Raw genomic sequence first — 144,179 nt, 5'->3', positions numbered from 1 at the left:
TTTTCTAATTGAACAGTAAACTCTGCTTTCTCTCCAGGGTGTGAGATCCATACTCTCAAGCAAAGAAAGAAACCAGCTTAGAATGTGAAACAGTTATCAGGGTATATACTGGGTATCTCGACTGTTATGGAATTTAGAGGCTGTACAAAGTATTTTCAAGTATTTTCCAGCACTGTTGGTGTTAGAGAATTGTGCTTGCAAGTGCTTTATCAAACGGAATCTGAGCTGTAAGGGTTTTGCTAATGCAGGGCCTCAGCTGGACACCTCAACAGCTTCAGATTTTTACGGCACATTTAGAAGATCTGTGATAATGTTCCCCTCATAACCTTAACTGTTATAGAGAGCATTTTCAAAACTCCAAAGCATCTATATTTAAAAAGGGCACAGACAGCAGGACACTGATGAACAAAGGTGGTCCAGGTGCTTGAGCTCTGTCTCAGCTCTCTTCAGTTGCCAGTTTCCTCTGCACCACAAGTCACCCAGCACCAGTGTCCCTGAGCTCTCCTGCTCTCTTCCATCCCTGGCACAGGGCTGCATTGGCAGCCAGCAGTGCCCTGCAGTGAGAGCAGTCCCAGCTCCGTGCTGTCTGCCAGTACAGTACAGTCTGCACCACCTGCACTTTCTGCTGGAATCTCAACAGCTCGGCCCCAGTCTGTTGCCTGCAGAAGAAAAGGATGCTTTCTTTAGACTCAGTGCAGCTCAAGATTACAGGGATGCTTCTGCCTCTGTTCCTTAGCAAATTATTTCTTTTCCTTCTCACAGGCAACACATTGCCAAACAATATAAGCTTCACATCCCCACTGCGCTGCAGCCTCTGTTATGCATCACATGCTGCCACAGACCCTGCCATCATGAACCCTGCCTGTGTATGAAAGCAAAGCCATCCTCCAGAAGATATTTAGAGAGAAAGTAAAACACAGCATGCTCATGAGCTTCTCTTTGCCTCTGTCCCTCCCCAAGTGCCTGTGCTGCAGGGCACATTAGGATCTTGTTTCACACAGACCAGTAAGGCATCATTCAATGTGATCTTTGGTCACTGCTCACTTCCCAATCCAAAATGAATCTGAACCAACAATTTATCAAAGAAATGTTACTTTAGGCATTCTGTAGCCATGTCCCATTTGTTCTAATCTGTCATCAATTCAGAATTGACAACTAGAGGGAAAAAAAAATCATTAGCAGCCCAAATAAAAGGTTAGAGGGAACTAATGTTATCAGTCTGAACATTATGCCAGGATTTATTAATAAACTTGCCATTGAAATTTCACTCATAAGTATGCTAATGTAAGTTATTTGCATATGTCTGTGCATCAAAACAGAATAAAGATCCATAATGTTATATTTAATAACATTATTATTACCACAGTCATAAAGTAAACATTTGGTGGTCATAAAGTGTGTGTTGAAGTTTTGAATACTATATTTATAGAATACTTTATTTATAGAATTTTTAATAATAGCTACTGTGAGTTTTTAATAAAACAGTCAAGAGGACTGTTCTTATCCAGCCATTATCAGTGTTTGAAACTAGAAACCTGCAGATTCAAAAATCACAATGGAAACAGGGCATTTTATCCAGTAAAACCACCACAGTACATTCCTGATACAGCAATAGCAACAATGTCATGCTTTGAACAGAAAACCCAAACTTAGTTTTAGCTTCTCTGTGTTGGCCAGCAATGAGTGAAGAAAACTCCAGAATCTCAGGAAGAGGAAAAACCCCTCCACATCAGCCACTTAAAATGAACCACCAGCTATGAGCATTGGTCTTGCAATGCCTGCACACCATCACTATGTTTATTTAAGGCCAAATTTACCACAAGGCATGGAATAGTTTGAGTTTGACAGGTGTTACCTCTGCCCTTAGAGGGGCAACACGTTGTGACGTGGTGTGGACCTTCATAGAGGACAGCATGCAGCAGCTTGGTGAAACATGGAATGCTCTTTTATTATCTGACTCCAAAGGCTTATATACATTTTGTACAGAGGGCCAAGATTGGCCCAAAGAGGTTACAACCTCCTGACTCCATTGGTCAATATGACCATCAGTCAAGTTCTCTCTCAGAGAACAAGAATGCAAAACATACAGATAAATTCTAAGAATACAATATTGTTTACATGAAGCAGCATGAGAAGCTGCTGCAAAGACTCAAACACTTGAAACCAAGAAATGCAAGAACGACAGACAGGAGCTTAAATATCATCTAGTTCCAGCTCCCTCTGCCTTAGGCAGGAACACTCTCCACTACAACAGAGCCTCATCTAACTTGGCCATGAACACTTCCAGGAACGGGCATCCACAGCTTCCCTAGGTAACCTGTTCCAATGTGCCTCACCACCCTCAAAGAAAAAGGTTTCTCCTGTAGTTTAACATAGGAGTAAGCTATCCAAAGGACACCAGAAGTCCAACATTTCTCAGATAACATGGCATATAGAAAACACCCACATCTGGTACATCCCCTTAGCAGACTACACCCCTAAAATAGTGAAGCTATGCACATACAGCTGTCCCCTCCCAGCAGGCAGCACACTGGATTGAAACCCTGATAGTATGGTTTCAGTGCCCAGGCTGCTGACAGAAGACACACCTGTAAAGATATTTGGCTTCTTTACTGGTGTCACAGTTCCTGAATCTGGTTTATTCTCCTGGAAAATGTTTTGAGATGCTCTGAAACTCTCAGCCTCCAGCTAATGCCAGGCATCAGTTTACCATTTGACATGCCACATTAAGCCTACAAGAAGCATTACAGGGGTCACCAGGATGAGTTATTGTTAATACCATCTCATTATTAGTACTGAAATTATTGCCAGTTCCTCCATTTTTCACTAGAGCTTGTTTGCTTTGTTCCTGCTATTGACGGGCAGAATGGATTAGCCTACGTAAGTTTTACATCCAGCTCAAGTGATACTCTCTTGCAGGCAGAAATAGGAGTTTGATTTTCCCTTTTTTACTCAGAAAAAAATTATAAGTTTGAGCCTCATTAAACCATACTTATTCTTTTATATTTACAATGTGAAGATGGAAGTTAATTATTGCTCCAGAGAAGTTAGAAACTTCATTCTACTGTATCTGTTTTATAAAAGGTCCATTTCCTGGTGGCTTTCATTTAAAAAAACCCAACACCTTACAATGGTAAAAAGACACGTGAATGGTAAAAAGTACCATGTGATTTCACTAAAACCTGCTTGCAGATGAGTATTCTTGACTTTTTAAGCAAGGACTGCAGAGCCGCTTCACAATTTATTTTTATATGCTGAGGAAGCTGGTCAATGTAGTTCTTTCAAACTTGACTATTCAGAGAGCTATGTGTTATAAGCTACCTATACTTTAACTAGAAACAGTCAAGAACATCCTGACCAAATTACAGGGCATTTTTCCCTCCCCCACCCACCACCTCCCAAAAAAGATTAATTCAGACTTACTTTCTGTGAAGTTGCTGAAATCACTTCCTTCTCCCTCTGTGGTTTTCACCTCTGCTCCTAGCTACAGAGCTTACATGAAAGAGCAGTACACCAGAAAATGTATTTTGCATTAAAACAAAATCTGCCTTCTATTCAATGAGGTATTACAAATGAAATATTTTTTTTCCTAATATGCCAGGCCTCTGTACCTTTATTCTACATTGTGATACTAAGTGTCTTTATTATAATTCACAATATTTCCTTGTGAAAAGGCCAATTTGTGATCAGACAAGTGTCCATTAGCCTTCATTCAAAACCACTGCCATAGTGATAATTTTTTTATTAGACCTTTAAAACCTGCTGTTTCTGGCCCTCCTATTCCTTCAGTCCAAGCCGACATCCTCTCTTCTGTTCTGTAACACACCCAGCGGTCATTAAATTTCCATTTGAAAAGAATTAAAAAGGACTATAATTTTTATGCGATTAAATTGGACCAATTATTTCTTGAAGCCACAAGCGTATAATTTCCTATAAGCACTGAAGAAAAATCAATATCCCAAGTTCATAAATTATTTATTACTCCATCAGGCTGCCATTTGTTAACATAACAGAAGGACACCATTCTGGACCTGAACAAGAACTGCAGCTTTCATTCATATAGATAAAAAGGATGCACACAAAAAAAACCCAGTGAACTTAAAGAACAGTCCAAATATCAGAAGTACTCTCAACTTCTGATGCCTGTGCTCCCTGAGGACAGCTCTTTCTTTATAAGAAATGCTGGGAAACAAAGTGTCTCTATATTAATAGAGATGACAGAGGTCACATTTAACTATTTTGTTGGGTTTCTTGCTCATTTGTACATTCATCATGTACAACCTACAATTACAGTTAGTACTTGTGGAACCAATTTTCTGAATGCTGGAAGCAGTGTATAGCATAACTTCAAAGTGTTTAAAGAGAAATCCCATAATATTTCTATACTTTTTTGTGTTAGTTTTCTTAGTGCCATAAAAGATGTAGCAGTATATACTGCTTATCTAGCAGGTTTTTTACTGGTTAGGTTTTTTTAAACCTAGGATCCTCAGTGTAAGTTTTCTCAGCTTCTGTCACAGTCCACAGCATTGTCACTTCTCAATGCTCACATGGCTCTTTTGGTCTTTACATGTAACAGCAATGAGGTTTTGCAACCACCATATACATTAACATCTATTTCCATTAAAGCAGAGGAAGAAGCAGCTGAAGTATTCAGAAAAATCAGGAATTCATGCAAGGCAAATTCTACAGTTCACATCCTGATGGGCTATGGAACCATTATGTGTCTTGAAAAAAGCATTTGAGGCAGTTAGAGAAGAATCATGCTGACACCAATTATCCCAGGAGGACAGGGGTGTCATTACCCCAACAGCAGTACCTGGCTGTGAAAACCCAACTGGATCAAGATCTAGCAGGGTCAGCCCCCCTTTCTGTCCTCCTTGAACAATATAAATTGAACACATCATTTGCTCTGTACACACCTTTGTGATGTGACCTTGGAATAAGAGTGACTGTCTGAGAAGGTATGAAAGTTGCCATGTTGCATCCCAGATAAAGGAGGCTTGGATCAGTGTTATTAGGTCAAACACTTGTTTGTCCTGTGAAGGCCTGCTCTGACCAAGATCAAATATTGCTGCACCTACATGTCTCTGGCTGGATTCAGAGTTAAAAACCAGCATGTCCAGAGGGGATACAATACTTTAAGTTACATGATTTTATTTGAAATATTGCTTCTTGAAGTGCAAAATAATATTTTGCATTGACCTAAATGCAGACACTTCACTTCATTATCCAAAGTCAAGAACACAAGTTATAAAATGACGTGATCTACTGAATTTCATGTTTACTTGTCATCCATCAAAACTTTCCAGAACCAACAATTCAAAAGGCACACAATCTCAGAATTTCCACTTTTCTTCAAAAGCCAGCCAACTAAAAAAATATGGACAGTTTTGCCTCCTCCCTATACTGTAAAGTTCTTCAGTCAACTGAAAGGGGAAGTTTAGCACATTAATCTAAAATCAAATATTGAAAAGATTTTCAGTGTACAGACTTTTTCCTTGCTTGAGAATCGTATCTATAACCATTTTCTATTAATTCACTTTTGATCAAATTCAAAACAGTTATCTCTATTTCAGTAAAATTGACAAAGGAATAGAGATCCAAGCATTGTTTATTTCTTTGACATACTTGAAAACTCTCCAGGAGGCACCTTAGTCCTGATCTTGGTAAAGGCAGGATCAGGACTGTAAGACACTGGCAGGTCCAAACACAAGATTTCTTAACAGGACAGAGAAAGGGAAGGAGAATGGACTTTGTTTTTTACAGAACAACTTCTACACCAAATTATACAGATCTGATTAATTGAAAACAAAGTGGAACCAGTTACCTAGAGGTTCTTTTCCCTAACAGCGTGACAACAAGGTCCAGAATCACAACAAGCAGTCGAATTTTAGGACCACACTTCAGTTTCTGGACATAGGAAAGAGTTTCTTAAAAATTCTTCAGTACATAGAACAAAAGGTTTATCTAGTACAAGCTCATAGCAGTGCATTTTTCCCAGGGCTGGTTCTTCATTTCGCTTGGCACTGGGAACAGAGTAGAATTTACCAGCCATGACCAACTAATTCAGTGGCACAAGTTTGTTGACTGCCAAGCCACGCCAGCTCTCATTGTGGAGCAATACAGCACAGAGCAAGGCAGGAGCCTGAACCAGCTGTTACAGACACAATGGGCAGTGCAGCAAGGGAACAGAGCTTTTCAGGGCACAGCTCTAGTAAATATCAGCGTTGTCCAACTAGGAATATGTTTTGAGTTTTGTACACCAAGAAATATGGGGCAACTTAGCACAGGCTGAAAGCTCAAGAAAGGATTTATGTACAAAGCCAGACCCTGTTGGACAGGATCAATTCAAACAGAGGAAAGAAAAAGAGCAAAAGCCTTTTAGGCAACACTTGAAGGAGGATGACCTTCTGGGACCCTGCTGATTATTTACATGATTTCTTGCCAAGAAACAAGTGCTGTACTGCTCTCCAGCCAGCCTTAATGATCCCTTGCACATTGGCAAATTTACTTCCAGCCCCAGGCTCAGCTGCTAAATGTGGTGACAAAATACTTTGACAAATCTGGTTTGTAACGCATTAAAAATATTAAAAAATTAAAAATCATTACTTTTAAATTTGGAAGTTTGTTTTAATTTCATTTTGAAGATACAGAACTGCAAGTAGTCTGTTTTTTTTAAATAATCCTCAACTTTACCACTGGGCCTGCTGGCTTAGAGCTGGATATAAGCTAAAATCTTTTAACTATACCCTGATCCAGCAAAGCAGGTCAGCACAAGTATAAAGCAATGAATGACACAAAACTTAATTATACCAATCATTCCAGGCAAAGAACAGGCCTCCAGAGGCTTAATCCAGGTTAGAGTTCTTTGATTTTGTTTTTATTTCTGCCCTCCTTACTGTCCCTCCAAAACATTAGATTCTTGCACGGATAGATTAAGACTCAGTGCATATTGACATGGATTTTTAGGGGCTTCATAAATAATTGATAAGTAAAACAAGTTTTCCCCTGATCTTTACCCAGTTAGTTTTCAGCCTGCCTTTATAATAGAGATGCTCCATCTCTCTGATCATCTTTGTGGTCCTCCTCTGGACTCTTTCTAACAGGTCCTCTGCTTTCCTGTGCTGGGAACCCCAGACCTGGATGGCTTGGCAACATCAGCCTTCAGTACCCTGAAGGGATATATAGACTTGTGGCTATTCAGCTTCATCAAATGGTCCCAAACCTGCTCTTCATTTATAGTGGGAGGGAGTTCATTCCCCTCACACCCACTCAGAGGATCAGACTTGAGGAAAGTCTGACTTCCAGTGAAGACTGAGGAAAAGAACTTATTGAGTACCACAGCCTTTTACACATCAGTCACACCAGTCCACTCTTCTTACTTACTGGGGGGGAGGGAAGAGTGGGGGGATACATTCCTTAGAATTTTTTTCCAGCCTATATATTTATAGAATCCCTTATTATTCTCCCCACCCCTGCCGAGTCCTGTTCCAGTTTTGCCTTCGCTTTCCTGACTCTATCCCTACAATTCAAACTATATCCTTGTACTCCCCCCGGGTCATCTGTCCATGCTTCTGCTAGCTCTGCATTTCCTCCCTCCTGTTCAGTCAGAGTCAGATCATCAGACTTGCTCACTCATCTCAGTTTCCAGCCTGCTTTGCTTGGTTTCCCACACTGAGATAGAGAACCCTTGACTCTCAGAAAAGTGGCCTTTAAGAGACATCAGCTCTGGTCAGCCCCTCTGTCCTTAGAGAGGGCTGCCCAAGAGGTCTAATTCACCTACCCCCTCCTAATTAGCTGGAATTTCACCCTTTCAATGTTCAGGGTCTTGACTTTGCTCCTAGAGATTACAAACTCAATTAGGGCAAGGTTGTTACAGCCCAGTCTGCCACCAGTCTTAACTCCTTTAATGAGATCATCCCCATTGGTAAGCACCAGATCCAGCATCTACTCATTTCTGGTTGTTTTGTCCAATACCTGGACCAAGAAACTGTCCTCTACACATTGCAGGAGTCCCATGGACTGCATGTAGCTAGTTTTATTGCTTTCCCAGGAGATGTCAGGATGGTTTAGTCAGCTCTCTCAGCCTTCAGGAGGCCTGTTTTGGTGTAGGTATCTACCCAGGGAGGCTGTGTCCTTTCTGGCTGGGTTTCAGTCTCAGCCAGGCAGTTGTGATGGGTAGACACCATTTTTGTTGCCAAAAATAGGCTGCTTCTTGTTGACCCCTCAAGAGGATGGAGTGACATCTCCTCTGAGCCCATCCTTACTAGCAAACACGCAAACTGATGCAGCACATCCTGTTTGCCATTCTCTGAGTGTCCTGCTCACTCCACTGATGGTAGTAAAGTAAAGTAATGAGCAGGAAGAGAAAATAGATTACTGAATTGAAATTAAAGAGAGCAAATTATTTTGAAGCAAAAAGATGGGTGTGAGCTGGACACCTGCTGCTTTTTTCTTCCAGCAGAAATTAATGAAATGTAGAATCAGACAGGGATAAGATAAAATTAACCCCCCTTTCCTCCAAATAACAGTAACTAGTCTCTTTCTTTGTGCTACAGACATGTTATTTGGGCGGTGTTTTTTTTTTATTTTAAAAGATTAAAGTGATTTGAGGAAGAAAGGTAATTTTACTACCCAGAAACTAGCAGGATCCTGCAGGGACAACACTAAAATTTATTCTGAAAGTGTTTACCCCCCTATTGCCTACATTTTAGCAAAATTTCATCTATAAGCTGTTTTATTACAAGGTAAAAAAAAGCCAAACTAAGACCGCTTATTAACAATAATTCATGCACTGCAACACAGTGATTTGCTATTCACATTTATGTTCGTACCAGGCATCCTAGGTAGTGGCTGAAAACCTCAAATCTTACAAGTTTTAATAGAACTCTATTCAAAATATTTTTTGTTTCTCCAGCCAGGAATAGAAAGACAAAGAGAAAAGGCAATATTTAAACCCTAGTGCGCAGCTTGGATGACCCAAGCAAACTGCATCATGAACAGCTAAGCCTTACTCCACATGATAAGGATTTCTAGTTAAATTTATCCAAATAAAAGGCACCAAAAAGTGACCATCAACATATTCCAGCCACAATGAGAAACAAACACTTGAAGGCCTTATGCAAACCAATCAAATCTTGTGTTTACCTTGGTGCTTACAAAGATTACAAACATGCACATGCAATCCACTCTCACTGAAAAAACATTACAGAAATATTATTAAATCACAAAAGAACACCTCTAGAGCAGGCCTCCTGTAGGGTTTGACTTCAACAGGGACAACTGGCAGAAGTGGCACCTTTATCCAATCCAACATTAAAGTTGATGCAGTCCTACAGATTTTGGTATCCTCAGTGCTCATATTTAGTTAAAGCTTGTTCCCACATCAGTCAACCTATCTCAACAGTTTCTTCCACAGGGAGAGAATTTGGGGCTGAACTACCTCTGACAGCACACCAAAAAAAAAAAAAAAAAAAAAAAAAGTCAAACTTACTAAAAATTAAATACAGTAAGAATAAGGCTATGCTGCAGTGGATCCACCATCAGTTTCCTGAATGATCTTACTGTGCCTCATTCCATCTCCAAAACCATGACAATGAACAAATAGTGGAGGCTACTCAGATATCACAAGGGCTCATACAGCTACAAAGCTCAAAACAGCATTTGAGGTAAGTAAGGAAAGACTTTGAAGCAGTAAGGTCAACTACATATTTTCCATCTAAACCCACACTGGAAACACCTTGTTCCTAGAAATATGTGGCCAAAACCACTTGAAGTTAAACTTGCTTCTGCTGGAACAAATCTCACTGTTTCTCTGGTTGCCTTTTCTTTCATAGACTCAGGTTTTACTTTAAAAGCCTTCAGAAAACAAGAACAACCAACACACCCACTTTCTCAAGTTTATAAAAACAAAAATTCTCAAAAATGATAACTCAGTGACTGACGCCTAAAGGCTCTTACAAGAACATTATTTTTAACAAGTAGGGCTGGCAGCTTTTAAAAGCTCCTGTTATCACGGCAACATTCCAGTTAAAAAATGGAGCACAAAAAGAGACATGTTCTGACATTCACAGCAATATATACAGGAAGTAAAGGGCCTGTAAAGTAAAGTAAAGGGAAGGGAAGTAAAGTAAAAATGAGGAAGAAAAACAAAAAAAAAAAAAAAAAAAAAAAAAAGAAAAAAAAAAATCAAACAGTTGAAATTGAAATCTACTGACAACAGGAAATGCGGATAAAACCACAAGATCAGTGAAGTGAGAATTGCCAAGCGATTCCTCTCAGGGAATCAAGTGACTGATTGATCACAGGTAGTTTAAGCTACTCTATTTTAGTTACAATTCAATCAAATGTATGATTCAAAGTGGAAAAAGCAAGCATCTTGAAGGAAGCAATCTATATGAGCATAATAGATGAGGATAATTTTTATAAAAAATAAATCAAGGTAGAGGTGCCTGTGGGCTTGATTTAATTGCAGAGGGAGAAGAGTGACCATTTTCTGGAAGAGAACTTTGATGTGCTTGCAGAAGAACTCGTGTTTTTTAAATTATCATGTGCATCATGAAAAGGGCAACAGCTGCACAGCAGTAACTTGACATGCAAATTCCTGCCTTTATTCAGTCCACGTATGCACATGCTGATAAGAGATTTAAGCAGAAAAATATTCCTTTTGCGTCATCATATGTGGAAGGGATATAGTTGTTTGCTCTGAAAAAAGCTGCTTAATACCAAGAAAAATGTGCTATTTCATAAGCAAGCATCAAAACATTTAGATTTTCATAGCTGTTTTAGCCTTATGAATAGAAATACATTCATGGGTATGAGCTGACCATAAGCTGACAGACAGGTTGAGAGCAAAATTTCTGAAAAGCCATAATATACACAAATGTAGGAAGGAGCAGCTAATTTAGATATTTCATTGTAAAGAGAGAAATCCAGGCAAAATTATTTTCCCCACAGAAATAAGATTCATTTGGTTAGATGTGGCAATACCACACCATGTCCAAACACCCACAAAGCATCCTCCTCCTGAAATTCCAATAAATCCCAGCCACAATATTCTGTGCCCTGAATTACCAAATCATCTCTTAGGAAAATCAATCATCAGAAGGACAGTAATAGGCAATCCCCCATCTAGGGGACTGAAAAAGCATGAAAGTTGAAATTAAAACAATTTTCTTAAATAAAGTTAAATGTGGCTCCAAAAACTTTCTTCATATTAAATACATTAATTACCATGACATGCCATCATTCTGAATGATGATAAGCAGAAGGAGAAGTTTTAAAGAGAAAATGGCAAGATTTCTCAAAAATGTAAAGCCATATGTCTGTGCAAAAGAAAACCCGTAAGTAGCGAGTATCACAAACATGCAGCTGAAGAGAAGATATCTGTAGGGGGAGGCATTTCTGCTTTTAAATCAACAGGTTGATGATATATCTACTAATCTACGAATCCTCCAAGCAGAGTTGGGACTGACTTGTGAAGCATGCATGCTTAGGATGAGCTAAGAGGGTGAATTCCACCTCAGTGTAAAAGCAAGAGAGTTGCTGATAGCTCCTGCCAGCAGCATTTAACATGGCAAACAATGGGACAGGGAACACAGAGGCCAAGAGGAGGAAAGAGAACACCTTTGTTGCAGAGATATCCCAAAAAAATACACTGATCCTATATGAACAAAGATCCAAAGATTCTAATTTTAGTATTCCAGGTCTCTGGACTCCTAAGCCAAATCTTAATCATCTGAACAGACTTTTAAGAAGTACACCATGAAGTCACACTGCAACATGCTCAAAGACTGAGGTGCACAAAAGCAAAACAGGCAATTAAATCAACTGCAAAACCAGTATTATGATTACCAGCAGTAGACATAAGAGATGTATCTGGCAAACCCAAGCCAAAACATTGCCTGTATGGACAAGTAAGAATAAATAAAAAACATGCACACACAAAACTATCTTACTACTTATCCCCTCAACTTCTATAGGCGAACACTTTTCTGGTCAAGTACATAAACTTGCACCTGATTACCAGAAATTGCTCGGACAACTGCAGGATGGAAAAGATTATTGCCAACACCACAGCTACCACTTCTTCACTTCTGTGACTCATCCCATATTTTTCACAGCACCTGCAGTGCTGCACACTAGGATGCACAGTTATTATGAATTTATTCCTCAAACAAAAATCAAAGGTCTAAGCAGAGCCCACTACTGCCAGTACAGTATCAGTACAGTATCAGAGTATCAGTGAACAACTCTAATCAATTGTTTATCAAGGCCTGATTTTCTTCAAAATTTATTATTCTAGAGGATTTTGGATTTTGTGAAAAAGTTAAATTGATGCAATTAGAAAAAAGAACGGAAGCACCATTTAACAGAGTTTGAAAAGACAAAGGAATTCACAGATATACACCCATTTCCTAAATTAAATTTAACAGCTTTGAAAGATCCTCAATACGCAGCCTTGCAGAAGGAAGGCCTTCATCTATAAAAGATGCCAAGCATACATATTAGAAGTGCATTCTGAGCTGTATGAATAAGCCATAAATAATGTAAGTCATTGAATGCCTCCCCACCTCCTGCCAGAAAGGAGCAGGAACAGCTCATGATTTTCAGATAAAGTTTGTTATTCAGAAATTATCTATGAAATCATCTCCATGAATTGCTATTTGCTTATACCTTCTGCCTGAATAGATAGTTGCCCTTATTAGCTGTTGAAAATTCCAGTGTTTTGATTGGCATGCAGCTCACATAGCACATTTCTCCTCTCTGAGCATGGGCACTTACTGAGAACTCACAAAACTACCTGTTTTAATCTGAACCCCAATTCAATTTTTTGTTTTCTGTGAGCCTGGTAGAACATTTTCTTGCAAGCAGTAAACATTCAGAGCACTGGTAAAAGCTGTGAAGCCACATGGACAAAGCTCTAAACACCACGACCTGGGCAATAGGTCTTTGTTAGATGATTGCCTCCCACTCCTCAGGTGCCTCCTACATCATAGCTGCTGCCTTTAAGAGCCACTAGGACCCAGATATTATTAAACTCATGCAATAGTTACAAAACTGGAAGCATTTGTGGAACTTCTGTGCCATATTTATTTCAGATCTTCAATACGCATCCTCTGTCCACCTCTGAAACGCTCCTGTCCTTGCATGACGTAGATCAAAGACTAATAGAAAAGCTGCACAGAGAGTTGGACAGCCCAGGGAATGTTCCATGTGACTATTTCAAACACAGCCATGCAACAGATACTAGCACACACTTTGCACAAGTGTGTCTTTTTCTCATGATCTGATTTTTTTTAATTTCCACCATTTTTAGTCAGATACTTTGCTCATTTACACTAAAAGCATTTGTCAAACATATGGTCTTGAATTTCTTCAAGGTTTACCTCCAGATGTGATGTCTTCAGTCTGCTGTCAGTAATCCAGTAATCTCCAAAGGAAGCCTTTGAAACTGGCTCTCCTTCAGGATCCTAGTTTAGAAGAGCCCTTGATTTCTGTTTTAGAAACTTGAGAGACAAGGTAGGCATTTGGTGTTTGGCTTTACAATGTTGTTTTTTTCCCTTGTTTAGGAAATACTCCCCCTTATGACAGACTTTGTTAGACTCTTAGAATACAGAGAGAACTACTGAGCTGAAATATGGTGTTTAGGGTAACTTGTGTTCAAATCAGTCACTGTTGTAACAGGAATCCCACAAGGCTACCCCTAGAATAAGCAAAAAACTGAGGAAACTGTTCTATCATAAAAACATCATTTTGTTAAAAGCCAAAACATTTCAAAGGAATGTATTTGACATGGATAAAGTGGAAATCTGACAGCATTAAAATACTTTGGGTTTACTTTTATGTGAAAAAGTATTGTAAATTTCACTGAGTTTTTTCAACAATTTGAGGTATGAACAAAAAAAAAAAAACCTAACAGAACATAAAAGAAAAAAATCATTACTTCATTTCAGCTCCAAAAGTAATGCTTTTATGATCTCAGATAAGTTTGGAGGAATGATTTTTTTTTAATATGTTTCAAAACCTGAGTTGGCTTTCCATCAAAACAAACCCAAAAAGCCAAAAATTTCTGACCAGTCTTGGGTCCAACAATCAATCTAGATGACAAGCCTGCTAAAAGCATCACTACACTGCTATTTTTTTGCTATCCCCCTACCCTCAAACATTCAACAAAAATGCACAGCAAAAAGACAAACCCACAGAGAAGCCCGGAGTCTAATATTTAGTTGTAGACAACATACACTTTGCATCCTGGTTCCAAACAGGCTTCACCACGAAGCCTGAACATCAGACTCATCCCCATTAAAGTGTCATAGCAATTTTGGGATGAATGTGAAGCAGCTAAGCCATCCAAGACCAAATTTTAAAGGTCAAATGCCTGTTGTAGAAATATCATGCTTGTCAGCAGCCTTGGCTGATGCAAGGGATTGCATTAGCACAGAATTTTGACTACTACTCATCAGCGTAGTACTCGTTCTTCAGAACAAGTCCCTGAAGAGCAGTGCTAAGGTACACGAACAGGACAATGTGAAATAAATATTTTTAAAATATGAAGTTGTACTCCTGCCAAAGCAATTCACAGGCACTCAAGCAAAACAGTCACATTACGCTTAGCATGGGAAGGATTTCTACGCACTGCTAGGGAACATGCTGAGGATTATTCTCAATGAGCAGCACCTAATGGAAAAAGCAATGGTCAAAAATATCGTCTGGGATGCAAATGGCATTTGAATCACAGTGAAAAGTAGTATACATAATAATAGCATGTTGCCAGAAGCTTCCAGCTGCAGGCATCCAAATGTTTTTTTTTCAAAGGGTAGTTATTTCACGCAACTCATTACCTGTTTTCACAAAAACAAAGCACAGTAACTTTGGGGAGTTAAGTGATTTGCTCAAGAGTATTCAAGATCAGGCAAGAATGGCACAGTTGCAGCCCTGTGAATGGAAGCCTGCTCCCCCAGTTTCGAATTCCCCAGCCCAGCAGTGTCTCTGCTGCAGCAACATCTGGCAAGCCTTCCATTCAGGGCTGCCCATCTGACAGGCTTTCTACCCACAGAAAACACATTAACCAAAACGTAATGTGTACTCCAGGTAACACAGCCACACAATAATGAGAGGGTGAAACAGCAGCATCCACATGAAGCAAGACCTCACTGAAGTGAGTGATGCCAATATGCCATTTTTCCTTAAAGCCTAGCTACATCTTTAAAATATTTGGAAGTGTAAATACTGCCTTTGCATTTTACGACACAATAAAAAGTGGTTTAATACAGCAATAAAAACTCCAATATGCCTTGACAAAGTTATTTTAAACACAGGTCTAAAGCCCATAGCTACTAAGTTGTAGACAGATTTAATTTCAGAAAGGCCTTGACACAATACTGTTTTAAATGAAAGTAAAATATTCTGCATATCCAGACTTACTAAATAAATCTCAAGGTTTTTACGGCACTAATTAATGACTATGAGCACATTGGGACTGCTGAGTAATTTGCACTGAGGCTATATATTGTAGATGCAAAAGCAGAAAGTGGCAGATGCCTAAGTACTGAAAATGGGGTTTAAGACCCTCTGAAATAAAATAGCTCCAAATGAGAAATTCTTGTGGTTTGGGAGAGAATATTTATTGCAGTGACCTAGGGCACAGGAGAGATCAAAGAATTAGAAGCAGCATGAGCTGCATTCTGCCCTTCAAAACATCACACTACCAAAACAATGAATAATTAGAGTTAACTGTGCTCGTTTGCAGCAATCAGTGTTTCATGCCATGTAACACTCAGCGAGGCACACAAACAGCTTCACACCCACTGTGAGGAATGGGATTTGACCTGTGTTATTTCTCAGCCATTGGCGTGAGAGACCCAATAGCCAGGAATCCATGTCCTGCCAACCAAAGCACATAGCACTAATTAACCCCCCAGACAGCACTAATTACTCCCCCTGGGCAGCCAGGGGACCCAGGTGTTCCCCACAAGCATCAGGGCCAGCCCCAAGGCCAGGAGCTGCCAGCACAGGTGCTGTAGTGGCAGCCACTCACGGCCACCTTGGCCAAGCATCTCTAGCATGTCTGTCCCCACAGAGTCCAGCGTGGGTGGTGACAGCTTTGCCTTTAAAACATGTTGAGCTCAGTGTTAAGATGAAAAGCATTTCTCCCTAGGCTGCCCAATCAAGTGCTCAGAACCTGAATTAGCAATTATTTTATTTTATTTTTAACACACAATTAAACCAAACTTTTTGCATTTCAATTGAAATGAGAAAGGTGCTGCTCTCACACAGAGCACAGTTAACAAGTGTAATGGGACAGTGATCTCTGGCTGGGTGGCCATCTCTTTATCAATCCCTTTATCTGGCAGTAACCGCCCCACAGCTACCTTCTGTGCATGACCTTCCCACAAAGATCCCTTCACTGCCTTGGAGCAGCAGCTCCTGCAGGTCACAGGACAGGGAAAAGGCAGTTTTTAAATGAACAATCACAATCAATTCCAGACCTGTTAAACCTACAGGGTAATGAGCTCCAGAGGATGTTTAAACATACAGAGTGGGCAGACTAGAACAGCATAGGTTTATCTTCTGAAAAACAGTTCAATTTGACTTTGAAAAAAAAAATAAAATAGCACAGTGAACAGAAGTTAAAGCACAGAAAAAACAAGTTCCACAGCATACATCATTTGCATACAAATTGTGTTTATTATTTTTCTTTCCTTTTAATGTGGAAAAGTATATTAAAAGGGGCTTATCTCATCTTAATCAGAATTATTTTGGTGTTTCTGCCAGAGCAGTCTTGTACCAATTGCTCCTGCCCCCACCTGGCATCGAATATCTTTCCCTTACCAAGATCAGTCAGCATGCTTCTAGGGGATCAAGGTGGTATTACAGCAAGATAAAAATTAAAACACACGGCATACTCAAATCACACACAAAATAGTTGGCAGAAACAAGACTCAGTCTTCTGATTTAGACACTGCAGAGCTCTCTTAATTTTAATTAAAAAAGGTTAGGGGAATGATTTAGATGAGCAATTCAGAAGAATTATGAACCTTCCCAAACCTTTGTTCAAAATAAGAGCAGAAATTTCTGGAGACTCATAAAAAAGCTAACTTTAGTCACACATACCCTTGTTGCACACATACATACACAAGTGCACACTCTGAGCTCTCTCTTCTCTCCTACCCTTCCCACATTTAACAAGCAATAAAAGTGTCAGAATAATCTTGAAGAATAATGCCTGTGTCAATAGAAAATTTTCCACCCCACGCTGCCTTTAGATACACCATGTTCTTTTTCAGGGAAGGAATTCTGAAAACAGCTTGACTGTTAAAAATAAATAAAAAATAGGAGCAGTGAAAATAATAAAGAATAAAACTTTATTTTTGTTAACCAAAAAACATTTTGATGAATGCCATTTTGTGCTTGACTTTTTAAAATGTCATTCAGCATGCAGAAAGACTTAGGAGAAGCTTTTTATAAAAAAAAAAACCCAAGTGCTTTTTGGCACTCTACAAAAGCACCTCCAACCACATGATTTTTTTAACACTTAAATGTGAAAGAACATCTATTTTGAAAACACTGCTCAGAATTTAGTTTATTTGCTTTGCCTCAGCGTGATCAGTGGCCCAAAGGGGCACAAGAGGAGCTGAACTGTTCTCACCGTGACTGCTGTGGAAGCTCTGTCCAATAACTGCATTTCAGCAGCCCTGGGGTCAGGCTGGCAGACCCTGAGCACCATGGCAGTGCCATGAGGATACAGGTGCCAGCTGGAGAAGGCTGACAGCTGATAGCATAGATGTGTGCAGGGCAGTGTGGTTCTGCCATCTACATCCCCATAAATATGCCTGCTGCAAAACCACAGCCTAACATACATTAAGAGTTTATCTACTCATGGCATGCTCAGGAGAGTCAAAGCAAATCAGCTGAAGACACAGAGTTAAAGCCAGGAACTTAGAGTATTATTAGATGAAAGCTACTTTTGAGAGGGAATACCAAGGGGATACGTTAAACCTGTTTTAAGGCAACATAACCTGATTTCAGAAGTCAATTGATTTACCTTCTCTTTTCAAAGAACACATGTGAATAAGAGGAAAACAGAAGAAAAAAGAAAGCAGAAAAGGTAGTAAATGTCAGCCTTCAGAGCACCAGTATCATCCAAATAAATGTAATGACTCACATTTAAATTCCTTTTTAAAACCACGCTAAAATGAAGGCATTGAAAACCCTCCTTGGGTTTCATCTCGAGGCAGCACAGCTGCATTCCCAACACCAGAACCGAAAGATTTACACTTGGGAGGCAGTTGCATGTCAGAAACTCTTAGGCCACTCAAGAATGCTCTCTGTTCTAGCACCTCAGTTGTTATGGTTCTGGGTCTGTGTTTCTCTTTTCCCAAAATCAGGATATAAAAATATGATCCCACTGCAATTCACCACCAATAACTGCTGTAGTTCTCACCTCTGCACATCAGCTGCTGCCTTTTTGATCTGAGACAGCAGGAGCATGAGTTAGTGACCCACTATACTTCACAAGGAAAAGTGCCATTTAGTTTTAAAACCAAAAAAAAAGCCAACCAACACAAACAAATTATAAGTCCTGAACTCTGTTCCCAGCTGCTTCATTTTATACTTTCATCTCTTGATGCTTAGCTTCTTCACCCTATACATGCAGAAAAAGTCTCAAGAAATTCTTGCAGTGAAAGAATCTGGGTCATTTAACCTTCGGGGGTTTTGCAGCATTACTTAACTGCTTCTGAGCCAAAAGTTAATCCTTATGAAATCTTTTGAAACCTTCTAGAGTCTATACTTCATGGCAAAAGCATCCTGCACATACCAGTAGTTAAACCCCAAGTTTTGATTCTCTGGAGATTTTATAGATTTAAAATGAAATTATTTAAGTTTTGCTCAAAGTATTCTTATATCAGTTTCATGGCACAATCCATTAGAACAAAAATTTCAGCCTACATAGTACAAAGGCTGGCTTCTGCACAAGAGTGTACATGATTCAATTTTTGGTTGACTAACTTGACATTGATACACCACATTGTGCAGAGCAGGACAGTGAGTATTTGATAAGACACCGGCACTCTACATAAATTTAAGATTATCCATCAGTTGCAGTTCCTTACTGAACTGGTCTCCCATTTGTGATTCTTTTAAGGCCATAAATATTTTGGAAAGATAAAAAAAGACTTTAAAGAACCTTCCCGTCCCCCAAACAAAGCATGAGGTGAAAAACATGGAAAAGGTGCAGAAATAATCCTAGCCTGACATTTTGGCCACAGGTCATTCTCACTTTTAAAAAACTGATTTAATAAACTTCGAAAAGTTTTGTATTTTATATTTATCTGCATAAAAGCATTAGGACTAATGTTTATTATTGCACAGGTGAAAAACACAATTAACTGATGAATCAATTTAAATAGCATTTGAACTACTGCATTTATAACCCAAGGCTTACATTTTTCCATCTCCCTCCCAAAAGGCTATGCATTCTTCACTTGCTCATCTGCAGAAATTTACAGGTGTTAAATTAGCCACAGTAAGCCTTACCTTTTGTTCCCTGATTGCTATCAAAACATATTGAGAATTACAATAGAAACATATTGAGAATTACAGAGAAAAAGTTAATTAAAAGTTTGAATAGAAGCTCCAGAAAGTTCAAACAAAAGATTTTTCCCTAGTTCATACCAAGATCTGGCTGCATGCATAATTACACATAAATCAGACTGTAACTTTCTACACTTTTCTTCAATTAAAAAAGTAAACCTTTCCCCTTAAATTTAGCTAAATGTTTATAAATATCCAGGGCTCCCATTGCAGTCAATACCTTGTGGATGTGATGTTAAAGTGATAAGACAGGCAGAAAAAGACCAAAAAGTTCCAGTGATTTGTATTGTTGGGGCAGCATGCCAGGTTCCCCATCTAAATCTATCCTATAAATAGAGGTATTCTAGTACAAAAAAGTTTCCCAAGTATCCACTCTAGTTTAAAGACAAGTTCTCTCAATGTCAGCTTTCCACAAATATAAATGATTGAGTTCAGCTCATAAATGTCATCTGAAAGTAAATTTTAAAGTTGCTGCTTCCAATATTCATACCAATATAGCAAGTTTTATGTTAAAGGCCACTGTCTGCCTTACAGAGAGAACCTCCGTGCTCCACATTTCTCACTACAGCCTTGGCACACAAGTACTTAAATTAACCAGGCAAGGATCAAATTACGCTCTTTGTGGAAAGGATGATGCACATAGATTTATTGTGTTGTGTTTTTTTTCGTTTGTTTTTAAATTTATTTCATTTGACATTAAGCAAAAGTTAAAACTATCTGTACACCTCAAAACCTATCCAAGCACAGTTTTCTTCTCAAACAAGCTGTTAGTGACCATGGTAGAAATGCTGTTAAAGGGAATTCAAGCAGACAAGACAAGAAGAGCCAAGGCAAAGACATTAGGACACGTGCCAGCATAAAAAACAAGGGTCTTGTGTGTCAGTAGGTCTGGGAACCTGATAGCTCACCATCCCACTCACTCCCACTACTACTTAGCCTTAATCATCACAGGATGTGGGGCAGAAGCATTTCTTAATAACACATTTTCGGCCTTGAACAAAGGCTAAGTTGCAACTGCCATCAGTTTTCTATCAGTTTCCTTGAAGCAGATTTGATTAAGCATCATGGATGCTCATAATTCCAGTTTTTGTGACTAGTTTGAGTAGTTCAGACAATGCTTTGTGCACTGGTTGTGGACTTAATACAGCCTCTGGCACAGCACCTCCTCCAATGTCAACCTGACATGACAGAAAAGGAGTAAGTTTTATAGTAGTGCTGGGGCCATAACGGTGTTGAGAGGTAAGACTGGTGAAGAGCAGCAATAGCTTTATGTAGTCAGCCACCAAAATGGCCAAAAAAAACCCACCCCAAAAACGCTCCCCACACACCACTAAAACAAACAACCCTCCCCCACAAAAAGTGTTCTTTTTGATAACTTATATAGTTAATATATTTAGATATTTAAGCTTTTAAGAGTCAAAATAGGCCATATGGCCTTTGTAAAAGATGTTGCACGTTTTATTAGGTTTTCTTAATTAGAAAAATCATGCATAGAAGCCCTGATCATCACACCATCCTGACCTAGGAAAACTGAAAAATATTATTTAATAGATGGCACCATCCATTAGGTTCTGCCATTTTCCTGAAAATTTTCACTTGTCTCTCCACCTTTGCTAAACTCTTATGCCAAGCCTACAAACTACCTTTACCTGATGAAAGTGTGCCACACTAAAGTATAAACCCCAACAATGTATTTCCACAGTGACAGCAAATATTCCACTCCTGCAGCAGCCATCAAAATCCATCCAACCCACACAAACACTTCCTAAAATGTGCTGTGCTTTAATTCTTTGCTCTTTGGGACAGACTAGGCAGACACTATGTAGTCAGCTAACTCATGGACATTCCTATGGAAGACAAGAACACAACATCTCACAAAAACTCTGCTTCTGATCTCTATCCTCATGAAAGACCTACAGAAGTAAAATCAAGGAAAGAAGATTACTAACTCTAGTAGATGCTGTGTGTTCGCTATTCAAAGTAACCAAGGATTTAGGGAAATCATTTTGCAGCCCGTTGGAATTTATCCAATTTCCACCCTTAATGGAACTTCTCCACTTATGGACACAAGTGAGCACGTCTCTAAAGAATATGAGATCACAAACTTTTCAAGCAACACGTGCAACAGAAAAGTATATTAAAAAATTTAAAAATAATAATTAAAAAATAGCTGCACTTGTTTTTTATTCTATAGTCTTCAGGTCATACATAAAAAGGCTTCCTCCTGATAAGGAAAAAAGCAGTTCAAAAGCTGAATGTCAAGGAAATTGCAAAACTCCACTACACAGAATAAAAAAAAAAAAAAAAAAAAAAAAAAGGATACTGAGCTGTGTGAAAGTCTCAGGAAAAAAGAAATCAAGGAAATTACACTCTGCTTCTGACCATTTTATGAGAAAAAATAAAATATTTCTTCATTAATTTCCTAATTTCTAATTATATGCACAGTTAGAACAAGATATAGAAATAGCCAGCACTTGGATATGGTTTTCCTCTCCCTCCTCCTCAATTGTAAGGCTAATCCTGTGGCTCTTTGCTGTGGAAGCGTAGAATGTGACGCAGCATACAAGTTGTGTTCACTTTTTACCTTTACTTTCCTTATGGGATTCCTGTCTGCTACCCCCAGACAAAAAGCTTCATTTACTGCTCTGCTCCCTGAAGCACAGGAACAGAGACCTCAGTGGGCTGAAGGAGATGGAGCAACACCTGCACCACAGTTCAATCAGCTCTGACAGGCCCACAGATCAGCTGAGGTGACAGACGCCATCCATACAAAGACATCTTCCCAAACCAAGCCCACAACATGTTTGCAGTCAGATGTGGGTGTGCACCTACTGTAAAGTTAGTTCTATTATTAGGCCTTATAGAAAGTTTGCTTAATTTATGAATACTTGCCTTTAGTATCCTTTTAGTTGCTCCTAAGTCTTATTCTGAAGGGCTTTTAGTATCTGGCAGTTGAAGCAACACTCACTGAATAACACTATGGCACACAGACACACAAATTATTTCAAATATATTTGAGAAGCATCAATAGATGTTATATTTGCAAATATGCATGGGAGCATTTAAGTAAATGCATCATACTACTTCAAAAAGTACAGACCTATCAGTAAAACCATTAAGCTCAGCACTTTAACCTTCCTTTAGCAGCATTAGAAATGACTGCTTGAGGTTGGCTGAAGCTCCTGCTAATGGATTTTGAATGCAGTGCACTTTCTCTGCCTCCTGTTTTAGAAGCCTCTCATCCTATTTCCATGTACATCTTGTGCCTCCAATTGGCTGGGAGCTGCTCTCCTGTGTACCAATTAACTCATAATCAGGTGAAGAGTTGTCTCAACCTTGGCACATCTCCCCCTAACAAGCTGGATCTGAAGCATTCCAGTTCAAGCACCACTTTCAAAATGTGGTGACAAGTGTGGCAGAGAAGAGGACACAGCAACCCCATGTGCCTTGCCTGGTGGTGGGGCTTTTCTAGCAGCAGTTCAGGGCACATGGGCACCAGCACCTAGAACAGCAGGTGCTTATCCCCAGCTGCTCCAGCTCTTTGTGCCTCAAAGCGGTGTAGGGCTTGGTTCATGAGGTCAGCAGAAAGACTTTTTGCTGAAAGCAAATACATGAAAAACCCATAGGAGAGCCCAGCTGTTCTCACTGGATAAGGCAATCTGTGAGGAAGAACAGCGTGCCCTTCCTCAGCCTCTCATTGTTCCTCTGGTATCACACCCTAGGCTTACCTGCAGTAAGGCTGCTGGGAAGCCTTGCAGGAATCTCCATGCATCAGCTGTAGCAAAATCAGGCTTGGCCACCAAAGGTATCCCAACAGCAAGAGGAGGGGAGTCCTCAGTGGTCAAGGTCTAGCTCCAAAGGTATTCTGGAAGAGAAGGTCCAGCAGCAGCCAAGTTCAGATAAAAATCTAGATCAGAAGGCAATCTCCTGGTGATAAAGTATGTCTGGTGCCAGGCAGGAAACCAGTCCACAAACCAGCATTTGGTTCAGCAATCTAGTAATTACTAATAGTAGAGAAATTCAAGCCAGGTCAGTCCAGAGACTGAGGTCTAGATCAGGAAACTATGACAGCACTGAAGAGGAACATTCCTTCCACAAAACTCAAACATGGAGCAAGAGCCCAGAGCTGGTTTACACACAAGAAGTGAGTGGAGGCCTCAGGTGAGGCTCTTTAGGGTCATTAAGGCTTATCAGCGCCCCCAGGGCCTTAACAACATGTACCTGCTGCCATTCCTTCCTCAGGGTGCATTAACAGAGTGTGATTGAAATGTTGCCATGGTTTCCTGTTCACTCTGTGAGCTGGTTGTCTTCTTCTTCAGCTATCCCCAACCCCAGAAAGACCTGTACCATTAACACCCTGTGCATAAGAGATAAGAAGAAGCAGCCACTTCTTTTCTTTGTATTCCAATGTACCCTTTTGGAGACTTTATGGTTCCATTCTCCTTTGGGGAGACTTTGGCAAATTAATTATATAAATACAACTCCCAGCAATGCACATAACCATATTGAATGGTTTGCTTGTATCAGACACTGCAGTATTTATTGCCCATTCATTTCACCCTTCAAGGAGTTTTAGGTATGGATTTTCCATTCAGATCTGAGTAGAAATCCAGGACATGAAATTTGCCCTGGTCTCATGAAATACCAACAGAGGCAGATGTGCATTTTCTTGTGTTACTATTTCTCCTATTGAATGTACCAAGCAGTACATTACCTCATTCAATGCTTTTTGCCACTCCCTTAAGCAAAGCAGCTCTGCTGCCTGACCCTTCTCCAGGAGCTCTATCCCTTGGATAATGCTCCCTGAGATACACTACTTTGCTACCTTTGAGAGGCAGGGAGGAAGGAAGAGATACAGAAGGTAACAACCAGATGTCAAAGCTGAAGGAAAGATAGTGATGTAGGAACTTGGCAACCTGTTTGATATTTCTTCTGAATTATTGCAGAAGTTTTTCAGTCTATATTAAAATTTCATAAGCAACAAGGATAATAAATCAACTACAGAAAATAGAAAACTTGTGTTTACTCTTGAAAGAATTGCTGTACCTTGAGGTAACTTTTCTCCCAGCAGATGCTAAGATATTTTACTTCAAGCTTGACAAAGAAAATAGTGTCAGTTCCATGGGCAAAACAGATGTAGAGGAAACAAATAAAAAGCAATACTTTTAAATATAAATACTACTGAAAAATTTCTGAAGCAGGATGCATATGAAGCAAATAAATGCTTGACAATTATGTTTTCCCTCGATAACATTTATGGGTCTTTTGAGTTTGTTTGTTTGTTTGGTTTTTTGGGGGTTTTTTTGGTGGGTAGTCACTCTCTAGTTGCATTAATCCCTTTAGGATTTTTTCACCTAGATTCTGTCTAATTGGTATCGAAAGGGTTTGGCTGGCTATATTCACAGTAATTATTGCTTTCAAGGAAAATGAAAACAATTGTTCAGTCATCAGTGTAATGCTAAATAAACTCCCTGCTTGCAGCTTGCATGCCTAAGGTCCTCAAAGTGTAAGAGTTCAGTTTCATTGAGGACTAAGTTGAAGTAACATATTCTTATATTTTATCTCTCAGATGCATGTAGTGTTTCACCATACATCTCATATTTTTTATCTCATAGAAAGGTGATATGCTAATGAAACGCATGCCATTGCAAATAAGACCTTTGCAGAAAACCCTCTGTGCTACTATATCCCTTTAAGCTGATAAAGTAATGATAAATCCTTCACCAGGATTTTGAGCCCATCCTGACAGAGGTAAAGCTGTCAGTTCCCTGCTTACTCTGTGCCAGATTGGTCCATTATTTGTAGAAAGGAATTACATGTTGCACATACATACATGAAAAATCAGGTAGTGACAAATATCTCATCCTGTCTTTCAGTGGTCCCATTTTTTCTAGCCCATTTTCACTGAAGGTTTTGATTTTCATTTTATTTTTTCCTTGTGCAGATTCCTCAGGTATTTTTGAGGAAATTAGCTGGCCAGTATTAGCAATTAGTGTAGCAAGGCAGAGGTTAATTGCACTGATTAGTTGCTGGATGGCCAAAACCAGAGGTTAAGAGACCAAGGCCAATTAAAAAAGGAAAGGACAGACAGAAACAGGCTTCTCAGCATGTAAAAGATAGGAAATGTGTATACATGCAGTGTACCTGATATTGAAGCCAGATGATTAGTTTCATATTTGGATTTTGGGTAGCAGGTTTGGGTCATTTTGTGAGCTTTTGCCTGTGGGCAACATGCAACCTTCCCTCTATCTAAGGAAGTGAAAGTTGTATGCTTATCATGCATGTAGCAGTGAAGCTGACCATCTAGGAGCTGCCTCTTCTTGCTGTGTGAAAAATCAATCCTGTTCAATTGTCAGGGAAAAGGCTACAATACCGTGGGGAGACTGCTTCAATACAGCTCTCAGTTCTCCCTGTGTGTCTTTAGGCTTCTCTAAGCAATACATGGACAATCTTGGCCTGCACTTGGTAAAAAACAATTAAATATCTTTGTGAGCTATAAGAAATTATGAATTCACTACTCCCTCTCGTCATGCAACTGGAGTACCTCAGTGAAAAAAAAAAAAAAAAAAAAAAAGCTAGAAAAAAAATTGTGGTAATAGTTATCAGTTAACTCAGGCAAATGAGGCTAATTTGGGAAGGATGTTACTACTCATAAAAGTGAAATAGATCAGGGAGAAGTTTTAAACAAACAGAAAGTGAAAATCCAGAGGAATTTGTGGCTGATTTAAGGTTAAAGAGCTAATCTTGCAATTGCAGTTAGCAATCATGGTAATTGAGCTTATGATAAGAGGCCAGATGGTGATTACAACTGGGAGAAAACACCCAGAGAAACTGATTACTACAACCTTGGGATTAACATGTAATTTAAAACAATAACAATAACTAGAAAGAAATAAAGAGAAATGTGAATATCTTGAACCAGGCATTTTTTACTTCAGGCTGATGCTGGGGAATATTGGATGCTAAAGCCACTACAGAGAATGTAAAAATGACAGAAACAGAAAGGTGTGAATGACTCAAAGTAAGAATTCAGGAACTTGGCACAAAGAGCTCCACACAATATTCTCACAAAACAGTAAATCTCAAGTCCCATAAGCCTGGAAACATATAGATAAGTTTCCTGCAAATGCATTCAAGCAAGGAAGTGTCACATTTCTCCTAAAATGATGAGGTTAAATCCTGAGACCACTGATATCCTAGATTTAAGAAGAGATGGTGAATGGAACTTTGTCTGCATGTGTAAAATTTTATTATTACATAAAGCTCAGATGAGCTGAAACAACCATAAACAATTTAATATCTTTGTCAAAATGGGCTTGGCAAACAGTCTACTCTTCTAAAAGAGGAACATGATTTTTTTCCATTTGCAATGTATGAGTTATAAAATTCATGCTAACTTGAAAAAAAATTAATAGTTAGAGGCACAAACACTTCATCTTCGACAAAAATCTATCGAGCTGAGTTTAAACCTGCAGTACATACAAGTCACTGGCTATTTCTTTTCTTTCATTTCAGTTTCAAAAGGAGTATTAGCTGCCAAGTGATGTTCCAAAGCCAGAGGTACTTACAGAAAAAGTATTATCAATGCTCTGATCAAAAAATCAAACTCAAATAATGGAGATGCTAACCTTCCAAAAAGAGAGACATGGAACAGGGTGTTTTGCAAGGTCAACCAATTGAATCCTTCGTGGCAGCAGGCATGTCCTGGAGCAAAGCAGACACAGCTCAAAAAAGACAAGAACTATTGTCCTATACAATACTTCTCATCTCCAATTCAGCTCCTCTACAAGATTCTACAAATAAAGAGTTGCTTGCCAGCTTCTATTTTCATTAAACCCAGTAGTGGGATTCATGTAATTTAATTTTTAGTATCCTAAAATGAGTACCTGGCCTAAGCTAGTTACTTAGGTTCACTCTCCAGTAAGGGAAGTACTTTGAGAGGATTCATCATTTTTATGTCATTCTAGGATAGTTATCTAAGGTAGTAGCACTAATTGCTCTCTGGAGCCATTGATCTTCATTTTATCTCTATTGACTACAGACAGAGTTTAAACATTTACCTTTGATGAGATGCTTCATTTTTATGTGTCTCAAATTAGATAGGAAAACTCCCACTTGTTATGCCTGGGAAAGTAATGGCTGATCATGTGCCACAGTTTAATGGGCAGGAGTTTGAGCAGTTTTAGTGCAGCACAAGTTGAAAGATAACACTTGTCCCTTTCCCCCCTACCGCTCCTCTTATCCTTAGATGCCTGGAAAATCACATCAAAATGCTGGAGTAATGTGTTTAGCAGGAGCTTCAGATTGAGATTCTGACCTGTGTTTAGCACTAATGAATTGCAGGGTGGCCCCAGAGGGCACAGATCAGCACCTACCAGCTTGGATCAGCTTCTGTTCGACAGGGAGCTGTCCAGGGGAGCTCTGGAGAAGGACAAGGCACTGAACCAAGAGATGAGTGGGGTCACAACTAGGCCTGCCACAGATAACAGCAGCTGTAAGAGCTTGCTACTCCAGCTAGATCAAAAGGAATAGGGGAGGCTTGCAATAAATTGTGCAATAAAGTACAATGGTGCAATATAAAATGGAGACAAAGAGAATGCGGTCAGTCTTCTTACAGGAGGGGATGTCTGAAACTGGAAATTCAACTCCCAAAGTAGGACAGAACTAGAATAAATGAGCTTACAGCCTCACAAATAATGATGCACTGACTCAGGAGACATTTCATTTCCTGGGAGATTCCTGGAGATTTCCATGCCCCTGTTACAACCCTGGGACTTTGAGAGCCTACCTGGATGACATTACTAATAAGGCGTGGTTTAAATCCTGTGTTAAATTAAGGGAAATTGTTAATTGATGTGATTTTTAATGGTAGCTCTGGAAAGGGGAAAGGGAAAGCAGGGAGCATTGCCTTTTGAAGGCTCTAGAAAGATACAGCTGCCAAGTCACACAATCATTTTCACAGGCTTTGCTGACCAGGAGGGCTCAAGTGAAGCAGGGCCCTGTAGACTCTTTGACCCTGAGTAGTTCAAAAGTTTAATTTACATACAGCTGTGCAGGAAGCCTCCCAGTTGAGAACACCAGCAAAATTAAATTGGGTGAGCAGCTGCTATCATAAGTTTTTATCATCCCCTGACCAGTACTCTCCCTGATGACTTAACTCATATAAAAAAAGTTCCTTTGTCCACAAGAGCTTCACAATGTTGAAGGATGTTTTAAAAATAACTCGCTCAGTAGTTAGACCTTTAGCCTCTAACATTGCTTTATTAAATCACAAAACACGATATATTCAGATAACATTAAGGTTCTGACCTTGGATGCATAAAAGTAAGGAAATTCAGAGGAAAGTTTGAACCTCTCTGTATGTCTGACATCAGACTTTTGCCTACTGTTTGCATTGAGGGCTTGTGGCACCTACTGTAGCTATGAACAATCCCCTGGTGGTTTGGTGACCCTTTCAATTTGTAGGTACAATAGTATAAGGACTTTAAACTGGACATGAATTACCTGGTGCTTTAAGGTTGAATTTAGATCTTTAGCCAAGCTTGGAGAGTGTTTTGAGTTCAAATGTTCCTGTGTTTTAAACGTATCAAGACAAAGCAAAGAAAGCCCTTATCGACAGCCTGCTGTGGTGGTTAATGCAAAAATATGAACTCTTTACAACCAAACTATATGAAGGCTGAAAAGATTTGTCCTTGCCTGAGAATCAGCAGGAGAAATTTCAGGATAGAAGAAGGGATTTTTTTCTTTGTACTTTAAAAAGAATTCCAAAACTGGGGATTAATGTAAAATTATGGTTTAATCAAGCACTCCATTATTCTCTAATGAACTAAATGGAGAAACTCATAATTAGGTGTGTTTTCCTTCCCAAAGCATCTTTGGTGCAGTTACTAAGGGGTTAATTCCCTAATTAAAAAAAATCCACCCACATTAACAATTAGTTTCCCTCAGGTGAAACTGTAATAGCAAATGGTATCTCTGAATAAGCTGGTGCAGAGCATTCATAATTTCCTCTACAAAATTACAGATATGCAAACAGAAATTTAAAGTAATAAAAAACCCCTGAACACCCATTTCCCAATATAAAAATAAATGCAGAGTAACATGGGATTGCAAATAAGTCTCTTATGCAGTCAGGAAGCTCTGCTTGTGGAAGCCTTCCTCCTTTCAGATATATATCCCCACACTTTCCTTACCCTCTGATTGCCTCCACCACAAGCATCTCTATTTAAGTCCATCAGCACTGGTAGAGCCCCCTTCCCAGCTCTCCCATCCCCAGCTTTCCCCAAGCATCTTCCAAGGGAGAGAGTGTGGAGGGATGGATGCACACATCTCATGGGAGCCTCAGGGATCATGAGGCTTTTTGGGCAGGCAACCTGAGGGTCCCACAGACTTCACACAAGCCCCAGCTTGTGCACTTTGTGGTCCTTTACTGTCTTCCACCTATCTGATAAATTCGACTGAAATTAAGCTACAGGTGACAACTTGAAAGTGGGAGGATGGCTGACTGATGTGCCCACAGACAGTAATCTGCTGATCTTTGAGTAATCTGCAGATACTTAAGAAGGCTTCTGAAAGAGGAAATCATCACCTAAAATCAACTCCACACTCAGCTTCATGTTCCCAAGGCATTCTTTAGCTTCCCTCCCAAGGAAGGCACCTTCACATCTGGGGCTCTGATATCCCACCCAGCCCTGCTGCTACCCCAGCTCATGTGGGTGATAAACTTCATCCCTCAGATGAATAAATACCCCCAGTGCCACAGACCACACCAGTGAGGACACAGAAAAATCACTATGGGGTTGTACCCCTGTAAAGGATAGTGCTTTAACCCGTGTTCATTTCCTGACCAATGCTGTTCTTATTATTTCCACACAATATGTGAAGTTTATAATTACATAAATTACATTGGAGTAGCAATATGATATGTGTAGTTTATAATTATATTGTTACTTAAAAATGCTGGTCAGGTGCTGTAGATTTTCTTCTACATTTTTATCACAGGGTAAAATATTAAAAATTAAATAAAAATAGGGAAAAAAAAACCACCCACAGAAAACTTTAGGGATCATGCAAAAAGACAAGAACAAGCTAAATTGTGTTTTCAGCCTAAGAGCTTTGACACTTTCCTGCTAGCTACAATAGGGAATGCTAGGGCTGTATGTGTACAGTTAATTCAGGCTGCTGCATGCAGGTACTTCAGGATTTCAATTTTATGCTGTGTATCATCTAAGGTCTGTCTGTGTGTTTTTAATTGCTTTCTCCATGCAAAAAGATGCCATAGATTACCAACAACAGACTTATTAATCATCGATCTAAGTGCAGCTAGGCTGATGCATGCAATATTTATAAGTGTTTATATACCTCTGGCTAATGCTCACAATCAACGAGTGCTAGACAAGGCATGCTGGAGAGTTATCAAATGGTCATATCTTTCCATGATATTAAGTCTGTAGTTGACCTTTATTCTAGATTGCATTTGTGATAAAAAGGGGCTTTTTTAATATATAAAGGAAATTATTTTTAAAATACTTACTTTCCTGGAGAGCTGAAAAACTTGACTGACTGCAAATTTCTTGTAGACCTAGGGGACTGCTTATTGCTGCCTGTGTGGTCTTTCAGATCATCATCAACTACTTAATGAGCAAATATGATTTCTCTCTCGACTTTGTAGTTTCAAAAGGTATAACTATGAAATAGGCCTTATGTGAGCTATAAGGGGTATGCAGGGGGGGGGAATCCAATTACTATACGAGTTTAATTGTACTCCTCACACCGTATGAGACCAAGAAAGAGTCTAATCAGTTTGCAAATAAAGTCTATTCACATTTTACATATTTCTGGTTGTTGGAAAAATCATATTTACATTCTAAAGAGTGCATTCATCAGCTTCTGGTCAAACAACATCTAAGCATTCACTTCTTCCTTTCAGAGTCAGGCTCAAAAAAATGTAATTCGGTAATGAGAACTACAGAGTCCTCTTTCATTTCCATTGAGCTCTTATGTCAAAAAACAGAGCCAGTCAAACGATTTATTTCATTTACTTATTTATTTATTTAGTGAATAAATTATGTGATTATATTCATCCTTTTTTTCTCCTCTCTCTTTGTAAATAATTTGTGAACCAATCCAAATACTGTGACTGTATATCTTATTTGCAGGCATTTTCACAAACTTATTCCAGTCTTTAAAATATTTGCTACCTCTTTGCTTTGAATATGTGCCATTTGGTCTTCTTGGTGAGGAACCAGTCACAGACTAGATAGTAGAAACATTGAATTAATCCAGCAGTCTTTTTGCTTAGAAGCAGAGCAATTCTCCAGGCATTCCTATAAAACAAAACCTGGGTGGAGGGTCATAAATATTTGAGGGAAAAACAAAGTGCAAGCAGTTTGGAATTCTGCACAAAATACCCCACACTTGACCTCACTCTCTTATTTTTTTCCTCCTTGAATTGTTCCTCTTGCCATCATTTTTAAGCAGAAGTGTTGAGGCCATTACCTCCCTGACCCTGTACTCCTGAAGCACAGGACTCTGCATCTGGCACAGTCACAACAGCGCCTTGTGGAATGTTCAGTCCCACACCTGCCTGTTTGTCTCCAGCTCCTCGCCAAAAACATAAAAAAACCCCCCAATATACATCTGTGAAGGTGGCAATGGGCAGCTGTGGATATCTCATGGAGAAAAGAAAACGAATATTTCAGAAGGTTAGCAAGCCACAGCTGGTATCTTTGAAACAGTGTACGATATGTTAAGTTTCTGTATCGGTTACAAAAATTGCTTATCAATGGCATTTGCAACTCAGTTCAAGATAAATTCTGTTGGCTCCCTGCTGCCAGAAGACTGGGCTTTGGAATTTTTTTTCCTTCTTCCGCTGGTCCAGCTCAGGAAAAGTTGGTATGGAGTTGGCTGAGTTGATCCTCTCTGGCTTCTACCATCCAGTGACAACAAAATTGTAATTACATGAAAAGAGGCTGATGTTCACAGCAAGCTGTGCTTTGGTTGTGTATTTCCTTTTGATCCCAAGGTAACCCGTGGCAGTGGTAGGTAAAATGATTTTTCAAGCATAAGCAGAAAAGCCCCTGAGGAAGAAATATGCTGTATAATCATGAGAGGAAATGCAGCACTTTTTATTGAGGACACCATACCTTTACTCAGTGCAGACACAAATACCCCTCTCAAAGGAAATGTAACCAATGTTTTCAAGCATTCTGCTCCCTCACATCCAAATCTTAAGCTATTTACAGGAATTCAGAGTCTTAGTATTGAAGAAGTGATGCCTGGAAAACAGCGATAGGTTTCTCCACATGACTATGTATTTGTGTGCTGCAGGGAAATGTGCATCCAAGCCCAAGCACATCCCTCCAATAGCCCCAGAAGAATCACTAAGTTGTTCAGGTTGGTGTGCCACAGACTCCACAAGTTAAACAGCTAAGAAAGATGCTCTGTGTGCACAAAAAAGCAGCAGGCAGACGGCTGTGATTTTAAGCTCCTATTTAAGCACAATATTAAGCACATACTTGGCACTATGCATTGAAATGAATAGTGTTACTCATTTGCTTAAAGTAAAGTGACACCCGAAGGGCCCAGCACTGTCCCCAGGGGAGTCTGTTGCCATCCCACCACTGCTTCTCCAGCTGCACTGCAAAGGTGGGACCCTCAGTGATGATCCCCATGGCAAATCCCTTTTTTCAGGAACTGTAACCCCCAAGTGTCACCCCCAGCCATCCTGAATGCCTCACACTGCACGTCTCATACGATGGGATGTGTTTATGTAGACCTTATAGCAGCCTCCCAGGGCCTGAAGAGAACCTATGAGAGGACAGGAGATGGACATTTTACAAGGGCATGGAGTAACAGACATGGGTGAATGCCTTTAAATTGCAAGAGGTGAGATTTACATTAGATATTAAGAAGAAATTCTTTACTCTGAGGCACAGGTTGCCCAGAGAAGCTGTGGATGCCCCATCCCTGGAAGTGTTCAAGGCCAGGTTGGATGGGGTTCTGAGCAACCTGATCTAGTGGAAGGTCCTCCCCATGCAGGGGGGTTGGAATTAGATAAGCTTTAATGTTCTTTCCAATCCAAACCATTCCATAATTCTATGATACTTAACAACTTACCTTGTTTCACATCTGATCACACATGACATTTGTTTGGGGCTGCAGTGGGAAGTCCTTACATTTCAAAAGGAAATTTTCATCACAGCCTTGTTCCCTGTCAGTATTAAAGCTCTCAACAGGCTGACTAGACACTGGCTGGCAGCTGATAGCTGTAACTTATTGCACAGAGCAGTGGTTACTCCTAGAGTGGTTACTCCTTGAGCTTGGCATCACCAAGCACACATCCAGGAATCTACTCGTGTTGGGCTGCCACTTGGCCTGCACACACATGGATCCCAGTTTTATCCTTGACTGGTTTTAAATTATGTGTATCAAAGTAGCCAGGACCATGCCACAGTAGGTGACATTTTAGGAAATGACATCCATTTTAACACTGAAAATTTTCATTTTTCAGGACCCAAAATGAAACATCATGTGCCCTGCTTTTTTATGCTCATTGAACACCATCAGATTCTTCATTCCCCTTCATCATGCTTTGGAGGAAGGGGAAATTAATACCTAAAACTCCTAAAAAATTAACCCAAACCCTACACTTCCCCAAGTCAATATTGAGAATGTCTTAATATTTTCTAGTGAGCATCAAAGTATCAATTTATCATTTTTTAATTTTGTGGGTTTCATATAATGCTCTCTCATGAACATGTATTCAGCTGCTCTTGCTGAAGGGAGTTTTACCTGAATCAAGAAATAAATCCTCCAGGACCTTCCAGAAAGGCAAGAGTCTTGTTCCCATGTCCTGTAAATGCAGTTCTTGTAAAGTAGTTTAATTTTTTTTTTCATTTTCACTACCTCTCATTGTGTGCACCAGCAAAATCTGTGCATACACAGCTTAAGCTTAACAAGAGCCATTTTCACCAAGACATTTGTTCAGCTTTGTTACTAGGCACCTATCCATTCTAATGGAATATAATTATGCTCAGAAAATCATTTTTGTAATATTTTAGAAGTACCATTTAGCACAAACTTGCTATCTTCTCCCCACATGCAGGCTATTTACAATTTCAGCAGACCATTTCAATCCTTTCTTCAGATTCCAACTCTATAATTAGAAAGAATATTAATCACTAAACTATTTTTGCTTGAACATGATCTAACATATTTTACAAAAAAATGGAATTTTATAGTGCTCCTTAAGCAATTAGATGCATTAGGTATGTGACTTCCTTAAAGGCAATAGCTAACCTAATAGGTTGGCCATATACAATATTTTATTCAGATGACATTTTGGGTTTTAGCATTTATAAAAAGAAGCCATTGCTTAGCGAATCTTTTAAAATGATCCAAGCAAGACTATTTATCATCTTCATCAGTCTCTAGCTGGCTGTTTATGTTTCACTTAGACTTAAATAAGGTGACTGCTTTCTGGCCACTGAGCAATTTTTAACATACCTTTCAATAATACTTTCTCAAAAGCTATTATTGGCCCTTGTTCCTACAGAAAGATTGTCATCAGTGTGTCAGCAAACATCAGAATGTGAACACACTCTGAGAAAATGACACAAAGAGAAAGAGAAAGAGAGAGAGAGAGATGTGCTGAAATTGTGTGAGGTACAGGTTCAGGAAAACTTCCTGTCTTCGAGACTAGTGACTTTATGGGAGCTATGGATATATGAGATCCAAACCAGAAACCAGGTTATTTTAATTTAGTCTGTGTTTTCTGACCACACTGGTAGTCACCGAGCTACCAGTGCTTTTTCAATTAATTTTGAAGGCAAAGTGGGGTGGATTCTTGCCCCAAGTTTCCCACATGCACTGTAGAGTCCTTATTAAATCAGAGGTGTGGCCTCATAATCTTAAACCTGCTGAAAGGAGTTTGTACTCTTTGGAGGAAAGTCACCAACTGGGCTATAGGGGCTATGTGGGACAAAGTTTCTGCCTAATGTGCTAAGAAGACCCATAACAGAAAAGGGAGAGGGAGGAGATCCTGTCTTTTGTGTGTTAGAGAATGCATCTTGGTTACCTATAGCTAAAAATCAGAAGTCACAATTTTTTAAGTCTAATGCTTAAGATGCTTAAGTCTATTTGGATTTTTAGAATTTTGGGTAAAACACTGCTGTGCAAAACAAAGTATAAATGCCTAAAGAATTATTTAGCATGAAGTGGTACATTTCCAGCTATGTTTGAGGCATTTGCTTCAGCTGATATAAAGAATGACCCCCTTGATGATACTCAGAGATATTTCTGTTTAATTCAGTGGTGCTGCATTAGTTGAAACTCACCAAAGACATGTCTTCAAAGATAAACTTTCAAAAGCCTTTCAATTGCAAGATTTTTTTTTAAAACCCTAAAATTCTTCAACTGTTTGGGAGTAAAACCAGCACTCAAACTGTGCTGAGGCATATGACTGAACATACTGAGCTCCCCAAAGCCATATTCCCCTATGCCACAGCCTTGTGGCCAGAACAGTTTCCCCTAAAATGCCAGAAGACAAGTGCAACAAATAGTTGAGGACTTTCCTAAGTGACTGACCCAAATTCATAACCACTGCAGGTATCTTCCTCAGAGAGATGCAAGACAAAGTGGCAGCACTGCTAGATGAACCATGAGAACAGCTGCTCCTCACCATTGCCTCAGTGGCTGTTCCTACACCCCAACTTCTGCCAAAACAGGATAGCAGCCAATAACACCAACTGGTGTCAGCTGGTACAGTGGCACCACCTTATACTGCAGAAAATTTGACTTTACAGCTTCCATTCTTGCAGAGTCATAAACACTGAGAGTCAAACTCAGGATCTTCAGCACCAAAAAGCATATATTTCCACCTTGAAAGTTCAGAATAATCTTCTTTGAGCTGTAGCTAGGCAATAGACTCTTCCTGTCAGTGAATCAGCTGCTGGAGGAAGACTTCATTTTATGCACAAGCTACTGCATTTACATTTTGACCCATTTGAAAGATGGCTGAGGGGGAGTGACAAGTCAGTAAGGAATCCTAATATTTTGGCAAAGTTCATTCCAGATTCTTAACAAGAAGAAAAATAATAGTCTAGATTCAAACATAGTAGCTTATTCTTATGTTTTATTTATGAAAATCATTTAATTAGCAGTTCTTTGCCTCTGCTCCACACCCCACTTCTCCTGAAATTTTCTGGCTATACTGCACAGTGCAAAGAACTGTGCACATTCTCTAGAGAAAGACATAGCCCAGGCTAGTGGGCTTTCTCCTGAAAGTGGACCCAGTGATAGATTTTAGTTCAGCTCAGGAAAGCAGCTTTGAAGTAACATAATATTTATCTTTCTTGCTTTTGAGTTCATATTGGGAAAGTCTCTGGACTGCAAACTGGATGCCCTTCAGATGAGGCCAAGCCAAAAGATGCTCCCCAAGGGGCACCTGGCACAGCCTACCTGTGTGGCAGCCCAGACCTGATCTGATGTTAAAGCTGCTAACAGGTAGGCAGTGCAGACCTTGGGCATCCAGCAGCAGCTGCTTGACTCTACAGATCCCATTGCACTGTGCTGCCCTCTTAGGCAGGCACAGTTTCATGTGTCCCTTTATCCATGCTTTGAATATAGAGGGAAATTTGATCAATGGATTCTATGCATTAATCTGTCAGTGGAAAGTCATGAAATCCTGGAAAGCTGTCTTCATGTCCCGAGGGTTCCAGCGAGGCTTTGTGTCACAGATCTGACTGACCTGTCCCTGATGGAGAGAATGCCATAGCAGGGATCCCTACAGCTTCAGCAGGAAAGAGCTACCCACTGTGTCCATCCTCCTTCCCTTCCTCTGACCCAGTGTTAGTCCACAATTTACCTCTTTTCCAGATCTGTCATCCTATGCATATTATGAATTAGAATTTAATATTCCAAAGGCATATCAAACATGAACACAGAGAGAATTTGAAAAGGTTGCAAAAGGGCTTTAATAAAACCACCACACACCTGTACTTCCTGTAAGACTTTAGACCTCTGGGAGCCCAATAAACACTTCTTGCTTCTCTTTTTGGGGTGCACAAAACTGTATTCATATTCCTGTCTGTCTTGCTACCAACCACAAAATCTTCTTTCCCTGGAATAAAAGAAAAAGAGAAAAAATTCTTAGAACAAGATAACCTTTTTAAAGATGTTCCACAGTCCCCTTCCTCAAAGACATACTAACTGGAAACCATGGGAACACAGATCCCTACTGTGAGTCTATATTATTTAGCAATATTCTTAGGAATCTACTAACTAATTTCTCAGGGGGGTATAAAGGAAACTTGGAAGTCTATTTCCCAGTAGGAAATGGAGTAAATCTCTCTCACTGGCAGACTTACACACACAAATTTTTTGCAGTCTAATTCAACACAGACATAGAAGTCAATTGGATCAACAGTGCAATTCAGAATGCAGCTTTCAAGCCAATCTGTTGCATAGTCCATACATAGAATTGGAGGCTCATATGCCTCCAGTTTCAAAGATAAATCATAAGGTCTACACTCACAAATCTTTATGTCATCACATCTTCCTAAGGAAGGTAAACTGAATCCTGTATCAATCACCATGTTCTAATTTCTAAGCCTTTCATTGTTTTAACACAGCACTGATGGTGCCAAATACTGCAGTTTACAGTATGGTGCATCTGGATAGTTTGTAGTTGTTACTGTAATATAGTCATCTCATTTATATACAAGTTTTGATCTTAAATTACAAGGTGTTCTGCTTACTTTGTATTAGAGGTATCAGGAATATTTATTTTTTTAACTAGAAAGAGGTGAAGAAAGTGTCTTCCTAAGGATTAATTTAAAGAGAGATACTGTATGCAACCCAAAAATGTTCTTTATGAGTATGATTGCTTGAATCTTAAGTACTTTAGTACTTTCCAGGCTGTGTTAGCCAGGGCACTGAATAAAGGACAGAGAGGCAGTCAGTTCTGTGTCATCACTTGCAAGACAGAGCAGGGCCACTTTGTCGCTTGTTTTTTGATAGCAAAGGCAGGATTCAGTCATCAGCTGAGCTGAAATCACTCCTTCTCAATTCTCTTTGCCAGTTTTTCATACTATGAAGCTCATGATTTGATTTCAGTCAAATATTCACAACTATTGTCTTCCAGAGAGTGGTGTGCTGTCTCTTACTTCCACTCTCTCTGCACTTTAGGCTGCCAGTGAAGCCTGGAGGGGACTCAGTGTCTGCTGCAAGCTCCCATCTAGGCAGGAGCACACAACTCAGCAGGATGTTCTACTGAAAACAACTGTCCTCCTGGAAAAGCAGATGTTGACTTGTACCATGTGGGAGTGGTATAATGTCCCTCATCGTCGTGCTCAATTTAGTACATTTGCATCCCTCTGCTTCTTGCCACTGTGAATGTCTTAGCTGCTATTTAATGGTTTGTGTTATTTAAGTTGGATCCAAACCTTATTTACCCAGGTCTATTAAAAATTCTGTTCTGTTTCCTCACTTATTCAGAGGTATTGTTCTCCCTCCTTGTTTCATTCAGTCTGGTTTTGTTTCCTTAAAGGTTCCATCTTCTCCCAAGACTGTCACCCTAAGTTTGCCTGCTTTTCAGTCTTTGCATTTTATTCTCACGCAGCTTCAAGAAAACTATGTATGTTTTTTAGAACTTATCTATTTTGTTTACATATTTCTCCTCTTGGAGGAGAAATATGATTGATGGTGATGTCCACCAATGAGGTCAAAGAGGTGGAAACCTGTGTAGCCAATCTTTTGCCTTCTGTAAAAAGTGTATATAAGATGGAGTCAGAAAATTAAAATAGAGCTTTCTTGCCTGACCTTTTGCTGTCTGCCTTGTCCTTTGTGTGTCCAAAATAGCGACATAAGACCACATACTTGTCAATTCTTTTTTGTTGATAAGCTCAGGAGTGTAATTGTGGTCTCTTCACCCTACAGACTTGCCATCCAATTGATCAGCATGCCCGATCTCTCTGTTTCCCTTGTTTAGGAGCAATGCCTCTGTGTGCAAAGTTGCAATCTCTGGAGGACCCTATTGTGACAGGCATTGCATCATCCCTTCTGCCTTCATATGCACAGGTATTCTGAAAGGACAAACTAGAAAAGGCCAGTTGTGAGGTCAGAGAAAAGTCAGAAACAAAATACCTTGTTATCTTGAATGGTCCAGCTACATCTTTTCTTATTTGGCCACATAATGGTAGATTGCCCCCTCAGATAAAAACAAACTGAAAGAAATGGAAAACAATCTATGATTTCTCTATCTTAGCACTTCCCTGAAGTGTGGTTACCATCTAAATGCTCAGTATAGCACAAGCACGATTTAAGTAATTTCTCTCTAATTCTACTATTTTTTCATCTGCTGGGGTTTGTGGACAACATTTTTACTGAAGTTACTTACTATCAGCACAGTACTTGACTAACCAGAAAACATTCTTAATATCATCTGCAGGTTTGGAGATGTCACTCTCATGCTCATGTCAGTCAGCTGAGGTCTGACCAGCCAGATTTGCCTTTCCTATCCTTTTTGGAGATGCACTGGGAGTTGTATTACTCCTATACCTGTGGGATCTTTCCCAGATCCTGGTTTGAATATTCTTCTATTTTTAATTAACAGAGACAGCAGTCTAGCAACCCCTTGTTGAGGAGCCTCCTCCACAGTGTCACAGATTGAAGTTTACATTGGTTTAGCTTCTCCCTTCACTGGGCAATCAGGTGATTTCCCTTATGAAAGGTAACAACAAAGTGAGCCCTGCCCTAGCTGAGGCACATCAGCCTAACTCACTTTCCAGGGACAAATTCCACTTTTCTTCCCATCTTTCTTAGCCAAACTGCCATGAAAATTGTCTTACTTGTGGTCCCCTGTTCAGTACACTTTTGTATATGCAACCCTTAATTCCATGAGTTGTTTTTGTTTGGGCAAGAATTCCCAATTAACAACAGCACCTGCTAAGACAAATGTAAAAAGGTTTTGAACCAGAAGTGCATTACTGTAATCTGAAACTTCTTGTTCATCTGGCAATACTTTGTAATAAATCTACCAAGTAGGATACTGTATTATAAGAAAATGTAGTGTGCCTGTATTTAGCTGGAGAGAAGGCGTGTGGATAACCATAGTCCTTGAATTTTGACTTCAGTGGTGTAAAGCTTCAGAACAGCTTTTAAGGAAAAAGATAATTAAAGACATAGAGGTCAAATGAAAATGACATAAAATACAGCATGGGCTTAACAAAAGTAGATTGTACCAGATTAACCTCATACATTTCTTTGACAAGATAACCTACACTTTAGACAAAGGACGTGATTGATCCCATCTGTCTTAACTTTAGCAAAGCCTATGATAACAAACTGGGAATTAATAGTAAAACAGGAAGAGATGGGGATTAGCAGAGAAATTGTAAGGATGAGAAGCTGTCTGAAGTGAGACACAGAGTGTGCTTTTTGAAAGGGAAGGCTTATGGCTGAAAGGAAATTAGGAAATGAAGTTCCTCAAGTATCAGCTTTGACCTCACTATATATAATTTCATAAAAGTCACTAACAATCAGGGAAGAAATATTCAGAAACACTAATAAAGAAAAATAACTCACAAATGGATTTTTTTTTCACTGAAGAGAAGAACTGGGCCACAGTACACAAAGACATGGATACCATTGAAGACTAGGTTAATAAAATGGAGAGGAATCTTAAAGTGCAAAGTGAAAGATAAAAATCTTTGGGACTAATAGCAAGAAATCCTCCTGTAGGCTGAATGCTCCACCATTGGAAATGGATAAGAAAAAGAAGGTTTTATTTCTGCATGTTGATTTATAGGAGGTCTGTAGGCCACTAATATGATGAAAAGCAAACATGAAAAAAGCAAATCCAAGCACACATAAACAAGAGCTGTTTCTGTAGAGGTGGGGAAGGATACTTGCTAGTAGGAGAAATAAAATTTGAAATGGGAGAGGTACAAAGAAGATTCATAGTGATAATCACAGGACTGAAGAACTTGTTTTTGGTGAAAAGCCAAGAAGAAAGTTGAGACAGAGAGACTGAAAGGAACATGATTGTTATGCACTAAATTATTTAGGCAAAAATCAGAGTTCACCCAAGAAAAAATGAGTACAAGCTTTAAATTGGATTTCTTGAGCTTGAAAAATATGAACTTAGGAATTAGATTAAATTTTTGAAGGGAAGACGAGGGAGAAAAAAACCTGGCTTTAATGCACAGTCTTACAATAAAGGAGATGTAATACAGTGCTTGCACTAGCCAGGGATGACACTCAATTAACTCTGAAGTCTCCTTCCCATTCCTGTATGTTACCTTTAACAGAAGCAGTAATCCAACTTTGCTGCGTAAACAGAGCAGTTAGAGGACCAATTCCTTAAGGGCAGGGGCTTCTTCTCTGGGAGTTTGCAGACTTTTTAGCAAAAAAAAAGAAAAAAAAAAAAATTAACCTGCAATCATGTCTTCCTGTTTGCAGTGGTCACCCCTCACACAAGCAGTGCAAAGGAGGGGCAGTAGTGGCCCTGCAGATGTCTGTGACCTGTGGCTGTCACCCACCTTGGCACAGAAATCCTTGAACCCACAAGGAAGGAAACAGCCTCTGAGTGCAGCAGTGGAGGTGGACATGTATTTGACTCTGGTAAGAGGTTTCCTCCTGTTTTACATTCACAGCATCTCTATGCAGCTGACAAAAGCAGGCTCGAAGTGCCGGCTAGGAAAGTGTCCCATGGTGGATTCAATCCAGTGTAATTCACAGGAAGTGAGAAGCTGTGGCAGCACCGACTCCAGTGGGACTGCTGCAATCCTGCCAGGGACTGGGGTATGTGTGCTCCAGTTTAATCAACACCAGCAAAGTGTGTTTCCCACGCTGCCATTTTTTATGTAGACATATCCTCCAAAGCTAATAATCTTTACTATCCAGAGGATTCCACATCTAGAAATACGTCGCAGTTTAATTTATATTTGATGCTGTATGAAAACAAGTGGGGAGGTGAGATCTAGCCTCTGTGGGGTTCTGTATCCTAATATAGACACATTTCATTACTTTTGTCCAGTTTATTGGGGTCTTTCTCAGCCCACTGTTGGTCTGCAGGTACATAAAACCAGTAGGAGCAATATATTAGCCAAATACTGTTTATAGTACACTGAGAGGAGATTGCCCAGTTGATGCAGTGCTCAAATGCTTCCCAGTCAAAGCATCACTGTAACTGTAGATGCAGAAAAGAGTGAGGTGTGAGGTTTTTTCCCACCTCTTTTTTAATCCTCTCTCAATTCTTTAATGACCCAACCAGTTATATAAACATAGAGAAGTGTTTCAGCAAATGTACTTAAGGGAGATTGAACAGATTTGGAAAGTATTGTTCCACAGATGTCATCACTGTTATTGATGCAGACAGCATTAAATCAGCTGTGATTTAAATTTGACAAAAAAAAAACATGTAAAATAGAAGGGCCATAAATGAAAATTGGTTAAGCTTCTAGTATCAGCTTGGAATATAAAAATTAATAGAGACCATTTCTTTTGCAGCATTAAACAATTTTGTGAGGGATGGTTTGTAGTCTGACAGAGATCAGACTCATACAGGATGACAACATTCAATGACTTTCTGACCTCACACTGTGAAGTTCCTCATATAATACCAAAATAATCTATTCTTCCCTAACCCATGCATTTTTTTAAAAAATAACTTTAGCAGATGCTTTCTGTAGGGAAAAGATGGAACACAGGAAAGCAAGCTGTAGATAAGAGACATCTGCTATCTGTTTTTTAAACAATGTGTGAGAGCCCAGCTTTCCCCCAGGTAGCCCCATTCCCATCAAGAAGAGTTAGCCCCAATCCACAGAGCATTGCAGCTGCTTTGCACCACATTAGCAACACAAAGCATCACACAGGGTTTATCACCCAAGAAACAAATATAGCCTGAAGTTTTCATAGGCAAAAAAATGAAGATCACAGTCAGAAATATTTCCTTTGGATTATGGCACAAGTCTCACAAGAACAGCTTAAATTCATCAACCTGGAACTGGAATCATGGAATTACTTTCACCTCAAAACCAAGCACTTAGCACTAGCCCACAGCCACTATGGATCAGTACAGTGAAATTTTGGTCTCTCTCTTGTGCAAGAAGACAGCCTGGCTGCCACTTGGAGGCAAATTATCCACCAGGACCTCCTTTGTTAATTAATATAAATTTAAAGGCCAATTTGAATGCATGGCTCTTTGCAAATTACTTTTGCTTCAGCTGCAAGCCTGAACTTCCTTCCTTTTCTATACCATGGCAAATAGGGAACAGATTTTTGTTTCCTAATGCTAATATCCAAAAACCCCAAGGTTATAGACTCAGTTGTCAATGGCAACAGAAATATCATTGTTTAGCCTCTAATTAATAGCGTGGAGTGAGTACAATTATCAGTAAGTTATGTTTCCACAAATAGCAATTCTGGTTCCTTTGTGTAGAAATACACAATTTGTGCAGAAACACAGTTCTGGTTCCTTTGTACACATCACATAACCCTAATCCAACAGTCCAGAATGGTGGTTACCTGGGAAGGTTATAGCGGATGACTCCAAACTTTAAAGTTCAAGACCCTTCCTAAGGCTTTAGCCAACAAAGAATTCCACACACTGAAACTATTTTCAGTTGGATTCCATCAAAGTAGTAGATTTCCAAATGGTAAATTTTTAGGCTTTTTGTCTGTTCCCTATTATATTCCCGGCCTGGCTAGGTAGTCCCACAGGGCTATTTTTATAGAAATGAAAGTTTGAGTTATGTCCTTGCTGTGAACTGCCTCTGGAGTAGCTTTTCTTTTCATTCATGAAAGAAAAACCCCTCCACTCTGCTACTTGCACTAGATAACTCAAGTCAACCAACTGGAATATCCTGCTGACTGCTGTGTGGCTCCTTTTGTTCACTGTATTATATTTTTCCTGTAGGTCTTGAGAAGCCTAAGTTCCTGTGCAAAAATCCAAGTTATCTGAGCTGATTCAATAGCAAATAACATATTTTTTTTGCAGTTGGAGGCAGATGACTACCTGCACTTTAATATTAAAGCTTAACTACCATCTACATTTGTCCACCTTCTGCACAGCCTTCCTTTCCTATTTCCCCAACAGCAGAAGCAAGGAGTTTTAGGATCACAGGAACGAATGCACTAGCAAAACAAACTGTACTGGTGTGCAAATTAAACTTCACTAAAGCTTCTGTACCTCACTTCCAGGGAGTTACACTTTGTTCTTGCAGGATATTTATGGATAAATGATGCAAAGAGATACTATCCTTGGATATAAGGTACAAATCAGTTAAAGAAAGGTTGCAGATTTTTTCTTTGGGGAAGCACAACCAGTTCACACTATGTCTCTGCTTTCCTTCAGAGGAATAAAAATTTCAGGCTGTGACAATACTGTGAGGGATGAGACCTTCTGAAGGACCTCTGATTGTAGCCAAAGATTTCTCTGGTCAGCCCGGTGAGCAATGGAAAGGATTTCCCAGAATTTCAGTTTCCCTCTGCACAAACAACCACATATGACTCTAAGACTTGAAACTCCATCTTAAAAGCAGGAAAAATTTTGACTTGTGACTCTGTCTTGAAGGCTACTGCATCTCTCAAATAGAAACCTTCCTATTTCCAGCCTGTGTTTATCCATGGCCCTCTTACATCTGTTTCTTCTTGTGCCAGCATTGTCCTCCACCTTAAATCTCTCTTCTCCTTGGTAGAGTTTACCTCCATAATACATTTATAGATAGCAATCATATCCCATTCTCAGCCTTCTCTTTCTTCATTGAAATGACACTAAGCATTTATGGAGCATTTTTTATGTCTGAAGTTCTGCACAGACATTATGAGTTTCTCCTCACCAAGAAGATGGGCAGATAAGCAATATGAGAGTTTTCATGTTTTCATTTTTGACTCTTAGTGCATGTTTGTGATGAGATCATTCAGGCAGAAAGCTGAAGCTGTCACACTACAGGAGGGCATCACATTACAGCCAGAAGGAGAGTCAGAATTCACAAGCACCAAACAGCATTCCAGGAAACAGCCCAGATCAAGGTGCATTTCATCTTGATTTTGCTTTCTGTTCCTCCTAAACACCGGTGTTTCATAATAGTCCGTAATCTGACCTATTGAGGAAGTGACATTTTAGTACAAGCAATGTTGTCAAATTTTCTAGAGACACAGAAATGAAAATAAAATATCTAATTTTTTGTATAACATTTCAATGTTTTGGCTGCACTGTGCCTCACCAATCCAAAGGTCACAGCTGTGAATGCTTTGCTCTAAAAACTTCGGAACCATTCATTTTTAGAAATTTGTTAACAGAATGATAATGGCCTCATATCTCCAAAAGCAGGGGAATATCTGTGGAGATACTGAAAGGATATATATCAAAATGTAATGAAGAAATGCAATATCTCTGCTTCCAAAAAAATCTTGCAAGCAGCACAAAGCCTACATGAAAATCTAGCAGGATCTCTTGCTAGTTTTCAGATACAGAGAGGGTACATGTAAATCTTTAGTGCTCAAAGAACTGAAAAAAGAAAGCAAGGAATCAGATCTTACACATACAAAAGACAAAAGCTGAGCTTTCATTTTCCAATGTTATCCAATTCATGTAAATACAACCCAACGAGTTTTCATTCAGTAAGAGTGCAAGCAAAAATCAAAGTGTTAGACATCAATTCCTCAGTAAAAGGCGACTTCAGATATCTGGGTGTCCTAATATCTGATTTAAAAAAAAAAAAGACAAATTAACTCAATGGAAAAATGTCTTTCTTGTAACAAAGACCTATTTCACATTTAGGATTATTTTCCACAGGCAAGTTTTACTGCCTCCTTGTGACATCTGCAAAGCTGCACAAAAAGTTGGCTATGTCATCAAGAATACTGACCATCATTACCTATTTATACAGTGACGCAGTGACGACACTTAATGGGAGGGGAGTGAGAAATGTTCTAATTTGAAAAAGATGCAATATTTTTAATATAAATTATAGCCCAATTTGAAAAGCATTGAAGACCTGATAGATACCTGTCTTGCTTGAGATTTGCATCTCTTCCTGAGCCCTGCCGAGGCAGAAATCTCCAGCAGTTAAGGGTGAGTCAAAAGTGACTGCTTAATGCCAAAATAATGTCATTGCTTTTAGATATATTTGGGCTTCAAGAGCCAGCACATGACCAAAAAGAGGGTCTCATCCCTGCCTTATTCCCCAATCCCTGCCTTATTCCCCGATCCCTGCAGTGCCTCAACATATCCAACTCAGATTCTGAAACTAGACCTAAGCATCTTCAGGACTCCCTTGTACCCATGCACAGCAAAAAGTAACTCGAATACCAAACTAAGGACATTGCTGTTTCCACTGGGGAATGTCAGAGACAGTGTTACAAAACAGCAATTAGCTAAATATGTTATGGCAGCAGACTCTTATGCAAACGAAACCAAGAAAATCCCCAAAACAGGCCAAAAAGCAAAACCTATTTTCAATAAAAGGATCTACACCCTCTAGGCTGGTTGCAAAAAACTTCTTCATTGATCAATCATAAAACCAACAAAAAACAATATAATATGTAGACAGTTAAATGATAAGGACATTATCAAACAGCAAATAGTAGAAAAAGAGTTTATAATTAAAATCAACTTCTATTAAAGGTGGGACAATCTTGGCTCATGATTACAGTCTTTTTATTTTGAGCAGATGAGCTTTAAGACCGACTTATTGATGTCAATTGAACCAAAGATCTCAGAGACCTAAATGAGAAGGTATTAAAAACCCTCTAAGTTAAATGGGTAAAATCAAATCTGGTATATGCATTCTAAGTGTCGAGAAAGGAAAAACTTCATAGAGCATACTGGATAGAAATCCACTTTTAAAATTACAGTGAAGATGCCTATGAGAATAAGATGAAGACTGTCAAGTAATTAAAACTACAGCTTAACTTTACCTTAAAACAGCACTCAATGCACTGCCATAAAAATGAAAGAACCTACTTACTGCAGTCCTGCAACTTTGTTCCCTGTCCAAGACCATTCAATATTATCATTAATGATGGGGATGATGGGATGCTGCATATGTGTATGAAATTTACAATGACTAAAGCTGTGAGAACAAAAGAGAACAGGACTGAAATTCAAATTTGGCTGACAAATTGGATAAATAACTTGCCAAAGTGAGGTTCAATACAAGTGGGAGGACAAACATGGGGCACAACTCTTTGGCGGGAATAATCAGTGTGCACAAATACAAGATAGGGAACAACTGGTTAAGTAGCAATTCAGCATAAAAGGGTGTGAGGATTATAGGGGATTACAAAATAAGTGAAGTTCAGCAGTGTGGGGCTAATACAAATGGCATAAAGGCACAAAACCACATTATAAAAGTGGGAAGATAGTCTTTGAAATATATGGACTATTTAATTACCTACTCAGCACTGTGTAAAATCTTTGCTTTAGTATTTTGTCTATGAATTCTTTAGACTAGAATCTAAGGAGAAACAGCTGGAATGGGAGAGACTTAAAATATTTGATATATTCAGAAAGAGTGAATGAGCAACAACAACAAAAAAGAGATGGACAGATGACATGATGACAGTTATTGGAGGGTTATATAAAGGATAAAGCAGGAACTGTCATAACTCAAGTGGAAAGTGTTCAAAGGAAAAATGAATGCACAGTAAACTTTTTTCTTACTTGATACATTAACAGTAAAGAAAAGAGCAAGGTCATGATACACTGAAGATGGGATCAATAAACATAATCCTCATAGACCCATAAGCTAAACAAGCACCTTAGCAAAGCTTCACTCACTTTAGCATAGTTTCACTAAATGTGACAGTACAGAATAGTCGTATATGTAGAATAAAGGCAGAAAAGTAGGATCACTATAAAATAGGGGCTAAAATGAGATGGAACAAAAAGTCAAAGTACTTATGCAATTGATGCATCCAAATGATATCTATCCAAAAATCTCTAGGAAAACTACTATATGGAAATATACTGTGATTGCAATAGCAGAAATACTACATCCACATCAAAAATACCAGTCACAAATTTCAGTGACATTTCCAAATCATTTTGCAAAGAAGCAATAATAAAAGTTACAGAAATGAGGGGACACGGTAAAATAAAACAGTTTAATCTGAAATAGGCTGGCCTAATCCAACTTTTTTTTTACAGTATATTTGGACTTAGGAAGAACATCTGTTGTATATAAATCTGTATGGGGAATGACCTAGACAATACAACTTCATAGGAGCAGCTACTTAGCAAGGTACTGAAAGGAGGTAAATATGGGTGTTCTCAAAGTCTGATTTCATAGCCAGTCTTATTCAGCAATATTTGTTTTAGTGGACTCAGCAAAAAGAATTTGAAGGCAGTTAAGTAATATGCTGATAAGACAAAGCTTGTGAGAGTCGCCATACAATAAAACATGATAATTAAAAGGAGTTTGGAGAAAAGGGATGAAATACTGCAAAGGAGGACAGCAGTAGTCAGGGATGGATGGGAAATTCAGGTAGAAGTTGGGAGGGCATCGATTTGATGAGAAGGAGGACATGAGTGAGCTATTTTGTCACAAGTGATACTGAGCAAAGGTAATTGCACAAGACAATGCACGGGGAAATACTGAAGTGTCCTGTGGAGCCCTGGTGATCCACATTCCCAAAAATGATGAATTTAAGCTATTTCAACTGGAGCAGGTGCATAGAACAGTTTCTAGAATGATCAGGGAAATATAAACCTTTGCTAAAAAGAGAAACTGTTTAACAAATGAAGGCTGAGAGGGAATATAATTGTCCTCTATAAACATATCAAAGAGGTAAATGCCAGGGAAGGAGAAGAGCTATTTAAGCTAAAGGCCAGTATTGGCACAAGAACAAAAAGGTAGAAGCTGCACATAAATAAGGTTAGGCTGGGAGCATGATTTCTAACTATCAGAGGAAGGGAATTCTGGAGAAGCATTAAGGAGAACAATATTCAGGTATTTTACAGTGGAGCTTTATTGGTTTGGGGAGGCAACATGGCAAGGTGACTGCCTGGGACTGTGGGAGGATTTAATTCAATGAGACAAAGAAATCCTTTCAATCCTGTACCTCATAAAAAATAGAGAGATCTTTCCTGAGCAGGCTGAATGTGCTGGTATAAATCACCTGTGCTCATCAGAGAAGCATCTCTTCTATCAAGCACAGTGTGGGACACAAACAACCATCCAGATGGGTCTTTCAGGACAACATGTAATAGGACCCTGCCATTCCTGTTCCATGGCTACTACCAAATAAAGCATTCAAAATTCTCTCTTGCATTACGTGGCCTTTATATTGACAAGTACTTCCAGAGGAAGCCACAGCATACACAAACATACTTTACAGCAATTAGAACTGATCAAATTCAAAAATCAAACTCATTAGAAAATGATTCTACAGTTTTGTATTATTCTTAAGATGTGGGTTTTCCCCCTTTCCATTTCTCAAACTGATGCTTTAGGTTTTAGCTTTCATATTTTCCAGATTCTGTATTGCATTAGTATATAACTCTGAACTTCATATAAAGTGTTAGCAAGTTCTCCTTGCACTTTAGTTAGACAAAACAATCCTTTTCCAGCTTGAGAATCGAGGACACTGTTGCAGCTTCAGGGCAAAAAAGTACAAACAGCAAATTGAGGAGAGAAATCTGAGAGGATGGGACTTCATAACCTGAAGCTCTGATTGGACAATTGACCCCAAAATGTAAATGGACCAAAGCTTATAAAAATGTGAAACCTTGTGACCCATTGTCCATCTTGGGCATAGCCATGGCAAAGTTCTTGTACTGCCCAAGGTGTATTCTTTAAAGGCCTTTTAATAAATATCTACTTTATTCCTTCAACACTGTCTAGCCTCTGCTCTAGGTAGCCTCTGAAGGCATCAAAAATACTTATTGGAAGAATTTGCTTAAAATGAAATTAAATGTTATGAAAGTTTCTGGGTAAATATCTATTAAATGCGGTAAGAATTTTCAATTCTTTTAAAAACTCTTTATATCAACTTTTTTATTTAAATAATAGTTTTGATAAATTCTGATGAAATATTACATTAAAATTGCAGTAAAATGTTTGAGAAATTCTTCTAATGAAGTAATACATTTTCTAAGTGTTAATAGTTTATTATGTGTCAGATTTTTTTTTTTTTTTTTTTTTTTTTTTTTTTTTTTTTTTTTTTTACAAAAAAAAATATTTTTGTCAGAATTTAGAAATACCTGACACACATTTTCGACCAAGCACTTTTCCAAGGAGAATAACTTTGGGTCTTGTACTACAATACAAATGGGAACATAGGGAAAGGAAAATAATTTGACCAAAGGGAAAGCAATGCATTGATAAAGTATGAGACCTCAAGCATCCAGACTCCAAATCCCATCTCTTTTTTACCACATAATTTATTTCCAAAAGTACTCATGCAAATATATGAAAAATAGTAAAGTATTTCTTCTACCTAAGAAAATAAGTGCTATTTACAATATACTTTGCAAAACTATATAACTCTTGAAAGGTCCCATTGCTGTGAACAAGCTTCATTTTCCAAAGACTGATAGGCCTGGTTATGATGATGATAAATGCTGAGAAATTGAATTTCACTTTGAGACAGAACTTAAGTAAACCCCCAAATTTGCAATGAATGACTGTACAGCAGATCTCCACAGGGGCTAAGGAATTACAAGAATCCTAATCAAGTCGTGCATTAAGAGGTAAAATTTACTGTGGGTCAGGAGGGTGATACAAGGTCAGTGAATCACTTAATTTCTCAAAATAAAACCTAAGCAGGACTCAAGCAGGAAGGGATCTTCCCTCTACCTGCCTGCCATGGGGAGGAGACTCTTCCTGTGAGGGTTTGCACAAAGCACCCTGTGTGCTGTTGCAGGGACCCACCAGACTGGAGTGAGCTTACAGGACATCCAGCCCAAATCTTGCCTGGATCCAGGAAGGAGTTAGCAGACAAAAAGCAGCTTTCTGCTGAAATTTGCTCGGGTGTGTTTGAGACCTCCTTCCAGACTGCTACAATATCCCAAAGTATCAGGAAGCCTCGTTTGAATTTGTGGCTTCTAATTAACCTTAAATCCACAGCAGATGAAAGTCCTAATTTTTTTTTTAGTGTAGTTTCTTTATTGCCACTCACATCAAAAAAAAAAAAAAAAAAAAAAAAAAAAAAAAAAAAAAGGCAAGACCAATCTTGACAGGACAGTGGTAGGACTCTGGATTTAAGGGAGTTTAATGTTACAGCACTTGTCAACAGCATGTTGTTTCCTTTAAATGCTATCATAAAAAAAAAAAGAGAAAAGCAAATTAAGCTATCAAACTATCATTCTCCAGTGTGTTAACAGCAAGCACACAAGGAAAAGAAACCTGAAACCTTTCATTTACAGGACTGAGGCAGGAATCTGGAGCATGTCTCTAAGAGGGGGGATCAGGTGCACTCAATTACTCTGCCCCTACGATTCAGAAGGGAGGTGCTTTCACTGCACTGACTGCAGCTCCATTAGCAACATGACAGGCCCAGCTCTAAAAGCCATGGAAGGGATAACAAGGCTCTTTGGTTTTCTGTGTCCAGGTCAGCTTTTCCAACCATCAGGGTAACATTAAAAGCAAGTGAAGTGGATGTTACATTAATGAACTGCCTTACAGCTCTTAGAAAGGGTTTTTTCCATTAGCAAACTTCCCTGAGATCCTGATTTCCCATGTGATCTTGATTACAAATCAAGTAATTTCTCCAATGCCTCCAAAAGTCTTCTCTGACAGTAATAAATAATGTATCATTGATATACCCAAAATGCAGACAGAGAGAGGAAGTTTCATAGGACTGATTTCCAGGTGCAAATTGAACTCTGTGAGTTTAGATATTTTACTCCAAGAATTTGTTCTGTGCAGCATTTCATCTCAAAAAACTGTGAACTGAGACCTGGAGAAAATGCAAAACTTCTTAAATTCTAGTAAGAAAGGCTAGCATTGATCAGGTTCCTTGGGTGTTCTTGACCACAGAAAGTCTTCAGAAACTCCTGTTACAAGAAACATTTTGGTGCTTGAGAAGAGCTTGGGTTCTCACCCAGATGTGCATCCAGAGATAGGAATAAAAGAGAAAGTTAAGCAAAGCATTTCAATTTCAGTCAGACTTTTCTTGCTTTGGTGAGTTTCAATCACAGAATTAATGTTGTTTGTGGTAGCTTTTGTGGATTTTAATAGTCTAAGGGTTTCAGCCACTAGGAGTAAGTAATATATACACAAAAACTTCTGAATCAAGGACTCAGTAGACAAAAATAATCCAACTTAGTTGAAAACGTTAATATCTCTCCATAATTAACTTTGTTGCTGTTCTTTTGTAAAACCCTGCCACTAATGTAGCCATACAAGGATGTGTATATACATCGCAGCATAATGGACTTTTAGAAGTTAAATCATTTAACGAACAGAAACTCCAGACAAATGCTTTACATTAGGCATTTAGGATTTGGTTTGCTAATTAAAAGAGATAATAAATATGTTCACTTGAAAGGCATCCCATATGATTTCTTGTCTCAACTCAATGGTTTCTAATATTTCAGTGCTCTAAAGCAAAATCATATTTATCATAACTAATTATCCAGATAATTCCTTGAAATTTTTTTTTCATTTAATTATCCTGTAACTCGGGGTCTTCTGTAACTAACAAGAGGCAAGCTCAAGAAACAGACAATAACTTGCAATCCATACTATCAAAGCTGTTCATATCCAAGTCTTTGATAAGGAAACATTATATTTAATAACTGGCTGCCTCAAGAAGAGGCCCACTGTGCAAGCATTTTAAAGCTGTCATTTCCAGTAGACTGTGTTTGTTTGAATACTTCTTTATCACTGACTTTACTGGCAGTTGCTTTCTTCTATTTGATGCTGCATTCTCTGCTTGTCCTGACCCACAAATTTTCCATATAGATCAGACAGATTTATGGACCTCGCATACTGTGTCGGCACAGAATGCTACACAGAAAACATTTTAGGCTGATTAATGGGTTTGTGCACCACATTAAAAATGTCTTGTTTTTCTTCCTGCTTCTTTTACCTTAGTCCCTTCAGGTAAGTTAATCTTGCTCTTCATATCATATTTGTCTCGAGGTGCCTATTTTTTTCATTTATCCTCTTTGCCCTGCTTCACTGCTCGCTTGCCTTTCTCTCAGAATGCACTGGGAGGTCTGTGCTGCAGGGGGTTGGTTCTGCTCTCTCTGTGCTGCTGCCGGGGAATGCAGATACAACCTGCTCAAAACCTGGGGAGAAGCCACCTCCCAGGTCAAGGCTCTGTGCAGCCGTGTGGAGCAGCACACATTAAGCAGCTGGAAACTCACAGGGCTTCTCAGCTGCACCCTGACACAGGGTAGATGAGAGGGGGTGGGATGGACATTACAGCTGAGACTTCTGGAGCAAACAGAGCGGCACAAAAACCCCTCAAGGCACTGCTAGAGGAGGGCCAGCTACAGCACAGCCAAAAGAAGATGCAGACTGTTCATATGGCACATAAAACTTGGCACAGACAAGTCACAGGTAGGTATCATAGTGACCCATAACAAAGTTATAAAATTTCACCTGGTACTATCTACAGGCACTGACACTGTCACTTTTCACCCGGTACTCCAAAACAGCAGTTTTACTCCCATCTTTTATTCCTTCCCTAAGGTACACGTGCTCACATCAGTTTTCATCCTGAACTGTAACACAAGGGGAAAATCCTTCCCAGGCACAGGAGATAGTCTAGATTTGTACAAGCTCAGAGAGAGGAAAATTTTACTTTTCCTAATGAATTGTAACATATCAAGTGTTTTTATTAGCCTAGAACTTTCTAATTGCAATCTGAGGCCCACCTGTTTATTTAAAAGTCTCCTGGGATACTGCTGGCTCAAATATCATTGATCACACACACACATATATATACATACATATGCATCCTTAGCCTCATGATATTACCCTTTGCTTGCAAGAGACCAAGACCAACCAGAGTGTAAATTAACTCTGTCAATGCTGTTCCAATATCCTGTATGCTGTGCCACCCTCTTACACTTAAAATCAATGGCACAAAAGGCTGCCATCAGGAGCAGAGCTGGTATGCCCCAGGGGGTGTGCTGTGAAAATCCAGCACAAGTCAATGAGACCCTGTTAGTTCACTGCTTCAGTTTACAGCAAGAGTGCTATTGATGCCAAAAAAATGTAGCCATGTTGCTTTCTGCTATACAGTAGAAGTGCAATGGCCACGGTGACAGCTGATAACCTGATGGAAACTGGAAAACACTGTACAGAATACAAAAGTTACTGGCAAATTCCTAAGAGCAGAGGCAGCAATAGAGAGGATATTTTTGCCCACGTTGCAGTAAAGAATGGGTGCTTTGATTGGCATCTGCTTTTTATAGGTTGCCTTAAATTTCCCAGAGTGCGAGAGAAGAGAGTTGTTTGCAAAGCGAGTCTAATGCTTAAATCAGAGAGATCACAGTGACTTGTTGGGATTAATATATTTTATACTGGACCAGTCTTCTGGTGAATATTTCCAAGTGCAGAGTGTCATCATGTGAAGGAGCACTTTGCTATTAGATTGTGCTCCTGCTCAGTGCAAGAGCCTTTGTGGGCTGCATTCCCTTGCTCTTCCTACAAGAACTCCCTGTAGGAAAGGGGAGTGAAACCTGTGGTGAGATACATCTCAGGGAAAGAGTATTTTGTCCATCTATGTACTCCTAGAAAATATGTCAGATAGGAAAGGAAAAAAAAAAAAAAGGAGGCCCATCATCAAATTATCAGAAAGTGTTGATCCACAGCATGCCAGGCTGGTGCTAGCTCCAAAAGAGGCAGAACCCACCTGTATCTCAGGCTACCAGGGACAGCCAGGTCTCTATCTTCCCTGCTTGGCATCAAGGACACTGCAAGAGCCATGACCACTATCAGCACTGAATTGCTCTCCTCTTTTGCTCTGGCACAAAGCAGAAAGAAGCAGATTGCTAACAAGACAGTCCATGTCAAGTGGAGATCCTAAGAAGCCAGGAACCAAGTGCCACTGTGCTGGAAAAGGTGCCATCATCTCTCCACTTCCAGGTAAGACATAGCTGAGGTATCTGAAAAGCTGCAGCTTATCTCCTCTCTTGGGGAATAAATGGCCCAAGAAGAGACAGAGGGTTGGCCCCAGTCTGCCTGCATTTAGAAAAAGAGAAGTGAAAATCAGGAGAGAAAACTCAAAGCTCCAGCTGATGGCCCAAACCTTTATCCCCACCACCCTGAGGCACTTGAGCACCAGCACTAAAGAAGCCTGCAGCAGACATGGCTGGATTGGTGCCTCGACTTCCCTGCTGGCCATTGGAGAGTCCCAAAGTGCTGAGCCAAGATGTGCAGCTCCAGCCTCACTTGCAGTGCCTGCTGCTGGCTCCAGGCATTGCCTGTACTCTCCCAGAGCTGCATCTTCAACTTAGAGGGCTGTGCCTCTCCCAGGGTGGCACCAACTCCCACCCTGCATTAATGCCTTAGCAATCACTGAGCACAGCAGAAAAACCTCCACCTGCCTGAGAGCACAGGGGTTTCATCCCTGAGCTCCAGCACTGCGTTAAGCTATGGTGAATCTATTGTTTCCCTTTGATCCAGCTGTATCATGCACAAAGTTCAGACACCTTTTTCTCCCCCAGCTCAGTGACTTCTTGCAGAAGCTCCTCCAGCTCCACCAACAGCTCCTCTTCACCAGCTTTCTTTTAGGTCAGTAGCATTAACAAACAGCTCTCAGCCAGCTGCACTATGGACCTTTATAAGTCCTGCTTAACACAGACAGCACTACTGCAGGTATGTGGCCATCACACACAAGCAAGTACACCAGACCTGCACAAATATCAACCAGTACAAAAACATCTACTTGCCAGCCCCACTGCAAATGTCTAAAGATATTGCCTCTATCTCCAGCTATTAAGTGGTGCTACCTTCTGATTTAGAGCATTGTAGCAACTGGGATACACTCAGGACCATAATTCTGCTTAACCCACTCTTCAGTAAGGTTGCAAATTGGAACTCAAGTCAGACTATGAACAGTCCTTGCTTGCTGTCTTTGAATAATTCAATGACAAACAATTTTGCACAGAAGACAATTCAAGGACATACTAAAAGACATTAATATTTCGCATTTCAATCAAGGCTTTCAAAAATGTTCTGTCTATTCTACTGTATTTTCCACACACCTGGATACCTGTGCAAAGGCATGGACTAAGACAATATTTCATGGGACAATACCCTGCTAAATTTCATATCCAGATCTAAAAAAATTAATTCATGACCTGCACTGGTCAATACAACTCCTTGCTCCAAGGAACTCTGTATCTACAGACAAGAAAATTAATCTCCAGTAGTTTTATAAGTGATTTCTGCTCCTGTATGATTAAAATGCATTTTCTCCTAAAATTGACTCCATATTAGTCTCCAACAGACCTAACCAGCCAATCTTCAATCTTGTTGGACTTTGTCATTCTTCTAAAGCAAATCAGTGAAGTCACCTCTCTGTCACTTCATTAGGAACAAATATAGTCATTAGAAGTGACCATATGTTCCTGCAGTAGCCAGTGTTATTAATTCCCAGCAGGGAATCCTTTTTTCTCCCTAAAAATACAACCACTATCTGCAAAAACCTTTTAGCATAATCTTCTTCACTGTATAGAAGCAGGTAAAGTTTCTCTTAAGGTTTCTACAAAAGGAACAAAGGGAAATTGCAGAAAATAAACCATGTACCAAGACCATCTTTTTATGATATTTCAGCTGTCTACTAAGCTGACTGGGAGGGCATCCACCAGCATCCTTGCCTACCTGTGCCACCTCATTCCTTCAATACAGCATAAGGATGGACAGCCAGTGGCACCTTTGCTGTGTTTAGCAGAGCTTTGCATGCTGGCAGGTGGTTATTATTACACACAATGCCTTCAGCAGCGGGGCTGTGATAGAGCCCAGTGCAGCAACAATTCCAGACAGCTCCAGGGCTCCAGCAGGTGCAGCAGGCACTTCCCTCCCAGGAGGCAGGAGCTGTGGAGAGCATACAATGTTAGCCCTCCAAAATCTTCATTAGCTCTCTATTCATCCCAGCAGCCAGCTCAGGATGCAGACACAGCACTACAAAGCTCTCAAACATTTGCACGTGAGCTCTCCTTTGTACCAGGGACAGTCATCAGACTTGAGAGCCTGGAAGTTTCCTATGGGGGTCAAAAGAGCTCGGTTTTGAGTCTTCTCTTGGATCACTTCCAGCTGTTGAGCAGGTTCTTCAGGTCCCAAGGCATATTAAGACACAAACCAGACCTTTTTGCCTGGGAGGATGAGCCTCTCAGAGCCGCAGGGTCAACAGCCACTTTGCACACTGCTGCCAAGTAACCTTTTTGCCATAATCTGCATGCACTCTAAAACACCAAATATAAATACAAGGAGCATCCACATGCATAGGGAATAAGATCATTTTCATTCGTCTTTTCATAAGGAAGTTTGCTTCATCACAATGAATTAATTTGCTAATACATTTTCCCTTAGGGCATGTGTTTTTCCTTGATTGAATTGGTTATCAAAATTTGTTATCATTTAAGACTCACCCCCCAACATGTGCAAGGCCTGATTTATTATTAAGTGCTCAGAATTTTGTGCCTTTGTAAAATGGACACACTGTGGATTTAACTTGGATATGTTGTTAATTCACTAGGAATGAAGGTATGTACGTCACACACAGTTTGCATAATTTTGGTCATTGCAGAACTTGCTGTTCCAAAAAGCTAACCACTGCAACAATTGCCCTCCTCAGTGTAAATAAATTTGAAGAACCCTTCATATTAGTCTGTGGAGACAAAAAATATTTTCTCCTTGGTCAGTGAAAAGGAAAGAGGCAGAATTCATAGAGCTGTAGGGGCGGGGGGGGGGGGGGGGGGGGGGGGGGGGGAAGGAAACATTCCTTCCCCAAATAAAGGGCTTTATTTGTTTTCTTTGTCTTTATGTGTGGCACTTGAGATAGCCATTTATTCTCTCCTGAATTTTATTTCTGACTTTACAAAATAGTAGATGTAATGCTGAATTGTAAATCTAAAGCTCTTCACTCTGCACCTCAGAGGGCTGAGGGGAAGATGACCCAAATAATGTGTATTCAGAGCATCACTCTCAGTACCAAGCTGTGAATGAATGAGTTCAGGTAATGAGAAGAGGAAAAATTGCTTTAATGCAGTCTGGTCCAGATGCATGCCAGCTTAATCCAGCTGACCTAGCAAGACATACTTTTTGGAATAGTAAAAATAGCCAGAGGATCCCTTAGCTTTTGCAGAAATAAGGAGAAAAATGGGCATTAAACACTTACCAAATCACAACCCTTGGCATTTATTTACTATTGCAAGTGTGGGAGGGTGCCTCACAGACAGCAATGTATAAAGATAAGAAATGGTCACTTTCCTTAAAAGAGTAGCACTGGCCTGAGGCCCTCCTGACAAGACCCCCCACTGCTGTCTAAATTCAGTTTACACCGTGCACACACGCACACAGGGTTGCCATCCAGCCAAAGGTCTGTCTGCAGGAGTGGCTGCCAGCTGACACTCGGGCTGGTTTCTGCTCTCAGAGCAGCAAAAACAAGCAGCAGAGGAACTGAGATCTGCCAGGAACCCAGCATGCCTGCAAAACACTACAGGAATAGGGGAAGACAATTTCTTTGAACTCTGTGGCCTGTTTTTACACAGTTTTGCAACAAACTTTCTCCCCATCACATTGAATGCACTTCTTTCAAAATTGAGGAACAAGGAGGTGTCCTACCAGGACTCAGTTAACACCTGTACACTCCATGGCTTGCAGTGCCGTGCTGTACAATGGACAAAATGTCTACTGCAAATCGAGTTACAGCAGAGCATTTGGATACAAGCTTAACAACACACACTCACTATTTACTCCCCTGGCATTCTGACTTCATCTATGATTCCTAAGGCACTAAATTTAATCAGAGAAAGCAAACACCAGTATTTCCTCATATTGTGTTCAAAATAATTTCATTAATTCTCACATCAGAAACAGCATGTACCTTCTTTTTCAAGTTGGTTTTGCCTATCTCTCCCTGATTCGAGTGGAGGTAAGAGCTTTGGGCAAATAATTTAGGATTAAGAATTCAGGATCTGTCTCAATTAAGTAAATCCATAGGTATCTCACAGGAGCACTGCCATTTACCTGTAGTACAGGTAGCCCAGCCACAGACTCTTTCAGAAACTGTTTAAGATCCTCAGATATTTGTCATTCCACTGTAATCCACCTGTGCCCCACCAGGGGTTTCATATCTCAAATACTTCAGCTGTACCTATTTTATCTGTGACAAAGGTTCAAGGCCAGTTTACCCAGGGAGCTGTGCTTTTGTTCAATACCTACTTTGACAGTTCACTTTTTATGAGCATGTGATCTGTACAATACAACTGAACAGTAAAAAAGTATTGCCTTAGGAGCTCTGAGTTTAGCCAGCTATAAGTATGACAGAGTAAAAATGTTCCCTCTTGTTACTCCCGACCAAAACAATAAAAAAACTTCAGCATCTTCTGATGCATTTCCCTAACTGTCTTAGAAGTTTAAAACAATTAGTTTCAAGTTTTTCTGATATTCCTTCCAGTTCTTGCTGGATTTTTTTTTTTCTGGCAACAGTTTGACCCAGTGTCCCCAATTTTTCTCCCAGCTTCTCACAATCTCAATCAGAAGTGTTCTCACATATTGTCCATTGCAATCAATCAGACACAAACTGTGTCCACTGCTTGCTTATAGCTTTGCTGTTAAATCCATTGAATCGTGGACCTCCTGCTGCTGTGAAATCTGACAAGCTATATTCCAGTATCTGGAATCTCTGAAATGTAAGAATAACATCAACAATAATAATAACAACAAAGTAATCCTGATTAATTACTTTTTCTCCAGCTTCAGTTTTCTTCCAGCTGATCTCCTTCGGAAAACTTCAGCATATCATTGCTAGCACACTGAAATTCCTGGGGTCACTGCCCCTCTCAAGGCACTCCTGTGGCTGATTTGTCCACACCACTGAGGCAGGTGCCCAGGTGTGTAGACAAGGTGAGTGCTAAGGGCTGGATCTGCCTCAAGGAGCCAGGAGCAGCAGCTGTCCACAGCAGTCCCGCTTGACTTAATTTGAGCCCTCAAGCAAACACAGATTACTAAATTGCCTCTGTTGGCAGAGAGGTAAATTGCAAAATTTTTATTCATTTGAGGTGACTTCAGGGCTCCTTGGGAAGATGTCTAATTCTTGATATTCTACCTAATGTGGGAAGAGCAAATTTGAGAGGGTCTCACTGAGGCAGCCTGCAGGAAAATTTGTCCTTTCCTTATCTTTCATTATCAGAGATGTAAATTCGCATGTTTGCATTGTGACTCTCCTTTTTATTTTCTTTCAGTTTTCCATGATTAAGAAAGAATAGCTAATCTCTAATTAAAAAAAAATAAAATTAAAAAATGAGAAACAAAAAAATACAATTCTGAATCAAACTATTATTAAAAAAGCTGGGAAACTGATGCTCATTTGAACAGTAAGCATCTGAACAGCAGAATGCATTTGAGTTAGCCAAGCTGCAGAATTAACAAACCCATGGTTCCTACAGTCTCATTCTCATAGGAACTCTAGTTGAAGCTTTTCCCACTTTTGTGACACTTCTAATCTTTATTCCTACTTCTTCCCCTGGTCTGTTCACTCCCTGGAGTCTAATTAGGGTTGAGCTTAGCGTGAGACTTTCCATCTCCTCATTGCCTGGCAAGTTGCAGGAAGTTAATACCCCCAACTTCTTTGTGAAACCTGATCAATAGTTTATTATGGAAGAAAGGCCAAACAGCCACACAAATTCTTACTCACCCAGAGCATGACCATACTACCTTTCCTCCCTTTGAAATACTAGGGGGGAAAAAGGGAGCTGCTGTGTTTGTTTTGAGCATTATGAGTGCCTGTGCTGAACTGGGAGTGGATGGGGCTGGCTTTCAGGTGCATTTTGAAAAAGCAATGAAAAACTCAAAGGCTCCCCTATTGTCTGCAAGTGAGAAAGGAGGATATTGGGTGGAAGGGGATGTATGCTTGTTCAGTTGGGTAGGGGATACAATTAACTTCTACTCTTCGGCTATCTGTTTAATTGTTCATTAGACAGCTCATCTGTGTATACTTGCAAGGGAAAAAAACCATCCCAAGGATGTCACAGGCAGATGTGCGTGCTGTGCAGTCATAAATCCTCGAGGAACTCTGAGACATGATTTCAGCAGCTGAGCAGGGGAGGGAGGAGGGTATATTGATCAACCAGGGAGGCCAATATCTTGAAATAGATCCTTTTATGCTTTCCATAGCTGCAGATGAGTTGTTTAGATTACAAAAACACAGTGAGAGTAAACAGTGCAAGCATCACCTTTGAACGTGCCTTGGCAATTCAGAAATGGCTGCTGTCTTCCCACACCCAGAAGCGCAGTGGGATGAGTGTGCTCAGGAGCAACAGTGCCGAAGTCTGTAGCTGCACACTCCCTCTGAACCTGTGCATCTCCTCCAGAGCACACCTGAGAAGCTAATGCTGTGCCATAACACAGCCACGATAAGCAGCTGCTGGGTGAGCTTGTCTCTGCTGCTCCCCTGCCACCTCCTCGCCCTGAGCAGCACCGCACGTGTTCCTCCGCCTGCCTTCCACTCCAGCAGCTACTTTATAAATTCTTCACTGTGCATCAGCCTATTGGTTTATTTACTAGAAGTCAAGAATACATTTACAACATCCCTCTCTATGAAGCATTCTTTAAGAGAGCTTCCATACTAATTAAGTTAAATGCGATAATGACACCCTGTTGATGGAGCTGAAGCTAATGATAATGATGCCATACATTTAGTTGCAAGCACCTACTCAGTTAAATGAATGGGTCTATTGTTTTAACAGCACTAAGTCCCACAGCCTGGGAGACCACAGGAGAGAAAACAAAATACGTCACAATGCAATTGCTTTGCAGGGCAATAAATAGGTTTGAAATGCACTATTTTGGCTTCGATGAACATGTGCCCAATTAATCACCCTGTCCTGGTGTACAGAGATATGTACTAGTGGAAATATGGTGATTTCTAAAACTGGAATAATGAAAAATTGATGCCTTTTTAATCAAATGAACACACATTTGCTCTGTCCAGAATATATTTATTTGAACTACAATAGGCACTTGGAAAAAATGTTTCTTACAAGAATGTTTGAAAATCAATAATACTCCCCAACCTTTGCTGATCAGATATCAGACCTTTTTTCAGACTCTAAATGTGCACTTACGACTAAGTGCAAACCAATCTGAGTGATATTTCAATTCTTCATTGATTTTACACCCCAAGACCTCCCTGCCTTTTTCTCCAAACACTCTCCCACCAATACAGTAACATTTTGCTATAGTGTACCCAGATTTGCCTTTCTGGAAGCATCTTCACATAAGGTTTAAAATAAGAGGTCTTTTTTGTTTGTTGGGATTTTTTCTTTAAAATTACAATGTGTCTATAGTAATGCTGATATGAACAAATGATAGGGTTGCTCTTTATACTTGCAACAGTCATATGTGTCTCATAACAGCTTTCTTCTTTGCCCTTTCTTTCATGATTAAAGAAATATTAAAAGCATTCATCTTCTCAAAAATAATTTTCCAGAGCATAGAAGCTCACAGTTACACACACCATTATCCTCAGAAGGCAGCTGGGAACTGTGGTATCTACCCCACAGCCACACACTTCCCTCCCTCCTTTTCAGAAAGTCCCTTTCTTGAGATGAAGACCCTGCCATCCCTGTGAGCTGTTGCTGAGTGGCCACCTTGAGATTACCTTTCTCAAAACATCACTGACTGAGGAAACTTCCTCACCCATTTCTGTGGTGGGTGAAGTCCCAGGCTAAACAGGGGCACACCTTGTCCTCCAGTAGTGCTGTTCCATCACACATCACCAGCTGGGGGCTGCACTCTAGACCAGGCCCAGCATCCCAGATACCTCTGGGGAGAGAGAGCAGCTCACCCAGAAGCTGGACAGCTCCAGGCTTCCCTGTCCACTGTGGCTACACCTGCTATCTCAAAGCAGACCATGCAACCAAGTAATCTCAGCTAACTGCATGGAGTAATAATAATTCCAATATATCCAAAGGCACAATTTGGTCTGGAGGACAAGATCAGCTGTTTGAGCCATGAGCTCTGCCATATTATTCTTTCTGTCTGCTTCCTACCCCTCTCTGGCTAAAAGCACGTTTTTGAGGGTAGCCTGCTCTTCTGATCACACATTTGATTTTGTAAGACTGACTAAATATCTTGCAAGTAATTCACAGACCAACTCATTGTTGCTCATGTTAGTGTGCAATTAATTTCTGGCCTTAAGATAAACTATCACTTTTCATTTATTCCTGTAAATTTTCATGCACATCCTTAGCATGACATCCATAAACACTTTCATTAAAATCACCACAATTCAGATGCATAAATTTAAAGCATATCCATATGTGACTGCAAGATTTTGGCCTGTTTCTGCTGACATTTTATGTCTACTGAACCCCTATGACTTGGCATATTTAGAAAACATCTGCTGTAATTAACAGAGTCCATACTCCTATTTTTCCTACCTTTTGTTTTTATGTTCACCCTCAAAGACCTGACAGCATCAAGTGTAAATGGCAGCAATATGCTGTGTGTATGCAGAGCCTAATAGATTCCATCTCAGCCTGATATATATGGGAAACTGAACTAATACATTTTTAAACCCATAAGATCTGCAGATGTCATCTATAGGCTTGTAAATTACAAACTTTTACTGTTTTATTTTTACAGTTGATGATTGTAAAATATAAAATTTTGCATTATCACTGTGTAATAGCACAAGCTTTAGAAACACGGTGCTACAGAAGGGAGCATATATTAAAAGACAGAGTATTCAAGGGAGCCTTATAATGCAATTTTAAGCTCTACAGCTGACTGTATAATAAAACTGTAAAGGCAGATATGAAACAATGTTTGCTAATAACAGAAAAGTGAAAACTTTATTAAATTTCTGGGGCTTCGGAAATCAGCAAGGAAAAAACAGATGCAAAGAGGACATTTAATTAAGGATAAAGACTGTTTGAGTCATGCTGGGGCATCTGGTCACCCTACATTAAACTGAACGTGACAGTGAATAATAAACTGTGCAAGAATGACATTAAAATAACTGAAAGACAGCTTTGCAAGCTGATATGAGTAAGGCAGTCCTGAGTTAAGGTCCCTGATCCTCACTTTAAATCACCCTCCTGTGACTGAACCATATTACAGCCACACTTAGTGACACTATTTCTAAGGCCAGGACAAGATTAGAGACACAAAGCACCAGAAAAGACCCTCAAATTTTCCACAGGCCAGATGGGGCTGCACTGCCTTGTAGAGCTGTTCGAGCCCAGCACCCTTCCCAGTAGCTTCTCCTGCTCCAGGCTTTCCAGCATGTCAAGTGTGGCACATGCTGCCCTTGAGGCCCTGAGCTACCCAGTGCCCAGTGCAAGATCCAAAACCTCCTGTCTGATCACAGCCCAGGGCATGTGATGGGACACAGCAGGGACTGTGATTTTAAAAGTTACTCTCTTCATGGTGCTCCCCAGTACTTCACTGCAGAGATTTTGCTCCTACCACCACCTTCCAGTAACAAGCCCTAAAAGACAGAGAGGAATGGAAGGAGGGAGGATCACAGGATGCACAAAGAGCAGAAAACATCAAACAACACATTAAACCCCTCTGTCTTTTAGCCAACCTTTTGCATATGAATCCAGTGCTGAATCTTTTTACAAAGATTTTTTGATCCCAGAGGTTAATGCCCACCAAATTCATGCCTGGTCAAAGTCTCGAAGATACAACGTTCTTTAGAATGCTGTGCAAACAAAAGAGCCACAACTCACATCTCCCAAAGGGCATGCTGAGGTGGGGAGCCTACAGAGAAAAATGCTGCAGTCACCCAAACTCTTCAAGCAGCTTCAGCCACAGTTTGTGCCTTATTGAGCACATCTGCACAGCCCCAGTTTTTATCTCAAATGGACATCTCCCCATCTGAACATCTCCCCTCACAGTATTCTCCTGAGCAGACTTCTTGATGTCCAAAAGGGGTGACCTTGTACTGCTGCTTTAGGATAAAATTCAATTAAAAAGTCTGTCAGCCAAGAGAAGCCCATAGAGATCCAGGCTTCGTTAATTCCCATGCTCTCAGCACTGTACTGTGCTAAACCAGAAATGGTTTTATTCTTCCAATTTCTTTGGTTGCATATGCTAATTTTTCTTCTCCATTAAAAATTTCACAAGCCAGGGTTAGTCCCCCTCCCTCCAGCTCATCAAAAGAGGACCCTCCTGAAATGTGATGATCTTTTTTTCCAAATCTACTGAAAAATGTGTTGCAAATTATTTTGAAACACAGGGGAGCCCTACAGCTTTGCAGTTTGTACATGTTAAGGCTACAGCATCATCTTTTCCAGAGCAAAATTGGAGATGAGAGACAAAGTCATTCCAGAGATGCCAGTCATGCCACCCCCATACCCCCTCATGAGTGGATTCTATTTTTGCCCAGAATCAGGTGCAAAATCAAAATATCATTTTGATGCTGGGCCAGGGAGGAATTACCCCTCTTACTTAACACCACATTCATGAAAGAATTAGAATCAAAGAAAAACAAAGAGCAGGAAAAATAGCAAGTGTTGATCTGTGCAATCCTAAATCTGGTATTGGCTCACTTTCTTGGTAATACCTGTGGGAATTTGCTTTCTGTTTTCAGAGGGTGGCTTGACCATACTTTCTCTGCAACAACATTCAGTTTCTTACATTTGGACTTGTCTCCAACATCTGGAGCAGTATGTGCAAAATTTGGTACCTTGTGACCTTCTAGACAAATATTACCTCACATGCACACCTGGGCCTTTCACAGCAGCTCCTTCCTCTACCTCTCTCCCCATCACTAATCTGTTCTGGAAGACTGGTCCTCCAACTTTTTTTCCCCTTTTTTAAATATGCCAAGCACATGGAAGATGAATAAAAAAACAGCAGAATTTGACTAAAGAGACAGAGGCAACAGCATGAAGTGTTCTGAAGAGATAGGAGATCAAAAAAGGTTTCATTCCCACATGCCTTAAAGGTCTATTCATATATACAATAGGCTTATCATATCTGGAATTACTTTGCACGGGAGCTCAGCGTGTGGGCTCTTTTATCAGGTGCCTTCCAAAAGCCTGTGCCCTCAGGAAGGACAGCCTGGAACAGGCAGGAGAGCTGGGCACCCAGAGCTGGCTGCTGCTGCTAGGAGCAGAATGTCCTGCCCTCCTGGCAGCCAGTTCTCAGACACTCAACTGTGAGGTTTTGAAAACAAACGCACTTGAGATGAAATACACATACACACACATATATATGTGAATATATAGAATTAGGTATCCCTGGGACAATGGAATGATCATGATAGGCATCTGCATCCCAGTGCCCTGAACCCTGTGTTATCATTATCCCTACCAGGGTACTTTCCTTTTTCTCATGGGAGCTCTCTTTCGTCAAGTATCCTCCAGCAGGGACAGAAAAGGGGAGAAGGGGAGACAGAGCTCATAGAAATGCAGCAATTATCCTCTATCTACAGGGAGAGTTTTTTTCCTCCCTCCTTTTTGCTAGCAGTGCTACTTCGGCTCATGTTGGAAGAGCTCAATAAAAGTTGTCTCAAAACGTCCTTACCAAAGTGCCCTTTAAATGAGAAGATGAAATGGGAAATTTTAAAAATAATAAAAAAAATAAAATTTTAAAAAAGGTACAGAATTGTTTCAAATATCTGCTCTCTTTCCTTGAAAGCAGCTCTCTTATTTTCTGGCCATCCCATCCTCTTAGGGCCCCTTGCTTTGAGAAAAGCCATGCCTCATGAGATGCTGCATCCAAGGTAGCCATAAATACATTACATTTTCAAGGAAGTGTCAGTGGGTTTAGGAAGGTCTGGCTCATGATATTTTAGTATCTCTCTTTGACAATATTGCCCAAAACCACAATTCTGATGTCAATATTTCAGAAGTATTCATGAGAGAAATAGAATCAAGAAACAATATGTATGTTTTATCTTTAAAAATGAGAAAAGCTCATGAGAAAGCAGAATATTGGAGTTTAAACAAGTATTGCAGACATCAAAACCTATGCTAAGACAAGACTTTTTTAAAAAGTTGGTATAAGGAAAGGCCAGCATTAATACCACTTAGCATTAACTTTTCCTCCAAGTAACCCCCAATCAGCATTTAAATATCAAAGGGAAAACTACTTTTAACTGGACTGGAATATGCAGATGGTGTTACATTGGAAGCAACACCACCACCTCTCTCTTTTCACCCTACATATCTGGACTTTTTTATTTTAGCTGAAAAGATAGAATGTTAGATTTGAAGTGGCTGCTTTAATCTCTGATCTTCTGCAGCCCTAGTCTTTTCTCAACTAGTCTCTGCCAGTTTGACTCCTCTGGCTTTGGTGTGGCTGTATCAGAGCACCTGGGGGGAGTTCAGTTTGGTTGTCAGTCCTCCAGAGCCAACCCACATTCCTCAGCTGCATTGGCTCTGAAGGACTGATGGGAATAAAAAGTAGGGAAGAACTTATTTTTGTGACTGAAGTCAGCAGATATGACTCGGCACAGAGGTAGCAGATGTGTTGAGTAAGAGCATTTTTAAATGGTGACTTCTCAAAGTGAGATTTTAGTGTAAGTTATACAGCACACCAGTTTTGTGATCTCTCAGCCCTGAGACTGTCCCTGTAATATTAATTGTATACTTTCCAAAGTGCTACCCTAAACACTTTTCTCAGTGCTAGCAAAAGTAGTAAGAAATGGCTGGTACCTTCCAATAAATATAAATTTCCTCTTACTTCTGAGGTAATCTAATCCATACAGATGCATTTCAAGGTCTGTCAAAGTTATTCAGGCTCATTCTACAGCAGCCTGAACACCCTCTGCCCTGGAGTTTTACCAAGATATACTACAGAAAAAAAATCCAAGGGTAGGTGAATTGGTAATATGAGCTATTTCTGGATAAAACTGTGATATTTATTAGGCAAATAAACCAACAAATGAAAAACACAAAGAAGATGCCAAACACAAAAATGACACTCCTGTCACTGTGAGAAACATTGAGAACTGCTCAACCTGAATAAAGCACAAGTTTTAATAAACTGTTCTTGCAGACGTGGTTATAAGTAAGTTTGAGCAGCATTAGGTTTTACTGCTATTTGGGCTTAGAACCAAAAGCACTGATGAAGCTCAATGGCCGACATTATTCAGGGGAGAGCTAAATAAAAGTCATTGTAGCAGAACTCCACGGCATACAAATATCCAAGCATGAATAGCATGATGCCAGCTCACGCTGGTCCATTTTGTCTGCCTGTATCAATATTGTGGGTGTCAGCAGATGCTACCCCAAATACACCATTAATTTTGCAACCCAGGAAACCCAACCACACGGCAAGGGGCTTAGAAATTTGAACAAGCTGATCCCAATGCACAAGCAGGCCCCCTGTGGTGTGCAGAGAATGGTGCTTAATCTTTGCCTATAAGGATTCCATCCTTCAGCTCATAACATCTAACCTCAGGGGTCTGTGAGGCTCAGTAATGCAATGAAAAGCCTTGCATATAAAATTTGAACATCACTGCCCCTAACATACAAGCCTCTTCTGAGTTTTCAGTGCTTCCATGATTTCGGGAACAGCTTCCTACCCCTTAGCAGATCTCCCCATCAGCTGCAGCAGCAGAGCACCAGCAGCCCTGCCCTTTCCCCCAGCTGGGAGGCTGCCCTGGGGCTCTCACCGTGTGCCCCTGCCCCATCCCTTCACCTCCAGGGCAGAGGCAAGCTCCCCCAGGCCTGCCTGGGAGGGCAGGAGAGCAGCCCTATATGTCATGGTCCAACACCAGACAGCAACTAAGGCCCACACAGCTGCTCACTCAATCCCCCACCTAAATGGCATAGGGGAGAGAATCAAAATAGTAAATGCAAGAAAACTCAGGGGTTAAGATAAAATTTCACAGTGTGGACATCCTGGGAGGTGCCAGGATGAAGGATGCTTCTGCTGGGGACATTCCAGCTCCCCAATACCCTTTAACACAGGACAATGAGAGCTACCAAGGGAAAAACTGCTCCATAGAGGGTCAGAACACTGCCAGAGGTTAGGGACTTGCGCAAATAGGTCAGTGAGTGCACATGTGGTCCCAAGGACCTGCCCTCACCACAACCATCTCCCTGAGACGACAAACAGGCAGGAACAGGGCCTATGTATTCACCACCTTTGTCTAACAGAGCAGTGCAGAGCACTGCAGAGACTCCTATTTACACCTATGATAAATAATTTGATAAAGAGGCCCTATCTTTAACTCAAGTGGCTTTAAAACTATGTGTCTGGTCTGGCAGAAACCACCCCAGCCTATGCAGGAACTTCAAAACAAGAAGAATAAAAAAGTAAGTCTAACGCTAAGAAGGAATTTAAAACCCCGGTCATCCTTTATCACCTCGGACTGTAGACCAGGATTACAAGTAAATTTTATTTTCTTGCAATAAAACATTCCTCTTTACAACAAGAACGTCAAGCTGACATTTGAAATACACCATTTGACTGGAATTACCCCAAGAGTGAATGCTGCAAAGTGACTGCATCGCTGCACACGGCTGACAGTAATTATTAATAGGACTGCTCTTCCTTTGATAGGCATGCATTACAGGTGGCTGAATAATGGAAACATTTGTGAACAATTGTTTGGTGGCAGAAAGAAAACCTTCAGCCAAGATTTTAATGCTTAAACACAATGCAATTAACCAGCTCCAAAGCCCAGCTCTTGCAAAAGCAGGATCATTTTCATGACACCTGCTGAGCTCTGCAGGAGCACACACAGCAGTGGTGTTTAGAGGGTCAAGAGTGGATGAGGCAGAGGCAGTTAGACTCCCAAATCACCCTCCCTAAGCCACACCAGTTAGTGGGGAATTATTCTCACTTGGATTCAATCAGAAGCATCTATTGCTAGAGCAATATGCAGAGACAGGTGAATGCAGTCCTGACCTAGCAGGCAGCTCTGCAACCATATAAGTACCCCATATAATGCTGGAACTACAGTATATCTGCTGATGAAAAGAGGAGGGAGAAGTCTCTTTAGCTCTTCAAGTAAATCTGAATCAGGGTTATATCTGTAATAGCAAAGGGATTCACAGACTAAATCAGAGAGGATCTCTAAACCCAGGAACCAAATAAAAATGTCAGTATAAAACAAACAGCAGTGGCCACATTTCCATCCCGAAAATCAGAAAACTAGATTCTGGCTTGCCAAAGGAGGAAAAGGAATTACCGTTTTTTACAAAGGGTTTATGAGAAGATCCCAGAAGGGCAGTAGGAAAAATCATGTTTCATTAAAAGAAATGCTAAGAAACTAATACAATGACAATATAACACACCAAACCTAAAACCCATTATCCTTAACCAAACAGGGACATGCACATGTAGCCCTTGCTGGGCTTAAAGAGCAATACCTCACATGCAAGTGTTTCTCCTGTCAGTGCTCACACATTTCATTTAATCTCAGGCGCTTGATGCTGCTCCTCACCCCAGGAATGTTACAGCTGAGCCCATCCCATGGCACTCATGATCCCAGTCTGGGAACTGCCCTTACATCCACCTCAATGCCATGGGCTCCTCAAAGCTCTTGGCCAACCCATGACTCTCTGTGTTTGGGTAGCATGGGATGCAGCTCTGGCTGGTGATGCACTGCCCCTGCCTCATTGTCCCTCACTGGGCAGCATTGCCCTTGCTTCTCCCTGGCAGGAAGGGCACCAGCTGCCTCTGCCTTCCTCCTCACCACCTGTCCAAGAAAAGCACCTGTCTGGGAGTTCCAGCATCTCCAGATCTGGCGATCAGGGCTCCCACACAAATGCTCACTGACGGCACCTCTGGGAAAGCACAGGTTTTTTGGTATGCCCCTAAAGCTCTTCATTGTGACTTTTCTGCCATGACAGAACCATGACTGCCTCCAGCCTGATCCATGGCAGCAAGATATCTGGAATGATTTCACCTGTTTTCCCTCTCCACTCATGATCTCCTTCTTTCTTTTCTCCCTATTTTTAAGTTACACAATTTTATGAAACATATGAGATCAAACTAAATAAACTGATTTTAAAATAATTCAGTCTGAATTAGTAAAACACTGAAAAGAATAGTCACTTACAGCATTCATAAATCAAAGAAACATTTGTGTTGGAAGGGACCTGAAAATCATCCTGTTCCAACCCTACTGCCACAGGCAGGGACAACTTCCACTAAACCAGGGTGCTCAAGCCAATTTCTACTGACTGGCCTTTGCAGCATCCTTTAAAGAAATGCATACTTTAAATGTAGGATCAAATGTTTATGTAAACTCATTTTTAGAAAACAAATGTCACCAGTTTTTAATAAAAAAGCCTCCAAGCATTCCTACTTAATGTTTTAAAGAGGGGGAAATGAGTAAATGCAGTTGGCTGTCTGTAGAAACAAATAATCAAAGAGCCTGAACTGTAAATTGTCCAAAACCAGAATACATGCTTCAGCTGGGCTTGTAATTAATGCCAGCTATTTCAGACGAGCAAATAGCAAAGGTTTGCCACTTTTCTCTCACATTAAGATTTTGGCATTTCAGATCAATATTGGCTTTATGATCTTAAAAAATGCTATCTGACATTGACTAATAGGGCAAGAGTTATGCCAGGGTTTTGCTAGTTCACTTACATGAGAAAGAAGGAAAGATTACAAACATGGAACAGCAGGAGTCCCTCCAGTTCAGCTGAGTGAAATCCACACAGGGACTTGCCTACTGAGGACTTTAAAGTCATGTCATCATCTGGGGAGCGACTCCAGGGCTGGGCTCACTTCCACAGTTTCAGGTGGGGAAACAGCAGCTGTCCCCAGCATGTGTGAGCAGTTGGATTGAGGAAAACACTCATCACAAACAAACAACCTCGGCCAACTCTTCAAATCCGACTTCAACTCAGTGTCAATTAAGGGAGAGGAGCAGCAGGTGCCACCTTCAGCATCAACACCTGCCTGAAAGGACATGGAGGCAGCAACCAGCAGGAAGCCTCTGGGAAGGAGTACAGTGCTGGCAGGGAGAATTTGAGGAGCACGTTGGAATGTCAGTACCTAAAACTGAAGTCACTGTAGATCTCACTGGACGGCACTGCCAGAAAAGTCTTGATCACGGACTGAATGAAGTCAAGGTTAGCAAAAATGTCAAGTGTTGAAATCCCCAGGGCTTCAGGCCAGCCCCTCACAGGCCTACACACAAAGGGGGAAAAAATGTTGTTGCACCTCTTTGTTGTTGCTAAAGAGAGATGAAAATGTAGAAATACACAGATAAGGGCACTGCCAAAGCCTGCTGTAGGATCCCTGAATGTTGCCGCACCAAATGCCAAATCTTTCATTACAGCAAAATTTCCAGCTGCCTCACTTGAAAATGAATTGTTTCTTGTCACTAAGGCAAAGCTGTCATATGCCAAAGTGAAAAAAAAAGGCCAAATAAAATTTGCTGCCTCTCATTAGATCCAAGGCTGGCAGAAGAAATAAACCACCACACAAAATGACATTTATTCAGAAGAGCAATTGACTACAGAGTCATTTGTCACTTTTAATAATACTACGGTTGTAAAATGATGATAACCAAAATCAAGTTGCCCTAATGGTAATAAAATATTTGTAAACTAAACTTGTTCATTTTGACTATAAAAAAGACATTGAAATAATTCAACTGCAGAGAATAAAATTGAAATGGGTCTGTAATTACATAGATTTTCAGCATCTTCTTCTTTATGAAAATAACTAACTGCCGATGACTCCCACATTTCTGGCACCTTACTCTGCAAAACAAAAGATTAGAAATATGCACCAGATGTACAGAAAAGGGGCCTGCAGCAACATTTCAGAAGTGATGCATACATTTCTTCCCATTTCTCCTTCTTATTAGTAGCATGCCAAGTGTCATATCTCATTAACCAAGTGAGCCTGTATGCCAGAGAAACTTCACTGAGTCAAGAGAAGGGATAGAGCACTATTAATGAAGTCACTGGATCTCCAAATCCTCCTCATCACCATCAAGGAAAACACTGGAGGTTTTTTTGTGATTTTGATTAACAAGCATGCTGTCGAAACGCATATTGTTGTGACCTGACATGGCTTTTTTATCCTAGATGACCTGCCTCCACAGGTTTTATGAATTCAAGGTAAGGATTGCAAGAGATTCAGTGCTTTTCTCTAACCCCTCAGGTTTCTTTAAATTCTGTTTTGATCTAATTTCTAATGATTTCCCTGGAACATTTCACATAAAACAAGTTCCAGGGCTGTCAGCTGTAAAACATGCCCTGGAAAGGCATGTCCCAAAGGAAAGAGGGCAGGGAACTACAGAGCACCATAGTATCCTGGGTGTATCCTAGGCTACATTCCAGGATCCCTTAAGATTTTAGTTTATTTCAGATTAGAGCTGTATGAGTTTCTTAATTACATCTAGATTTTAGGAAAGTAATTTTTTTAAAACCTGAATAGTGCCAGTACATCTCACATCACAATTTTGAACATGTCTTCCACTCAGGTTGGATCTTAACTGTGCCAAAATCAATGAGACTGGTACTTCACCTCAGACCCACCACATATGATAAAACAAGAATGGATTTTGAAACTGGATGACCTGACTGATTGCACAGGAAATTTTTCAGGTTTTGAAATGGCTTTGGCTGCAGGGACTTGTTTGTCCTGTGTCAGAAACTTACAGAGAAAACCTGGACCTTAGGGAAAATGGCAAGAAACCAAAAACTGAAGCCAATAAATAAAGGCATGCCAAAATTCTTGCCAGCAAGGTTTTTATAGCTGCATTTAAAACCATTCCCCACTGTTTGTTTGGGTTTGCAGTTTGGGTTTTGTTTTTTTTTTAATTAAAAAGGCTGCAATCAGCACTGTGCAATGCTCCTGCTGTTGAGAAGCGAACCTGTAACAGCAGCTTCTGAGGACTTGAGAAGTCTACATCTGCAAGTCCTCCATATTCTTTGAAGAAAAAAATATAAAACCAAACTATCAGTAACTGTATCAGTTAAAACAATATTAGTAACCTGAATAACTAATGTTAATATGGAAGTAGCCAGGGTGCTTAGTAGAAAAGAACAATCATCCACAGGTTCCTTTCCTGCACCAGAATGAGATTTCAAAAAGCAAATATTTCATCTCCTATGTTGTTATTTATGGAATTACAGAGTTTTCCTTCAATACTGTTCCTATATGCATGTTTCTGGTAATTTTATATATATATGTTTGCATATAAAGTTAATCACAGACTTAAAGGATGAGTCATTTGCTTTGAACACAAGTAAGCTCAAGTATCCTAGGACAGGTTTCCTGTGTGGATCTTAACATAGCACACAGGATGCTCTTGGGCTGCAGTCAGAGACATCATTTCAGTACACACAGGCAAGATGGAATCAGCTTTAATCCAGTGAAGCTTCATAGAAATAGACACCAGTAAAGCCACAGTCTCAGCTGGGGCTGTGCACAGTTGGGCCACACTCCTGGGCTTTGCTGCCAGCAGTGCTGGACCAAGAATTCTGGAGCTGGGTCGTGGAGCTCTTCCTCTGGTGTTCTGAGTTCAAGGACACTTATCAGGCAGGAAGGGGTCTGCTTGAAAATTAAGAGGTCTGAACTTTCCACTCAAACCCAAGTGGCACCACAGACAAAAAATTTCCTCTCACTGGTGAGCTCTCTGGAGAAAGCCCATTCAATGATCTGTGGTCTGTACCTGTACTCAGTATCACACTGGACCTCCACCTCTCTCTTGTAAAGGGTTCCCTCTGCCAACATAGCTCTCCCTTTCCCCTCTCTCTGGAGTGGACCATGCCACTCATGCAGAGAGTGACTTGTGCAAGCCCAGGGGGGCTCATTAACCAGTGCTTTATTGCCATGCTTAAGAGGACCAGGTCCAGCCCTGGAAACTGCATGCCCACTCTCCAAAGGCAGGGAAGAGATTTCAGAAAACCTTGCCTGATTGGAGCTGCTCCAGGGAAAGCTGAAAGCTCAACCAAGTGTCTATTGGCTAAATGCTGAACTTAGAATAGGAAATTATTTGGGAGCAAAGTGCAGTGGTATCATCTCTAGCTTCCTTTGGAGCCAGCTCATGCCCAGCCAGGCTTATTACTTCTGGTTCCAGCCCTCTGCAATGCTTCAGAGGACTTTGGGAAATCTCTGCTCTGTCCACAGTACAACACAAAGGGAGCCAGCTGGGGTGCAGCTGTGGCCAGCTTAGATGTCTTTCATCCTAAGGGTAGACAGGCCTGCTGAAGAGGCATTTAGATGCTGTGCTGGCACACAGCCCTCAAAAACACAGCTCTCTGCAGGTGCAAACACCCTACCAACATCTGCCTGCTGTGGGAGGCAGGACAGAGTAACCAAGCATGGCATCTGATTCAGTTAAACATTATTTTACCAATTACAACTTACTGGCTATATACCTTCTTAAAATAGCATCATGCAACATCTAAAAGATATGCAACTGTAGCTGTCTTTGGTTGGTTTGGGTTTGGTTTTTTTTTCCTCTGCAACTGAAGATAATCATAGTAATCTCTGGAATGAAAATAGTGATATTTCAGCTCAATCAAGTCATACCCTAATTCACCTCAAAATTAATTCCTTCATTTTACTGAAAAAAAAAAAAATCCTATGCTCTGGAATAAAATCTAAGTGAATTTTCAAGGCATCCACAAATGTACAATCTACCCAAATTTACCTACCCAAGTCTAACATACAACTAGTCTTTCAGAAGCACTAATGAGATTTCACACCCTGTTGAATTTCCATGTGCAAAACTTGGTACGCATTTCTCTCCTCAAATCTTCTAAGCGTCCCAAGTGTCAGAGAAAATTGGGTCCATAATATGCTAAACATCATTTTCAGTCTTTGAGAAAACAATGCATGAGTCCAAGATCCTGACACTCATCAAATGTACTAGGTGCCAATGCAATTACTGAGCTCTGACCATTCATTGTAGCTTTAGGAACATACTCAATTTTAGTCCAAATCATGACTTTGACACAAGCAGAAAAAATAAATGCTGTCACTAGTAGTAGAAGAAGAAAAAATATGTTATTACACAAATCCAATAGATCCTGATGTTGTCATGGGTCTGGCTGAAATGATGAAGCTCAGATGGATAAATGTGGGCTACAGCCCAGCACTTCTCAGCCTGCTGGCCCTCCCGATGCACACACTGCTGCCAGGGCCACCCTGGCCTGATGGAATGATACCCATCAATTTCATAGGCATTGGCTCAGTCACTACTTTTCCCAGGGCTGATGTGGGAGGGGCGCTGAATCAGAACATGCCAGAGAAGTGTCTGGCACACACCAAGAAATAAAATATCTGCAGTCCAGAACTAAATTATAGGCTGAGAGATTAATTTTGAAAAATGCCTTTTTAAAGATGATACATATGTTCTTTTATATATATGTATATATCAGACACAGGCCACTGCTACAAACACATCTCAAAACTGCTGTCAATATCTTAGGATGAAGGACAAGTAAAATGCATGGTTTGTTTTCCTCTTATAACAGCCAGAGGACCTTATGTTCCATGTTCAACACTTTGCCTCTTTCCAGTCCTAAAAATAGCATGCATATAAGAGGAGACTGAATGAAGTGCTTCACACAGCCCTTGTTCCCAGCAACAACTTAAATGATTTTTGCACATGATTGGAATCATTTGCTGTTTATTTAATTGTGCAAGTGTATTGGAAGACCTCTTGTAACACTGACTGTTTTTCTCTGCTGGGCTGCTGCTTTCACTGCCTCAGGCATTTTCCCTCTGGACAGCCACAAAAAGGGATGCGGTCTTCCAGACTTCATGGCCATTGAGTAAAGTTTAACAAAAGAGAACTGCAGGAGAGACTTCTCAGCCTGCAAAATCTCTCTCCACCAACCCAGCCTATCAATGCCCAGTGGGGCTTGCTCCAAGCAGCTCACACACAGTGCCCAGAAAGCCACAGAAAAGAGTGGAAGTTTTCATTGCTGTCCTAGCAGTGGATTTAACCACCATGGAGCAGCTCCTACTGAGCAGTCTGCCAAATATGAACATAGGCTCAGAGATTTTTGCTTTTTGCCTCTCTGTACACTGGACTCTGAGACTTATCACATCCCTGCCTGTGCTGCTCAAGGACCATGTGCTTTAAATTACACTTTTTGTAACCATGGTGAAATGCATGGTCTCATTTCTTATGAATAAAAACTTTCCCAAATATCTTCTAATGTGACTGCCCATGAGCAAAAACTTATTCTTTGACATCCTTTCCTCCCTGCTCTCAGCTCTGATGAATACAAAAGATGCATCAAAATTTTTCCACATTGGAAAAACCTCCAATATTGCTCACAGGGTCATGAGGTATAAAACTGCAGTCAGTGCAAGGAGGCCAGCCCATACAAAGCATTGACATATTCCTGGCTAAAATAGCTGTGTTTTTGGTTTTTTTTCTCTGAATATGGTCACTCTCAGGAGTTTATATTTTTCTGAACAGCTTAGTGTTCACTATAACTCTCAAATTTAGGATTTGCTCTTGACTTGCAATTTCCATGCACAGGTCAAGTAGTCAGCTCTAACCGCTTCACCACCAATTTCTTACAGACACTCAGGGATTCACTTTTAATTCTCCCTCATTTGCCCAATTAGCAGTCTGTTAATTAAGCACAGAAAGTGCCTTTACTTTCCTCAGAAAAAAAAAAAACATTCCTGCTTAACCCTTGATTTATATATGTACCTCTGCAGGCTGTTTCAATGAGATTAGAGTTTGCACATGGTTCTTGTTCTTGGTTTGTAGACATTATTCTGAGAAAATCTTGCAGTATAATATCAGACTCACTGTCTGGAGTTTATACTGGAATTTTGCCTGGTGTAGTTTGACTGCTGAGATAATTAATAGTCTTTAGTAACCATGATTCCCTGCCTGTGAACTTCAAAGACAGCAGCAGTTTAATATTCTTTCTTTGACTTTAAATAGCAGACAGTTATTACAGCATTACATGATCTGGAAGTGAGGGACTGCACAGGAACTACTAATTGAAGTTGGCTAGAGGGCTCCACCAAATCTACCTTGAGTCAAGCTGTGTATGGGGAAAGGATTATGTGATTTTTCTAATTCTCTCTCAATTTCCATCTGAACTCCGTCAAACTCAAATTATTGTACTATCCAGCTTATATTTCAACACTTTACTGTGTGCCTGTCCCAGAACCACCCAATGCTTAGGGACTTCCAGCTGTGGGCTCTGCCTTCCTCCAGGCTTACACAGCTCTGTTCTCATCTCCTGCTCAGCCTGAGGCAACACCAGGTTTTGTGTCTGTGTGTTAGCACAACAGCTGTGTATTTCAAGTCCCTTCACAGGTCTTCAAACACCCTGAGAAATATCTCCTTTCTGTTCTCCTGCCTCTTAATTTCTCTGCCACATCTTTAATAAGCACAAACCAGATGTTGTGTAATAACATGAAACAGAACAATTAGAGCACGTCTCTATGGCTTCAGAGGTTAAGGTATGAGTCTTTGCCCGGCTCTTGGGCCAAAATTTGCTGCTGCTCCATAGAGGAAGCACATGGCTTTCTCCTCCTCCGAGGACAGCTGTCAAACCCATGTTGCCCAGGTTGTGTCACAGCTCGATGGACGAGACTGTGAAGTTCCCAGATGGTCCTGTGGGTCCAGCTCTGTGTGTACCAGGTTACAGTTGCAGGACAAGAGCCTGGAGCCTCCTGAGCTTCTTGGGAAATTCTTTGTAGTTCACATTTTCAGTGCTTGCTGCACCACTAGTTATAAAAGCCTGGTGCATCTTGAGACTACCATGCCACTGCACCAATGAGATGCTGAAGGGCAAGCAGACTGGTTATATGTAAATAACTACTTATGAATCCAAAAAGGAATAAAACACTACATGGCTTTCCCTAAAACCATATACATAATTTTACCCTTTCTGTCAAGATGCCTGATGTGACTTCAGAATGGCACAAACCCCAGGTCACAAGAAGTAAAGGCCATTTCCATTTTGTAGATCAAATTTCCCATGTTTAAACCCCTCAGAATTAAATCCCTTGTTTTCTCCCACATTCCATTGCTGCTGCTTGGCTGCAGGCTGTACCATCTCCACATACTCATCGTCTCAAAGACTTTGCTTGGTTTTTATGAACACCCCAGACAGGAACATAAACACTAACGCACTTCTTCTGCAGATGGAAAGATTAAAAAATTTGCTAAAAAAGATTTTCACAGTGTTCACAGGAGAAAGGTAGGGAGTTTAGGTACCTAGATGATAGACTACAGCCCAATCCATTGAGTTCATCTTCCCCTTAACTGCAGCTGAGTTAGCAGAATCTCTGTGAGCACAACTGTGCTAAGTGGAGACACTCTCCCATAACCTTCCCTCTACCCGTACAAAAAGGGTAGAAGAAACCCCAGACAACACTGCCTGATTTACAGAAGGTGCATGCAGATAACTCTGTGATATCTGAACTGAGCTAAGATTACCAGCCCTGCTTGCCCACTATTAGACTTGAACAAAATCTATTTGGTTTTTCACCAAGGGCTCACGGAGCCAAGATATTGTAGGAGAGAGATTTCATGGCAGTGTTCCTTCCAAGGCTGGGCACAGCCATTAGGTGGACTAACTCACATTCCAGCCATTACCTCAGTCAGAGCCAGGACAGGTAAGGCCACAGGAATGCCACTCCATCCCTTGGCTCCCTGTCAGGCAGGGCAACAGCACTGCTTTGCCTCTGCTGACCTCTGAGCAACACAACCTGGGCTGCCTTTGTTCTACATTTCTGAGCATTTCCAGAGTGAGGAAAAGCCCTGGTTTAGAAAACAAACAACTAAACAAAAAACTCACAACAACAAAACAAGCAAACAAACCCAAATAAAGAAGAGAGGTGGCTAACGAGGTATATGGTTAATTACTAGGCATATAGTTATCTAGCAGTGCCAACTGTATAAAACCCTCTACATACACATCTGATGAAACTATTAGATGACCAGAAAAGGCCAAGAAGCCTTTTGCAAGAAACTCTCAATGTAGGTAAGGGAGTCTTAAAATAAAATCACATCCATATAAATGCATTAGATCCTGACTCCCATTTTATTCAGCAGACAAAGAGTACTGCACTTGTATAGCTGCCCCACACCTATTCTTCTGAACTTTTTTATTTATACCTCAAACATGAGAATTTATCTGAAGCTTACAGTTAGCTAGTCACCAGTTCATAAAGTTTTTCATCCAAATAAAGGATATGAATAGCACTACTACCCAGGTGACCAGGCAGAAAAACCCAACAGTGTTTGATTTACAGCAAATCCAACATCTGTAGATCTTAAAACAAACTGTTCCCAGCCCAATTACAAATAATGAAGACACAAATACCACAGTTTATGAAGCATTTTGAAGAAGAAGGGAAAAGAAAAAAAATTTAAAATGAGCCTATATTAATTAAAAATAGTCAGGTCATTTAGATTTAAAAAGTAAACATGCATGTTGGAACCCAAGCTGCAGAATTTCCTTCTCTTACACTTTTCATAAGACTCAGTGCACAAGTTTTGCTTACCATTTAACATGTTCCACATAGGCTTCTTCATCTGGAAGTCTCTTGCTACTTATGTTGCCAGTGCACTTGAGGTAATCCAGAAGTTGTTTTTCTCTGAGATGTTTAATAATAAAAATAAATACAACATTATTACTTCATCTATTTACAGTGAAACCCAAAGGAAATATTTCAAATTTATCATTTATTGAAGAAGAAAAAAATTAAAATAAGCACATTATGCTTTTGTAAATAAATTTCCAGCTTCTCTTCTTTTTTTGTGATGTATTCATCAAAGACTTATCAAGGGGCTTTGGGATGAGTTATAGGACTTCTTGGTTTCATACTTCTAAAAGTCAATTTTCTGTGTTTGCAATTGATTTAATGTAGCCTTTAGGATTTTTGATGCAGAATTTTAAATCTCTACAGAAATCATGGCCACTTAAATAACCTAAATAGCACTAATATGTTTCCTTAGTTTTAGCTGCTTTATTAATGTTCATAACAATTCAAACATAATGTGCAAAATATGTAGAAATACCTTTTCAGTCTTTATGGCTAGATGTTATCTGTAAGTTAGACAACAAAGGCTGCTAGAATGACTCCAAGAGCAGACTTGGTCATGGTCAGACACTTCAGTTCACGAAACCAAACAGTAAGACTCAGGAAAAGAAAGGTTTCCTCCTAATGTCCAAATAAGAGTTTGGCTCAGCAGTCAGATCTTTAGAGTTCAGTTGTTCACAGTTAACACTGGGAACAGCCTCACTGTCTGCACCCAACTCCTTTGGAAATTCTGCTGAGGTTTCCAAAGGAGTTACATTTTCTGCCAGAGGCACCCTGCACTCACTGCTGCCAGTGCCTAAGGAGTTAAAAGGGACAGTGTAAAGTGAACCACCTCTCCAGCTCACTGGCTTTGAAGCCCCTTGGCTTTGAGTGAACAAAAGGGGATCTCTGAATAGAAGATGAAGATTTCATTTCAAAAGGTATTATCGATGTGATACAGAGGCACTATCTGATACCATTTCAGGTGAAAGTACTATGAAAGTGTGGTAAAGTCATTATGGTTTCAGTGCATGTGTCCTTTTTTTTCCCTCGCAGAAGAATCAAGATACTTCAAGCTCTTTAAGAAAAGAGACAGTAAAAGGTGAATGACAAAAGCTTGAGCAAAGGGTCAGTGGCAGGTCCCTGGGACTGATTACCTCTTTGAAATCCAGGCAGCAGGGGATGGCAGGTGTCAAAGGCTGCAAAATCACTTCTGCTGAGCATCTAATCACCAATGGGTCTGATCAGTGGAGAACATGGGGTGAGGAACCAGGAGAGATCACTAAGAAGGAAATACAGTGAATCATGCTGTTTTACACTAAAGGGAAAAAAAAAAAACCCAAAAAACAATGAAAATGCAGCCTACAGAAACTGCTGGCAAAGGAGACAGGAAAAACAAAGAATTAATAAAACACCTATGAGTGAGGGTAAAGAAATAAAAAAGGGAAAAAATAAGATCTAAACATTTTTGCCAAGTCTGTGGGAGTTCATTGACTTTAGAGAATAACTTCTCACAGGAGCTCTTTACCCTGATACCAGAGTCACTGGGGTAGATAAGAGGGGGATAGGCTAGGGGTCACCATCTGATCCCAAGAAAGAAGAAAATGGCACAGAAAATGTCAATTACAAAATATGGAAATGTCTTTTCAAAGATGTGAGGAGGACAAATGGGAGACACTTCCCCAAAACTCAGGCTGTACGACCTCTCGGGGCAGGCATGGTTTCCCAGGAAGAGGAGCCCTGCCTCACTGGGAGTGATCCTCCAGAGGTGAAGTATTTCCCTGACCAAGAGCACCGCAAAACCCATCACCTCTGCCAGCCCCAGGCATCTACACAAGGCACACTGGGAGAATAGAAATTGTACCTGTGCTTCAGCAACCTCAATGCAATTCCCACCCCCCCTCCCTACCTTAGCCCCACATTTTCACTTGTTTAAAAGACCACATTGCTCTAATCATTGGCAATGTGGAGGCAAGCTTTCCACCCTGCTCACGTTGCCACCTGCACAATGCCACCCAACAAGCAGCTGTAGCTAGCAGATGTGGGGGTGCACACCATTAAGTAGCATCATTAGTTCCACCAAGCCCTGTGTGATCCTGTATTCCCAGGGCAGAGGTGACAGCTGCACTGGTATAGTGCCATCACAGGGAAGAAGGCAGGAAGATGTTGGAGGCTCTCCAGGGACATGGTCACATCCCTACCATGGAGTTCAGGATGACCACTCACCAGGATGGACAGGGCTCATGAGGAAGGGAGGCTACAGGGCCCTTCCCTGCCCCAGGCCAGGCTACAGCCCCTCACACTTTGCTCTTCTTCATGAAGAACAGGCAGTAGTTATTTAAAACATACATTAAGAGAACTATTTTCCAGTAGATTGGCCTAGGGGGAATTTAGGAAAGCAACATATGCACATGTACATGAGGACATGTAGGGACTGAGAATTACACTTCCAGCATTAAAATGGAAAATGCAGTTCTGTTTAATGATGATTACAGGTTTAGCTATACTTTCCTAGATAAACCTGGCTAACAGTAACACATCACTTGTATTGTTTAAAGCTGTATTTATCATGACCTGTAGCAAGTTCAAAAAGAAATTCCCATAAAACAGGATGGATATTTACCTCTGGATTACTCTTACCTTACCAAGTTTCAGGGAATGTACTGATCTGTAAAGGTACCTAGTGGCTAATTGGATGTTTATCAACAAAGTATTTTGGCAGTACTTTTGCTTTTTCCCCTGCACATTTGTTTCACAGTGTTTTCACTACTTTCATGACCACTAAAACGATATATTCAGGATAATGAGGTTTCTAGTGGTTTTGAAATGTTATTTAAATGCTGATTTCAGAAGTACTGTTCATAACCTCTGTTAGGTCTGCCAAGAAAGCACAATTTATATCAGCATAAATCTATGGAGCTTTGTTGAAGCATTGCATTCAGAGCAAACTTTTGCCACTCATCTGACTAGATAGCCACAAACCACTGACCTAGCTAAAAAGTTACCTGCAGCACATAAATTGACAGACACAGAAAAGTATCTCAGTTACATGTGAACCCTGAATCCCTTTAAGGTTCTTTTTCTCTTATTTTCCACCAATGTTTTTTGAGTTGGGAGAAAATTTTCCACATCCAGCTTGGTTTTAACCCAGCTCAAAAGTACTTCTGCAAATAGAGTTTGCTATTCAGTGAGCCTATTCCTCCATGATAGCAAGAGGGGATGGATGGATCTTTGCTTCTGCTTTTCTAAAAACCCAAGTTGTGTAGCCGGGTGTGTGGCTGGGCTGCTGGATGACATCATGTAAGTCATGTCATCTTTCTTTGCTTCAGATTTCCATCCACTAATAAATAAATAGATAAAACACTTGGAAATAAATAGATAAAACACTTGGAAATTCTCTAGCAAAATCCTTGTGGGTCTTCTTATTCTAAGATGAAACAAAAACCTGTGCATTTGCAATGTGGCCAGAGCAAGGATTAGTGAAGCAGGACACACCCTGGCTCTGATACTGCCTTCTTCTGTGGCTCAACTCACCTCTCTTGCCTTCATTTATTATTCATTCCTATGGTATTCATTCCTATGCACCTCCTCCAGAATTCTGTGCTAAATCTCCCTGTCTGCTATGTAAGAAAGACTCTGAATCACTGAGTAACATAAGGGTTGAGACTCAAAGAGACTTCTGGAGCTCATCTGGTCCCCCCCTGCCCCACCCAAGTAAGGCCACCTACAGCAGCTGCTCAGGACCATGTCCAGATAGGTTCTGAATCTCCTCAAGGAAGGAGACTCCACCACCTCTCTGGGCAAACTGTGCCAAGGCTTGGTCAGCCTCACAGGAAAAATGTGTTTTCTGATGCTCAGAGGGAACGTCCTGCATTTCCAACTGTGCCCATCAGCTCCTGTCCTGTCACTGGGCACCATGGAGAAGATCCTGGTTCTGTCCTTTTGCACCTTCAGGTAACTCTTCCATACCCTTCAGGTATTTGTATATATTGATAAGTTCCCTCTGTGCCTTCGTTTCTCTGAGCTGAACAGTCTCAGCTCTCTGTCTTTCTTCATAGGGAAGGTGGTCCAGCAGACTACTCATTTTTGCAATTCTTGGCAGCACGTTTTCCAGTAGCTCCATCTCTTGTGCTGGAGAGCCCAGAACTGGATGAACATCTATGAATAGCTGAGAGAAAAAGATATAATAATTATTAAATTTAAAAAAAAAATAATAAAAAATAAAAACCACCTTCAACCCTTCTCTTAGAGTTAGAGACTTCAGGAGTCTACTGGTTAGTTTACCAAGGAGAAAGTTAAGGGACAAGCTTGACCACAATTTTTAGGGACCAAGACATGGAACACAGCATAATTTAAGTCATTGTCAGTTCATCAGACAAGAGTGTAACAAGGCCAAATGACCCAATTTGAAAGGGGACTGAAGAGAAATGAAGTGCAGTGCAATTAGTTGTTTCACAATGGCAGCAATTAGCTGCTGGAAAATTTACCAAGTATTCTGGCTGATTCTCTGTATCTGGTGATTAAATCAAGATCAGATTTTTTTGCCTCCTTTGAAGTCTTGTCCCAGTTCATATAAAAATTCCTCTGGCTTGGTGATGCAATAAGTCAGACAAAAAATGATCACAACAGTCCCTTCTGGCTCTATCATCTACTCTTTTACATGATATGACATTTGCTGTTCTGATGATTAGGCAATTAACATTGCAGTACCACAGAAAATTCCTCAGATTTTGCAGGGCTGAATGCCCTGAGTTAGTCTGCCTCAGTCTCAGAACAAAACTCTGAACACAAAACCCTACTGCACTTTCTCTAAAACAAGCCAGAAACAAGACAGAGAAGAATTTGGTGGTTTAAATGCCGGTTTGGTGTACCCCGCCTATCTCAGCTGTGTCCAAACAGCAGTAGCTCCTGTGTGCCAGACACAGACTGATAAAATCTCTATACTGTTGATCATGATCAAGTCTGGCAGCCAGATTTGTTTATTAAAGACTGAAGCATCTCTAAAGGAAAGCAGCTAAAGGGTTCTTTGTCCTAGCAAAACTGGTCAGACTAAAAAAAAAATCCTGCATTTACCCTGGAGAGGAGTCCTTTAAAAAGCAGTCCTTGAACATACGAGTAGCTGGAGCACATTGACTGGTGTAGGTCAGGTTCCTGCAGCAATTATGTGTTTGGATTCTGGAGCCAGTCTACCAAGGAAGAGCAACTTTTCTGAAATAGCCTTGATAATAGGTTTCTGAGGGAGGCAGCTCCTTGGAAGCCAAGTGCTCTGATGTCATTTACGAAGGTGCACCACGAAAAGACAGGAAGGCATTAGAAGAGAAAACATAACATATGTTAATCGTCTGCAATTCAATCACTTTTCTGTACAGCTAGGAAATGAATAATTTTGTGTAATTCTAAGCACAAGACTGTGACTCTTTGTAGATAGTCCTTGAACTGAAACAATAAAGAAAGCAGCATGCTGCTTGTCATTCTATTGCAGCCCTCATGAGAGCCAAAATAAGCTTTAGGAAAGTTCATGTCTAATTTTCAGACTCGGCTGCTCTAAAGACATCAAGGAGCCCAAAGAATTTCCCTATGGATGAGTCATCCTTAGTGATTTCATGTTATTTCTCAGACCAGACCTGAAATCCAACCCAGACCCAGAACCACAGTGCAGTGGGAGGATTTGGATGGCACATAACTGGGCATGGAGTCCTGCTCATCCACCTCCTAAGCAAACACCCAAATGAGCAGTTCCAGAGAGGACATGGATTTATTTGACAGGCATGGAGTGTAACATTCCCACAGCCATGGGCAAGCCCATGGACAAAGCCTGTGCCTTTCCCACTAAAGGATGATAGAAGGGAGTAGGAGCTGAAGCTCTACTCCTGCTTGCACCCCAATTCTGTTCATGCTTGAGCTGATACAGATATGTTCCACTGGCTGCTCAGGTACCAGGGCTGCTGGAGGGCTCAAAAGCTAGTCAGGAGGATATCATGTAAACCCATCAACAGATTTTTGGTTTTTTAATTTGGTGCATATTGCCACATTCTGTGGGTGGAGGCATTGTTGTAAACAACTACTGCCAAGGACAGCTCTCCCTCCTTTCAGCCAAGGCTGGAGCTACATCCATTTTAGGACAGGCAACATTTTAACTCATTTGCTACAGCTGCATAACTTAAAAAATTATATAACAGGGTGAGAAATTTAAATTTAGACTGTGTGTGTCTATAAGCCAAGCAAATAGCAGTATTATTTATTGTGTCCCCAAACCTTGGTAATCAGCACAGACAGCTGGATGTAAGTCCTTTCTCTTCACACACATACCATCAACTCTTCTCTCTCCTGCCCTTGGCATCACTTGTTAGGCCTGGTCTGTTATATCTGCTGGAAATTTTTGAAAAAGAAAACTCAAAAAAACACACTGGAATTAAAAAAAAAAAAAAAAAATCACTAAGATACTTTCCTCAGTCAATAGAGGAAAGCCAAGCAATGAGGGAAATCTCCCCACACATATTCTAAAACTGTAAATAGAAGAGGCTCCTAGTTTGGCAGAAGTGAGCCTGCATATAAATGCAGGATTTCTGAGACAGCCCAGTGTGTGTATACACACATGTATACCAACTGGAAGAATTCAGCTGTGCCTCCCTGCTGTCCTAAAGCAGAGCTGGCCCTTGGTGCATGGCCACCACACACCATCCCTCAAGCAGGGCAGCAGTGTGGCAGAGGTAAGTCCAGATTTGTCTTGGTAAATGGGAGAAATGCTCCAAAAGAGTGAAGGATAAAGTGAGTCCGACCACAGGAAGTATGAGATGCAGGCAGGAGCACATCAGCTGGGGAGGAGCTGCTGAGTGGCATTTTGGCTCAGGGTGAGCTGGGACATGTGCCACTCACAAGGACAGCACCAGCCCATGATGCCTGGGTGGCACAAGAAAGGTGAACATTATAGAAAGGTACATAAGCACAGCCACACAACTTTCTCCTTCTTCAGCTCCTATCAGACTGCTGTGATGTACTGCTGGAAAGCATTGTTTGAAGGCAGAGACCAACTGGGCAGAACACAGGAGCACCACTAGTGGCCTCAAAAACATCCTCCAACTGCAGGTCACAAGCTATTTCCCCTGAGAAAGAAAACACTTACTGGAAGAGGAAGGAGAAATAATAGCAGCCTTGAGTTCATGAAAGTGAAAAAGAAAGTGAACAGGTGGTTCTTCATGTCTGCAGGAGATCAAACAAGAGGAAACAGATTTAAATTATGCAGGAAAAATAGCTAAATAAGCAACCAGAATAATCTGGGGGGATGTCTTTAAGACAAACAGCCCTGAGTTCAAGGCCAGAGTGGATGAGACTTCGAGCAACCTCGTTTAGAGACAGGTGTCCCTGCCCAGGGCAGGGGGAGGGAGCCAGGTAATCTTTAAAGTCCCTTTCCCAAACCATTCTATGCTTCTATGAAGAACATCCCATCCTCAGGTTATCTATAGTATATCTCAGCAATCACAACACTCAGAAAGCACAGAAAACGTAAAACACAAATACACAGACATAGCAAATACAAATAGGTTAATGATAGTTATGAAAAGCCACAGCTTATGTCTGGAAAAGACAATTGGCCTGAAGTCTCACTTGCAGCACTGTTTTTATGAGGACCAGAGGTCAAATTCACAAGCTTCAAAGGGCATTCAGATGAACTGAGTTGATTTTCAGGGCGATTTGGATGCAAAACTCTTTTCACATAAAATCTCAAATCCTTTCCCCCTCTGATTTTCCTTTTCCCCTCTAATAGGCTTTGCCTGTGAATGCTAATAGTGCAGAGACAGCACCTAAAATAATATGAGGTGCACACACTCCTAGTAGATGCAGATAACTGAGGGTACCCGGTACATTTGCAGAAAGCCTGTGGCACACTAGGGAATAGTCATGTCAAACAAAGACCTTCTCTCCATTTCTGTGTGGAATCTTGGCTAACATCCAATTCAGACAGAGTAGCTGAAAGTCATTTCTCTCTGATGTCCTTTAAAAGCCTAAATGCAATGAAATACTAGTGTGAGTCCATTTCCCAGTGAGCAAAAGTGTCAAAAAGCCACCATCAGAGCTGGATCTAATTGGCACTCCCAGTAGGGAAGCAAAGAAAGAAATGGTGAGACACAATGCCCTGCCTCCTGCGGTACTTGTTACAAAACTTTCTGCAGCAGTTGTTCCAACTTTTGGGGCACTGAGTTTCATTTTTTTTCCCACCCACATCAAACCCCCCATGCTCTATTATGGTTAACCAGACACCTCACTGACATGTTCTGCCTCTTTATCCCTCCTGGCTTTTGCTGCCAGTGAACAGCTGTTTCTGCATAAAAAGTCACACCTTGGATCCATATTCTTGACTGATTAAATGCAATGTAAAATGCTTGACCCCGTGCCAGGCCCATGGCCAGTCTGGCCTCGAAACTGCCATGGCTGCATTTAAATATATTTATCCTTTTTGCTATCAACAGAATATGATTCAATTGAGCACAGAGTTATAGGGTCAAACATCATCAATTCTGCAGCTGAAGCCTTACCTCCCCACAACTTGCTCCCAGGTCACCCCCTATTACAGTGAAACAATCTCAGAATCAAACCCTAAGCTCTGGAAGATTGGCTGGATAACCTGACAATAAAATCAGATTATTGGAGCTAACCAGGCTTGCTCAAGAGCTTTGTGTGAATTTCTGTCACATGTAACACTGAAGACTTCATGGCAAAGTACACACAGGTATTGGCACAGGCACAAGTATTGCTGTGGGTAGTCCTGCAGTCAAGTTGCCAGCCTAGCAAACCTGGTTTAGGGTAAGTGCCACAGCAGGGCACTGTTTTCCTCTGGGAAAACAGGCAAGTCCCATTGATTGCAAGGAGGTAAGCATCTCACTTTTCTCCCTTTCCTTGCAGCCTTCACTTTGCCTGGAAATTTAATTACCTGGAAATTTAATTACCACTTTGCCTGGAAATTTAAATTACCCCACTCCAGGCACTTCAGAGGGCAAATCTGTTTAAAAAAGATACAAGACTGATGAGAGAGGACGATTAGGTACCACCAGCAGCTAGAAAAGCATTACCTTATTTCCAGTGGTTATCTGCAGCTCTCCATGAATGTGTGCTAAAACAAGTAGTGCATATTTCCCTTCAAGAAATAGCTTATTTTACAGCATCCGTTGTTAGGTGGTTTCTGGAGCCTTCCCCATAGTAGTAACAAAAAAATCACAACAGACTCATTTTCTTCACTAATTCTCTTCCTAAGGCATTCATCTGCTCTGCACAGTTGAGTTTATTTCCTCATTCCCCTTTTCTCTTCACACTCTTTCTCTGTCCTCTTTGCTTCTTTCCATTTCCTCACCTCCTTTACATTTTTCTCCTCCTTTTAACCTTCTGCTCTATAATTTGTGCTAGTCTGCACGGAAACTAAGTCAAAGGAGCAAGTTTTATGTTTCAAACTGGGCACAGGAAGATTGGTCACTCTCATCTCCTCTAAAAATAATTTTGAAAATTTTGGTCTCCCTGCCCTGCATATAAAAGAAGTGTAAAAGGGAAATGTAGCAAGAACAGACAAAGACCACATAATAGAGCAACAGATTGCTTCTGGGCTCTTGCACAGACCTTCCCACCATCCAGAGTTTGGAGAGGACAAGACACACGGCACAGATAGATTTTAGGCTCTGCAGTACGGTTTGACCAAACAAAACCCCCAGGCTTTATACATTGTCAGACTTAGCCCTTTAAACATTCTTTCAATGCAAAAAAGAGACTTGTCCAAAAATGTCTTGAGAGTTTTGTCCAGAAAGAAGCCTAAATGACCATTTTAGACAACACTTGTTAAAGGGAACGCCAAACCTCCCATAGGAGAGGGAAAACAGCAGCAGCTCTCTTTGCTTGCAAGCACCAGTCCAAAGCAGGAAGGTGCCTGGACAGGAAAAAGACTAGACAAATAGCTCCTGGACAACCCATTAACAGAAATGCATTTGTAGAAAGGACTATTGGTATAGATAATTAAGAAGCTAAAAAAAAAGTCAAATGCAGGCTTTCTGTGAATTCAGTTCTATCACTAACCTATATAAAAACATTAATGCTCTGCACCATACATTAAGTTCTGCACAAAAAGAGAGAAATAATATATGCTGCTATCAGATTCCTTTGATTCCTCCTTGGTTTCTGTAGTATGCTATTAATTAATAAATACTTAATTAATGTCCTTATTTGTCATGTAAAGAGATTTTAATTTTGCTTTTCTAGTTCCTTGTCATTACTGCAGACAGGACAGTTTTGTATGAAAGCAATGGCTGGTGATGTGTAATACAGCAGCTGGTTTCAAAAATTTGATTTCCCTGTTTACATCCCTGGCTTTAAAGTCCCATAGCAACTGAAAAAAATAATAAAAATCCCCAACTAAATTACCATATTGAAAACTTCCACATAATCCTATTTATGCAGAAGGGTTTTTCTTACAGCATTTTGCAAAGTTCCTTCCCAGCTGCTAATATTTTAATAAAATACCTTTATTATTATGGAGTGCACTGGGAATTAGACCTGGAACTTCTCTAACTGCAGCTTAGCCGGGAGAAAGAAATACACCACTAAAACCTTTGCAGCTCAGGTCTTTTTACTATTTCTTTCCCTTTCAAAATGTTTTGATTAATTTCAAGCCTTGCACCTGCTTCGATCACCCATTTTACTGATTATATTTTCTTTACCCCTGCTAGAGAGGAGGCTGGAGTTTTACACTTTTCATTGACGACTCTTCCATCAAGAATGCTTTAAGAGATGAGCACTTTCCTTGGCAGCAAAGAAGGAAATCATGATGTGTTACACACAGAAGGCTGCCTTAAAAATAAAGAAATAAAAGAATTCACCTCATATTTTATCCAGCATCTTCTGAGTCTCATCAGAGGAAATTAAAAACAAAATTGGCTTCTTGAGAGGATAGATCAGACAACTTAAAGAACAGCTGCAATTTGTGTTTCTGAGAAATGAAAATTGAAATGCAGACTAAAGTGGATATAGGGTGATTTATTAACCTACTTTCTCCATTCTTTCTGAGTGTCAGTACATTCAGCAGATTATCAATAGCACCATCTTTAATGTATGATTTTCAAAATGAAATTAAACAGACAACTCCCTGTCTTTCTTCCTCCTCACCTCATGCAGAGCACAAGGATGTTCAAAGGCCCTTGCAGCTCCTGTTTGCCCAGCAGGAGGCATGGAGCCTGCAAGCACACCCTGCAAATCTCACAGCCTGACAAAGTGCAGCAGGCACCAACTGCTGTAGGTATTAGTGCTGTTTGTGCCAAATGCTTTAGAGCCCTCATGAGCTTGCCCAAGCACACAAGGCCTGTTCATGAGCAAAAATATCAAATGTTACTCCTTGACATTTTGTTGTTTTTGCAATCTAACCCCACAGAAAATTATATCAAGAGCTACAAAGCCATACAGCTCTTAATCACAGCAGATATGAATCACTATGTCAGAATCACTATGTACATAAATTGCTGGCAATGTGGATTTATGCCACCAGGACATCACTCACCAGTATCACCCCTCATATTTGATCAGAATTGTGGGATTTGAGAACAACAGACTTACTTATCTGGTTGCAATTTGAGTTGCGACCTTAACAAAAAAGTCAGGGACTGAGGTTCACAATCTGTCTGTGTGCTTAAGTAAGAGTTTCACGTTCACCCTGCTCAGATTAATTGCTTCTTTAACCTGCAAATGCTGACACACATGCACAGCTGTGCACACTAATAGGGGGGACAGCAGCTGAGTCTCTATCAAGTTTCATTATATCTTGCATGCTTAATTGTTCTCATCACTGGAAACCATAATTTTATTTAACAGTTTAAATACAACAGAAATTCCATAACCTCATTTAAGCATTAAAGGCATTTATAAGCAAACAAAAATGCTTTTAAGAGGAACACATAGATGCATGGACTTGGTCGCCTGGTGCAGGTAAAAGATTTTTCTACTCACCCTCTGTGTCTGTAGCCAAAGCAGGGTCAGAGAGTGTGATAAAATTTTTTTGATTCATTCAGCTTAGCCTGGTGACACTAGCACACTGGGTCAAGTGCACCGTAGCTGCCCATAATTGCAGATATTAATGAAGCTTTGAAAAGGATTCAAAAATTACTTTAAATGCCCACACTGGCTAGAAACCCATTTTGTCCTCATATAAGCATGCTAGATCATCCAAAAAATAATTCAGCTACTAGGGTTAAAATACACAGATAACACTCAAGCTCTTTTACGGCTTTTACCCATGCCAGGCTTCTCTCTCCTTGGCTCATTATCTTGTTCGTCCCCTCTCATTTGACAGAGAGCCCACTGAATACCAGAGCCGCGCATCGCATGCTGATGCTGCCAGGCTTTCTATTGCAAAACCCAGTTTGCAGAAGTACACCATCCCCCACTGAAGCTTTGAAAACAAGACATTAGGTCCCAGCCTTGGAAACATGTCAGATCCCTCACAGTAACCCTCTTGAGGGGGTGGATTTTGTCTGTCAGAGACCTGTGGAGTGTCAATATACAGGCACCCCTCCACTCTGCATTCAATGATACAATGATACTGCATTCAATGATCCTATGGTCCCATCTTTCTGGTTAAGACCCCTTTCAAGATGCTCTCTTTATGGGTAAGACAGGTAAAACCAACACAAACAGACCATGAGGGCCCTGAGCTAAACTCCAGCTTCCCAGAGACACCCTGCTGGATTTACAGCATCCCTTTGACCTGACTGCATGTCTCTGCAGGCAGTCAGCCTCATCACTGGAGCACCAGCCCAGCTTGCCCAAGGAAGGTGAATGGAGGTGCAGCTTTGAATTTGGCTTCTTTTTCCACTCTGGTTCTGCTGGCCACCAGCTGCACACAGATTTATATAAGAACATAAACTCACACCTGCTAAAATCCTTCTTTGAGACAAGAGAACTTCTATCAAAGCTCAGAAATTTCACTTGTCATCATGAAAACTAGTCTTTTCCAGGACAAACCAGGCAAGTCACACAGCAACTGCTCTGCAGAAAGTCCCTGAGGCATTGCAGTGCCATGTGTGTCAGCCCTCCATTGCCTCTTCCCACTGCCAGCCTTTCTTTCTCTGCATGAAGAGTTGAGAATGGAGCTATTCTATTTCTCCCTGCTGTTAGTCAAACTTTGGAGCATCCAACCGACACTAGTCTATCAGCCTTACAGTTATTTAAAGACAGCCTGTCAGTTTATTATTAATAGCAGCAATTACATTATTGCAGCTAGAAGAGACAAGTGGGATTGGGAACTCACTGCAGCCAGGGTTAGAGAACTGCTCAGGCCTGCTTTGTGCTAGAAGAGGCTTTCAAGTGTGATTATATGAGCAAACCCTTCTCGCTGAGACCTGTGATACATCTTCTCACAGCACATGGCAAAGACAGGGGCTCATTCTGCCAGCCCATCTATGAGCTATGGGGCCACAGAGCCAAACTTCAGCTAATGCACCCTTCCTCTCAGCAATATCTGCTGCCTCAGGTTCAGCAAGGCACTCCTCAATCCATGTCACTTCTGCTAATTTCTGAACTTGAGGCAGAGCGTGCTGACATCCACTTCTGGCACATCATTCAGGCAATGCCACTCCCTCATTTCCAGAGGGAAAAAAAAAGCCCAACAACAAAAAACCAACAAACCACTTCCCAAAGAGAATGTAGATATCCAGCAGAAAGCCACTCTTTATTTTTGCCCACGTAGCTGCATCTAAACTAGGGGTCTACATCAGCATTATTAAAATAGCTCAACCAATATTATTTTACGGTCAGCAACTCCAAATGTAGGTCTTAGCCACAGGGAGAGAATCATCTTCCTAAGTAGGCACTAAGTCCGTGCTTTAAAGGCTTTCTGGAAGAAGGGAAACCGAGGCAGAAAGCAATTGAAAGACTCCCCCAAGGTCATGCAATGCATTTATGCAAAACATGACCCTACCTGCTTTTTAGTCCATGGCACAGATGCCATGGAGGTAGCAATTTAATAAGCTACAAGCCCCATCTGTTCATTATTGTCTCAACTGGAGATTGCCATCCCCAAAGCTGAGCCACATTAATTGATTATATGAATGCTCCTGCTTTGACCCAATGCAAAGGCAGTCAATTTAATTTAAATCCTTGTTGGAGAAGATTTCAATTTGCTGGCTGACTTTATGCTGAAGCAGACAAGGAGCACTCATGGAAGTTTCATAACCCACTCCCGCTACGTCTGACAGAGCACATCTGTCCACCTTCTACCTCCCTGGCAATTTTTAAATCAAAACAAATAAAATGTGAAATGAGCTAAAGGGAGACTTTCACTATGGCAGTACCCAGAGCTTTGGGCTGAACAAAATTCCAGCTAGCAGAATTTCTCAAAATTAATAACATTCTCTCAGTTGGAAGTTTTCCCTGTTCTGAAGTTTCTCTGGTTCATTTTCCAGAATCATGTATTTTCCCTTTCTCTCCATACTTAAATCTGATAAATAAAAGGGAACACAGCTCATATTTTTGTTCCAACTACCAGCATTAGGCAGAAGTAGTAGGGTCATAGAAGCTACAGAGATGGAAAAAAGCCTTTAAAAAACTCTCACAAAATGCTGCATCCACTCTTCTTGACATTTTAAGTCATCAAAACTTCACTAGTGATATGAGAGGCTGCTAAATTTTCCTCTCTTACCCTTTTCTTTCATTTTTATTAGCGGTTGGATTTTGATTACATTATGCCTGACAAGGACCAGCTGCCTCCAGAAGTAACTGCATTATCATCAGAGGCAGCCACAAATAAAAGCATAATGTAGGTAAAGGGGTCATAACATTTACTGCTCTTTTTTTTAGAAACTGCATGAGAAACCAATTCACACGCACCTTTCTAGTGTTAAAATAATAGACTTGTAAGTCCTCCCTTGTGAGCTTGGCTCCCAGGGAAAACCCACATTCATCCAACAACATCCCTCCAAAACCACCCTTTCTCACTTTTGTCCATGAAAACAAGATCATTTTTTGAACATATGAAAGTGCATTAAAGAAAGAGTACTTTTTTGTTAAAAGATAGCAATTTTAGGTCTTTGTTGTAGAAGTTACACCCCTGCTTTATTTGTATTGGGGGTATTTTTCTCTTAGTCTTGGGAAAAATGAGAAATAATACACAAATTGCAGCTCACAAACAAAAAAGGCATGAGCATGGTTCAGGTATCTCACTCCACTGAAGTGACATTACCAACACGTGCAACAGTAAATAAAGTAAGCTGATGTTCACAGGCAGCTGAACAAGGTGGTTTGAAGATATCCAAATTACTGCAAACAGCCCATTTCTCTTTCTCTTTCACCTTCTACCCCATCACTTGACCGTAATGGCACTTTTGCTGTTCATCACTCTCTCTCCCCATCAATTTTCATTGCCCTCCACAGCTTCTTTATCACTCTTGTTGTCAAACCTACAACTACCTTTATCTCAAATGTTTGCCATAAATTCTGGCAATAGACACCTAACCCGTGAAGAATATAAATAAATTGGCTAGTTTTAAGAGGCACTAGGTGATAATGTATTTTTTCATATCCACAGATACAGCTAATACCTTCACATCTCTATTGGAAAACTGACTCAGCACTAAAGCCCTTACTCTGACTGGTTGTCTGTCCCCCTGCACTATTTTAAGAAGTGAGCATGTTCTGGTGCAGTGAATAAGGACCAAACCACCACTGGACTCAAAACAGTCACCAGCAAAGAAAAATGTTCGGCTATTCTCTTTTTGCACAACCTGCAGGATGTTTAACAACAAAATGCCATTTAAAAAAAATACTTTAAGCTTTGCTAAAAGCCACTGAGTGCTCATGAACAGAACTATTACAATTTTCAAAAATTAAAAATGATAGCATTTTATCTTTCAGAAAAGGTAATTCTGAACCCATTGCCTTCCTTTTTCTTGCAATTTTGTGGTAGTTTTTTGCTGGGGGAAGTTGTGTTTGGTTTGGTTTTGGGTTTGTTTTTTTGGGGGGGAGGCAGTAGTTTTTTCACTTTTACACTGATGCAAAAGCATTGACTTTAGTAGGTGATGAGGTTTACTCCACTACAAACAATAGAGAAAAATCCATATCTTTGTGCAGACATGTCTATTCCTCAAGCCAAAATGTGTGACTGGGCACCAACAGGGAGTGCCCCATGGACCCTTCCAGCACAGTGCCACAGCAGAGACAAACTGGTGTCTCATTCCCAGTTCTGCTTCCTCTACCCAGACTGAAAAAATACAACATAGGTCCACACCATGTGTAAAAAACCGATGATGAGTAAGCCTGGCTTTATGAGAAACCACCAGATTCATGTGTATCTGATGTACCCAGGAAATTTCAATTGTCTCACTAGTTGAGATCCCTTATGTTTTGAGGAAAAAACTCAAATTTTGCTCAATGACTCCACAGCCACATCCCTGCCATTCTCATCCACAGTGAGATACAATGTTATTCCCAGTAGCCTGGACCACACAGTTACAAGTTGAAGGTGCAGACTCAGTTAACAATAAAGAGACAAATCTCTAGCAGCTGACAAATCTGGAGAAACATGATCCATGTTTAAAAAAAAGTTTCAACTGCTTTTTTTTTTTTTTTTTTTTTTTTTAAGGACACAGTGAAGGAACAGAAGAATACACAGGGATGCTCAGCTCATTTTCTGTCACTGGAGTACTCCTAAGACATAGAAAGATGAACTCCTAAAGATGTACCAGCTGAAAGACAGGGTAGCATCAGACACAGGTTCATGAAGGCCTCTTGTCCTTTTGCTCGTTGTTTACCCTGACCAAAATAAAAGGGTAAGGCAATCCCTGGCTGCCAGGGAGATTTCCCATCAGAACAGGAGCCCTGAGAGCAACAGCCCTGTCTCCCACAGCTTTCATACACCCTGTCCTCCAGCAAGTGCACCTGGCCCATGCAGTTACACCCAGAGCTGCCGCCTTCTCCTCTGCAAAGCAAGGGGCAGTCACACTGCTGGGGGGGGAAAGCTGCTTCCCCAAAGGTGGGCAGCAAACCCAGCTCATTTATAGAGAGGCAGTTGCATGGACTCACCTCATTCAAGGGCTCTGTGCTCAAAAGTGTGGGGGACTCAGCCACTGAGGCTGTAATTAGCTGACCTCTGCCAGGGGCAAAGAGGACAAGGAGAGAAGCTGAAAGGATTGAGATGGCAGCTGAGTCCTTTCCTTGCAGAGAGACACAGGGGCTGGTGCTCCTCTGTTGCCATTGTCCCTCTGAGGCCACCTCACAGGCAGCTGTTTGAGGCATCCTGGCAGTCAACCATGCAGCCAGCACGTTCAGGTCACAGTCACAGCATGCACACTCATTTGCACACACTTTAGCAAGTAACCTGGTGCTGCTGAAAACCACCAGCTCATTACACTGGTTCAATACCCACCATGCTTCCAGTCCCCTCCAAACTGACAAGCACCTGGGGAGGTTTTGTGTGAAGTGGCCACTGTCATCTCAGATCATGATGACTTGCAAGTATAAACCAAGGCAGCCACTGTCATGGCTACACTGTGTACACTGTGTACACTGTGTAGGGTACTCACTTCTTTCCTTTTTAACTTGGCAGCAGCATTTTTCTTCATTGCAGCTACTTAGGCACCTCTACGATATGGGGTTTGGAATTTAAAAACAGGCAATTCAAGTAAACCAAAAAACAAAGGGTGAAAGAGGGGATGGATATATTCAGGTGTTTGTAGACTTTGATGCACAAGTGAAAAGCATATTCATTACTGGGAAAGTGTTTGATATTTCCAATTCACATTCACATTTGACAGTTGAATATGGAAATGCAGTTCAGCCTCATAGAGGTCTCTCTCTCCCATCTTCTTGCTTCCCAACTGAGCTGCAAAAGACAAGCAGCCCTGTGTTATTCACCTTGAGAGCTGGGTGCTGCAGACCCAAGCTCCCCCATCCCTCAAACTACTTGAGTTCCCAGAGACTTTCATCCCAATCCCACAAATCTGACAGGAGAGATGGCCTGTGTAGGCAGCAAGTTGATTGGTGGCACACAACTGCCTTTTTGTGAACTGGGACAACCAAGGTCACCTTCGATCACACACTTGATCTTGCTTAGGTAAACTTAGCCTGGTGCTACATTTCAGGCACCCCACAGTTTTTAAATTCCCAGATTAGCAGCCACCATGTTGTTGACAAGCCAGCCTCCACTTTCTGCTCAGTGACCAGGCATCTGCCACTGCCACCAGCCAATTCAAAGGCAGCCTGGTGCTGGCTGCATCTGTAATGCAGTGACTGGTGATGAATCGTGATGTCACAGGCGCTGGATTGCAGAATTGCTAAATGGATCCGGATGATAAAGGGAGAAGAACACCTGTATTTAGCACAAATGTCTTCATAATCGGCAGGGCCAGGAAAGGAAATAGAATTAGGCAAGAAAATAGAATTAGCATTATTTCAATACTAACTGGAAGCAATGTGATGCTTTAAACATTGAGTACATGTGTTTTTTTCCTGGAAAAGGATATTCTTGCCAATTTGCTGGAGGCAGGGAGGGCAAAGTAAAAAAAAGGGGGAGCTGAAAGGTGAAAACACACACAGAAAGAGCATTGTTTTCTGCATGAAGGCTTTTACTTTGAGAAGAAACAAGAAAAACAGAAAGTGTGTCACAGACCAAGGTGATTGAATTTTGTTTGTTTGTTCCAGAGAGAGATGAAACTCAAGGCTGAACAGACACAAGTCAGCACTGTGGCCTCATGGAAAGGACATCCGTGTGGGGAGCTGTACTTCAACTTCATTTTTGGCTATATACCCTTTCCCCTTCCATCTCTTACCTTCATCCTTGAGTGCAGGATGTCCATGAGACAGAGGTGACAACCTCACATTGCCAGACATGTGCCCAATCTCAGCAGCTTCTGTCATACAGGCACTGCCAAGAGGCATTCCTGCTGGCATTTTTTAAAGCCACACCTGACTGGCATCCATCATTCACAGCTCTCTGCTTCCTCCCTCACATCTTCCTTCAGCTCTCACAGAGCTGCCACTTCTAATTGCAGGATCTTTGCTTTTAAGGCAGCTTGGGGTGGACTGCCTCCTTTTGGCTCTCTGGGAATACAAAATGATGACATGTTTGTTAGTTTTGCGAACAGGAGCCATTCAAAAGAGACAGTGCTCCTGACAGCTCCCTGAGAAATGATGCCACAGTGACAGGCTTCTTTTAAAGCCTAGGCTCCTCCTGATGCCATCTGTGATCCTTAACATTATTAGGAGATGTTTACAGCCATTTCAGAGATGGGCAGGCTCCAGGTTTTCAATCTGCAAAAGAAACACTACTTGGCATTGGGCACTATCCTCTCTCTTCAAGCTATGTGATTTGACTAAAAAAAAAAAAAAATAAACCTGCTGGTGAAGGAAAACTTTGCATGACTATAGAAGTGCTTTTGAACAGTAGCTTCATGATCCCTTTACCTTCAGGGGTATCATAGCACTAGCTAGAAGCAATAACTTTCAAAAGATCACTTAGCATTAGGCTTTTGGCTAAATATCTTGACATAGCTCTGCTGACAGTTATATTTATGCATTTCTCTATGTAGCCAGTGGCATGCAGGATTTGGGAGTTCTACCTTCTTTTTCCTATTCTGCAATGGATTCCCTGTGCCTACCTACTTAAGAAGGTCAGTTTATTTGCATGTAGCTCATTTACTTTTCTTTTGGAGATGAAGACAATACTTTTCTATCTGTAGAACACTGGTGCAGTAGCCATGAAGTTGCTGGTTAAAAAGGGCTGTAAAGGTAATAAACTACCACAGCTGGATCTGCACACTCTCTAAGAATCCTTGTCTACAGCTTCCCAGCCTAATTTTGCCTTTTGGAAATCAATTGTGTAATTGATTTCTTAAGGTTCCAACTTGAAACAACAAAGAGAGCTGGTTATCAGAAAAAAGTGATGCTCATTCCTCCCTCTGCTGAAACCAAAGGTGTTCCACTAAATCAGTCACAAATTCTTAGCATTACCAAAGGGTAGGAGCAGGCTCCCACAACTCCGGGTTACTCGGAAAGCTTAAATCTGTTTCTAGTCAACCGAGTGATGACTAGATCAACCACAACCCCAGCCTCTGATGTTTCCAGCCCCAGGAGTCTCACAGTGAGGGACAACTGAGGTGAACTGTGCAGGGAGGCAAGGAGCTGCTGGGCAGGAAGACCGTCTCTCCCTTGTTCATCCAGTGCTCATCACAGCCTGTCAGCACTGACCCTGCTTTGCAAGGGTGGGAAAATGCACCCCGTTGTGAACAAGAGGAGCCGCTCTGCTGAGTCCCGCAGGGGCACAGCCCTCTCTCCGTGCTCCAGCCCGCTCCCTTCCCCACGGTATTCAGGTCAAAGACACAGCCAAGAGCCAGGCTTGGAGACTGCCAAAGCAAAGGGCCAGGCTCTTCGGAGGCTGCCAAGCCTTTCAGCAGGGGAAGCTGGGACTCAGCGCCCTCGGTGTTGGTGCTGCCTCGGCTCCGCTGCCACCAGGGCGGGCTCGGCACCAGGGCTGGGAAGGGGCCGCACGGGGAAAGGGAAAGGGAAAGGGACAGGGAAAGGGAAAGGGAAAGGGAAAGGGAAAGCAGCGGGAAGCGGGGGAAGAGCGAGCAGGGCGAAGCTGCAGCGGGCAGGGAGAGGCAGAGCCGCTCCACCGCCGGGGCTGCACTGGCACCCAGCGGCGGCGGCGGGGCCAGCCCGGGCTGGGCTCCCGCAGCAGGGCAGCCCCCTCGGAAAACCACGGCAGACGCGAATTTATTTTAAATTTCAAGGGAGGAAAAAAAAAAAAAAAAAAAAAAAAAAAAAAAAAAAAAAAAAAAACAACACCACCATGAAACACCGCCGCCCCCTCCACGTCGTCGTCTTTGCGACCCCTTTCTTCAAGTAAAAACCCAACAAGCCAACCAATTGCAAAGCACATTCCATCTGTCCGTCAAGCGTGCTTGTGCAAGCCACAAACTGGGAAGTTTCTGCGGGAAGGACGCGTGCATTTCAACCTTTGCGTTAGACCAGACTTACTTACAATGAGTTATTTTCACTAGGGCTGAAAGTTAAGCCTCGTTGGTGAAAACTTGGCACCTTTACATGTACCCACTGAAAGAAATGTTTTCAGGTTCACGTACCTGTTTTTCCAAGGGCTGAGAATAAATCTGTCTTTTTGTGAGATAAGAAACATTTCGCATTTCATTTCAAAGAGACAAAGTTAAATAGTTCTGCACAACAAGGGCAATGTTTCAATCAGAGCCTCAGTAATAGATGCTCTATGCTGAACAGCCTTATGTAGCAATGACAATATAATCAATTGATGGATGAGTTAAAATCTTTTAGGACTCGGTCAAAACCCACTTCTATATAGCAGCGTATGCATGTCCATTTTCCAGATAGGCTGCATCCATCAGTACTACCAAGGGAATGGAGAGGGAAAGGCTTCTAAAATCATGAAAAATGGTTTGAATGTATCAAGATTTTCTTTGCTGTTTGACTCCACCTAATTTTCCCCACCCATTCCAGTACAGCCATTCACCTTCCAGAAGTATTTTGTGATATCAAAATATTACATGCGAGGAAACAGGGCTATGGGAATTAGAATATAACCATAGCCCAGATGCACCTGGAGCTGGTTCTTTGATGAAGCCAGAAGTGATCATACAATTTCCTCATCTTGCTGATAGGGTTTTTTCCAATTAATCTTAAAATTCTCCTTTGTCTCTCTTGAAACCCACCAGAACAGGAAATGAGAGGGCTATACTAACAAAGAGACAATTTATTCTGGCTAAACCCAGAAGTTATTCATTCTATCAGTACCCTGATATATCTGGCAGGTTTGTAAATTTGGGAGATAGACAATACAAGTTTTGAACCTCACTTTTTCCACACCAAATTAAACATCTGAGTTTTCCCCACCACTGCCCAATGCTGCAGTTGGATCTGTAATTACCTCTTCCTTATGAGCTGAGGCTCTGCAAATCTTGCCATTTGTATGGTTTTGTGCTATGGATATACGGATTAGCAAGGATTTAGGATTTATATCTCATTTGAAAGATTAATAACTTACCACTTCATGTCTTCCACCAGTGTGAAAGTTAAGGAAAGCACCATGCACTACAGTGCCTTCTGAACTCCCATCACCAGAGAAAAGTCTGGAGAACGTGTGGGTTTTACTCAAAATCTTTGTATCTAGATTTGGTGAATAGAGAACTGAGGTGAATCCCAGAGTTTAGGAAGCTACACTGAGCACAGATTCCACCCTTACAATCTGAGAGAAGGACCACTGAGGAGTAAAGACGTATCTGGAAGCAGCAGGAAACCAAGTCCTGTGAGAGCAACACCTCCCACACTCCCTCCCCTCTTATGTTGGGGCAGGAGCAAGGAACACTCCCTTTTGTTCTTCTGTCAACTTCATCCAGCTTGAAATATAGCTGCAGCAGCCCCACAAAAACTCTAGCTGAGACAGTAGTACAAGAAGAGAGACAATTTCTCAAGCAAGCTGAAATTTCAGCCACCAGCATCCTCCCACACATCTGAACTCCCTTCTCCCACATATATTTTAATTCCTCTCTCAAGCACCGCAACAAGTCAGCTCTTTGTTTTTAGTGTTTCAATTACTCCCTCAGAGCTCTTGCACTGCTGAGCCCTCCCAACAAAATCAGGATAATGAATAATGTTCATAGTTTGCTTCAGTGTGACTGTTTCCCTTGCCCATGCTTGCAGCATGACTAGAGAGGCACAAGCACTGACAGCTGAACAAATCCCACGCCATCACGGAAGACACGTTCAGTGTACCCTGGCAGCCTTCTCAAACACTGCAGCCTGTTTTTCCATGTTGGGGGGAGCTTTATCCCTAAAACTGGCCATGGAGGAACCAGCCTCGCTTGAGAAGCAGAACTACAAAAGACCCTTGAGGCACAGAGATGCCCAGCAGAGCAAATAAAGAGATTCTCCTCTCCTTGGTCCTCCTTAAAAGCACTGTTCCTCACACCACCCACATGAATAGCCACTTCCAGATGCATCAGCCAAGGCACAAAAAGGGGAAGAGTCAAATCTTTTCAACCTGGCCTGCCTTAACAACATTAGCAGTCAAAATCCACAGCCAGCTAGTTTCTGTTTGTCTAGGCTTGAACAAGACTGTTTCATACTAAAAATCAAGAAACATACAGATATGTGTAACATTACATAGAATATAGTATATTGCTCTTATTCACTCTTACAAAAGCCTGTTTCTTTAGCAGAAGTCTGTCATTATTGACTCCCCTAGGTCAGCTTGACTTCAGCACCAGGAATCACATTTACCTGCAGCCCGGGAGGCATCAGTCACTTTGCCATCAATACCCTCACAATAGGGCCTTGCAATGGTTGAAAATGTTGCTCAATCAATTGCTGGCTAGTTCCTGCCAAATTGCCTGCAATAGCTCTTCCTTTGGCATGGAAGGAAAGAATACGGCCCTTTAAAGTGCTCTGAGGTCACATTAGCCTCACACACACTCCATTACCCATGACCTTGTCTCTCTGGAAGAAGCTGGAAGCTTCTGTCCTCATCTCCCAGGGCCTGGTGGTACCAGGATTGAGACTAAAGGGGGTCTTCTTTAAGAGATGTGGGGTGACCCAAAGGAGAACAAGGTCAGAGTTTCTAGAAATGCTGTCCTCAAGCTCCCAGCAAGGACTTTGCTTGATACCAACACAGCCAAACAGGGAAGAGCCACTTCATTAAGGGAGTGGAGCAAAGGGAGAAAAAGGAGGTTTATTCTAAATGCTGTCATGGTCACACAAAGACTGCTCCATTGGGAGAGGTTAGGAGGTTTGGCAGGTGAAGACACAGTGTATTTTCCATGTGAAACTCATGGAAGATCCTTCCTTCCTTCCTTCCTTCCTTCCTTCCTTCCTTCCTTCCTTCCTTCCTTCCTTCCTTCCTTCCTTCCTTCCTTCCTTCCTTCCTTCCTTCCTTCCTTCCTTCCTTCCTTCCTTCCTTCCTTCCTTCCTTCCTTCCTTCCTTCCTTCCTTCCTTCCTTCCTTCCTTCCTTCCTTCCTTCCTTCCTTCCTTCCTTCCTTCCTTCCTTCCTTCCTCCCTCCCTCCCTCCCTCCCTCCCTCCCTCCCTCCCTCCCTCCCTCCCCTCCTTTCCCTCCCTCCCCTCCCTTCCCTCCCTTCCCTCCCTCCCTCTTCATGAGCTAGGTATATCAGCAGTGTCAGAAAAAAACACCACCCAATTTCTTGCAGATCCAACAGCAGAGGAAGGTGACTACCCTTTCCACCAAGGGAGCAAGAGATGCTCACTCTCCTTGCCAAGAGAACAAAAGAAAAACACACCACCACATACCCTGGGAACCCAAAAGTCTGTCTCTGTCTTATCCAAACACAAAACTGGGATCTGGAGTTATTCTGCAGTTTAGCCAAGAATCCACAGTTGAAACAAACCCACTGAAGTTAAGCTAGAAGCTCATTAAGTGTGCAAATAAATATGAGGATCTGTTGTTGAAAATTATCACAAAACTATTGACTGTCATCTTGGGTTATGGAAGATTTTGAGTGGGAAGCTGCTCTGTTGCACCTTCCTCCGAAAGCTTTTCACAATTAACTTGCCTTACTAGAAAATGAAGAACTGAATACAAGAAAACATTCTGTGAAGCCATGAACTCTGCAAAATTTTCATTAAAAATGTTTAAAAGTGATGACATTTTTCATAAAACATTTCAGTCTTGAGTCTGGAATAGCTTTCAGCTTTGAAATGCAATTTCTCTTTTAAAAATGAGGAAAACTGCACTGGAAAAAGCATCCTTTGATATTTTTACAATCCCATGTGAAAGATGAGACATTTTTCATATTGCCAATTTGCTGAAAATATTTTTAAGAGGTCATTCCAGACAGATCTTTTTTTTTCCAAAATACTGACACTTTAAACACCTTTCCTAGGCATTTGAGTTTTTCTTCCTAATTCAGTAAGGACCACATATTTTGTGATTTGTGGGATTTTTTGGATGGAGTTTGCCACAGATTCCAGTCATCCAGATACTCATGATTTTTAATTAATTGCTTTACCATTCCTGGCTGTATATAAATGTCAGAAATATAAATGAAATATCAACTAAAACACTGCATTCTACTTGTTTTCTAGAGAAAAAAAAAAAAGATTAAAATAAAATTGGACTTTGGTAGGCTTGAGAATCTGCAAAGAATATGTTTTCGTTTCTTCTAAAAGTTTTTCCACTTTTCATCATTTAATAGGAATATCTGAATACTGTGGTTGCCACACCCCTCCAGAAAGCTATTTTTGTCTCTTTTCAGATACAAAATTATCTCTACTGTTTCAGTTTGAATATTGGAGTTTCCCTCTTACCATTCTACCTACAGCATTTTCCATAGGTAATATCTATGGGGGGGGGAAAAAAAGAGAGACTGAAAAATGGGGAGAAGGTTGTATAGAATAAATTTAATTCTGTATTAAAACATGAAATGCAAAGAGGTTCTAATCTCTTTATTGTAAGTAACTGAACAAAATTCTCTATTTTTGTTCCCGTAAGTGCTGCTTTATTTAGTGTGTTATTTCAGTGCTATTTCTAGTGTGGCCCACTGACACGAACACTGGGATCACCATACTGATCTGTCTAAATATAGCACCTGGGAGCTGACAGTGACAGGTACCAGATGCCTATTATTAAACTGCAAGAAGATGGCAAACGATGAAACAGTGAATCCTTATGGAAAGCTGAGCAGGCTCCTGCTGCTGTGGGGTTTGAATGGAGCCAGGCTGCCTTGGGGTGGCAAGAGGAGTCCTCCTGAATGCCCAGGATCTTCAAATTCCAAACAGAAAGGAGAGGTCAGGATAGCAGGGCTCAGGACCCCTGCTGCTGTGTGCACCAGCCTCCTGAGAGCCTGTGTCAATAGCTCTAAGAGTGGCAAGAAATCGACTTTACTACCCTGAAACCGTGGCTCTCCTGGCTATTTGCAACAACTTAGAAAGCCAGCACAGCCTTCAATTATTTCCCTGCTCCTTCAGGAAGTTAAAGAGGTAAGACAGAAGGTGAGAAACACATAAAGACAAAACATTACTGGAATCTGCACGATCTGCTGGGAGCAAAGCATCACTATATGGCCCCATTCACAGTAGCATTATCTGTCTGTCTCTCCCAGCTCACCCACTGACTTGAAGCTATTTCAGTTTTAATGAATGTTTAAATTCAAATATCATCTCAGAACTATTCAAGACTCTGCATACAAATATATGTTTATGCCTTTTGTGCAAGGTGGCATCCTTTTCAGCCTCACTTTAAAGAAGCCCAGCCAGAACCTCAGTGAGCATCAGCATTACCCTATTTTAAACATTTGTTCAATGCACACTGGCATCACAGGTAGTTTTGGTGCCTCAGTTAAGCACAGCTCTGCTGGAGATGAAGCTTTCAGGCAGACAATCCTTCCCTCACCAGGGGTGGACTGAGGCATCCAGCAAGCTCAATATACCAAGGGAAAATTCAGATGTTTCTGGTTTCACTGCCCCTGTTTGCTTTCCTCCTAGAAGAGGAAATAATAGCCCTCAGTTATCTTTTTTTTATTATTATTACTTTTGCAGCCAGCTCCTCTAAAACATTAAATAATCTCAAAGCCAGAAAGATGGAAGTTTTGGGGCACCTTTGAATATTTCCCCTTCTTTTGAAAAGCTGGGGCATGCCACAGCCACAGAGCAGGGGTATAACTCATGCTGCTCAAAGACAAGGAGACAGAACACAGAAATTACATTGGTGGATTCACTCTCTCGTTGTTCATTAAGATAATAAGAACAAGCCATCAGAAGGATTTCTGAAAGAAGCATGCTTGAAGGAAAGAGATGGAGAGGGCCTGAAAGCAAGAAATTTAGAACCTGGGGAAAGAGGCAGTGCAAGAGAGGGAGCTCAGAGGCTTCAGTGGCAGGGAGGGAGAACACCCAAAAAATAATTTTCTCACTTATTTCTTATGAACAGGGTCTGAGGAGACCTGTCCCCTGGGTGGCTCTGAGCACTCCTAGTCGTCCCACAGGTGTGTGAGAAGGAGGAGAAGGAGATGAGCGGGGCAGCCCCGGGAGGGAGCACAGGTTCCCTCAGGGTGGCGGTAGAAGAAGGTGGGAAGGTGCCAAAATGGAATAAAGCTCCACGCTGGGGAAGTGCCTCTGTCCTCATCGAGCTTCTACCCGCGGTCCCCAGCCCTGGCTCAGTTAAAACCGCACTGTTTGACGAATTTGGGCAGAGACAGGCAGCGCTGCGGGCTCCGGCGGCTGCCGCGGCTCAGAGGAGAGGCGCCCTCAGGGCCCGGGGCCGGTAACTCCCCCAGGCCCGGCACGAACCTTCCCCGGCACCTTCGCCCCCGGATCACCGCACCCCTCGTCCTGCCAGCGCTATCCCCACCCTTCCCAAACGCCATCCCTTCCGTCCAGAAGCGTTTCCCAGCTGTCGTGTCTGCCCGCCCGTGCTCCCGCAGCGCCCCGGAGGCAGCGGGCGGGCCGGTGTTTAATGGAAGGCCACAGCCACCGCCATGGCAGCGCTCGGCTCTCGGCTCGGCCTCTCAGGCTCCCCGCGGGCTGAGCTCTGCTCTGGCAAAACCTGCCCTGTACAAACTCCTCCTGACCCTCCCAGCGAGACCCCCCGGCTGAGAGCAGCTGTGACAGGCCGCTCACAGCGGGACGGAGGGGAAAGCGGCTCCCTGATCCCAGAACAGCGGCTCCCCAGAGAGCAGGGATTTATTTTTGGGATGTGCCTGCCCCGCAGCCGAGCCCTGGAAGCCACACCGTGCAGAGACCTGTCACAGCAGCTGTGCCCTGGCACTCCATGCAGAGACAAATAAGGAACCAGCTGCTGATGTTTTCCCACACCACCAGCTCTACCGACTTTTAGTGTATCTCTCTGGCTGGGTTTGAGCTAAAAAACCCCTTCCAGCGGAGATCCAGGCTGAAGCTTCATGCCTGAGATGTGGAGCTGGTTCTCACACTCATCTCCTCATCTAGCCAGACTACATAATGCAATGGAGTGTTTGGTGCTTTGGCTACGATCCAGAAATATTGCTCTTTGAAAATATGCAGACCTGCAGTAAATCATAAGACATGGCAGCATCCTCGAATTCTCCTGGAAATGAAATATTTAAAGGAAGCTCTGGAATATTCAAGCCAAGCTTCCGGTAAAGGAAACTAGAAGTAAAAGTGCTGTAAGTGAGGGAGTGAAGGGACCTGGGGAGACTAAAAGGAGCAAATAAATAAACAGTATGTCAACAGGATAGTGCTGCTTCTGAGAACAGAAGGAGCAATGAAAAGGAGAGATGAGAAAAAGGCACATGGAAGTGCTAAGCCAAAGAAAACCCCAAAGCAAGTCAAATTAACATGTAAAAGGGTGCTGATGAACAAATGCATATTGTTATGTCATAGCAAAGGAAAGGGACAAGGAAATTAGCAAAGAGCACAGTTTTAAGGTGAGGGAAGGGGAATACAGAAAAGGGAAGGGAGGCAAATATGGGTGAAAATCCATGAGGCAACAGGCAGCAAGGAAACATAATGCAAAAGGAGGTCAGGTTTCTGCTAAAGTTAAAAGCATGACCTTAACTATTTACTGCAAAGTGGTGTGTAAGCAATGAAGAGCTCTCCTTTGGGACTTGCTGTTTCCCTCGAGAACACTGGTGAGATGGGTGAGTCCAGACAGGAGATGCTCTCCCATAGGCAGAGAGAGAGCAGGATGTCATGGCTGGCAGGTGTGATGGCAGGTGACACTGCAGGGCTCCCCTGCTCTGTGCTCTTGCCCCAGCCACATACGAGCCTGACAGTGTTGCTGAACCAGCAGCCAGTAAAACAAAGGGCAAAATCATTTTGTCCCTGACCTGAAAGTCCTGCTTTTCAATTTTGAGCTCAGTTCTCTCTGATGACCTACATTTCTCCAGTAAAACCAGATTAATACAGATACCAACAAGATAGCCATTTCAGACACAATCTTACCTTACATTTGCTTTATGGCAAGCCTGAAACACTTCCATGGTCCTTTTTCTACATCTGCAAGGGAAAACAACAGAAAAATATTCAAGCATTTTCTGACAAAATCACTTGTTGTCAACAATGCTGTGGTTTTTCAAGGATCTCCACTGTGAAACTCACCAGTTATAGCAATACTGCTCTGTTAGTCCTCAGCACTGCTTGGCCACTTTTGCACCTGCAAGCAAAATCCAAGGATGGTGTGAGAAGTTTTTTTTTTCCAAAACCCACAAGCTGGGGAGGAGATAATGTCTTGCATTGCATCTGGTTTAGATATTCTTACAGACCAAGTGAAGTCATGGTGCCACCACTAATGTCTGACATCCTCACCATATTAGGGAGGAGTAATTTTGGTTCCTCTTCTTTCAGCAAAGGTTACCCTCACATAAAAGTCAGTTGAAAAATCTCAGGTCTAAGGGAAAAGCAAAATTAGTAGTCCCAAACTAGTCAAAGCAAATAACCCTTTTGAAAAAATAAATCCTTTCAGAAATAAGCATGTTCCACACCACAAAATAAAGGATTGAAGGAAGGGAAGGGCCACATGCAAACGAGAGGTGCTAGAAAGCAGGAGAAGCCAAAGGACAGTTTGAATGATACGAAGAAATAATTAAAAGGGAAGCAAAGCACACATGGTGGAAAACGTATGAGAGCAGAGGTTGTCAGATGCAAAGAATACCCACATCTATAACCATGATTAATTGTGAGAATAACAGGTTATTTGCCCATCTAGAATGCAGAAGAAGTGAAGTGTTGTGTAGAAATGCCATTAATCTCCCTTGATGGGTACATTATTTGCACGAAATTCTACCTGACATTTCAAGTTGCTTTCAATATATTTTATTGTATATTTTTTCATATTTTCAGTGCTCTATTGCCAAAGATTCTGAATCATCAAAATTAATCAGCTGCCTGGATCAGAGCCAGATACAACAAATAAGGAGCCAGGCACTTTTGATATTCTCCCAGTCCTAGATGGATGTATAACTCACATTTATTGGTGTGGGAAGATCTGGAGCTGCTCAGAGAAGGAAAAAAAAAAATAAAAGAAAAGATAACAACACCCATAGGCACTTATAGGCTCTCTTGATGAACAAATGGCTAGTGCCCCTGCTTTGAGGCATTTGTTTGGCTCATTGTCTGGAAAGCAGCAGAGAGAAAGGAGAGCCCAGGACACACACCTCTCTCATGGTGGGCAAAACACCAGGAACTACATCAGATGCAGAGATGTTACACCAGTGTAACTGAGGAAAGTCTCTGAGGATGGCTGAAAATGTATAGACTCCATACTGGAAACCTACCCTGAAGAAGGCCTGGCTGCAAAATCAAAGCTACTCCTTCAATGGAGGAAGAATAAGAAATACTTGTCCTTAATTATCGCTGAATGGCAGCCTGATTTTTATTCCATGTAATAAAAATTAATGAGAATCCCTACTCCTGCTGCCTGCCATAGAGTTCCAGTATGCCACAACTGGAGAGCAGGTGTAGGGAATTCCCTGTTACCTGACACTGCCTGTGCTAATTCCACACCAGGGCAAATAAGCATAACAGTGGAAGCTAATACTGATGGGAATGAGAGAAGACAGGAAACAGAGACACATCCGTTCCCACAAACCATCAGACATCCAGAAGAGAAGCTTTGGTGGAAGGAAAAGTAACTTTTTCAGAAAGCCAGTGTGCTTTCCTCCTCCTTTCCATTCCCCTTTCTCCCAACAAGGGAATGGTTCTTGAGAAGTTTGTAGTGACAGCAGCTGAGGTAGAGTAGAATTTGAGCGGGGCCCTCCTCCCCATGCAGACTCCAGTGGGGCTCCTTGTCTGCCTACCTCTGCATGGAACCAAAATTAAAAATTCTATTAAGAGAGGAAATCTCCTGCCAGCTAATATCCCTAAGCTCAGAGAAATGCTGCAACAACAAACACTGTGACAGGAACTTCACACTGAGCCCCAGCACCAGGAGGACACTATCATTTTTCTGTGCTATTTTGAAGTGATGCAAAGATGTCAGCATCGAGGGGACTTAAAGAACCCATTACTGCAAAGCTCTTAGACAAATAAATAAAACATGAAAGTAGTTCCCTTTGCAGGGAGGGCAGTGGAGAAGAAGGATAAGGAGAGGACTAGGAACAGGAACACCGTATTTGCTATGGATTTTGAATGTTTAAAAATCTGCCCCTGAAAGCAGCTTAGTAATTAGCAGTAGCTTACATTTACAAGGGTATTTTTGCACAGCTCCATTGCACTGGCTAATTGACAGACCTTCTTTGCCAGTGAGAAAATCAGGAATGGGCTTTCTTGCTGACATACCTCAGTGCCCTGGGTAACCATTTAAGAGCCATCTCCGTTCTCACACACAAATCTTCACTATATATATCTTCACTGATACAGTAAGTATATATTCACAAACACTACAAATATTTGGCATCTTAGAAAAGCTTTTACAGACTTCTGTTTTCTCAGAATACTTAGCATAAATATACCAGCTAGGAAGCAGAAATTAAGAAAACTCTTAGCTCTAAAAATAATTGAAACTGTGGCACAATAAAGTTACTTTGAGATACACTTGCTTCACATATAACCCTAGACTGTTATCTACACTACCTGTTGCAGGGTTGGACAAATTAAAATATTATGAGATCTTGCTATTTATGCTGTATTTACCATGATGGGCCTATTTACATAAGGCAGTTCTAAAAGCAGTTGCTCTTGAAAACAGAGAGTTGAAATTGAAAAGAAGGAATCGTGCATTTGTTAGCTGTGAGCAGAAGTGTGCTGGTGCATACCACATTCCTCATCTTGAAAACTTTTCTCCCTGACTTCTGAAAAAGAGCAGAGAATGGGCTGCAGCTTTTTGTTTCTAAAGGAGAACCAGCAGGAGTCAATACAATTATTTTTGGCTTCTACACACAAGCTATGCTGCCAGATAAGCATATAGTAATCTGTGTTCCTTAGGAAAAAAATCTTTAAAAAACCATTCTGAAGAATTTCTATCAGAATGCATGATCTTTATCAGTAACTAATACAAGCTGAATGCCTAAAATACAGGATGAAGTCTTGGGTTTACCATTTCCCCCACAGTGAATAACAGTTTCAGCATTATGATTGAGGACACAAGCCAAAATTTTGTGTGTTTGGGTAGCAGCATCCATTAAGGCTACTAATCATCTCTGCTTCAGCTTCATCAGGGCTGAATTGAGACCTTCCTGTTGACTTCAGTGGACTTGGGATCAGCCCTTCTACTGATGCAATTCAGAAAAGCACTTAAGCAACTGCACTTAATTTCAAGCCTGAGGCTAAACGCCACTAGGCTGATCTGATCAGGAAGTCAGCCAGAGAAAAAGTAATATCATTCATGGAATTAGTGAGTCAAAAGTGCATCATTTTCTTTGTGATGGCTGCTTCAAAAATCCTTCCCTTGCTCCAGGTCTGCTACTTACTCCCCTTTGCTGTCCCACTGAGCAAGGCAACTATTTCCATCCTTCCTTTGCTCTCATCTGACTGTGGCTCTTCACGAGCAGCAGGAGTTAATTTTGCTTTCCCAAAAGCAAACAACAGTGTTCTGTCATTATAATATTGCTAAACCTGCACTTCAGCAAGTTAATCAATAGAGCCTCTATAGAAGCTTGTGAAGGCAAACTTCTACACTGGGTCAGCCTTAGAGAAAGAAAACACCCATGCATTAATACTTCTGCTGGTATTGACTGGTCCAGCACTTTTCCTGAATAAAATGTATTTTTTCTTCTCCCACCTCCTTGCACTGGAGCCCATAAGGAAGCAGGGAGGTTTCTTCCTTGCACCAGAAAGATAATGGCCTCTCAAAGAGATGGATGTGCCTGTCCCACAGTGCACATTTTGTGCAATGTTTCCCACATTTTCAACACATTCTTGCTCTCAGATTGTCAACAGGGCTCCTAGTGTCACCCCACTGTGCAGTTCACATGGCTTCAAGTGGCTGAGAAGCTGCATCAAGAGGCAGCCAAGATGAAACTCCAGGAAGTACAGACACTTTGGCACTTTGCATGATGACATCCAAGCTCTTGTTATTGTGCATATGAGAAGAGTTGTAAGGTGAGAGAGGAACACCTAAAAGGCAAGGTTAGACTTCTCCTCTATTCTTCACCTTCAATATATGTGTATGTATTGCCAGCCATCATTTTAACACACGTTTTGGACAGCCAGGCCCATGACCAGAGAGGCTGCAGGGGAGGCATTATATCAGACATTCACACACAGAGGGCAATTCCCAAAGAGGATTCAGTTGTCTGAGAGGAAGGTGGCATCCCCTGAAGTACATTTTTCTATCAATAAATTATGGCAAAAGACCTTTCATTAAGCACTGGTTTTAAACATAATTGCAAGTTTTCCTTAGGAAAAAAAGCCTCTGCTTGAAAAAGACTATGGTAGCCCTTGAAGCTTGGGCTTCAGCAACCCATGGCAGTAAGTGTTAACTGTTGGCTCCACCATTTTCAGCCTTTGTGCAAGTTTCAGTTGTCTGAGAATGAGCACCAGCAATGGCCTTCCTTTTGCACTGCCTACAGTGACCTAAAAACACTATCAGCTTGATTTTGTGTTTTGTATTGATCCTTCAGCAATCTGATCTGATCCTGAAGCTGGCTCTGCTTGATGCCAGAGATTGGACCAGGCCAACCTAAATTATTCTGCATTTGTATGATGCAGTTGGAGAGGAATCTCTGTGGTCACAAACAGCTCTACTGTGCCAGGATTTCTCCCTCAGCAGATGATGCAAGGAAAGAGAACCAACCTAACTTCAGACAGCTTGGAAATTAAAGCTACACAATGGGACAGTAGAAAATCTACTACTTCCAAAATCCCAGTTTTTCACATTGAACCCATCATGGTGCCAGAATATCTTATTCTCCACATTTTGCTGTGTGGGAAGTAGTACCCTCTCTCCTGAAGGTCAATGGGAAATGAGGACATCTGTGTCTCCCATTCAAGCTCAGTTGGGTGACTCTCACTCCAGTATAAACACATGCTTAAATGCTTTGCTGAGTTAAACTCCAGGCATTGTTCTATCCTATCTGCAGCTATGAGCCCCCTCCCACAAGCATTCACTCTTTGCTACATCACATGGAAAGGTACAAAAGCATGTAAAAAAAAAAAAAAAAGTTACCATTTTCTATTAAACTCCGTAGTGCTTTTCTGTAAGGCTAGTAAATTCAGTTTATTGAACGGTATGACTGCTTGAGCATTTTTAGTATGCTATAATGCATAAGAGATACTGTATTATCCAATATATTTCAATCTTTGAAAAGTTTTTTTAAAGACTGAAATGCCTGCAATTTAATTTTAGGAATGTATTAGCACATACACTATAGCAAAAATGTATTCATTTTCAGCCAGCATTATAATAATTTCTGTTATCATAAAGGAATCTATTCTATTGGCATTAAAAACATACATGAAGAAGATGGACTACATTCACTGCAATTATCATTACTCTTAAGCATTTAGAAAGCCTGAGCCAATTACAATTTGATGACAGTTAACAAGAGGAGAAATTTTTTTATTAACATCCTAAACATTAAAAGCAAAAAAATCCAGTATGACACTATTTTTAGAGAAACACCAGATTCAGAGCTCTAAAATAGGATTTTAAATTATTTAAAATATTATATTTCTTTAATGAATTAACAATGCATGCCTGAGTAGGCTTTTCAGTACTCAATGCAGGATTACAACAGGAAGGTCAAGTTACACCAAGAGCTCATGTAGGACAAGGTTGTTCACTGAGTGTTGGAACTGACCCTTAAGGGCTCTGATGTAATATTTGAATGGCTACCAATGTACAGTTGTCAATTGATTGCAAAGAAAATGCTGATAGTTTAGGAGAGAAAACTATTAGGCAGTCAAAGTTTGAAACTGATAAAGATTTTTATCATTAGGGTTTTGTAGAGGAGGGTGAATTAGGTTGTATGCTATGACTAATAGTACTTGGACAAGCTGCCATAAACCCAGAATTCACAACAAAAACCTGACAGCTTGTTCAAAAAGTTATAATAATATGGAAGAACAGTTATGTGGGTCTGTTGTGTCAGTGACACAACAGATTGGCCTTCTGTTTTACGTAGGCTGCATACAGCTTAAAGCATGAATGTATCTTCAAAATAGAGCACTTCAACCATTTCTAGTTATATTGTGGTAAAGTTTGATTGCAGGACTAAAGAAATGCATATTAAAACTACCAGCAGTGAAATGAACAGTGATATTCGTGATGCATGTCAGCACACAGAACAGCATCCTCCAGCTCAGAGGAAAGTCCCTGAAAGGTGAAATTTGACACACCAAATTGATGTTATCAAAACTTGAAAAGTTATGCCACAGGCTTTAACCCTCTGGGCTCCCAGCAGTGCTGAGCAAACCGGTGGGTATCCAACCACAAGACAAAATAAGAAAGGGTAATTGAGCAGTTTGGATCCAGCCTCAGAAGCAAGTCTCTTTGTTATTCCATCCACCCGCAGCTGGCAGAGATGCTGCCAGCTGTGGAAGACTCAGCTTTTGCAACCATGGCTCAAGTGGCATTTCAGGAACATTTTGTCTGAGGGCTCAGAGAGGCACACAGAGCAGCTTTGTGCCTCTAGGCATGAAGTAATCTCTTGAGTAAAAGTCTGGTGTCTATGTGAACTGATCAGCTGAGAATTCTATTGAAAAATAAGGCAGACCAGTCCTTTTATATTTGGAGGTCTCCTTTAAAAGGACTTCCACTGTTATAAATGATAGTGTATTTGTATCAGGGCTAGGTGAGTGTCACTAGCACATTCCTTGCCCCACAAGCTTTTCCTTTTCCCAAGCCTCATCATTTCTGCAGTACATCTTCCCTTTACTGTGGAATACATATGGCAATGCCTGTTTGAAAGGGTTGTCTTTGACCCAGGGATGTCTAGCTCTACCCATCCGCTGTAATCATGAAAAAACATAAAACATATTCCTGCCTAGAGTGAGTTGGAGAAGAATCTCAGCACAGACCATCAGTCACCTCTGGAAGAGTTAAAATATTTCACTGACATAAAATAGACCCTCTTCTGAAAATTGTTCTTTATCAGGCTCCACCATGTATTTTAAATCACACCTATCCAAACATGGGATGGAGCATTACCTCAGGCCATCTGAAGTATTTTAACTTCCTCTGTCCATGGGCAGTCTTTATTCCCTCTCTCCTGCTAAAACCTCCTGCTGAGGAATGAAGGTCATTCCAGATGCACATGGATGGAAATTACATGGAACATTAGCAAGAGTTCAGCTTAAGGAAAGTCTTCATAAAAAGTCCCCTGAGGGCTCAGGTAATCCCCATCACATTTATTAGGAGTTTCTTGCACACCGGCATTAGAAAGAAGCAGTCCAGAGCAGTGGAAATGTTGCCTTTCCACTTGGTTTCACTTTCCGTGTATTTTGATTTTATTTTTTGTATGCACAGATATTACAGACAACATGAATAATGTCAGGGCAAAGGTGATTCATTTTTATGACACATTTTTCGGCAGTGGCATGTGAGATATGAGCAATACCGTGTCAGTTGCTTTGGCTCACATTTGCATCCAATCATCAATGAGTAAAATGAAATCTCACAGCTGCCAGCATTCAATTTCTGAGGCTCTCAGGATTTTCATCACACATCCACAACAGACAAAGTAACTTGCAGGTGACTTTTACTTTAAAGTTACAACATTATATATATTTTTAAAGACAAAAAATAGAAGTAGGATTACTTCCAATAAGTTATTGAAACTGCATGCTATATGCCATTATACAATTATATTGAATGCACTTAAGAAAAAGTTTATGTTTGTGCCAAAAATGCCAGGTAAACACATTCATTTGCTGTGTATCAGTCTAAATTGATTGCAGTTAGCCTGGCAGTCTTTCCACTGAAAGCATCTCAGGATGGACTGACAAGTTATGCTGGCAGATATATGTTAGAGGCCTTCTCATACCTGTGCTCCAAAGCATAGTAGATCAGCTGTCAGGAAAAAGTTTCCTGGTTCTATGTGATTTATGAGTTCTCATTCAACAGATCTCAGGTAGCCATTTCAGCTGATAGCTGATCTTAAGGTAAAGAAAGCTTTCAAAATATTGATGGATCTAGACTTTCAGGCCTCAGCAATTCCATCCTCTCTTTCTCAACCCACTATATGTATTCAAAGTCACCTAAAGAGCTTATTTATAGAAGGCTGTGAATATGGAACCTGATCCAGACCCTAGAGAAGTGAAAAAGATTTGTAATTACTTGAATGTAGTTGGCCAAAGAACCACAGAAGTGACATATAGACTATGTCTGTATTAGCAAGTTTATTGAGGAGCAGATGTATAGAAAGTTGGTACTATTGCTTCATACCTCTTTGGGATGAAGGATTTAGTGCAAACCACTCAGAGTCAGTTCCCATGGACTGAATACCATAGCTCCTGCAGTGCTGCAGGAGTGACACTTCTGGGGTTTATTCATGTGAGAGGTGCCTGCTTTGTGCCACCCAAACCCACTCCAGTAGGCAGGTCAAGGTGTGGTAAGTGAAGATGGAGAGCTTCACTTCAGAAGCCAGCTTCTCATCAAGCCTAAAAATCTGCTGAGACAAATCCACACTTGCCAGTTTGCCTCTTGGTGTTTTGTTAAACATGGAAGAAGTAGCTGCAGTCCCACTTTCTTGGATGTGAATGTGTTTAGTTGTGACACCACAAAGCTCCTATGACATTATCACCACTTAGCTTATGAAATAGTAGACTTTTCATATTAAAGATTCTGAATGATATTGGGATAGTGAGTCAGAAGTCTACCTAATACAGACTTTTTCCCGTGCAGCATCCAAGATCAGGAGCTCCTGAATCATGCTTTAAATTACCCTAACCAGAAGTGCATATCAGTGATTTATCTCCATTAGACCTTTATGCTTAGACAACAGCAGCTACTCAGTTCAAGCCCCTTCCCATAGGCTCCTCCAGAAAAGTAAAAAATCAGTTAATGAAACATGGATTTGTTGCGAGAGAGAGAAGGAGCAAACCTTCTTATGTGTGAGAAGACTTGCAGTCTTCAGGACACTTTTTGGCCACTATGCCATGAAAACTGTGAGATTCTGAGCCACATGGGAGACCACCTGCCACAGATATTGCCATTGGTACAGACTTTAAACACAAAAAGAACTGGTACTATTATTTTCTGAAAAGATAATGTTAATCTCTTGTATAACATGCTTTCTGTTATCAGTGCTCAAGGTAAAGCAGCACATGGCAGTCTGCCATGCCACCAATTACATACATATTTATAAAATAAATTAAGGTTTTTGTCAACCTCAATTTAAAAAGAAAGTAAAGGTGAGTCTTCTCACCCTCTTCTTCTCAAAGTTTATCGTATCACATGAAAAATTCTCCCCGTCAGCAACATACCCTCAATGGCTTTTAAAGGTTTTATAAGCATGTTTTGCAGGCAGTTTTGTTAGAGCCTCACTGACAACATCCAACACTTGTAAAACACTGTGTCTGTACAACTGATCTCTGAACCCTAAGTTTACTCACAGAGAATCTGCCAACATACCTAATGAGCACTTATCTCTATTGCATTAATTCATACCAATCTGGTTTATGCTATCCCACTCAGCTATGGATCCTCAGCTGAGAGGAGAAAAGCCCAAAATATCTGTAGGTTCTTAAAGTACAGTCACGCCATAAGTCATTGCAGAAATGTTCACAGTTTGCTTCTGTGAAAAGACACAGGGCAAGCCACCTTCACTGGGACACTCTTAAACATTCCCCTGAGTAGGAGAGAGAGGGAGACCCAAAAAATTCACCTCTTTGTCTTTGCACTGCAAGGGTGTTCCCAGGCAGCTGGGAAGGCTACTCTCCCATCTCTTAGCTATTTCTTCCCAAGTGAAAATGCAGTGGCTGACTGCAGGTGGGTACCTCCACATCTCCAATCCCCACTGCAGGGCTTTGGTTTATTTCATACCTGCTTTGTTTGTAGGTGCTTGCTCAGGTGTGGACTTGTATCCTGGCTGTTCTGAAGCATTCTGGTTTGTTTGGCAGATGTTTCACACTCTGGGCACAGCACAGTGGCTGCACTGCACTGCACAGTGAGGTGCTTTTCCTGTCCTGAGGTGTCATTGAAACAACTGCAGAGCTCTCCCTTCAGCCACTCACAAAGATCTGCTTGCAACTCCAGCAGTTTCTTCATGTGCCTAATGACCACGGGCAGCCTAAAAGGTCCTCCTGTGTCATCAAAACAAAGAGATGGGTGCATTAAAAAGAGATAGAGTTCATATGTTATGAGATGCAGTTCCATTATTGCAGCACTGTCACTTCTGTGTCCGTGCAGGTATTGCATTTATCTGCAGATCCATGCATTTATCTTCACCTTGCTCATTTGGAGAGCCTGTGCCCTGTGCAAAACCCTCCTGAAGGGTCTCTGATTCATCCTGTCAGGACAGTAGTCCATGAAAATTGGTTTTGTTTTTTATTTCACAAAAAGAAGTATAATGCAGTTTTGTTTCACTGAAAAGACATTGACACAGCCTGAAATTCTGTACCTTAAAAAGTCTGAGTACTTTTAGGTACAAGTCTGTCCCCTGCCAATAATTTTGGCTTTACAATCACCTTCTACTTTGTTCTCTTTTTGTTTTGCAATAAATTGGATTCCCCACTGCTGAGCTAAAAGTCTGGACAAACATTAAGGGAAACTGCCTTTACATAAATTGTTGTCAAACAAACAAAGGACAAACAATGCTTCCCACTACTCCAAGGTGCAACAAGACACAAAAAGAGGCAAATAAAATTGCAGCTTTGAGCATGATGATGCACACAAACCCTATCTCTTCCATCCCTGAAGGCATCCCTCATCTGGAATATCAGGGGCTGCTTATGGGGTTCCATTTCACCTTTATTTGTAAGGTGCATCTGTGCTGTCAGTTCAGGGTGTTGTCTGCAATTCCTGCACTGTGTGATCCAGGACAAATGCATTCACAGATACCTTGCCCATATAATCTGAGGAAAACCCTGCTAGGTCTGAGGCTTGGTTGTGTTACATTAAACTCTGGCTCTCTTTCTGGTCTCAAGAAAAGCATGCACAAGATGAAAGTAAAAGGGTTTGTTGGGGATTTTTTTTTTGTCTCTTCTATGTTTTAACCATTCTCACAACCTTGCCCTTTGCCTCTCTGAATGGAAATGGGAGCTCATCAAATAATAATTGTCATAAACGTGAGCTGGTGGCATTATGAGCTATTGAAAATGTTAGGAAATATTTGGATTTTGCCACTGTGAGCATTGCATAGTGTCAAAGGTGACGACTGATTTGGAGGGGTCTTGCTTAGGGTGCTAATTGGCATTTATTGAGCAATATTTGTGAATTCAATCTATAGAGTGATCTCTGACTTGTGTTTCAGTCAACTTCACTGTGTCAGTTCAAATATGTAAATACACTCACAATTTTAACAGAGATGAGATGCCCTTGCATTGCATAGTTATCCTTTTCACCACTTTTGACAAAGTCTTTGGAAGCAATTATCTTCTTATCAAAGACTTTTCACAAGTTCATGGAAGTTGGGGCATTCCCTAGCACAAATACAGGCTGGGCAGAAAATGGATTGAGAGCAGCCCTGAGCACGACTTTGGATGTTGGTGAACAAGAATTTTACTATGAGCTGGCCATGTGCCTTTGCAGCTCAGAAAACCAAACGTAACCTGGGCTGTATCTAAAGCAGTGTGGTCAGCAGGGTGAGGGAGGGGATTCTCACCCTCTGCTCTAGTTTGTTCTGCTCTGCTAAGACCTCACCTGTAGCGCTGCATCCATTTCTGGAGCCCCCAAGATAAGAATGGCGTGGACCTGTTGGGTTGAGTCCAAATGAGGTAACAAAGATGTCTAGAGGGCTGGAGCACCTCTCCTATGAAGACAGGCTGAGAGCTGGGGTTGTTCAGCCTAAAGAAGAGAAGGCTCTAGGGAGACCTTAGAGCCCCTGCAGAGTACCTGAAGGGAACCTACAAGACAGCTGGAAAGGGACTTTTTTCAAGGGCATGGAGTGATAGAAAAAGAGGGAATGACATCACACTGACAAAGAGTAGGTTTAAATTAGATATTAGAAAGTAATTCTTTTCTGTAAGGGTGGTGAAACACTGGAACAGATTGCCCAGAGAAGCTGTGGCTGCCCTGTACCTGGAAGTGTTCAAGGGCTTGTAGGATGGGGCCTTGAGCAACATGGTCTGGTGGGAGGTGTCCCTGCTCATGGCAGGGGGATTGGAACAAGATGATCTTTAAAGTCCCTTCCGACACAGACCATTCTATGATGCTCTGATTCAAGATTTATACAGGAAGAATAGTAAAAGAAATGGTTTGTAAAGAAAAGTTCATATTCTTCCTAAAGGTTTAAATTTCTTCAATCTAGCATTTTGGAAAGGATGGAGATTTTTAAAAGGCTTGATACGCTGTGGGGAAAAAAAAGAAACAACTATCAAAGCTGTAAAGACTCAACATACTTTGGTAATAAATCTTGGCTGTCAACATGCTTGTCTTTGTTAATTCATGTGCATCAAAGTATTCTAACAGAACTCAAATGATATACTTAATCCAAGTTTTAGTAGTTTTTAGACCAAGCAAGGACACAGTCACGTACCTGATTTTATGGATCTGTGCACTATGCAGTTTTGTCACTAATTCATTGACTTTTTATTCATCTGGGACCCAAGGCCCACAATGAAGGCTGAATTCTGTCTGCATTCTCCAGCCTTGAAACAAATACCCTTTTGTATTCACTTCAGCCAGGTTCTGTCTCTTCTTCAATTAAAGATATTTCCCTGAAAAAAAATAAGTTATATGTTACCAGCATTCATTTTCTCTCCATGGTATTACAACACTGTCACAGGCAATGATGTGGCAAGAAAGAGCGCTGGCACATGGAGCACATGTGCAGGAGGGATGTGATAAATATCTTGTAGAGTCACACAAGCCTTAAAAATATCCAAACGGGTAAGTGAAAAGCAGGAATGCACAGCAAAGTAGGGTAACAGTGCCAGCTAGTTTCTGGTGTAGGTATGAGTTTAGTTTAATGAATGCACATAAAAGCGAGCAGAAGAACATGTGTTTGTTGTTAAGAGCCTGCCAACCACACTGTGCTTACAGAACAGAAGTGTGGTGGCCTTTGCTCATTTATTTTATTGTGTTGTGATGAGCTTGGTCAACCCTCATGCTGGCAAAGGTGGATTGTTAGAAGTATGAAGTACAGATACAACAAATGAATGGGGAAGTATAGTTGTCAAGACCTCCTGGAGAGGACATCCCTTAAAGATATTAAAGGTTTTTCTAGGAGAAAGGCATCATAAAAGAAATACAGAAGAAAGCAAAATGATGAGAGAAACAGGCCTGTGTGGAAATATCCTAGCTAAGGAAAAAAGCATTCAGAGGGAGCCCAGAAAAACACAAGATTCAATCACAACTACATTCCAGTACTTCTTAAGGAAAGAAGAAGCATGTTATGAAGTCTACCTAATGATGCCAGAGAAAAGCTTTGTTTTTACTTCTCAAAAAGAAGAGTGACTCTAAAGAGGATGTTGCTTGACAGGGAGACACAATACTGATAAATATTACTGTAAAGGACACAAATTGGGTCAACATTTCTTCTCTAGCCTTGCTTTTTACAGGGATTTAATAATCAACATAATGGGGTGCAGAGCAGTTACTGGCAGGGATGGCTAGAGGGAAAGGTGCCACTGCATCCAGCAAAATACACCAGGCCCATGGTGCCAGTGGCATCAGTGGGAAACCTAAGGTCCAAATGAGAGAGTAAGAATTGCCTATTTCCTGTCCTTTATATTCCAGTCTGTTTACTTCACAGGCTGTTTAGTCATGGCTGTGTCAGACACAGATCCTACGATTCCTTCTAAAGTTATTCAATCCCATACTGAAGTTTGGGGGTTCCAGGCTGCAGTGTATTGCTTCAAGTATGAAAAGAATTTTCCTTGTAAGGGGATATTGGTCATCTGAAAAACCCAAATCTGTAGCAACCAATATTAGTTAGGTTTTTTTCCCCTTGAATCTGATTCTTCATTCCAATTTCTTATGCTGTAGATGGCAGTTCCTTAAAATGGCTGACCCCAAATTTTGTATAAGAGTTAATGAACTTTCTCAAATTCTTCTACCCACTTTTAATACACTAATAGTAAATTTACCATGAGAAGTCTTTCAGAGTTCTTCAAAAAATGAAGCTATATGACCCTGAGCAGCAATTTTCTAGAAAAGATAGGCAGAGACCAAAAAAAAAAGAAAAGATATAATAAAATCAATGTATTGTACTATTTGAGGAACAAAATTTGAAAAATTACAGTCCTGGATGGTAAAAATGGCTGGGAGAGATGGAGAAAAGATGGTAGTGTACAGCAGCTTTGCCTCTAGTCTTCTTGTTTGAAAAGGGAATGATCTAAATCTATTGTTAAAGTTTGTTACCTGCTTTGCTTGGAAGTTTCTACATGTATAGGAAGGCAGAAAGCTGGGCTCATCATTCGTATGTCCTGTACTAGTAACCTCTAAAAATTTTCAACTGGATGCTCATGACATCCACTAAACCTGTTTTGTAATACCTGTGATCTTAGGCAGTAGCCACAAAAACTTACTTCCAAGAGGACATAGAAATGCCAAATAGTTCTTTTCATTCTGCAGTTGCAGAATTAATTAATTAGTTAATGAATTACTATTCATTAACTATTACTATTCATTAACTGTTTAACTTTGTGAAAGCATTCTTATGGTTTATAAGATTCAACAACACTGACACCTACTGAACACAAAATGCTAAAATCCTGGTACAGCACAACATGTGCTTACACATAGGAGAACATTGCTTGGCTGCAGTTCAAACTTAGTTTAAGTATTTATGCTTTTGTTCCACTTTGGTTTATCATTTAAAGTTCTGACACATCCTCAGAGAAGGTTGCTCTTTGGGTGTTTTTTTTTGTTTTTTTTTTTTTTTTTTTAGCTGGCTAAGATAGTAGTCTGTTTGAACTTTTTATTTTGAAGTATCAGAAACAAACATAAAAGACACTGACAACTCTACAGCCTTCAGCAGCAGGTTAGATCATTCAGTGTCTCATGCCTACAGCTTCACTGTCTGTGATGGTAATACGTGGTGATGACCTGTGTCTGTGGCTAGAGGTTGGTGGACTTTCATACCTTTGGAACATTTCTCTGTGAAATAAGGGTCCATTTAGGCTCTGCCTTTGATTGTGCTCCAATAACAATAAACGGTGGCCTCTCCCATCCCTATCTGCTGGGTTGCCTAGAAACACATTGCTGGAGCAGAATTTGAGAGATCAAGTCTGTTGCTTGCTTTTGCAGGCAGACATATCATAATCACACTCATAAATGCACCAAGAGCCATCTAATGAACTAGCAGATGTCTTGCCTTTACTGTTCCTTGGGGAAGGCTTGCTCCATGATCTCACATTCCCACATACCATGCTAGCACATCACATCTTTGATCACACTGGTGGCCTTTCCTCACTTGTGTTCCAGCCTGAGTTACTCTTTCAGACTCTTTCAAATGAGCCACCAATATTTCAGGTGACCTAGGTGACATAATATTAGGATACAGTGGCATCAGGATTTGTTTTTCTACAACTGTCCCCCTTTTCTGTTCTGGAAAACTGTGGGACTGTATTAGACTTTCTCATCATGCTACAGATCACAGACATACTCTATCCATTTTAATTTTTGTCACCTCTAGCTAATGAGCGTAAGTTTAGAAAAAAAAATCTTATTTAATCCTAAGTGCTAAATGTTTTACACACTGCAGTACTAAATCTCATCCCCTCACTTTGTTCCACCAGACCATCAAGGCCATTCAGCTTTTTCATATCCCAATTTTGTTGGCTTTAACCCACGACATACCCCAAACTTCTTTAATCAAGGGCCTAGTGAAACTACTAAAATATATCTGCTTCAAGACATATTATTCATTAAAACAAAAGTGTTGAAACTAGAGAAAGTTTAATCCTCACCACAATTGCTTTCCTTTCCATTAGCCTTTACATGCCCTATGGTTCTTGGAGTAATCACACCTCTCCAAATACAGGCAGTTTTTTTCCCCATCATACAGACAGTAGCAAACATTTTTTGATGTCCAAGAGATTAGCTCTACTGTATTTTTTCCATTTATCTTCTAGACTACAGAAATCAGTTGGTGCAACCCAAGCTGACTTTCAACCATTCCCCTTTTCACGTTGAATTCTGTTCCATAGTTGGTCTGAAAGACTTCTAGACTCACTCAGAAAACTCTTGCCTGTATTTGACATCACTTGACAGGTGAGTAGTTTTGCAGATGCCTTTTAATACTTCATTCTAAAAAGAGGTGTTACACTCTGTAGAGCTATAACCTTCCTCTTGCACTTTTATTTCAGTGTCACAACAAAAATAGTGAGACTGGAATTGTCTTTTGCCCATATACCCCAATATTTCCCTTTTTAAAAAATATAGCAGTGTATTTGGTGAGCAAAGGAGGAGGACACTTCCAACATTTTTTTTAAGTCCATGTCATCCCAGTATTTTATGAGGGAAATATGAGCTATGTGTTTCTATCACATTTTTTAATATGTTTTTAAGTGACTAAAAATTCTTTCTAATTTTTATCCTGAGAAAGCTCCTTTTGAGCTCATCAATTCTCAAGACAGTTCTATATTTCTGATTGAGCTACAAGTTTTCCCATTGCTTATAAACTTTTCCAATATGTCTCCTCTGAAGCATTTATTTGTTCAGTGAAATCTGGAACTCTTTCCAAAAATTGCTTACCTTGTGCTCAAGAAACAATTTCCATCTTAAATGTTTTTGTCTCTTTGCTTTGAAATTCCCAGCCTCTTACACACTCATTTAATAATGACTGTATATTTCAAGAGAAAACATTAGACAGCTTTAGTCATCAATTTGATCAATTTTTCAGTGATTTTAAACCACAGAAACTTGGGCTAAAGCTGTTTTCCACATGCAGCTTCATCTGTAGGCTATGCCACATCTGAGCCCTACTCTTAATGCTTTTTTTTTTTTTTTTCTTCCCATCAGGGAGTCAGGCACCTGTAATCACTGACTCCTAGAATAATTTTGGCTGGAAAAGCCCTCTAAGGTCATCAAGTCTGACTGTTAACCTCCCACTGCAAAGTCCACCCTGAAAGCATGTCCCTAAGTGCTGTATCTACACATCTTTTAAATACCTCCTGGCATGGGGTCTCAACCACTTTCCTGGGCAGCCTGTTTCAGTGCTTCTTCTCTAGTGAGCTGTCTCCAAGCTCACTTTTTTTGTGTGTCTTGGCTCTAATTATTAACATGACATCAAAATTACCTTTTTTAATTTCCTTCTAAGACCTGACAGAAAATTGTTTATCTCCAAAAAGACTGACTGGAGAAAGGTAGGAAAGGTAGATAAAAGGTAAGAAAATTATGTCTTAGCTGTAGAATTAAAATGAGTTGATATGTAACTCTGTTTCTTTGCTCGAGTCTCTGCCCAAACAGAAAAGACCCCTTCATTCCAAGGTCTAGAGTATTTGATTCACGTGGCATTGTTTTATATTGTTTTATATTAAGACTCTGTAGATGCTCTGTAAAGAAGAGACTTTGCCTCTAATACCAAAACAGGCTACTATGCATTTTCTAGATCCTCACAAGGACAGGAATGTTTTTGCCCAGTGTCTCAAAACATCCTTGGCTGGAGTTATCAAGTAAAATTTCTGAAATCTTTCTGTGTTTCATTCACCCACTGCACATCAATAAATCTGGCAATTTAAGGAGGTCCAGAGATTCTCATGCACCTTCTAAATTTATTCTTTCAGAACATTTAGCCTGTCCTGTATAACCTCTGTACTTTCATGATGTTGCTATGACACATGCAGTAACTATATTCATATTGAGAAAAACCTGCTTATTCAGAACACTATAATTATGCATCTTGCAATGACAAATCTGAGGAGAAAAACATCCTCCAGTGTTAACCAGGATTTTAAAATAGGAAGATGCTGCTGAGGGCACAAAAGGAGTGCCCTAGTCCAATCTTCAGTCAACCTTTGAAGCAAGAAAGGTCTTTCTACAAACTTAGCCTATGGATAAGGACAAGAAGATGCAAAAGCATTGTATAGAGATTATGAAAGGACTAGCAACCTTGCTCTTCATTTAACTGAGTGCAACAAACTCTTTCTGCTCTTGTGGCTCTTTGTATATTCTCAAGATTATTACTACTGACCTTAACAAGAAGAGTTTTTATAAGGCTTTCATTGAGTTTTTCAATTCAAAAAAAGAACTGCTTTTCTAGCCTGCAAGATAAACTCAATGAAAGAAAAAAAATCGAACCTACAATAAGAAACTATAAAATTATCAACCTGGTGCCTCATCTTGGTATTTTGAACATTTGTATAACTGAATATAACCTTGCATTTCATTTCCATTTGGAATTTTTATGTAATTTTTCACTGACATTTTAACTTCATGTCTCTGGACATGTGCTTTTAAGTATGAAAGACTGCACTTTTACATTTAGGAGACTGAGTAAAGGAAACAGAACAGTGAATGGTATGTAAGGAGAGTTACCTGTATCTTCCCATTTCATAAAAGAAAAATATATATCACCATTATAAATAGGCCTATGAGTAGCAAATGAACAGAGTACAAAATGGCTGCTGCTGACTCCTGACATCTGTTGATACTCAAAACAAAGCTATAATAGCCCCACAGCCAAATAATCACAAGGCTGATTTTGAGATTTGATTTAAAGTGTTTAACGAGAGACTAAAACAAACTTTGAAGGAAGACGAATTACTTCCTTAACTCTCCGCTAACTTGAGAAATGTATATAATATGTTGTCTAATATATTACAAAATTGAAAAGTGCAAGCAAAAACAAATTCTAGGTGTTTGGATCCAGAGACTGAAATTATGGAGATCTACAATAAATCAAAATATACCAAGGTCAAGCAAACTCTGTTGTGGTTTTGGTATCTTTCATAAAATGCTTTGCAAACATAAATATTTTACATACTTCATGTAAATAATACAGACATCTAAAAATATTACTAAATTGGTGGGTGATAAACACAAATACATTTTGCATTACAGAGGACAGACTCAGACAGACATGGTCAGTTAAAAAAGAGAAATACCAATTTGTCTCAGAAATACAATAGAATCACACTATGATTTGGGTTGGCAGGGCCCTTAAAGATCATCCAACCGCCCTGCCATGGGCAGGGACACTTCCCACTCGACCAGGTTGCTCAGAGCCCCATCCAGCCTGGTCTTGATCATTTCCAGGGATGAGGCATCCACAGATTCTTCTGGCAACATGTTCCAGGGCCTGACCACTCTCACAGTAAAGAATTTCTTCCTAGCATCTAACATAAATAAAACTCCTTTTTCAGTCTGAAGCCATTCCTCCTTGTCCTATCACTCCATGCTCTTGTAAAAAGTCTCTCTCCAGCTCTCCTGTAGACCCTGTATGTACTGGGGAGACTGCTCTAAGACATCTCCAGAGCCTTCTCTTCTCCAGGCTGAAAAACCCTCTCAGCCTGTCTTTGTAGGAGAGCTGCTCCATCTCTCTGGTCATCTTTGTAGCCCTCCTCTGGAGTCACTCCAACAAGTCCATATCTTTCTTCTGTAGGGGCCCCAGAGCTGGATTCAGTGTTCTAGGTGGGAGTACAAAGATGTTAACAATGCCAGTCCCATCACTGACCCCTCAGGAATACCACTCATTATTGCTCTCCACCTGGACACCAAGCCACAGCTTTTTGGGTGTGACCATCCAGGCAATTCCTCACCCACGGAGTGGTCAATCCATAAAATCCATGTCTCTCTAGTTCACAGACAAGGATATCATGTGGGACAGCATGAAATGTTTAAGTCCAGGCAGATGATGTCTGGTCCTCTGCCATTATCCACCATGAAACTCTACCTCATGTCACCTAGCAGAGAGAGGAGGGATGGACAGAATAATCTAAGGAGTTCCTTTCAATTTTGTCACCTACAATTTTATGGCCCAATTCTTCATTTACTGTATAAAGATCGCCTATAAACACCAGAAAATGCAGAAGTCTGGAAAGAATTTGAACACTCAGGTACTGGAGCATAAACAACCTCTTAACTAGGGCACAAAGGAACTCTTCTCACCAGCAAGTCAATTTGTAAGCACCCAAATCTTGCCTCTCATGGGGAAACATCTGGTAACAAAAACAGGATAATATCTTTTTCTTCTAGTTAAAGCTCGCACACCTGAGGAAAAAAACAAACACTGAACACAGATGGCACTTCACATTTTACTCTTACAAAAGTGTGAAGTTGTGAGAATTATAGTGTTACACCCACATACCTGTGCTGCTTTCGTTGGCCAGAAATGACCAGGATAATCCAACAGCAGAAATCCAAATCGAAGATGATAATCTTCTGTTCTGGCAGTGGTTGGTGACCTTTACTACTGACACAGGGCTGCCTTCTTCAGGTTTGCCACAAAGCTCTATGGAACAATGAATGTGGTAAAAACATTCCTGTTTAAGTCTTTTGAAGTCTTTATCTGCCTTTTTTGGTTTTTTGTACCTCTGACCGTAATAGCTTCTCCCTCTGCTCGGGTACCATCTGTATCCACTTGCTACAACATTGCAGAAATAATAGTATTTTGTAGTTTTCACTTGATTAACATGTATTTGTGCAGGAGAAAGATATTTGGGGGTTTAAATTCAAAAGAAAAATAAATTCCATTTGCAGGTGAATTCTTGATATTGTTTCTTCTATCATTTAAAAAAAAACCTGTCAAAAATTTTAGAACTTTTTCAAGTGCTTCTTCCACTCCTTTTCTACATGACCTGAATATGACCCAAACTTGCAAAACATGTTTATCATTCCACAACTACAGTTTTAATGTAGTCTTCAATTCAGTTCACTAATTTCTTTTTAAAATATTCATTTTTATCTATAACTACCCAACTCCCACAAAATATTTTTGCTAGTCTTATCCTAGTGCGATAGAAAAATATGGTTCATCAGTATTCAGTGATTCTCCCTATTGAGCTGTGAATCCTTATTTCCTTTCCATGTGTGGTTCTTCACAAAATATATATATATATATATAATTGTCTTTAAAATACATATATTTCATCCTAAAAGCTGTGATTTTATATAAAACCTGGCAATTTTTTCTGAAGTATGTATCTATTCTATTGTTGCTTCGCTTATCTGTCTCTCAGGTCAGCTCAGCGTCAGCTGGGCCACCCTGCTAGCTGTGATACGCCCAACAGTACCTTTGCGTGGGTCTTTGGCTCCGCAGCACCTTTGCCTTAGCTGTCTCGGCCGTGGTTCGAAAGAGGGGACACTCCAGGCTCAAGGAGAAAAGGTTTTATTCGGGTAACTCAGGGGCAGCCCCTGGTTCCAGGCCTGTGCCTCTGGGGAGTGACCCCCAGCCTCGGTTACAGGGGGTTTTTGTTCCCCCAAAATCTCAGGGGTGGACACAAGTTACCAGACCAATGAAACAAGGCCAGGTGGGTAAGGTCAAAATGCAATACACAACATTAACAAATCAGGTGAATTTGGGATGTGGTCCTGTGAGACCCACCAATCCCTGTCAGACACCTCTCCTGAAGGTTCTGGGGCCTGGGGGATGGTGGACATGGGGAGGGGAATACAATAGGATGGGGGAAAATACAATAGGATGATCGAAACCCAGGGCAGAGGATTAGAGTTGTCTTGGCAACTCTTATCAACCTTTGATAAGCACAATCCAAGACAGGAACTTTACCAGGCTAGGGTTAAAGTCCAAATCACATCAAACCTACAACTAAGAAACTTATGATAACATTTCAGCACCCCCACATTCTATTATTTTTTATTTCACTTTAAAAATTAATTTAGGACACAAGTAGAAAGCAGAAACCAGAATCCATGAAAATCATGCAAAACTCCCACTGACTTCAACTGACCCTAGATTTCATCCATGTGTGAAAGTCCTTTGGAAGCAGCTCTGTCTGACAGAGGTGAACTGCTGAAATCTGTGTTTCAGTGAGACTGATATAGCCTGTTTACCCAAAATACATTCATCCCATTTCTTCTAGTGTTTATCAAATTCCCCTACTCTAGAATTTCTTTCTCTCTTGAAAAAATTTCTCTTCCTTTCTCACATGAGAAAAAAAGTCTCCTGCTCATCAGAAATGCTACATTTAACCCTTGATATTTCTTCTTTAATTTCTTCTGACATATTCCATCTAATCAGATTTGTGGCAGAAAAGTTAGTTCTTATTACACTAGGAAAGGTTAGAGAGGTGTTCTCAAAACTCATTTCAGGGTAATTAGAAAAAGAAACAGAGAAAAAACAAAGAAACCAATGATAATCAAAGGGACAAGGCATAAAAGAGACAAGATGCATACCAAATATTATGCCCATCCAAAAAAATGCTTCTGTTCACATTTGAATGCAGAAGTGAGAGTAAGATAGCTGTCACGCAAGTGTGCACAAATATATTTTACAAGTTCCAAACATCTACAGCACAAGATCTTCCCAAGAGAGGTTTAATAGAATATATGCAGCACTACCTTATTCAAAACCCCAGTATTTTGGAAGTAAATGTAAAATCAATGTCCCTTTATAGTGGGTGAATTTGTAAATGAGATTATCAGAACTGCCTATTAAAATGTGGTCTGTAATAAAAAGATACTGCGTAATCTCCTGACAGGAAGACAGAAATACTGTACGAAGGCTGTCATTTGGCAGTTTGCTGACACTGCTGTCTTCTTCCCAAACTGTTCTCTGCATCATGCAAACATTTTCAGAAATAAGTCCAATATTATTTTCAGTTCCTCTAGTTTTTCTTGGATTTCTTTTATGGGAACAGATATTACCATACAAAACATAAAACTACCAATCATACTAACTTAAACACATCACATAAAATTTAGCTGGCAGAAAGAGTAATAAAAATGGAGAGGAGATGAAGCAAGGAAAAATAAACTACTAGGAAGAAGGGGGATCCCTGAGAGAAAGATTCACAGCACTATCCCACAAGCTATCCCTGCATCCTCACAAACAACATCAATGATTAAGGCCACATACAGAATCAAACTAAAATTATTTACATGGGTGTAATACATCCTGTCAGTAATTTTCTGCGGAGGCAATCGGGTGACTAAGCCATAAGAGCTGTATCACATGGTTTTAGATTAAATAATGTGAGATGCCAGCAGTTGGAAGATACACTGGTCACTGGACTGTTGTGTAGGTTCTGTCTTGGACATGGCCTTTCTAATCCTGCTGAATGGGGCCACAGCACTCCAGCAAAAAGGGTTCTGGAAGATTCAGCACAGTGGCAATGTTGGGTTCCAAATTGTCCTGTCACTGTATGCTTGCGTTTCTCTCTCTCATGTATCAACTTCCTGTTTCTCCTCAAGATGTACAAGAGCCACACACTCATCAACTTCCATAAGGCTTCCAGGACTTTCTGTGCCAGTTTTCCCAGAGCAGAGGTGGTTGAGCATCAGATATTTGCTGCTCAACCAAGCTGAAAATTCTGCCTGTGAGAGGACATTTCCAGCTGTCTCCAACCATGGCAAATGTCCTGGAGGAGACAAGTTATCAGAATACAAAATGCCCCATAAATGCAGGGAAGATAGTAATTTTCTCTCTATTACCACACTGAGGACCCTAAAAATAATCATTTAGCAATCAAGCCACCTGCCCCCACGATAGCAGGCATATAATGCAACATAATGTTGGGTAGTATAAGGCTCCTAAATTTCCTTAATGACTTTTTTTTTTTTGTTTGTTTCTTTCTTAATCCCCAAGAACTTGAAACATATTAAATTTCAAAAAAGTAAGAAAAATAGAACAGAAACTAGTAATGTACTCAGGGTGGAAAGAAGGCTGGGTAATATATTCATTCTAATTGTATTAACCTTCCCCCATAATGAGAGGGGGGAGAAAGCCTACCATCTGTTTAAGTCATTAGTCAGTTCCATAATTAAAGGATTAAGATTAGCTCTAACAATTTCATTACTTTTCCAAGGAAACTGAACATCTGACTCTTTAAAACTAGTCTAATGCCATTGAAAAGTACTATTGATTAGTTTTGTCTTTCTTATACTTTGGGAGGTTGCCATCAACCCAAATTCAGTCCAATTGATTTATGCCAGGAACATTTCCTAAAGTTGAATGCCATGGCCAATACACAAGGAAAATATTTTTGTCAATCTGATACAAATAAAATTATTTCATCAACATAAAGTAATAGTTTAACCACACATGTTCCTGATCTCATACACTGCAGTTTATGATTAGACCTAATTTTTATTTCTAACCATTCAAGAACAGTGATAAACAAAAGGAGTCAAAGGAGATGCCCTGCTCTTTTGCATAGCTTTTAAGAATTAAGCAATTAGCCTTCTTTTAAATCAAAGGGATTGTGGACTATAATAAAGCAGCAAAATCAAGGTGAGAAATGATCACACAAGCCAAATTTACTTAAAGGGCCAAATCAACCTAATCTTGTCAAATGCCTTTTCCTCATCAGGGCAGCACTGCAGCAGGGATTTATCTTAGGATCTACAGACACTCATTAATTCCATCAGTAATCTTGTACTATCAATGCCCGATCATTATTTATTAAATTCACCTAATTAAGGTGGTAGATAACATCTATTATTTTATTTGATCTTGTACCCAACATTTCAATGAGATATTTATGTTGGCAGAACCTAAAGCGTTGTTGCAGCTTTTTGCATGGCTTAAGCACAACTGAATAAGAGCCTCAGGAGAACTGTCTCCTTCAATATGCGCAGTGGCTTACAAGGTCTAAGGGCTAACATTTATATAAAAAACCACTTCTAGAGTCTGGTATCTTTTTAACAGTGTTTTTATTCAAATCTTTCATCATACTTCTTCATAGAGTAGGTGAGGAAACCTGAGTTCACCACCTGCTACCCACCACTGCAGCCCCACACCATCTACAGGCTGTATTCTGTGTCACTGAACACATCCCTAAACAATCCAAGGGGCAGGAAATGTAACAATGCTGATATTTGCCAGTAACAGCAAGCACTTCTTGGCAGTAAAGCTTAAAACCATCAGTGAGTAGTTCTGGAAGAATCTCACAATACTCAAGTGACCCCAAAGATAAAGTGGCAAGTGAAGCTCAGGTGAAGCTTAAAAGCAAACTAAGAGAGATAAAATAATAAAATAATCTACCTTATCTACATGTAGATAATGAATGGGTTTGCATTAGCTATAAGCTAAAATTCAGTCATTGCAGATACTGTTCAGAAAATGCCAGCAGAGTGGTCTGAGGCCACACAAGGAAAACCATATACCAGCACTGTCTATAAATGGCCTTCAGAGGAAAAAGTATTTTGCCATTTCCCTAAGCCACTACACGTTCTTCCCACACACAGCATGTTGCCACAATCTGACCATGTCCAACAAAAGAGAAGCTTAAACAGCCTAGAGGGAAGGATGACAGAGAAAGACATGAAACTTGTTCAGCTGGAAAGGAACACACATAAATTAAACTTTGGCATGGACAGAAAATATTGCATAGATTAAAATTTGACACATTTGTTTGAGAGAATATGAAAAAGAGCAGGAAAAAATTCATACTGACTGTTGTCCAAAAAGGTGTATAAGGAACAATCATTCTCCACAATACACAAGTTTTCTGAAGATTGGCAAGGCACCAGTTTCAAACAAAGGAACTATTTAATTTTGGGGGAAAATGTGTTAATGTATGGTAGAACTGAAAGCAGTAGGATACTGGGTGGTTAAATAAATTTACAGAGACTAGTCAAGCTCACAAAGGCTCAGTGACTATTTGGATATTTCTAATGCAGGGCTTAAAGAGTGTTTAAATCACTGTTTGTCAGAATCTGAGACAAAACAACAAGAAAAATAATCATTCATACTTTTTGAGAGTGTAAATGGCTAACCTTGCTTAATCTTGATTATCAGGACTTGGGTGTTTGAATCTCCACTTTTATCTAAAACCATAATAATATTTTTCTTCATGTCCTGATCACACAAAATTCATGACTTTAGACTTGATAACTAAAGCAGGCATCACATCTTAAACAGATTTTTTTAAACTAGATTCTTCATCAGCTATAATGGGAACTAAAACACTCCTTTTACACTCAGATTCTGACACCTATAAGTGTCATAAGTATCACATATGAACTGAATTCAAACCCTAATGGAGCATTTATACCACTAAATGTGTTTACATTCAAACACAAGGCAGACAGCCTGAACACCATTTGCAGTCAACAGAGAAAGAAATGGTACTAGTAAAGGCCCCTCATTTTAACTTTATGCATGATCAAATTCAATCAAACAGACCTTGTTCTAAAGCCCCCAGTCCTCCACCCACCAGGTAGAGGGAGCAGTGTGGAGTGCTCAGACAAAGATATCCACTGTGATGGTTTAATCACTGTGTCAAGTGAATGTTACCTTCAGTCATGTTTAAATAATTCAGAACAGCCAAAAAAAAACCCTACTCCTTCCCTAGAATAAGGTATATATTGCACCTGTAAAGTGACATGTACCATACGAATGCATGAGTGTGCAAATAACATTCCAGCTCCAGCAGGTTGAGATTATTTTTCCTACTTCACCAGGAAATGGAAACAAAACTCAATGTAATTCTAACATTAGTTTGCTATAAATTCCTAGTCTTTAAGCTAATGGTGAAATAATGTTGCTCTCATTAGTTTAATGATCATATCGTGCTTAATACAAGCATTGCTCCCTCTTTTCTCCCTTTCATTAACTCAGTCTAATAGTTGTAGACAATTTTCTTTCACTACGAAGCTGTCAATCTTTCTCTTGTATGTAACACGTCAGTCTGTTATAGCACAGAATTAATGCAGTGCATTTATCAGACTAAGACCTCTTTTCATTTACTCACTCAAAAATTATTTTGAGCTATCTATAATGATGCATGTTGATGGAGCACATTTTAAGAAGAAAACATTTAGATCATTTACAGATTTTTTTAAACAACTTCCTTGTCAGTGTTTGACTTAGAATAAGCTAGCTGACACTTGAAAAAGAGGAAAGGAAGCTGAAACTGATGCAGAGGAAAGTCCCCCAGCTCATACTGAGCTGGCTGTTCCCCTGAGGCACCCAAAAAAAGACTTTTACTCGTGGCAGAATGCAGCAATATAAAGCAGCAGCAAAGTTTCCTTCTCCCATAATGATGCAGACTCTTCTTCGGAATATGAAAAATGAAAATAAAATAGTCATTTTTATATGCTAGCTTTTAGAAGAAGTCACCAGCAATTTCACTGAAGGGATAAGGAAAAAGAAGTGCTAACAAAGGATATGTCCAAGAGCTGCCATGCGAGACCCATTAGATGTTTAAGACCTCAGATATGGACGGGTTGACTGGAAATGTGGAGACATTTTATTCTAGGCACATGACCTATTCAGCCTTTCTGTTGGGATCTCCTACATTCAATGGTGTCACATCATCCAAACTGACACCTGCTTGCTGTGAAAGGACAGCCCTGCATTTCTGTCACACTCTGAGTTTGCATTTCAGGCCCTCAGCTGTCTCTTACACCTTTCTGTCTCTTGCTTATGTTTATCCCAGCTTCTTCAGAGCTCATGCTGCTTTAAAAGAGCAAAATTTTATCTTTATCCACAGTCCTTTCTCTGGTTGGATGCAACAAAGCCTCTGTTCTTTTCTTCAGTTCTTTACAATAAAAGACTATATCAAATGAAAACCAGCAGCTGGTGAAAAAATCCCATTGCTTTGCCTTAGCAAAATTTAAGGGGCTGTTATGCTTACCCTCTTTGTTCTTCTCAGAGGCTGGCATTCCCACCCAAATCTGTTTCTTACCTGTTTCCATAAAAGTTTACATTAAGACTATCCCATTTTAACTTTCCCCTTTGGGTTGTTTTTTTTTTCCCCATTTAATGTATAAGAAAGAAATGCTTCTAAGTGTCCATACTTCAAGCAGCCAATTCAGAGATACTGTATCAAACACAGTGTTCAGTCAACCTGTCAGTAATTTTATTATATTTTGGCTTTATAAAATGAGGTGCTTATGAATCACTTTTTTTACGAGCTAAAACACAGTATTAAGCAAACTGAGAAACAAAAAACTTTGTAATTCTGGACTGTGACTCCAGTGGTTGGCTACCTTTTGAAACAAGAGGCACTCTTCATCCCTAAAATACATGCTAAGGGCCAAAACAATACTTTTCAAGGCTGTAGAACCTTGGAAGGCTGTAGAAGGAAAAAGAGATATTAAATGGAGTCGATATTTTCAAACTACACTGTCACTTACATTGGGAAAAGGAGCAGGGCAGGAGACTGCTGTGACCTGAGCCTGGCTCACTGATCCTAACATCAAAGCATGCTGAGAAGGGTTCCACAGGAATGGGAATAACAGGCCATTTAGCTGGTGCTACTGTTAATCTCTTAGGTATCTCTGATGCTCCAGGGAATAGTCTAGTTACTCATCCACCAAGACACCTCGTGCACTTACAAAATGGGCAAATGACCTGGGTGCCTTGTTCACTGCTTGTGAGCCTACTATTACCTCCTGTCATTTCCTAGAGCACAGGCAGGCTTTTAGCTTCCCTCATGTGGACAGCAGTGGTATTTTCTAAGGCTGGGACCAGTGCCTTTGTTACAAGGTCAGATGTTTCTTGCCCTAAAAGCACACAAGCAAACCACTAGCCAACCCCAAACACCTCTGAATGAAGGGAAACAAGTTACCAATAGCTACTCTATCATGTGAAATGCACTGAACCCAAAAAGCCATACCTACCTCTCCCCTTACAAATACTGGGTGAGGGTTTTTCTCATTTCCCCAGACAACAGACACATATTCACACTGCTCTGTCTCTGAAGCTGAGAACTGATCAGGCCATTCTCTCATGCACTGTTCCAGCCAAACTGATTCTGAATTTTTCATGGGACATTCAAAGGGGGGAACTAAATAAAAAAGTTACTGGCTGGCAGAGCTGAAGAGCCCTTTGGAGATGTGTTTCCATCACTACTCCCTGATATAGAGCTCTAGCGGCTACTGCAAGGTCTCACAGTCTCTGTGATCAATTAACCCTGCCCTTGCCCTTCCCTCCAGAGCTCAGGCATTCCTAACAATTCCCTGTATTGTAAGAATGTGAGTATTTTGGATGGAAGTGATCCATTTTCTTTTTTTATTCTCTCTCTCTCTTTTTTTTTTTTTTTTTTTTTTTTTTTTTTTTTTTTTTTTTTGTGTTGTTTTTTTTTTTCTGGGGGGTGGTTTTTTTTGTTTTGTTTTCTTTTGGGGTTTTTTTTTGGGTTTTTTTGTTTTGTTTTGTTTTGTTGTTGTTGTTGTTGTTGGTTTGGTTTGGTTTGGTTTGTTTGTTTTTGACTTGATCCACGGGTGTCACTCACATGGAGACTGGTTTCCAGCAGGGTCTGGAGGAGCTATTCCCACTACTTATCTTTAAACCTTTATGTCTCACTCCTCTCTCTCCTCCCTTTTCCCAGGCTTTGAGAGCAGCATAGGATTTCCTCTCAAATCCACAAAATAATTGTTATCTTATGATGTTTCAGAGGACAGCAGACCTTGCCTTTGCCCTGCTGCACGTGCAGTTCTCTCCATCCACAGTAAGGAGGACAGAGAGACCCCAGCCAAATCCTGACCCTTCTGCCTCCACCCCAAGTCAGGGAGCCCTAAAACTAGGATCCAGCACCCAAAGAGGACCTCCCTGAACCAAACCATTACTAGACAGTACTTCAGAGGAAGCCTGATTTTATTCCATTCAATACCACATTGAATACCTCCAAATTCATTTCCCATGTGCAGCCTGTGACTGGAAGACAAGCATTTGATGAAATCTCAGATTATTTCAGGCACACAGGTGCAAATGAAACACACAGAAGATGCTGGATGGCTCCCACACCATACTCAAGACCAGACAAAACTGGGCATGCAGTGCAATCCACACTGTGCTCCAGGCACTGGTATTCAGAGGTGAAGAATACCAATTCAAGGGATGCAAACTTTTAAATAGCACCTTTTTTTTTTTTTTTTTTTTTTTTTTGCCTTCTTGCATGCATCCCTATTTTTTTAGCCTGCTTTTTACACTGCAATTCGTTCATGTGCCTATCTTCCCAAAACATACCACTATTTAGCTTTTTTCAAATGACTACATATAAATATTTTTACTTTAGCAAGTTGACATGTGTAAATGTCATTGTCTGTCACAGCTCACTGTTTGTTTCCAAAGACAAAAGACAGTTCTCAGTGCCATGAGAAAGGTCACAGGGCTGGACAGCATTGTGCTGCACCCTCTTTCCTTTCAAACTGTTTTCCTTTCAAACTGAGATGGACAATAAATGCATGCCTGCTGCAGGTGTAAGGAGCTAGAAGAAGATCAGTGAAGAAGGCCAGTGTATCTCAACAGTTTTCAGACTCACAATGCCAGTTCCCAGAGCAGCTAAACTCTGTCAGAGAAATGAGCACTGAATTAAGAGGCAAGTTGGATACTTATATTTTCATAAGGCTTCTCTTAAGAAAGCAGATGCTGAAGTCATTTAGAAGGACTTGCTCCTGGATTCGTACTGATTTGTTCCACTATAAATTAGTGTTACTCAGGTATTATTAAGAAGAAAGCTGAGGATGAATCAAAGAAACTGCTTTTCATCACAGTGCCAGAGCAATACAGCCTGGAGCACAGCAGACATGAAAGTGCACAATATGCTTAGTGAGATATTAAAAGGAGGACCTGTGTGTGTCTAGTATTCTCTTTTCCTTTTATGTATGTATAACTCTCCTGGAAGCTTGAGGAAGAACAATTATTTCCTCAAAGAGACTCACACAGTCTGAAAAACATTACAGAAAATTTGTGACCCTTCTGGACAGACCTGCTCTCCAGGAGCAGAAATCACTGAGTGCCCCAATCCTGTGGGGTTTGCTTTAGAGCAGAACTGTGGTCACCAAAGGTCACCATGCTGCAGCACATTACCTGAGCTGTTAGACACTGCCAGGAGTGATAAGACAAATCAGAAGAGTGTAGTGGCACTTCACTATCAATAAAGGGTTAGAGTGGGAAAGTCAACTGGCAATGGATAAATGGGGAAGTTCCAAGAGAACACAAAAGAGAAACAGTGTTTATAATACGCTTTCTCCTAAGCACAAAAGTGATTGCTCACTCCTAAATATGTTTTTCTCAGCATTTTCAATACGGCTTAGGAATGATGGAGTTGCGTGTTATTGCTTAAACAACGTTCAAGAGACTTCTGATTATCTTTTCAGAGGAGTCTATTTTATTCTACCCCTTCTCTAGTTGAAGTGGTGTTACCAAGCTGTGACCAGCGTGCACTTCTGACCTCCTGCTAATGCCAGCCAACCACACTAAATTGACTGTGCTCTCACCCACTGCCAGCAGGTTTCTGTGTTTCACCCACATGTGGTGCTAGTGGGAGGGTGAAGTCGTGGTGCAGCTCTCCTCAGGAGATGGACTGAGAAGCAGGGGTTGCACACCTGGCAGCTAAAGGAAAATGGGCTTTTCAGCCCCTTTGAAACTTCAAAGAAAAGCAGGAGCTTTCAAGGAGTGCAGCACTGAATGTTTGCCATTTGGTGGAAAAAGGGCTTGGATATTTTCAGGTCAATTTAAAATTTTTATCAAGTACCAAAATACTAAAATGCCTGAGAATTTTGTTTGCAATAAATAGTTTAATTGTAAGTAGTGTTGCATCATCTGAATAAAGGCATGTATTTCCTACCTGAAAACTTTGTCATGCCTGGCATATTCCAGGTGGAGGTTTTGTGTATGGTGTAGATTGATTCGGGAAGGAGAAGTTGAATTGGAGAGCCATGAAATGAGAAGAGGAGAAAAGAAACTTCAGCAAATTTTCTGTATGGTGAAGCCTAGAAAGCAAAGAAAGAGAATCGCACACGATTTTCAAGTAACATTAGAAAAATCACTCATTGCCTTCATGTAGCAGATTGCAGTACTTTAGAAATTACTTCATCTCTGCCAAGAAAATGCTGAAAGAATGCTTAACAAGAGCAGGTTTATAAAGACCTTCAAAAACTCTGGCCCTTAGGAACTCAAAGTGGATGTTCTCTGCTTCTGGAACACCCTTACCAATCATCCAGTGCTCTGCAATGTTTTTCAGCCACTTCATGCTTAAAGTAATCTAATGATCTTAGCTGCAGAAAAAGTTTTGTTACTGCAAATGCTGGAGGTCAGTGCTCATGACAAGCAGAGGAAGAGTCAACATGAGGCTGGCAGATTGCTTGGCACATGCACCAGAGACATGTGAAGCCTGAGCTGAAGCAGCAGGGAGGGAGAAAAGCTGCTAGAGGAGGCTCTGGAAAAAAATCAGAACAGTTATTCCTCCCTTCTTGTACATACCAAGGGACACAGTTTTGCAAGTTGCCTTTCCCTAATCCACCAGGATGGCTGCTTTGGGGAAAAACACATTTAACAAGTGTGCTCAAAATCACATCTTTTAAGCCCTTTTTAACTGGCAGTTCTCTATTCCCTCCCCACTGCCAATTCTCAGACAGGTTTTTAAACAGCTGTTTTTAAACTTTTGACACTCCAGGCTCCTCTGCAAGATGTGATGAAGTTTCTGCCTGTATCTCTTGCTCATAGTCTGATCTGCCAGTCTAGTCAAAATTATGGGCAGATCTTGTCTTTATGGCAATCCTTTATGCTCACTGGATATTGTCCTAAAGCCTCTGCAGAAAAGAGATACCAGATACACAAAAAGGGACAACTAAGGAGTACTATTCATATTCCAACTAAACCCCTTTTTCCAGCTATTTCTTAGCATTTCTTTAAACATCTGCTCTTTTTGAACTTTTCCACTCTGCCAGATTAACAGTATTCATTTAAATTGCTCTTTTTTTAAAGATCTAAATTATTCAGCATTGATTGAATTCCACAAGCCAATGACTACAACTAGGAGAACCCTTTGCAGTTCATAACTTACCTTGTTTTGTTCCTGTTCATAAATTATCCACAAAGGACTTTGATTTTTACTAATCTCCTCATTATTCAAGGCCCTTCAGCAAAAAATTAGTGCGAACATATTTCAACATATGGATTCTGTCTGTGGGCTAGTCACTTCTCCTAGCTCTTTGACTAATTATTATCTATGGCCTGTGAGTCATCAATTGAACAACATGGCATTTCCATGCCTTGGCTGGATGTTTGTGCCAAGCTGTCAAGACTTTCTGAGAAACACCATTCAGCTTTATCTGACACTTCTCATTGAATAAGCTTCAGGTCTGGGTTATCCTGATGAGACACTTACAGAAACCAGAGTAGTAGAAAGAGAGGGTGGTTCTGGTTATCCAGTTCATGAATTGAGCCTAACCCAATTCCCTTCCAGTGTTCATGGACAAGGGGTGTTTCCCACAGCTTCCCAGATCATCTATTCTGTAACTTACAAGTCAACAGCAAAATTATTATTACAGGAAGACTTGACTAAACAAAGGTTTATTGGTTTTTTTACCATACTGCTCTCTTTCTTTGTAGCCTACTTCACCTTGTTTGGATGTAACTTGGATACCTCTACATGAACAATGCAGACATATCTTCACTTTATTCCCAAAATGAGAAAAAGACAGCAGCAGTGTTTTGTTCATTTACAACAGAGCAGGCAATGAACTTACCACAACAAAGTGAAACCACCATGTATAGTTTCCCTGTGCATGGTACCAGGCTGTTCCAGCAGGTATTCTCTGCAACATCCTTGTCCAGTCCATCTTCAGGGCTGCCTGGTCACTGCTCTTTCAGATTTGGGAAGCCTTCAGTGAAGCCTCCTCAGCCCTCACACTTCTGAGTGCCTCTGGGAAAAATAGGGCTTCACACCAAAACTGAGCATCTATCCCCTCATAAAGCTATGATTTCTAAAAGATTTTGAGAAGCAACTGTTATACTGCCAGTTTCTGGCGACATTTTATTTCTTATTTTTTCAAATTAGAAAAGTAGGAGAGCCAAAAGGCTTTTAAACCTTTTTACAGAGCAGTGATAAAAGCCACCAGAATCATAATACTGCCTGTTTCCTGTTTAAAATGCTCTTGCTTGGCTTTAGAAAAGAGAAAATAACTCTTTAGTGT

The sequence above is a fragment of the Zosterops lateralis genome (genome assembly GCF_965231275.1).
Source record: "Zosterops lateralis genome assembly, chromosome: 2".
NCBI lineage: Eukaryota > Metazoa > Chordata > Aves > Passeriformes > Zosteropidae > Zosterops > Zosterops lateralis.
This window is presented reverse-complemented; position numbering follows the sequence as displayed.